The 143,405-nt window shown below is 37.2% G+C and overlaps 11 protein-coding genes, 1 long non-coding RNA gene and 2 pseudogenes across 17 annotated transcripts; 8 read left to right on the plus strand and 6 right to left on the minus strand.

Annotated features, from left to right (window-relative positions):
* The first annotated feature begins 24,815 nt into the window (after positions 1–24,815).
* LOC113360189 (heat shock 70 kDa protein 18-like) lies at positions 24,816–25,543 on the plus strand. Its single transcript, XM_026603728.1, has 3 exons — positions 24,816–25,026; positions 25,102–25,265; positions 25,361–25,543. The coding sequence occupies exons 1-3, from the start codon at positions 24,816–24,818 to the stop codon at positions 25,541–25,543; spliced, it is 558 nt and encodes a 185-aa protein (XP_026459513.1).
* A 12,212-nt stretch (positions 25,544–37,755) lies between these two features.
* On the minus strand, positions 37,756–38,496 carry LOC113360207. The gene is made up of 2 exons (XM_026603745.1): positions 38,164–38,496; positions 37,756–38,013 (listed from the first exon to the last, which is right to left on the minus strand). Exons 1-2 carry the CDS (start codon positions 38,494–38,496, stop codon positions 37,756–37,758), a joined length of 591 nt encoding a protein of 196 aa, XP_026459530.1.
* Positions 38,497–41,853: 3,357 nt separating this feature from the next.
* LOC113315970 (phospholipase A(1) LCAT3-like) lies at positions 41,854–45,755 on the plus strand. The gene is made up of 11 exons (XM_026564209.1): positions 41,854–42,132; positions 42,317–42,408; positions 42,954–43,081; positions 43,248–43,383; positions 43,480–43,531; positions 43,626–43,726; positions 43,886–44,065; positions 44,248–44,405; positions 45,036–45,090; positions 45,279–45,332; positions 45,430–45,755. Exons 1-11 carry the CDS (start codon positions 41,907–41,909, stop codon positions 45,595–45,597), a joined length of 1,350 nt encoding a protein of 449 aa, XP_026419994.1. The 5' UTR covers positions 41,854–41,906; the 3' UTR covers positions 45,598–45,755.
* Positions 45,756–46,037: 282 nt separating this feature from the next.
* Positions 46,038–47,800, plus strand: LOC113360216 (annotated as a pseudogene).
* Positions 47,801–56,526: 8,726 nt separating this feature from the next.
* Positions 56,527–60,559, plus strand: LOC113336907 (phospholipase A(1) LCAT3-like). Its single transcript, XM_026582612.1, has 12 exons — positions 56,527–56,786; positions 56,873–57,248; positions 57,343–57,434; positions 57,955–58,082; positions 58,246–58,381; positions 58,482–58,533; positions 58,636–58,733; positions 58,905–59,084; positions 59,279–59,436; positions 59,804–59,858; positions 60,052–60,105; positions 60,227–60,559. The coding sequence occupies exons 2-12, from the start codon at positions 57,023–57,025 to the stop codon at positions 60,392–60,394; spliced, it is 1,347 nt and encodes a 448-aa protein (XP_026438397.1). The 5' UTR covers positions 56,527–56,786; positions 56,873–57,022; the 3' UTR covers positions 60,395–60,559.
* Positions 60,560–69,192: 8,633 nt separating this feature from the next.
* LOC113336916 (poly(A)-specific ribonuclease PARN-like) lies at positions 69,193–72,383 on the plus strand. Of its 3 annotated transcripts, XM_026582624.1 has the most exons (7): positions 69,193–69,540; positions 69,638–69,768; positions 70,764–71,086; positions 71,220–71,339; positions 71,561–71,675; positions 71,772–71,954; positions 72,042–72,383. In XM_026582624.1, exons 1-7 carry the CDS (start codon positions 69,194–69,196, stop codon positions 72,110–72,112), a joined length of 1,290 nt encoding a protein of 429 aa, XP_026438409.1. In that variant the 5' UTR covers position 69,193; the 3' UTR covers positions 72,113–72,383. The 3 variants fall into 3 exon arrangements, with proteins under 3 accessions (XP_026438409.1, XP_026438425.1, XP_026438416.1); XM_026582640.1 differs by lacking the exon at positions 72,042–72,383 and having other exon boundaries at positions 71,561–71,617; XM_026582631.1 differs by lacking the exon at positions 72,042–72,383 and having other exon boundaries at positions 71,561–71,677; positions 71,772–71,908.
* A 454-nt stretch (positions 72,384–72,837) lies between these two features.
* Positions 72,838–74,216, plus strand: LOC113336933 (histidine-containing phosphotransfer protein 2-like). The gene is made up of 6 exons (XM_026582650.1): positions 72,838–72,989; positions 73,124–73,257; positions 73,354–73,455; positions 73,601–73,672; positions 73,824–73,896; positions 73,990–74,216. The coding sequence occupies exons 1-6, from the start codon at positions 72,930–72,932 to the stop codon at positions 74,074–74,076; spliced, it is 528 nt and encodes a 175-aa protein (XP_026438435.1). The 5' UTR covers positions 72,838–72,929; the 3' UTR covers positions 74,077–74,216.
* Positions 74,217–74,493: 277 nt separating this feature from the next.
* LOC113315976 (uncharacterized protein At3g49140-like) lies at positions 74,494–79,676 on the plus strand. Its single transcript, XM_026564214.1, has 13 exons — positions 74,494–74,798; positions 75,117–75,239; positions 75,334–75,565; positions 75,934–76,036; positions 76,130–76,194; positions 76,638–76,742; positions 76,824–76,922; positions 77,265–77,412; positions 77,909–77,962; positions 78,066–78,175; positions 78,694–78,843; positions 79,105–79,200; positions 79,469–79,676. Exons 2-13 carry the CDS (start codon positions 75,136–75,138, stop codon positions 79,580–79,582), a joined length of 1,380 nt encoding a protein of 459 aa, XP_026419999.1. The 5' UTR covers positions 74,494–74,798; positions 75,117–75,135; the 3' UTR covers positions 79,583–79,676.
* Positions 79,677–80,009: 333 nt separating this feature from the next.
* On the minus strand, positions 80,010–81,053 carry LOC113315981 (putative F-box protein PP2-B12). Its single transcript, XM_026564220.1, has one exon. The coding sequence runs from the start codon at positions 81,002–81,004 to the stop codon at positions 80,051–80,053; it is 954 nt and encodes a 317-aa protein (XP_026420005.1). The 5' UTR covers positions 81,005–81,053; the 3' UTR covers positions 80,010–80,050.
* Positions 81,054–81,822: 769 nt separating this feature from the next.
* On the minus strand, positions 81,823–82,678 carry LOC113360222 (annotated as a pseudogene).
* A 1,518-nt stretch (positions 82,679–84,196) lies between these two features.
* On the minus strand, positions 84,197–84,993 carry LOC113360230 (F-box protein PP2-B10-like). The gene is made up of 2 exons (XM_026603765.1): positions 84,494–84,993; positions 84,197–84,437 (listed from the first exon to the last, which is right to left on the minus strand). The coding sequence occupies exons 1-2, from the start codon at positions 84,991–84,993 to the stop codon at positions 84,197–84,199; spliced, it is 741 nt and encodes a 246-aa protein (XP_026459550.1).
* A 713-nt stretch (positions 84,994–85,706) lies between these two features.
* Positions 85,707–91,227, plus strand: LOC113336943. Its single transcript, XR_003354061.1, has 5 exons — positions 85,707–85,802; positions 87,210–87,324; positions 88,542–88,620; positions 90,810–90,888; positions 91,168–91,227. It is a non-coding gene; the product is annotated as an uncharacterized LOC113336943 (long non-coding RNA).
* A 19,949-nt stretch (positions 91,228–111,176) lies between these two features.
* LOC113360245 (F-box protein PP2-B10-like) lies at positions 111,177–113,898 on the minus strand. Its single transcript, XM_026603778.1, has 4 exons — positions 113,777–113,898; positions 112,537–113,412; positions 111,442–111,644; positions 111,177–111,332 (listed from the first exon to the last, which is right to left on the minus strand). Exons 2-4 carry the CDS (start codon positions 113,336–113,338, stop codon positions 111,177–111,179), a joined length of 1,161 nt encoding a protein of 386 aa, XP_026459563.1. The 5' UTR covers positions 113,339–113,412; positions 113,777–113,898.
* A 6,418-nt stretch (positions 113,899–120,316) lies between these two features.
* LOC113336947 (F-box protein PP2-B10-like) lies at positions 120,317–121,997 on the minus strand. 4 transcript variants are annotated; one of them, XM_026582673.1, is made up of 3 exons: positions 121,923–121,991; positions 121,706–121,790; positions 120,317–121,602 (listed from the first exon to the last, which is right to left on the minus strand). In XM_026582673.1, exon 3 carries the CDS (start codon positions 121,563–121,565, stop codon positions 120,444–120,446), a length of 1,122 nt encoding a protein of 373 aa, XP_026438458.1. In that variant the 5' UTR covers positions 121,566–121,602; positions 121,706–121,790; positions 121,923–121,991; the 3' UTR covers positions 120,317–120,443. The 4 variants fall into 4 exon arrangements, with proteins under 4 accessions (XP_026438458.1, XP_026438450.1, XP_026438463.1 ...); XM_026582665.1 differs by having other exon boundaries at positions 121,919–121,991; XM_026582678.1 differs by lacking the exon at positions 121,706–121,790 and having other exon boundaries at positions 121,923–121,997.
* Between the last annotated feature and the right edge of the window lie 21,408 nt (positions 121,998–143,405).

A 143,405-nucleotide genomic window follows, 5' to 3' on the forward strand; every position in this document is an offset into this window, starting at 1 on the left:
TTCCTGTCTCTCAAGAATTTTATAAATTGTCGTGGAGTAACATCCTTAATATCTGGCAAACCAGATTTATCCTTGGAGGATTCAAAATTATTTGCATCTCTAAGATAAATCACCTCTTTTCTTGCGTGTTCATTATCAAAGATCTTTAACTTTCCAGCAAGAGTATTTCTGGAGAGTGTCGAAAGATCGTTTCCTTCTTCAATGGCATGTTTCTTAGACTCGTATCTTGATGGTATAGACCTGAGAATTTTGCACACAATATCTTTCTCCGGAATAGTTCTTCCTAATACAAATGAGGAGTTAACTATTTCAGAAAGTCTTTGGTTAAACTCATCAAAGGTTTCATCATCAGACATGCGAAGGGTTTCCCAGTCAGAAGCTAGATTTTGAAGCCTTGCTTCTTTCTTTGCGGCATTTCCTTCGAATACGGTTTCTAAGATATCCCAAGCATCTTTAGACTCATTGCACGTAGTCACGTGGTGCTGAATATATGGGGTAATGACATGTATGATGGCATTCAAATCGTCAGAATTTTGCTTTGCAACAAGTATCTCGGCAGGACTGTATTCACCAATGTTCTTGGGAACGTTTACATCTCCAACTGCCACAACGGGAGCATCATAGCCACTAACTATATATACCCATGTTTGAAAATCACTTGCTTGAAGAAAAGATCGCATAGCAATTTTCCACCATAGGTAGTTTGTGACATCGAAGGCTGGTGGTACGTTTATAGAGATAGCACCTCTGTCCATAGAATGAGATTGCTACAAACACAGACTTATGAGGTTTTAGCGTGTTTGCCTGCTCTGATACCAATTGAAAAAGCGGGGGTCTAACAAGACCACCCAATATTTCGTTTGGCAATCTGAATAGACAAACTTCAGTATACTTTTAAGAGAATCAACTAGACAGTTAGACTCAATCTATAAAAAGTATATCAAAGAGTTTTATATCTCTATCTCTTGATTCAATCCGCAATCAACAAATAGGGATTTGCGAGCCCGATTGAATATAAGAGGATTAACTTGAACGGTACCAAAGATCAATGTTCAAGTGTCAATCAATTCACTCAACAACCCTAATGCCGGATACAAGAACTGATTGATCTTAACGTACAACCTGTGATATTTCTATTATATAAATAAAATATAATACGAAAAAGAAATAACACAGACACCAGAACTTTGTGTAGGATCAGAATCTCGCAGCAATAATGCCTCAGCGAAATTATCAGCAACACAACACAACAGCGTCGCAGAACAATTTCAGAAATGACATAATAAACGACGTCAACTAAATCATGAGAAAAATGTGACGGTCTTGCGAAAATTAGAGAGTTTGCGAGGTTAACATTTGTAAGGTCGCGAGAATGTCGCAAGCCATATCCGAAAATAAAGGACATATTAGATGTCACCCACTATGTAATTCCCTATAAATAGCCGCTCAGTTGTAAAAGAAAGGGAGAAATCTTTTCTGATTGAGAAGCAAGTAAATAGGAGAGAGAAAATTTAGAGCAGTGGTTATTCTTGATTCCTTTATCTTTTCTTGTAAGATTGTTCAAAGATTCATCAATAAAATTAAGATTGTTAATCTAAAATGAGTTGAATGTTAATGAAATCTTGTGAGGGGTGTAGTGTAGGATTTCCTACAACTACATAATGGCGCTAGAAACAAGGAGGCTGAAGATTGTTGTTGAGATTGTTCAGATCAAGAAAGTGATTAAACAAATCAGTGAACCAGTTAAAAGAAAAATGATTAGAGTCAATGAACATGACAAAAGATTGGATTGTAATATGATAACAAAAACAATGGTTAATGGATTCCATGAAACATCAAAGGAAGGATACATAAACGAGATTTTGAAGGAAGGAAGGTTATGGTGGTAGAAAATACATCACCTTGAAAGATTGGGAAAAGCAAAAAATCACATTCATGGCTGCAGAAATACCAAAAGAAAATTTGAACCACACATATCCATTGGTTATTACAGTGCCTATTACGCGAAAAGAGAAGGGGACAACAACAAAATCCACGGAAGAATGGACATTGAACAGAACTTTAGTCGATACAGGAAGTTCAGTGGATATAATATTTTATCATGCGTTCACGGGAATGTGATTTAAAGATGAAGAAATGTCCAGTTCAACATATCTTGTTCATGGCTTTGGAAAATCCACAACAAAACCTAAAGGAGAAATAGTGGTACGAATTCCACTAGGAGAGATCGAGACACACGTGACACTATGCGTGGTGGATATGGAATCACTATATAATATGTTGCTAGGAAGACCATGGATACATGCGATAAAAGCTGTAGTATCAACGTTGCATCGATGTATTAAATTCCCCACACCAAATGGAATAGGAGAAATCAGAGGAGATGTTGACAATGCGAAATTACGTCATCAAATTGAAGTAAAGCATTATGAAGGACGAGCAAAAAAGAAACAATTTTGCAGAAAGTTGGCAAAGGAGGCAAAGAAAAAAGAAGAATTTAGAGTGTACACGATAAGGGCAAAAGAAGGCAGGGGAATACCCAACGAAATTTCGGAAGAAGGAGAAGGACCTGCGAAAACAATAAAAGAACCAACACCAATGGGAGAACCCAAGTCCAGTTACACTGCCGCAGAACCAACAAAAGAAGTAAACGTTGGGACTATAGAAGAACCTCTAATAATGAGAATTAGAACCAAGATGGATGTAGAAGAAGAAGAAAGAACTGTTAACCTTTTGCGAGAATATAAAGACATTTTCGCAGGGAGCATGGATGAGATACCGGGAATAGATCCATAAATTGCATGTCACAAGCTGGAGAATAACAAGAATGTGAGACCATTTAAACAAAGAATAAGAAAAATCGCAACAGCCTACCATTCCCAAATAGAAGAAGAACTATAGAAAATGCTTGATACAAGAATTATAAGAGAAGCTAAATACCCAGAGTGGATAGCGAACATGGTCATTGTTCCAAAGAAAAAGAAAGGAATAAGGATTTGCATAGATTTCACTGATTTAAACAAAGCCTGCCCTAAAGATAGCTTTCCATTACCAGATATTCCTCAAATGGTGAATCAGCAGCGGGAAATGATAGGGTATCGTCTTTAGATGGGTACAAAGGATATAACCAAATCCCTCTCGCTGAAGAAGAACAAGAGCATACTTCTTTTTTATCCCCTAGAGGTTTATATTGTTACACGAAAATGCCATTTGGTTTGCGAAATACGGGAGCAACATACCAAAGAATGGTAGAGAAGGTGTTCGCGAAATGGATACACAAAACATTAGAAGTAACGTGGACGACATGTTAGTAAAGAGTAAAGAAGCCAAAGACCATGTACAGGACCTGAGGGAGAGTTTTGAAAAAATGCGGCAGTATGACATTAAACTGAATCCTGAGAAGTGTACCATTGGAGTTGCATCGGGAAAAATTTTAGGCTACATTGTATCAAAGGAAGGAATACAGGTTGATCCAGAAAAAGTGCAAGCAGTTCGTGACATGTCAACACCACCAACAATAAAAGATGTACATAAGTTGAATGGACTTTTAGCTTCGCTAGGGAGATTCATTTCGCGATCATCAGATAAATGCAAGTATTTTTTCGATATACTCAAAAAGGATGCGAAATTCAAATGGACTGATGAATGCGAAAAATCTTTTCAAGGGATCAAAGAACGTCTTATGAATACATCTATTTTACAAAAAGCAAAATCAGGAGAAGAGTTATTAATATATCTTGTGACGACGTCGCATGCATTAAGTGCCGTGTTATTGCGAATAGACGCATGAGTGGAAAAACCCGTCTATTACATTAGCAAAAGTTTTAATACTACCGAGAAGAATTACTCAAAGATTGAGAAGCTAATCTTAGCATTAGTTTATGCATCATTTAAGCTCCGCATATATTTTCAAGCTCACAAAATAAAGGTATTAACAAAAGTACCAATTGAATCAGTGATGAAGAATTCAAAAAGATCGGGAAGAGTGGAGAGATGGAATGCACAAGTAGGCCACTTTGATATTAAATATGAAATTTTGTCTTCACCAAAATCACAAGTTGTTGCAGATTTCTTGGCATAATTTCCTTTAGAAGAAGATGAAGCGGTAGAAGAAATGATGGATATAGAAGAAGAACACGGAGATCCAAAAGACTTATTAACAGAACCAAATAGATGTGAGATATTGGTAGATGGATCATCAAATGGAGAAGGAAATGGAGTTGGAATTGTTTTAATTTCTCCAGAACGAGTGAAGATGGCTTTTTCATTCATATTGGAATTCGCATCCACTAATAACGAAACGGAATATGAAGTTGTGATACATGCCTTAAAGTTCGCAATAGAAATGAAACTAGAAAATTCCAGGATCACTAGTGATTCGCAGCTAGTTATTCGCCAAATAAAGGGAGAGTACACTACAAATGAACCATCCTTGAAGAAATACAAAAAGCTCGTTGAAGAATTGTAAGCTAAAATCCCAAAAATAAAATTGAGGCATATTTCAAGGAAGGATAACAGACTCGCAGACGCTTTTGCTTTCATCTCAAGCATGATGACATATCCAACTGCGAGATGCATAATAATACAGACACTTTTATCACCATCAATCAATAAAGAAGAAGAATAAGTGAACGTGATGATAATAGACGATGGAGAAGAAGAACAAACGAACAATATAGCAGATTGGAGAACAGAACTTCATGCATATTTGGCGAAAGGAGAAACACCAAGAAATAGATTGGAAGCACACAAGTTAAAAAGTCGCGCAACAAATTATGAATTAAGAGATGGCTACTATACCCTAAAATACTTTAATGGACCATCACTCAGATGTTTGACACCCAGAAGAGGAGAAAAGGTGTTAATGTTACTTAATGCATTTAAGATAAAATGTGGAAAGTGTACTCCTTCATATCCACAAGCTAATGGGCAGGCAGAGGCAACAAACAAAAAAATTGCAGATATATTAAAGAATAAATTAGGAGGACATCATAGAGCATGGTGCGAACAAGTACATAATGCAGTATGGGCTTATAATACAACTAGAACAGAAGCTACTGGAATGTCACCTTTTTGTTTAACATACGGAGTTGAAGCAGTGTTACCAACAGAAGTTGTTATTCCGACAATAAAGAGAGAAGCTTGGGAGAAAAATCTTAGTGCGGGTTTGATCTTAAGCAAACTTGATGAATTAGAAGAAAAAAGAGAAAGAGCTTTACAATATATGGAGAATTATCAGCGAAGATTAGCCCGAGAATATAATAAACGTGTCAAAGTACGCGAATTCCAACCAGGAGATTTAGTTCTGCGGGAGAGACCAATATATCAGCGAGAAAATGGTGGAAAGTTAGCTAAAAAATGGGATGGACCTTACATCATTAAGGAGATAGTTGGAACAGGAGCTTATAAATTAATGGATCCAGAAGGTAGAGATGTTGGTCATAGAGTTGACAGACCATGGAACATATTGTACTTAAAAAGATATTATTCGTAAGAAGCTTGGAGAATTTATGGATTCTGAAAGAATAGTTGCAAGATTATTCATACCAAAACAAGATGATGATGTGCGAAACTTTCGCAGAGATAATCATAGAATAATGACATAAAAGAAAGGGGCGAACCTTTATGACGTAAACCCTAGTTCGCGAATAAAATTTCGCAAGAGGCAAATGTAAGACCTAAAGTACATCATATAAGGAGGTACATGTTGCATGGCTCAGGGAAAGGCTACACCTCCACCGGAACCTGAGTCATGGAGATTTGGGGTCAATAAAGCCCATCCGGGAGAGGCACATTGGATTCTCAGCTTAAGCATATGACTTAGGTTGGGCGACTAAGGTAATAAGGACTCTCCCAAGGAGTGCAGAATCTGATCAAGGCGCCGAGGTACACGGTTGAGTCAAGAGTGCCAGGGGCGTATGGAGCGTACCTTGCCATTCTTGACAAGTCTTGGCTTATACTGCACTCGGCCCGAAGAAAACCCCAATTAGGGTGCAGTCTCGTAACCATAAACCCTATAGGTAAAAGGGATAAGAGGCTGCGAAAACAACTGGTTGTTGTTAAGACTTGATGGGAGGAGCTAACCTTGTATGGTAGAAGTACGCCTCCTTGAAGGGGCAACCAGGGGGGAGATAAGGGCGGCACCCTCCATTAGGGAGCTGATAAGTGTCTTAAGACGCAAATGTCACGAGGCTTTTTACTCGCAGGGGTATTAAAGCTTGTCATATTTGTGCAACAATCCTGAAGAGGCAATAATACTAGAAAAAAAGATAAGACGAGATCAATGGGTTTTCGCATGAAAATGCGAAGACGTCCTGCGTTTTCGTAGCAAGACGACAATGTAATGGGGCTTTATTTTCGCAAGAATATTTAGGCCTATCATATTGTCGCAACATTCCTGAAGAGGCAATAATACAAAAGAAAAAGTTAATGCAAGATCAATGGGTTTTTGCATGAAAGTGCAAGGACTTCCTGCGATTTTGTCGCAATGACAAGAGGTGGCATAATAAGACCTTTAATTAGGAAGGCAAAATAATACCACATGACAAAACAAAATATTTAAAAGTATTCATAACAGATCATTTCTCGCAAGAAAGATATTGAGAGGCAAGTATGGGAATCAGTAAACAAGAGGCATTATCTTTCTCGCCAGTAAAATACTAAAAGAGAAAATTAATCCCAAAGTTGGTTGAAGAATATTATTCGCAAGAAATAATAAAGATGAAACAATTCAAGAAGATAGAACTAGATAAGAAGCTCATGCTTCAGTACTAATTCCAGTAGAAGGAGATAATGGACGCTCTTCGCCAATGTTCTCATTATCGCCAACCTCTTCTTCATTTCGATTTTGATCTTTACCAATAATAATTTCTTTGGGAGGGACTTCTTTTTCGCCGCCACCTTGATTATAGCCAACAATTACTTCTTTAGAAGAGATTTCTTTTTCGTTTTCATCTTGATTAGCACCAGCAGTTTCTTCCTTAAAAGGGATCTCTTCTCCATCTTCCAAAAGACTATTCTCTCCACCACTTTCATAATCATAATCACTGTCAGCAGGACGAGGAATTTCATCATCATCTACTTCCAAAGGTTCGATTGATGTAGGAGGAAGAGATTTGGCCAATAAAATATCATTTACAAGGACTTCAGCCCGGAGATGAACTTGACGAAGAAGTGCTCTCTGATGATTCCTATCTTGAATATCCTTAAAGTAAGCAAGATAATCAAGTCTTCTTTCTGCTCGGTCGCGAGAACCAGTAAGGACAGAGACGAGTAGTGCATTTTCTTTGCGAATTTTGGCATATTTAGCCCCCAAAACAGAAATGGAGGAATGAAGATTTTTCTCAGACTCTGCGAAAAGTAGAATACAAAATTTCAGTAAGATGAAAAACTCAAAAAGATATGACAAAGAAAAGATAGTTAAGGCAGTCAAACTATTATGACTACCTTCCTTTTGCGAAATAAGGTGTTGAATCAAGGTCAGACAACTATTCTCCCAACGGTCCATCGCATCATCAAATTTATCTCCAACTAAACCTTTAAGTCGAGACTGAAGATTTTTCTCTTTAGAAATAAGAAAGACATTGTTCTTCGCAAGAGAAGAATAAGATTCTTCTAATGTGGAATACTGTTCTTTAAGTTGATTCGCCTATACACTTAAAGCTATTCTACCTTGAAGAGTGTATCTCTTTCAGTGATAGATGACTCTGTTACTTCTTTAAGTTCATTTCTCAAAGAGCGAAGAGATTGTTCTTGGTCATCACATACTTTCTGAAGGATGCTAAGTTGTTGCGACGATATCGCCATCTTATTTAAACAAATTCACTTCTCTTGAGATAGAGTTTTATTCTCATCTGATAAAGATTCCATCCCTAGATTAGCTTTAGTTAAAGAATAAGAGAGGCGAGATATTTCATTACTTAATAAATCTTGCCTCCGAACTAATTGGGTATTTCATTGGTAAGGTTATTTATATGATCAACAGAGTATGAATAGAGGTTATATAATTGGTTATATTGATCCATCAAAATCTCTTTATCAACACAGGCTTCTTCAACAGCAGATTCAAATTGAGATCTCTCCATTATTCGTTTTTTTGGTTTAAGGCTTAACATGCGAAAGAGGGATTTCAAGGATAATTAAATATGGAAAGGATAAAATCATTAGAAAGGAAAATTGAAGACACAGATAAGGAAATCATACCTCTCAGTTCATCATTCTTCTTGCGAAGATTGTCGCGATCCAGCAAAACATTCTAGAGCTTTTGATTTTCGAGACGAAGAGCATTACACTCTTTTTCCAAAGTTGTTTGCGAAGTAGCTCTGTCAGAGCCAAAATACTTACTCAGAATTTCGCAAATATCAGACTTGACAGGACCAATAGGAGACTTGTTGCCATCATCCAGGACCCCAGACAAAATTTTGAAAGCAATATCTATTCCTTCCACGGTTTCTTTCGAAAAAGGAAGAGGCTCAGGTAGAGAACTGGCAATGATAGAAGGTTGAGAAACATTATCAATAGGAAGAGAAGAAGTTTCATTCACAGAAGTATTAATAAGGGGGGTTTCAATCATTGAAAGGTCAGTTGAAGAAATGAAATCTGAGGCAGCCTTTTCGCGAATTGGAGATAATGGTTTAACTTGAGAAGATGTCGCAGGAGATTTAGAAGAGATAAGTAAGTGGAATGGAACAGAGGTTTCAACGGTGTTAAGGTGGCAAGATTTCTTGAGAGGTTTGTTGGCATTCTTATCACCCTGCGAATCACAATCCAGATAAGAAACAGAGGCAACAATATTGTTATTAGAAAAGAATAATGTTTCTTACTACCTTCTGATTCGCAGACTTTCTTTTGTTTACAACAATCTTATGCTGCGATTTGGGAATATTAGGGTTCTGAATCGTAAATTTGGTGTTAGAGGCGTTTTTGCTGAAATAAAAACAGTATGGGAATCACATAAGCAGCATCATCAAATAAAGCAGTAAGCAAGATCAATTTCAACAAAACCCATAAGAAAGAAAAAAGAAAACTAACCTCGATGAATCCATGGGAAACACCAGCAAGAAGATTAATTCGTAAAAATTAAAAAGGAAGAAAGTTACGAACAATGAAGATCGATAGAGGAAACAGTATGAAGATGAAAAAGAAATTAAAAAGATTAAAAAAAGAAGAAAGAAGAAAAAGTTGCAATGGCAGAATTTATGGAAGAACAATAGAGTTGCAGAGATGAGAGAAAAAAAAGAGAAGAGAAAGTAAAAAGAAAATGGAAAGAAGAGTAAGAAGAATATATAGAGAAGAAATAAACACCATTAATATGAAAAGACATGAGCGGTTGAAAAGCAGCGGTTACAGAAGACGTGTCAAGAAATAGATGGAAGAAAGGATACGTGTGATAAATGCAGAATATGAAGAGATGGACATCTTCGGCATTTCTCACTTCGTTCTCTACTTCGCAGAGAAGATATGAGAAGAGGCAAGATGTAGGATCAGAATCTCGCAGCAATAATGCCTCAGCGAAATTATCAGCAACACAATACAACATCGTCGCAAGATAATTTCAGAAATGACATAATAAACGACGTCAACTAAATCATGAGAAAAATGTGACGGTCCTGCGAAAATTAGAGAGTTTGCGAGATTAACATTTGTAAGGTCGCGAGAATGTCGCAAGCCATATCCGAAAATAAAGGACATATTAGCTGTCATCCACTATGTAATTCCCAATAAATAGCTGCTCAGTTGTAAAGGAAATGGAGAGATCTTTTCTGATTGAGAAGCAAGTAAATAGGAGAGAGAAAATCTAGCGCAATGGTTATTCTTGATTCCTTTATCTTTTCTTATAAGATTGTTCAGAGATTCATCAATAAAATTAAGATTGTTAATCTAAAATGAGTTGAATGTTAATGAAATCTTGTGAGGGGTGTAGTGTAGGATTTCCTGCAACTACACTTTGTTAACGAGGAAACCGCAAATGCAGAAAAACCCCGGGACCTAGTCCAGAATAAACACACACTGATAATAAGTTTTTACACCAATTTCCTACTACCTATTCGGACTAGATGTAATACCTTCTTCAACACTTGTAGAACTCCTAGCAGAATATCGATTCTGTTTAGAAATTCTTCACACAAATCTTCTAGCAGAACCCAAGGTTCTCTTTAGAAGATACACCACCACGATTGATCCGATTCGATATTTTGTTTGCACAAAACACCGGTTTGATTTCCCTTTAGATGTAAATCAAGGTTTTGGAAATCTTGTGTTTATTTTGATAAAAACAATTACTAGGTAAAAGTAATATCAAAACAAACTTGTAGATTAGGGTTTTAACTTACAATCAGTATGCGTACACACAAGGAGTCCGTGAACCTGATTTCCGTAAGTAAACTTGGGTGATTCCAAATATAAATTTCCAAGTTAAGAAAATCCTAATAATTCTACAATAAGAACAACTAGAATAAATCTGGAGATTTCTTGTTTCAAACTTCTCAAGGATTTTTATGAGATGCCTCAATAGAAGTTTTTATTTCTAGTCTCCGATTTCGATTAATAAGTGTTGGTATACGATCGGAAACTGAAATCTATCAAAACCTAGGGTTTATGATCAACAACTCTTGAATGGTTTTATATCAGAAGAGAAAACCTTAGAATAGACAAGAGGTGAAAAACCTAGATCACAAGTTGTATGATCAATCACGAAGATTAAATCCAACTTGGCTTTGTGATCCCTAATACAAAGACTTTTATCTCACTCTCATTCACGAAGAACGGAAGACGTGGAAAACAACCTGCAGAGCTTACGCCAATTTTCCAAAGGGATAAAAAACGTGTAAACTCACGAACTCCTTATTTATAATGAACAATAGCTTGGAAGCTAAGCAAAGTTATGTTCATTTTTCAAGACTCTCCTAAATAAGGGAGTCTTTCCTAAGTTACAACTCTTGCCAAAATAATTAAATAAATAATTAATTTAGCAAATTGTATTTTTGTGAATAAATCACAAATTAAATTAGGAAGGAATCACAAACACTTTAATATGGCAATCAAAAATGTTTGGACCAATAGCCATCTTGCCTAGATAAGGAAACATCACCAATTTGACCAAAAATGCCTTTTAGTCACGTAATTGGGCCCAAGTCCGTGAACTGTTGCAAACAACCCATGGATTGTTTCCTACTAACGAACTGTAACAATCACATCAACACTTACAATTGTTACTTTAATAAATCACTCATAACTTCATCGTTATAACTCGGAATTGAGTGATTCTTGGTTGGTTGGATTCATAATCTCATTCACTATAACGTAAGATTCTTTATAAGGATAAAGGTTATTGTCTCCAAGGTCATGAATCAAATAACCTCAAGTATATATACATAAATGTACATTTACCGTCATTGGAATTGTTCCATGGAGTGAGCCTTTATCTTGATAGATTAGAAAGGTAGAATTGAACAGGAATCCAAATGAAATCAATCACATATATTTGTTGATGAAGTACTTGTTGATGTCTTCTTGTAGTCTTCAATCTTCAATCTTCACCCTTTAAGGATAACTTCGATTCAACTTCTTAGACCTAATCTAGTCCGAAACTATCTTTAGTATGCTAAATCAAGAATGCATTTTGGCAACTAAAATTGACAACTAACTTGACATACCAACGCTATGGGTTCAACCGAGTAGTGCTCTAACACTTTGTATCAAGTAAACACACTTCGTAGTTGTATTTTCTCTATCTCGTATCCATAGACAATCACACGAAGTGTGAACCGATTAGTTGTATTGTCTCGACTCAGTCCATAGAAAATCACTTTCGGAGAAAGGACTTATAGGTAGGAAATTTTTTAGCTTGAGGTATATTTGGGTACCCTCGACTTTTCATTAACCATATTGTTCTTTACCATAGCTAGTTCAAATGACTCAAATGAACTAGTTAGAGAGTTGTTCAATTGCTTAGATCTTATAGAAGTATACAAGAAACAATTGGAGCAAAAACAATTTGATTCACTCAAATCGATTCATGAACTTTATAGCCACGGTTTGCAAACTTGCATTCCTTAGTTAATATAAGTATAAGCTCACGAATAATCGTTTTTAGAAAATAACCAACCTAAGTACGCGTACTTAAGTACCCGGAATAAGTTTGTAAATAGTTCAAAAACTCCAGCACATTTTCTCGGGAAGAGAACCTCCGACATTACGTGGACTGGGTTCGCGGACTGGGTTCGCGGGTTTCTTGAGTAGCAAAGTACGCATACTTTGGTTCAAGGAATAAGTACTTATACATGTATGTGTTACCATACAATGCTTATATCCAATAATGGTTATATAATCTAAACTCTCATTTCAATCATTGAAACATTCTTAGAGGACGTTATATAGTTGTTATTCACAAACCATTTTTCGTCAAAGCCATTTTCAAGTGATTGAAACTTAACATGACTTTCGTCACTAGGTAAAGATGAACTTGGCCAAAGCGAAATCTTACAAACACATATTTCGAGAAATAGATAAGCGAGATAAACTCAGCTCGAAATAGCAAATGTGTATAATCAAAGTCTATATAGCAAAACGACCTTTGTCTCAAGATAGGAGATGGAGTAGATAGACTTTTGAGTGATAGATAAGTTCAAGTCTCCACATACCTTTTAGTCGATGAAGTTCCACCAGTTCCTTGAGTAGTTTTCATCTTGTGTGATGATCGCCATGGAGTTCTTGAGCTCAACTACACTTTTTATCCTAGTACGAGACTTAGCTATAGTAGACTAGAAATCAAGACTTATAGTTTTTATCACTAACATTCACAAACATTCTTGAGATAGAAACTCATGCGAGTTCGACCGAGCAGTGCTCTAACAATCTCCCCCTTTGTCAATTTTAGTGACAAAACTATCAATACATATGTAATACAAAAATAAATAAACAAAATTTTGTAGCTCTTCTTCCACATGCCTTATCTTCAACATTACTCGAAATCTTCGTCACTTCCAAGTACTCCAATGATTCCAAAGGTTGTAAGTTTAGCATCATCGTTGTTGAAAATCCGTAGCTATAACAATGAGAAAACAAGAATTCTCAATCATTTTTATACAGTGTCATAGTATTATTATACAACATCAAAGTTCAATTGTATCACAACTTCGACAACAATACAATGGTGATATGTATCACTTCCCCTTAGTCAATACTCCATCTCACATGGAAACCACTCCCCCTTACATAATGATCTGAAACCATATGTATTTGTAGTGTGAACTACACATTAATTTTCTCCCTTTTTGTCAATAAAATTGGCAAAGGTACGAAAACGGGATCCTGATGAAAATTTCCATAGAGACATTTCATGACCAAAAGTAAGCACATATCAACTTATTCAGATGCAATCATATAACCGAGGCTAAATGCTTTCATCAAGGAGTTTATAAAGATACAAGATAACTCCTATAATATTACACAGCCGCACTCCCCACAAAGATTTGGCAATTAAGCACAAGTTCAATTAAGAACTCTCCCCCATAAAATGTCATTCCCGAAAGAACAACAAGAGAGACCTTAATTTCATAAGAAAAGAAGGATTTCTTTGGACATGACAAATCACATGCGAATATGAATTTGGATCCAAAAATTCTCTATTAAATTTACCACAAGAAAACCTATGATTAATCTAATCGGAATTGCTCGACATAAGAGAACTTACGGAGCCTCAAAGTATATACATAAAATATGGATCAGGGAAGATCAATACTGCAGAATAGATAAGGATTCATTCTATTTCCCATCACTATTTGCACAATAGACATAATCCTCGTAAACAAAAGTTCATCCTATCTTCCATCGATATTTGCATAATGACATAATAGGCTTCAAACTTTTGTAATGTCAAAAGTTCATTCATTCTTTTATCAATACATGCATATTGACGTACGAAAGGACTTAACTTTTGACAAGGTATGGGACAATCATAGTTAACGGACGCAAACACACATATCCCATAACAAATTGCAATATATAAAACCATAAATATTAATACTGCAAAAATCATCTTCCAAACAATTTTTTAGTATTTAAACAAATAAACCTAAAAAAATGAAGATGACGTTGGACATAGCTATGTGTAATAACAATAATGGATATTCCAAACTCTAGTTATTCTTCTAAACAAAACAAGAAAATAAAATTCTTAATAGAAGATTTACTAGGCAAATAAGATCAAAGTTCATTGAGAACCTCATACCTTTCAATGAATCCATCAAAGAAGGTATCACTGATTTCCTTTATTCTCCTGACCGTAGACACACCATGCTCGTGAGTTAGAACACTAACTTTACGATCAACACCCGAGAAAGTTGTCTCGCCTTGACACAGTCCATGATGAGCTTCTTTTGATTCCGTATCAGAATATTCTGATTAGCAAGGATTCTGGCCTGACCATCTAAGAGTTGGTTTATTTGCAGTTGAAGATTTGCAAACTCGACCTTTGAATCGTTCTGAAAACGCATTAAATCCTTGACAGAATCATCAATCCAGGAGTTGTGATCCTTTATTTCAAGCATCTTCTTTAGAACCATCTCTTGAATTGATTCACTTCCTTGAGTGTCATCCTCCATATCAAGGTGCACAATCTCTTGAGATTTTGTAGAGTTCTCCATATAATTTTTTTGTTAAGGATGGAAAAACACAATATAGAGTAAATATATATGTGTTTGTAAACAAGAGAAGGGAACTCTTGTCACGGAAACCCTATGAACTCGGAAGAGGAGGACGCAAACGTTTATAAACCATCATCACAAAAACTCAAAAAAAAAAAAATAATATACAACATTCTTGAGCATTTCCCAATAATTGTCCTTGCACCTCTCAATTTAGAAACAAGGAAAAGAATACCTGGAATCAGGTGGTAGAGTGAGAAATAATCCCACTATGATCATTGAGAAAGGAGTTGTACATATCATCTGACAGTTTGATCTTTGTGTTTTTCACCTTTCTTCGGTTGACTTTCATCCCAGAAGAGTAAGACACAGCTTGTTTAACATATCTGTCAGAAGGTTTTCTCTGAGGACTAAATCTAGGACCTCTTGAGATTGGTTCAAGAGGATCACGATAGAGAGGAATCCGTTTTCTAAACTTAGATTTACCAGATTCATTCTTAGAAATAAATGGAATGTGTTCATTAGTGGCACAAGAATTTATATCATTGGGATGAACTTGTACCATGTGATGATTTCTAGAAAAGAGATCATATTTATAAGGTTTCTGGTTTTCTATGGGCATGAGATTCACTGCAGAAGTCGATAGACTATTTACTCCATTGATAGTAGAAAGAAGCAAATTATGAAGATTCGAGATTTGTTTCCTCCTGGCAAAACAATGAATAGCATAGTGGTTTTTTTTCCCACAGAATGTACAGGTTCGTGGAGGAGAAGCAATAACTGGCACCTTTTTTAGCTTCATAGCCATATGAGAAGATTGTAAGTCATGTAAACCTTTCTTGACACAACCTTCTTCTGGAGGACATCTCTTCATGTGCTGTAATTCATGAGAATTAGTTGGTACAGAAGAATTTCTCTTTAAGACATAGTTTTCCTTTTCTAAGGATCTGCACCGTTCATGGGCTAGGATAAGAGATGCACCTAGTTTCTCTTTTTCGACACGAAGTCTGTTTAGGTCTTATGAATGTGTCTCGATCAAACGTTTTTTTCTAATTGAGTCTTCCTTGACAATATCCTCAAGAACACTAATCTTTTCACGTTGTAGATTAGTTTCTTGGAGAAGTTTTTCAATATTTTTAGAGAATGACTCAATGATGTTATAGAGTTCACGTTCTCGACCAAGAGACTTTTCAAATTCATCAATAATCTGAGCATGATCTTGAAAATCAATAGCCTCAGTAGAATTTTTTGAGATTCTGGTGAGCTCCATTTCAGCTTTTGACATAGTGTCAAATGTCTCATTGGAGGGAAAGATGTCAACAATTGATGGAACAACCTTCCTACCTCGGGATGCGGAAGAATCAGCTAAGGAGTAATCCTTTGAGGTATTCCCAAGACATTTGGCATAGTTAAAAGCTTTAGAAGACATTTGGTATGCGTATATGCCAGAGAAGAGATTCTGTCCTCAGACTCAGATTGCCACAAACACAGACTTGTAAGGTATTTAAACGTGTTTTCCTTCTCTGATACCAATTGAAAAAGCGAGGGTACAACAACCACACCCAATATTTCGATTAGCAATTTGTATGGACTAACTCCAATATACTTTCAAGAGAATCAACTAGACTCAATCTTAATAAAGTATATCAAAGATTTATATCTCTCTTTCTCTATTAAATTCTTACTCAAGCAAATAGAAATCTGCGAGTCTAATTGAATACAAAAGAAATCACTTGAATGGTACCAAAGACCAATGTTCAAGGATAAATCAATTTCAATCAACAACCAAAGGTAGGATTTCTCAACGGATTGATTCAAACGCATAACCTGTGATATTTCAATTATATAAAAAAATATAATGCGGAAAAGAAATAACACAGACACCAGAAGTTTTGTTAACGAGGAAACCGAAAATGCAAAAAAAAATGGGACCTAGTCCAGGAACCAATGGATAATCCGGACTTATATTCCTGAAGAACAGCCTAGTATTATCAATCACCTCACAATAATCTTAATCGACGCGGAGAAAGAAGATATTGTGGAATCACAAACGATGAGACGAAGATGTTTGTGATTACTTTTATATCTTGCCTATTGGAGATATCAATCTCAAGCCAATTTTTACGATTGTACTCAATACGATAGAAACACCAAGATCAGATCATACAACTACAAGAAAGTAGTATCGGTCTGGCTTCACAATCCCAATGAAGTCTTCAAGTCGTTAACCTATAGGGTCTCGGTAGAAACCTAAGGTTAAAGGAGAATCAACTCTAGCTTATACAAATAGTATCACACAGGAGGTGTGGGGATTAGGTTTCCCAGTTGCTAGAGTTTTCCTTTATATAGTCTTTCAAATCAGGGTTTGCAATCAATGTTGGCTTAGTAACAAAGCATTCAATATTCACCGTTAGATGAAAACCCGATTATATTCAAGCTAATATCTTTCAACCGTTAGATCGAAAACTTAGCTTGTTACACACAAATGAAATGCACGTTTTTAGGTTTGTGTAACCATACCCAAACATGAACATTTGTTGGTTCAACAATAATTAACCAAATGGTTAGCCATATGAGCACTTTCATATTAACCATATTCTTCTTTACCATAACTAGTTCAAATGATTCAAATAAACTAGTTAGATAGTTGTTCAATTGCTTAGATCTTATAGAAGTATACAACACACAATTGAAGCAAAAACGATTTGATTCACTCAATTCGATTCATGAACTTTATACCCACGGTTTGCAAACTTACATTCCTTAGTTAATATAAGTATAAGTTCACGAATAATCGTTTTTAAAAAATAACCAACCTAAGTACGCGGACTTAAGTACCCGGAATAAGTTTGTAAATAGTTCACAACTCCAGAATATTTTCTCGGGAAGAGAACCTCCGACAGTACGCGGACTGGGTATGCGAACTGGGTTCGCGGACTCTGTTCCGGTTTTCCTAAGCATCAAAGTACGCATACTTTGGTTCAAGGAATAAGGACTTATACATGTATGTGTTACCACACAATGCTTATATCCAACAATGGTTATTTAATATAAACTCTCATTTCAATCACTGAAACATTCTTAAAGGACATTATATAGTTGTTATTCATAAACCATTTTTCGTCAAAGCCATTTTCAATTGATTGAAACTTAACATGAATTTCGTCACTAGGTAAAGATGAACTTGGCCAAAGCGAAAGCTTACCAAGACATATTTCGAGAAATAGATAAGCGAGATAAACTCGGCTCGAAATAGAAAATGTGTATAATCAAAGTCTATATAGCAAAACGACTTTTGTCTCAAGATAGGAGATATAGTAGATAGACTTTTGAGTGATAGATAAATTCAATTCTCCACATACCTTTTAGTCGATAAAGTTCCACCAGTTCCTTGAGCAGTTCTTCGTCTTGTATGATGATCGCCATGGAGTTCTTGAGCTCAACTACACTTTCTATCCTAGTCCGAGACTTAGCTATAGTAAACTAGAAATCAAGACTTATATTTTTGATCACTAACATTGACAAACATGCTTGAGATAGCAGCACATGCGAGTTCGACCGAGCAGTGCTATAACAGGTTCGAATTTCAATTAAAAAAATATTTTGATTTAACTATATTCAATTGGTGGCTCGTTTGGAATTATAAAACTTTTATTTTCCCAAACTGCCTTTTAAAATTTGTCAAAAGGAGTCCAAAATTTCTTCACAAACACCATAATGCTAGGGTTGAATTTATGAACGATGTGCCAATAAATTTCCAAATGATATAGCTTTCTCTTAAAGTATGACCTAGCCTTTTCATCCAGCCTCTTGATGTGATTGTAGATAGTGATAAAAGTGGTTCGATTCTCAGACTTGCGAAGGATAAAATATAGACTTAAATTCTAAAACAAAAATAGAAAACTCAAACAAAGATGATGTTGTTATCAATATTAAAAGAACACTGAGGCTAAGATTCCACTATTTTCCAAGTTCAAAGTGATTTAAATCCAATATTTATATTTATTCAATTTTTTCGTTTAATTTGATTCTAAGATGTTGCGACAAGTAGATTTTTAAAATAACAAGTGTAAATCAAAAGCATGGGATATCAAAAACCTAAGTCCAAGCATATACCATCAATGGAAATCACAATTGTTGAATAAAAATCATTAAAACAATTCTCAAACAAGGCAAATAATCATATAAATAATTGTAATAAATAAGATAAATAGAAAATACCACTCTTTATTGGAAAAAAAGCTTCCCCTATCGCCTCAGCAATGGGGTTTAGCTCCTCATATCAAAAACAGGTTCAAAATATTTTTCCATTGCTCAAAAGGTGTTTTCAAAGGTGAAGAGACTCAAAGGGAGTAAAACAGTTCAATCGCAACGTTTATATGTGTTGCAGATCGACTGTTACAAGAGAAACAGAATAAGACTGCTACAGTAACGATAGAAGCGAAGTGCTGTAGAACAACGACAGTGTTCTGCGACAGTTGGGGTGGGTTGATGTTCTTCGTGTTCTTCAGCAGCACCAGCAGAACAACTTTCCTGCAACTCGTGATTTTTGTCTCCTCTGGTTCTCTAAACTACCCCAAACTGTTCGTAATCCTTCTATGACCTGCAACCAACCTATATATAGGCAACAGACCCAAAAATAACTCGATTTAATCCCTCTCTTTCCTTCACAGCAAGTCTCGGATATTTCCTTTTCTGAATCTTCTCTACGCGTCTTACAAATTAAATCTGACGTCCAAGAATCTCCCAATGATGGCATTAAATATACAGAAGATCTTCTACCCTTATCTGCACGTAATCCCCATGTATAGAACCAAGAAAATTCCCGATAATAATGCTCCTCCTCTGTTTTGTTCAATCCAAGGATTCATCCCTATTCCTTCGTATTTGATAAACATACATCCCCTGTTATGCTCTAAGAAGTCCATCCCAACACGAATATGCAGTTGAATCACTCCAAATCAGATCCATAAAATCTCACAAGTCCCGTGAAACTCCAAGCCTTTGTTTTGTATAAACTCGATTTCTGACCCTGTTTTTTCGATTCTACAGCTCATACCTTCCCTGTTTGACCAAAACAAGGTAATCCCAATCCACAACAAACACGAATTCAGCCTAAAACTCGATCAGAATCTCGCCAGAATGTTCCGCTGCAAAACTGAATTTGAATTCATTTTTCCCGCCAAAAATCTGGAGAAGAGAAAGGTTGCCCCCTATCCAGAGTAGAGGTGCCGATAGCATGTGCCTTTGGGGTGTCCTGAGGGTGCCCCTTAGTAATTTGGGTACCCCTTATCCATAGTGAGAGTCTGAATAGCAAGTGTCCTCCGGGTGCGCTTTTCGACAACTTTTCGAGCCGATCTTTCCAAAAATGTTTATTGGACAAAAATACCTATACACACATAAAACACCATAATAAGTACAAAAATGAGCACTATCAATATATAGAATCGAGACAAATTAAACACAAAAATGTGTCTATCACCTCTCGAGGATTTAATTTTGCTTCCTCTTTAAGCTTCAAATCCTCATCAAATGCATCATTGCATGAGATATCATACTCGTTGTTGAGAATACACAACATACTCTCGTTCACTCTCTGTGTGGGTGGGGTGGGGTCGGGTGGTTTGTTTATACAATGAAACATTAATGCTTTTATTAATGTTATGTTAGTATTCTTCTTAGAAGAAATCTATACTTCTAAAAATGTTATGTTAACAGAATCTTCTCAAGCGTACCCGACATATCAGATGCAGATGCTAGCTCTTCCTAAAGAAACCTTGAATAAATTAGATAAAATCCATAGAGATTTTTGGTGGAAGAAAGATAGGTCAAAAGGTAAAGGTGGTTATATAAAGGCGTGGAAAGGCATGTGCAAGCCAAAAACACAAGGGGGATTGTGAATAAAAAATTCTCATAATTTCGATATAGCCCTTTTAACAAAACTAGCTAGCAAATTAATGATGGAAAAAGATCAGCTATGGGTTAAACTTCTAGAAGCGAAATATTTCTATAATTGCAATCCTTTCGATCTTACAAGAAACTATGGGCTATCATGGATTTGGACAAGCATTCAGAAAGGTATAAATATCATTAAAGGCAATTATATTTGGCAAGTGAAAATTGGAGCTAATACGAAGATTTGGGAGGACAATTGGATTCCCAACACGAACAGATTAAATAAACCAAGGGATATAGATGATAATTTTCCGCAAAAATTTCAAGAGTTAATATATAATGAAGGATATTGGGACACGGAAAGGCTAGATGATTTGTTCTCTTCAGATATAAAAGAAAAAATTCTAGCTATTACCTCAAATAAAGAATATTATGACAGGAAAGATGGGCTCACCACCAATCAGGAAATTACTCGGCAAAAAAAATATATATAACTTTCTCATTAATCGTAATTCTGATAATGAGAATGATATGGATTTCCCTTGGGAAAAACTATAGAAGCTGCAGACTCTACCTCAGATCAGGCTGTTTATTTGGAAATTAATTTAAAAAAATTTACCGACCTCGAGTAGACTAACGACTCATAACCCATAGGTTTCCCCAGAGTGTCAAATGTGCAATAACCAACCTATGGAAACGGAAAATCGTATTTTTAGAACATGCACTTTTGCCAGAGAAGTTTGGTTTGGTTGCTCCTTGGAAGCGGTCAATTCGCGAGTTAACACAAATGTGATTAGAAAGTGGGTTGAATTTTGATCGCCGATCAAAACTTCTCGCAATTTAGTGAACAAATTGCAATCACTCTTTGGTTCATATGGAAATATATATGCGAGGTTTTTTCAGGAAAACCGTTCCGTACTCCTCCTATTTAATTCAGCAGATAAAAAATTTCATCTAGTCTTCAGTTATCAAGGAAGAGACCAAATCTCAAGACATCCGAAAAACGAAGATTACCAATCACGTGTGGGACACGATCAGGTCAGATTGAATAATTTTCATTGATGTGTCCTTTAAAAAATAAAATCTATCCATGGGATATGCCTTCATTATATACTCTCGGCAGACCAAGAAGCTTTCTTACATGTTTCAGCTGGCTATGATTGGGCTTCCTCGGCATTACATGCTGAAGCAAAAGCACTGTTAAATGCTTTAAAGTAGCTAAAAAATAATATTCTTTCTAGCGTTTTTATATTCACAGACTGTAAACTCCTCCGAGATTCTATCACCAAACAAGATACAAAAGCTTTATGCGTTGCAGAGAATACTATTAAAGAAGCAATTTACTTGTTTGATAAACTTCCTCAAACACAAGTTAAATTTATAAACAGGAATTACAATACTGCAGCGGACTCAGTTGTAAAAGAAGCAAGGATCAGAAGACTGCATCATATGTCATCACACTTGTGTCAACGAGTGCGAAAAGAGAGTATTACTTCTAATATTTTTGATGAAAACGAAATTGTAGATCTTCTGTATTACATTGCTTAAGTTAATATATTAACCTTTTCCATCCAAAAATAAAATAAAATGTTAACGTACTTTTCTCAGAATATATATATACTTCTATTAAAGAAAGTATCATGTTTTTTTCTTTCTTCTTTCAAGTTTTATAAAACTATACAATGTTTATTTACAGAGAGAAGCATCGACCTTCATATACATAAAACGATGGAAACATGTGTTGTTGAACCACTTCATAATCTAAATAATGTTTAGTTTTGAAATTTATATTTTGATTTTATTTTTCTACAATTCCTTATCTTTTGTAAGGTCATTCTCTTTTGCTTTTAGGCCATTCAAACAGGATTTTATAGATCTTCAATTTAAGATCTTGTACCAACACTTAATTAATAGTCGAAATCTAAATTTGGAGTTTCCATAAAAATTTAAAAAAGACTAATTCTAATGTTGATTGTTCCGGTAAGGAAATTACGATTAGGTATAACTCCCTAAGGAAACAACAATTCAATTAGTCCTCATGTTGAGGAAGGATAATGATGGTCTTTCACAACTGTTTGAGAAGCATCTTTGAACATTTTCCTTATGTTCGGAGTTAGTCAGTCAATTAACACCCGCTCAATTTGGATTTGAATTTTCCACATTTAGAAGAACCTTAATTTGGTAATCTGAACCTCCATCAAGGACTCGCCCTCTTGGATTTAGGACCAAAAGTGGCCATTACAGCAGTAATTCATGTACCTCCCACTCAATGTGGATTTGAATTCCCCCTGTAGAAGAACCTGAGTTCGGTGATCCTCTATTGAATCAAGGACTTCAACTTGGACATCCTTTTCAACCAAATCTGGTTTGATTATTTGTGCCTTTTTAAAGTTTCATTAGTTTTTATCTGTTCCAATGGTGATGTGTATTTTCTTTGTTTGTTTGCAGGAATTATATGATGAAATTGATTTTGTGAACCCAATAACATGGAACCAGCTGATAGTGTTCTTGTTACAACAATTATGGAATGACATACTATACCAATACCGCAATACAACAAAACAAGAATATAATTATGGAATGACATACTATACCAATACCGCAATGCAACAAAACAAGAATAAATAACAAATATTTAGAATTTTATGGTTTTCTTTCAAAAGATTGCAATATCCTATTATGATTGATTAAAAAAAAATCATGTTAGTAGAAGCAACAATAATGACTCTATTTTATTATTTTTGGTGTAAATAATGCAACTGTTTTGCATTTACAGGAAGAACAGACATGTAATTAGTTGTTATATAATAAAATAAAAATCACATATTTGTTAATTCATGACAGGCATACCCTTCAACCTAACTTGAGTTTAACGAATAAATTATTAACATTATCGACCCATGATTATGTCAAGAGTGTGATGTCATAAGGATGAGTGTTGCATATGTACCCTGGATAAATGACGGTTCAGATTGATCGCTCAATATTGTGGACAACAAATATTATGCATTTGCCCAACTATATCTAACATTAACCTAACCATTTCACCTTAACCTAATCACATTCCACGCAACCTAAAAACTTAACCACGGTAAGACATACGATCCTGGCTAACATTAAAAGCAACTAAACTTATTAGTTTAACATAACCTTACTACCCCGGCCCCCGGCTGACCCACAAATTGGAAGTAACAAAAATTAGTATCTTAACCTAACCTTAACCTAGTTATGTCGAGGTTGTAGGTCCCAACTAACTACAAAGAGGTTGAGTCTCAGACGTAGGTTGGGGTGATGCGTAATTGCAGTATAAAATAGAATACAACTGACGAACAATTCTTAATAAAGTTGGAACGAGAGTAATATGCAAAGAAGGGGTATCATTACATCGTATCTATGCAGGCTTTGTAATGCGGCTGTTGAATCCATCTCGTTTGTTTCAATTGTCTGGATGGCAAATAGAGGGAGCTTAACAATATTATTGAGCTGCAAGGATTATGAGAGAAGGTCTGTCTCAAAGATAATGGTGCCATAATCTGGAAGGTGTTGTTACATAATGGTGCCATAGTCTAAGAGGAGCACAACATCAAAATTTTCATTAAAAAAAATCAGAATCTTTGGCAACTAGCATGTAACATCAAAGCTACAATCTTCTCAAGCATTTCATTAGTAAACTGTAACTACCTTTGGGTTTTTGGATTTTAGGTAGGGATATATTATTTGAATGTTAGGCTCCTCAAACTTACTATATGTTTTCCTGTCTTTGTCTCTTAAATATATCCAGTCTGGGCTCTTCATGATTTACCGATTTTGTTTATTTTTTCTTTGTAAAAATTATTCCAAAAAATAATAAAAAAAAAATAGAAACAAAGATAATTATTTTGGTTTTCCGGGTATGTACGACATTAAAAGCACGATATCATGTGCGCGTGTTTTTGGCAAGGAAAAGATAATACTCTATTCATTTCTGCAAAACAGGTTAAAATGAAAAAGTGATAGGTAGTAGTAGTTACACTACCATATGTGTGAGCGAGATTCAGAATTAATCCCCACCCATCCTTCAGTTAATTTATACTGTCGGTTTCCTGTATACGTTCTATATATCCCAGTAGGACTATAGAAGACATGCAACCCACCACCAATCGGCTGCCTAGGACTAGTCTAGGGCCTGCAAGGATGTATATGATTTCCTATAAATACTCTTTCGTTTCATGTTTTGGATTTAATTAAGGTGTCTGATCACCAATCAAAGGAACAACTACTATCATCTTTTTTAACATGGTTTTTGGATCAGGAAGAGCGATAAGGATTGATTTAGGAACGACATATTCATGTGTTGGAGTATGGCAAAACGGCCATGTTGAGATTATCCCTAATGACCAAGGAAATCGCACTACACATTCTTATGTTGCTTTTACAGATGATCAACATTTTATCGGTGATGTTGTTCTAAATCAAGTTGCTATGAATACTACTAACACCATTTTCGGTAAGAATTTCATCATGCATGTTTGTTAATTTTTTTTTTATAAATATTTTATGAGTTTGTTTTCGTTTTATGTAGATGTGAAACGTTTGATTGGTAGAAAAATCAATGATGCGTCTGTTCAGAGTGATATGCAGCTATGGCCGTTCAAAGTCATTTCTGGAGAAGACATGAGGCCAATGATACAAGTCAATTACATGGGAAAGGCTAAAACATTATCTGCTGAAGAAATCTCGTCCATGGTTCTCTCTAAGATGGGAGAAACAACCAAGCTTACCTTGGTTCAACCGTTAAAGATGTTGTCATCACATTCCCTGCTTATTTTAATGATTCTCAGCGTCAAGCTACTAAAGATGCTGGCAAAATCGTTGGCCTTCATATACTGCGAATCATCAATGAACCTACCCCCGCGGGGATGGCTTACGGTCTTGATAAAAAGTACACGAATGTTATTGCAGAGAATGTTCTCATCTTTGATTTGGGAGGACAATTGGATTCTAAACACGAACAGATTAAATAAACCAAGGGACATAGATGATAATTTTTCGCGAAAAGTTCAAGAGTTAATAAATAATGAAGGATATTGGGACACGAAAAAGCTAGATGATTTGTTCTCTTCAGATATATAAAAGAAAAAATTCTAGCTATTACCCCAAATATAGAAGATTGTGACAGGAAAGATGGGTTCACCACCAATCAGGAGATTTCTCGGCAAAAAATATATATAACTTTCTCATTAATCGTAATTCTGATAATGAGAATGATATGGATTTCCCTTGGAAAAAACTATGGAAGCTGCAGACTCTACCTCGGATCAGGCTGTTTATTTGGAAATTAATTTAAAAAGCTTTACCGACCTCGAGTAGACTAACGACTCATAACCCAGAGGTTTCCCCGGAGTGTCAAATGTGCAATAACCAAGCTATGTAAATGAAAAATCATCTTTTTAGAACATGCCCTTTTGCCTGAGCAGTTTGGTTTTGTTGCTCCTTGGAAGCGGTCAATTCACGAGTTAACACATATGTGATTAGCAAGTGGGTTGAATTTTGGATCGCCGATCAAAACTTCTCGCAACTTAGTGAACAAATTGCAATAATTCTTTGGTTCATATGGAAATATAGATGCGAGGTTGTTTTCAGGAAAACCGTTCCGTACTCCTCCTATTTAATTCAGCAGATAAAAAATTTCATCTAGTCTTCAGTTATCAAGGAAGAGATTAAATCTCAAGGCATCCGAAAAATGAATATTACCAATCACGTTTGGAATAACATCAGGTCGGATTGGATAATTTTCATTGATGCGTCCTTTAAAAAAGAAAAACTATCCATGGGATATGCCTTCATTCTATACTCGGCAGACCAAGAAGCTTTCCTACATATTTCAGCTGGCTGTGATTAGGCTTCCTAGGCGTTACATGCTGAAGCAAAAGCACTGTTAAATGCTTTAAAGTGGCTAAAAGATAATATTCTTTCTAGCGTTTGTATAGTCATAGACTGGAAACTCCTTCGAGATTCTACCACCAAACAAGATACAAAAGCTTTATGGGTTGTGGAGAATACTATTAAAGAAGAAATTTACTTGTTCGATAAACTTCCTCAAGCACAGGTTAAATTTATAAACATGAATTACAATGCTGCAGCGGACTCAGTTGCAAATAGGGATGCACATGGGCGGGTATGGGCGGGTATAAGCTAAAACCAACCTCGCACCCACAGACTGCGGGTTTTTTTTTTCATAACCAACCCCGCACCCACAAACAGCGGGCGGGTTTTTTTACCCGCCCGCTACGGGTTGGGCGGGTATGGGTTTAAACGGGTTTAAACCCGCTTTATATTCAAGTATTTAGAGTAACTTCTATTCTCCTTGATTAAGTGAGAAAAAAAAACCAAAACCCCCAAAATATTCATATCTAGGAAGTTCTCAGATGAAGATTAAATGTTGAATATGTTGATTTTTCGATTGTTGTCGATTTCTGGTGAAGATTCGAAGTTGTTGTTGTCGATTTCTGGTGAGGATTTCTGGTAATTGTCGTTCGTAGGTGAAGAAGAAGAACTGAGGAGGAAGAAGAGGAGAGGCCGAACAGAAAGAAGAGTGTAGAAAGTGAATGAGGGTTATCAGTTATCCTATCTACTAGTATTAGGGTTTCATAATGGACGACTAGGATTAGTTTTATCTAATGGTATATAATCTGCTGGTTTTTTGGACAGGTATGGGCGGGTATTAGCTTAAACCAACCTCGCACCCACAGACAGCGGGTGTTTTTTTCCATAACCAACCCCGCACCCACAACGGGCGGGTATGGATTAAAAACCCACGGATTTAGAGGGTACGGGTGGGTTTGGGTATCGTGGGCGGGTCTTGTGCAGCCCTAGTTGCAAAAGAAGCAAGGATCAGAAGACTGCATCATATGTCATCACACTTGTGTCAACGAGTGCGAAAAGAGAGTATTACTTCTAATATTTTGATGAAAATAAAATTGTAGATCTTCTGTATTACATTGCTTAAGTTAACATATTAACCTTTTCCATCCAAAAAAAAAATGTTAACGTACTCTTCTCAGAATATATATACATACTTCTATTAAAGAAAGTATCATGTTTTTCTTTCTTCTTTCAAGTTTTATAAAACTATACAATTTTTATTTACAGAAGAAGCATCGACCTTCATATACATAAAAAAATGGGAACATGTGTTGTTGAACCACTTCATAATCTAAATAATGTTTAGTTTCGAAACCTATATCTTGATTTTATTTTTCTACAGTTCCTTATCTTTTGTAAGGTTATTCTCTTTTGCTTTACTCAAACAAGATTTTATAGAACTTTAATTTAAGATCTTATACCAACACTTAATTAATAGTCGAAATCTAAATTTGGAGTTTCCGCAAAAATTCAAATAAGACTAATCATAATGTTGATTGTTCTGGTAAGGAAATTACAATTAGGTATAACTACTTAAGGAAACAACAATTCAATTAGTCCTCATGTTGAGGAAGGATAATGATGGTCTTTCACAACTGTTTGAGAAGCATCTTCAAAAGAGAATAAGGTTTTTGCTTGAAAATCTTCAAGTGTAACTTCTAAATACATTTAATATTCAATATGCTGGGAGCTTTCACAGGTGTAAGAATACGACCAAAACGGGTAACTTAGTAGGTATTTTCATGTCAATTACATATAGTATAAAGTATAATAATATGCAAGAGGTGTAACATTTTGTTCAGTGAATGCTCAATTTAGACTATGTCTCGCCTTTTTTTTTTTGCAGTTGTACTTTTCCACGTTAACATAATTTGTGGTATGTTGTTTTACCTTTATTTTCGCATTATATTTGATTAATTTATATAATTAAAGTAATTACAACTTGTATATAGATCATCCTTGTGATCCAAAAGTCTTGAATAGAGATTATCCAAGGAAATTTCTTGTCTACTTTTATATTTGATTAAACTTCAAAAATAAATTGTTTATCAAGTTCCGAAATTTAAAAATTGATGGTGTATTTGGTACCCTCCCTTTTTATTATTAATGACATACATGATACATTTTCCTTATATTCGTAGTTAGTCAGTCAATTAACACCCGCTCAATTTGGATTTGAATTTTCCACCTTTAGAAGAACCTGAATTTGGTGATCTGGACCTCCATCAAGGAATCCCCCTCTTGGATTTAGGACCAAAAGTGTCCATTCCAGCAGTAATTCATGTACCTACCACTCAATGTGGATTTGAATCCCCCCTGTAGAAGAACCTGAGTTCGGTGATCCTCTATTGAATCAAGGACTTCAACTTGGACATCCTTTTCAACCAAATCTGGTTTGATTATTTGTGCCTTTTTTGAGTTTCATTAGTTTTTATCAGTTCTAATGGTGATATGTATTTTCTTTGTTTGTTTGCAGGAATTGTATGATGAAATTGATTTTGTGAACCCAATAACATGGAACCAGCTTATAGTGTTCTTGTTACAACAATTAAGGAATGACATACTGTACCAATACCGCAATACAACAAAAAAAAAAGAATAAATAACAAATATTTGGAATTTTATGGTTTCTTTCAAAAGATTGCAATATCCTATTATGATTGATTAAAAAAATTCCATGTTACTAGAAGCAACAACAATGGATCTATTTTATTGTTTTTGGTGTAAATAATGTAATTGTTTTGCATTTACAGGAAGAACAGACATGTAATTAGTTGCTATATAAAAAATAGAAATCAATTAGTAGTGTGACACGAAGAAAAAGACAGACAAAGTAGAGAGATAAGAAGAATTCTTATTAATGTGTGTCACGAAAAAGGGAGAATACAACCTCTATTCATATAGGCTAGACACAAGGGCATTCCGATAATAAACAAGATTTATCCTAGATATTATTAACATAAATAAACGTTTATAACACTCCCACTGATGACCAATGTGTCTAAGTCACAAAAATATATCAGGAAAATAAATAGAGAAAAAACCTGAAATGTGTGAGAATCAGAACAGTGAGTGTTGGACACGCATATGCTACCTCATTAAAACCTTGACAAATAAACCCAGTGGGACAAACCTTGACGAAGGAAAGAGTACAACACGTTTAAATCCTAATGACGCTCCCCCTGATGGATACTTGAGCGAAATCTTGGCCTACAAATCTTTAAGTCGACGCATTCCAACCTTGTGAACTAATTTCTTGAATGTAGAAGTTGGTAATGCTTCAGTGAAGAGGTCTGCTAGATTGTGGCTTGAACGTACTTGTTGGATATCAATCACACCATCATTCTGTAGATCATGTGAGAAAAAGAACTTTGGACTGATGTGCTTTATTCGATCACCTTTGATAAATGCTTCCTTTAGTTGTGCAATGCAAGCAGTATTGTCTTCGTATAATATTGTTGGTGAATCTTTAGTTGAAGGAAATCCACATGATTCTTGAATATGGTGTATTACTGACCTTAACCAGACGCTCTCACGGCTTGCTTCATGGATTGATAGTAGTTCAGAATGATTTGTAGATGTAGCTGAAATTGTTTGCTTCACTGACCGCCAAGATATAGTTGTATCTCCATAAGTAAACAAATATCCAGTTTGTGATCGTCCTTTGTGTGGATCTGAAAGATAACCTGCATCTGCGTACCCAATTAGTTTTGACTTAAATTCATAAGAGTAAAATAAACCTAAATCAATAGTGCCACTAAGATAACGTAATAAGTGCTTGATTCCATTCCAGTGTCTTCGAGTTGGAGCAGAACTGTATCTAGCTAACATATTAACTGAAAAAGCAATATCTGGGCTTGTGCAATTTGCAAGATACATAAGAGCACCAATTGCACTTGGATATGGAAATTCCGGACCAAGAAGTTCTCCACCATCTTCTTTAGGTCGAAATGGGTCTTTATTCATGTCAAGTGATCTCACAACCATAGGGGAACTCAGTGGATGTGCTTTGTCCATATAAAATTGTTTTAAGACTTTTTATGTATAAGTAGATAATAGACGCATTTATGTGTCTATTTTGTCCTCAATATTCTGTATTGTTAGACTCGATTAAGTACTTATTGTGTTATTTTGTGTTTTTGTAGATGTTTTTAGAGAAATAAGCCTTTGCGGCGAAATGAGCTCGAAAAGTAGTGTTTTACACCCCCAGGATAATGTACCGGAGGCACCTCAGAAATGCACCGGAAGCGTCCCAGAAATGTACCGGAGGAACCCAGAAAATTACTATTTCCACCCCAATTGCTAAAGGGACACCCGTACAGGATTAGGGGGAGGACACTTTTCTTCTCATAATTCAAATTTTGGAAAAAGGCGGGAAAATATTTCTTCTCACTGGCAGTTGGGTCGATCGATTTTTGGAGGGGTTAGAGTTCGATTAAACCTCTGATTTTCAATGGGTATTTGTGATATGGATAGAGGAAGACATTTTGGGTGTTAGGATCGATCATAATTGGCTGGAATCATCGCAATCAAGAAATCAGGAAGCACGTTCAAGAAATGAATATCACACGATCACATCAAATTTAGACGTGTACTCATGTGTTTGGAGAGTGTTGAATCAATTCTACAGCGTGTAAGATCATGTTTGGAGTGTTTATACATCATTTCAGCGCGTGGAGAGCTAATTAAAGGAAGAAAATATCCAAAAAATATTTTCTCTTTAAGACGAGTAAAGAGAGAATTATCTTGAGTTATGGCGTGATTAAATGAGGCTGAGGAGTATAAATAGATTTCTGGTATCACAGAGAATGGGGGTCGAGAGTCTGGGGGCTGAGGAGAGCCAGAGAAGAAGAAATTCGAGTTTTCCCAAACTCGGTTTCTGCTGCTGCTGCTGATGATGAACATGAAGAACACGAAGAACGGACCTGCACCAGCAGTCGTTTTTCTACAGCAATAACGACTCACACCTGTGGGTCGTACATCAGGCAGACTTATTTGCTACAGCGTTTGCGACACAGATGCAGCAGTCTTATTTTGTCACTGAGGGTCGTAGTTCTCTGGTTTGTAACAAATATAATTGTTACAAACCCGGTTTTATTGTATTTCTCATATTATCATCATTTGTAAACCATTTTTGAGCATCAATGAAATATTTTGAGAGGTTTTCCAACATGATGAGCGGCTAATTCCCTCGTAACCAAGGCAATGGAGGAAGCTATTCACGCAACATAAATGGGTAACTATTTCATGTAATTATATAATTCACCTAATCCCTGCTTTTGCAGAGTTTTAAATTATTTGAATGATTGTCTTAATTATTTGTTATTCAGTTTGATAGGTTATGCTTGGTTTAATCTCTTGATAATCTATGCTTAAGGTTTACAAATAATGTTTGAGAATCTGTATGATTGATAGTGAATTAAAGATAAAAGAGGACTTAAGAATTGAATAGAGTTTTGAAATATTTATCATTCATTTTTGCATAATAGTGGAATCTAGTGTCTTGGTTACCTCTCGCACCCATTAGTAATATTTTTGTATAATTTTATCAAATCTTTAAATTTAATCTCTACAAGTCCGAGAGTTTGAACCTCATTACTACAACCACAATCAAAAATATTAATCATTTTGGCGCCGCCGACGCGGATTTGTGCTTAGGTAGAATTTTTAGGTTTTTATTATTTTCATTTGTTCCTCTTTACGTTTCTTTGTTTGTGTCTTTGATTTGCAGGTTTGAAGATTGGACACTAAGGACTTGGAACAAAGCTCAAAGCTAAAGAAAAGAAAAAAAGAAGACAAATAATTTTTTAGGATTTAGTTTTATTATTATTTTTTTTAATTTTTAATTTTTTTTAGAATTGTATTAGGAAATTTTTGTAATATTTTTTCACTTTACTTTGGACTCTGGACTTTGGACAATTTATTTTAATTTTAAACCCTACGGAAGGGTACCCTTAAATACAAACTGTTTGCAGGGAATGACGACGATTACAATATCTTCTCGGCCCCTCGGGTTCGTACACGACATAGGAGTCGTGGCCCGAGTCGACTTCAGTGGTTCTTCGCCCGTCTGGTACGTGAGGTAAGTCTTTCGAAACACCCGCGAATCTCCTGCAAGCGGGTTTACTGTCTGCCTTAAGGTGATTATATGTTGAGGACTGAACCGGATGCTTTAATTTCCTAGTAAAGGGCAAGAACTGGCCATACAAGATAAGGGTTCGGATTTCATCACCGTTCTCTTCTTGCCCGCCTTAGGAAAACGAAACCAAACGCGAACCTAATCCTAAAATTTTGACTAGAAAGAGACCGATAGGGTAACGAGCTTAACAGGAAACTCGTTCGAAAAATATTGGTTGCTCTTTAAGCACACTTCAAAGTTCATGATGGTTTCTGTGAGTTGAATGCGTGACTGCGCCGCCTTCTAATGCGGTGAGGCCTTGGGTATCAAAGATCTACTAAGCTTCGCTCGCCTCTATTCAACTTACTTTGACCCGGATTGATTCCAGAGGGGTTTGCTCAAATTGCAACGAATTCCCTTTCGAAAGATAGAAGCTGGTCTAGAAACAATCTAAGTGGAGCCATCATGCTTTTTGTTTGCTAAATTTTATAGGTTTGATTTGGTCGAGTCAGCCTTGTTTGTGATTGTATAGAATTCCCTTGCAATTAAGAATGTCGAGCTGGTATGATAGAAGCCAATACAATGAATATCGACCTGAATTTGAATATGGACATCATCAGTTTTATTACCATGGTGGGAATAGTGGTTGGGAACGCCAAACTTTTCAAGGTTATGGTTCATACCATGGTGAGACCAATCACTATCCTCACAACCATCAATCATACGAGAAAAATTCTGCTAATTCCTCTTTACTTGAGTCGACACGTAAGTTAGCTGAGACAGCACGTAAGTTCGCTGAAATGAATAACTTAGTTATGGACGAAAATAATGCAATGAGTGAACTTTCTTTACCTGATTTCCTAGATAACGTTAGGAATTCATGTGAGTCGGCCCAAAAGATTTTGTTAGAGACCCAGAATAGAACTTCTCTAAAAGATCTAAATTTCCAAAATAGTGTTTCCAATTTTACCCTTGATGTAAATAGTGAATATTTGCCTAATTTAAAGGACGAGGTTAGAATAAAAGACACTACTTATTTAGATAAGGTTCAATCATCTTCGTACTATGATGATGAGGATAGCAGTAATGAAGAATCTGAAATATGTAGGCATAGTGATCAGGAGTCTAGTAATACAATTGAGCTGTATAGTGATTATATTATTTCTAGTTCAAATCCAAATAATTTTTATGATTATTCACCTATTCAAAAGGACGAGGATTTGATTAGGGATACCACCGTTTTATACGATGTAGTTTTTCCTTTTGATTACGAAGCCGATAGTGGTTTAGAGGAACGGGTTCATTTCGAAAATAGTGTTTTAGAGTCTAGCGACTTAGAAACAATAGTCTTGGAAGAAGAAGATAAACCCGTAGAGATGAGTAAAGATGCACTACCTGATAATAACTTAGAAGAATCTCTTGAATATTTTAAGGACTCTGAAGATACGGAAGTTCAAGAAATAATTAGAGGTCTATCTAGAGACACTGAAAACTCTAAGTTTGGGGGTGATTATCACTTCCCTAGTGCCTTACCTTTAACTCTCAGAAAGTCCCCACACTTAGGACTTGATATCTGTGCCTCGACCATTTTACAAGATTACCTTCATACTCGTTTTCCCGAGCCTAATGATGTCCATGAAGGAGTTCAGTTATTAGAAACCCATCCTCTGGTTGATGTGGTTTGCCCAGGCTATGATCCCCAGATTGACTTTGGTTTCCCACCAAATAGTTTTCTTCCAACTGTGGGAACGTTTATATTCCAAATGTGTTGAATATTAAGTTGTGAGACTAAACCTAAATGCTTCAGGAAATTAGAATCGACACATTTGCTTAAGAATGACCACTACTCTCATTTTGGTCAATTATGTAAGTCAAATCTTATTGACTTAGAGGATCCTCAGTTATTTAGGTTATTATTGTGCGCTTCTAAGATCATATTTGAGTTTTTCCAGACTCTAGGACCTAATGATTCGGATCCCTCCTATGAAGAAACACAGCCAATGAAAATTTTCTATTTAGACCCTTTCATAGAACCTGAACCTGAACCACAATTAGATATAAATTTCTTAATCAGGAAACTAAGTAAGGGCATGATAGTCTTGTTCACTTTCTTGGTTCATTGCATTTTCCTTTGGTCAGCTCTATTTAGTTTTGAAGACCCACAGTTATTTCGACTGTTATTTTATGGTTCGAGTTGACTAATCCTTTCCTAAGTCTGGCTGAAGACTTTAAAATTAGCACTTCTTAGGAGGTATCCCATGCTCATGCAACACGGTAATATCTTTCCTTAACTCTTTCGCTTCAAATGGTAACAGTGTCTCCTTGTTCATGCTTTTAGTTTCATCTTTAGAACATTGAGGACAATGTTAGATTTAAGTTTGGGGGTATGGGAGAAACTTTTTAGTTGCAATTATTAAGATCCAGAGACTAGAAATTTATGCTTATTAAGGGTTGCACTAACTAATCTAAGTGGATGGAAGCATTTTGATTGTAGGAGTTGAGGAACCAATCTGATTAGATGGCAACATCTAAAGAGTCTATTCATAAAAGCACAGAGCTCAGTTGTTAGGAATAACATGATAGTTTCACCATATCTCGTTGAGTCCTTTTCACTTCTTTTCTTTTTGATGTTGTTTTCTTTTTAAATATGTTTCTAAGTGATTTGGTGGGGCTCACGATTCAATTTGTTACCAATGCTAGGGTGAATTAGAGTGATTGAGATACCATGAAAAAAAAAAAAAAAAAATTGAGACCAGACCATTTGACCAAAAGGAATAAAATTCAATAAAGTCGACCACTGGTACCCTTGTATATGCTAGTTGTGTTAACCTAGAGTTAGGTTATCGACCACTGGTACCCTTGTATATGCAAGTGTGTTGATATTAGTCAGACTAGTATCTCAATCCATTAGGATAGGTTCATTTTTGCGGAGGCCTTCAGACAGATATGGGAAACGTCGTTCACTTAGTAAACATCAAAACTATCTATGTTTTTCTATATCCATCTTCTTGATCTATCCATGTGATTAGTTTTGACTCCGGATATTGATGTCCATAGTGCGACTATCTGAGTAGAGCTCTGTCACTTATATATGAATTTTAGTATGCTTGAGTGCAAACTCGTGTACAACAATTGGAATTTCGCATCAGGGTACTTCCTCTTATAGTCAATAAGTATGCCAACCAAGGAGATTTTTTAGTGCCTTCCAAGGTTCTGCATAGATAAGCTAGGGTCTGGAGTAAAGGTTTTGTGGGTACACCTCTGGTAAACCCTCCCGAGATTAACTCGGTCACTAGGGACACCTAGTGAGTTAGGATTTTATTTTTTCTCGAGGACTAGCAAATAATAAGTTTGGGGGTATTTGATAGACGCATTTATGTGTCTATTTTGTCCTCAATATTCTGTATTGTTAGACTCGATTAAGTACTTATTGTGTTATTTTGTGTTTTTGTAGATGTTTTTAGAGAAATAAGCCTTTGCGGCGAAATGAGATCGAAAAGTAGTGTTTTACACCCCAGGATAATGTACCGGAGGCACCTCAGAAATGCACCGGAAGCGTCCCAGAAATGTTCCGGAGGAACCCAGAAAAATTACTATTTCCACCCCAAAATTACTATTTCCACCCCAATTGCTAAAGGGACACCCGTACAGGATTAGGGGGAGGACACTTTTCTTCTCATAATTCAAATTTTGGAAAAAGGCGGGAAAATATTTCTTCTCACTGGCAGTTGGATCGATCGATTTTTGGAGGGGTTAGAGTTCGATTAAACCTCTTATTTTCAATGGGTATTTGTGATATGGATAGAGGAAGACATTTTGGGTGTTAGGATCGATCATAATTGGTTGGAATCATCGCAATCAAGAAATCAGGAAGCACGTTCAAGAAATGAATATCACACGATCACATCAAATTTAGACGTGTACTCATGTGTTTGGAGAGTGTTGAATCAATTCTACAGCGTGTAAGATCATGTTTGGAGTGTTTATACATCATTTCAGCGCGTGGAGAGATAATTAAAGGAAGAAAATATCCAAAAAATATTTTCTCTTTAAGCCGAGTAAAGAGAGAATTATCTTGAGTTATGGCGTGATTAAATGAGGCTGAGGAGTATAAATAGATTTCTGGTATCACAGAGAATGGGGGTCGAGTCTGGGGGGCTGAGGAGAGTCAGAGAAGAAGAAATTCGAGTTTTCCCAAACTCGGTTTCTGCTGCTGCTGCTGATGAACATGAAGAACACGAAGAACGGACCTGCACCAGCAGCCGTTTTTCTACAGCAATAACGACTCACACTTGTGGGTCGTACATCAGGCAGACTTATTTGCTACAGCGTTTGCGACACATATGCAGCAGTCTTCTTTTGTCACTGAGGGTCGTAGTTCTCTGTTTGTAACAAATATAATTGTTACAAACCCGGTTTTATTGTATTTCTCATATTCTCATCATTTGTAAACCATTCTTGAGCATCAATGAAATATTTTGAGAGGTTTTCCAACATGATGAGCGGCTAATTCCCTCGTAACCAAGGCAATGGAGGAAGCTATTCACGCAACATAAATGGGTAACTATTTCATTTAATTATATAATTCACCTAATCGCTGCTTTTGCAGAGTTTTAAATTATTTGAATGATTGTCTTAATTATTTGTTATTCAGTTTGATAGGTTATGCTTGGTTTAATCTCTTGATAATCTATGCTTAAGGTTTACAAATAATGTTTGAGAATCTGTATGATTGATAGTGAATTAAAGATAAAAGAGGACTTAAGAATTGAATAGAGTTTTGAAATATTTATCATTCAATTTTGCATAATAGTGGAATCTAGTGTCTTGGTTACCTCTCGCACCCATTGTTAATATTTTTGTATATATAATTTTATCAAATCTTAAATTTAATCTTCACAAGTACGAGAGTTTGAACCTCATTACTACAACCCACGAAAAATCATTAATCAGTAGATTGATGGACAAATATCCCATTTGAGACATGCTCAATTTGTAAACCAAGAAAATACTTACTTTTACCAAGATCTTTCATCTCAAATTCTTTCTGCAAGCAAGCAGCGGTTTCAGTGAGTTCTTTTAAAGTTCCAACAAGATTTAGATCATCAACGTATACTGCAATAATAGCAAACCCAGAATTGGGTTTCTTAATGAAAACACATGGAAAAATAGCATTATTGGTATATCCCTCTTTCAATAACTGAGGCGATTATACCACATTCTTCCAGATTGCTTTAGTCCATATAGAGCTCTTTGAAGTTTTATTGAGTATACACTACGACCTTTGGACTTGTCTGCTTCAGGCATACGAAATCCTTCGGGAAGTTTCATAGCGTTCATTTCTGGAGCAACTATTGAACCTGCTGGGTGACTTTGATGGTTCTTGAGTAATAACTCATTATTCTGCTCAGCTACTAGAAGGCAAGAGATAAGCTCTGAATATTTCTTAATCTGCCTTTCACGATATTGTTGTTGAAGCAAAATGTTTGAAGCATGAAAGGTGGACTAAGTCTTCTCCAAAAGATCAACATCAGTAACTGTTTCACATCATAGTTTTAAACGAGAGACAATTTGAAAAAGTGTTGAATTGTATGCACTTACACTCTTGAAGTTTTGGAGGCGCATATGCATCCACTCATACCTTGCACGAGGTAAAATCACTGTTTTCTGATGATCAAAACGATCTTTCAGCTCTATCCACAAAGTGTACGGGTCTTTCACCGTAAGATATCGGGACTTCAAAGCCTCGTCAAGGTGATGACAGAGAAATATTAAGGCTTTGGAGTGATCCTCAGGGGATTCTTTGTTGTTCAAAACAATAGTGTTTCCCAAAGTCTTGGCACTAAGGTGCGCTTCTGCATCCAAAATCCATGACAAATAGTTCTTTCCAGTAATGTCAAGGGCCATGAAGTCCAGGTCAAAGAGTTTGGACATTGTCTGAGTATAAAATAAAAAAAAATTAAACGTGGCACAATAAATAATAAAATTAAATTAACGGTATAAAAAAATAATTATTGGTTAGACGGCATAGCCAGACATAACCAATAAAATATTTAACATACAAACACACTTCAAGCATAAACAAATATTGTTAATAAAATAATAAAAAATTGATAATAGCACATAACAATACATCTCTTAAAAAAATAGCTCTGTTAAGAAAACAAGCTATGTCTCTGTTGATACTAAAAGCTTGAAAAAGGGAAAGCAATACGTCCACATGTTTTTAATATTGACATCAACTGGGTTGTGAAAATATATACATTGGTTGTAGTACTTCACGAAACCTGAAAATCTAAAAAAAACAAATAATATTAGTGCTATAATAGTTCCAAGTCGAAAGATATAGCAAGCTTTGTTTGACTTCACATGGCTGTAGCATTGTAGCATAAAAAAATACAAAAGTGCTTGCAAGTTGTAAGTCTGCTATAGGTAAATAAATAATAATCTAATGATCTAATCATTGAATCATAAAGAGATTCAAAAAAAAAGTTATAAAGAAAAAGTGGTGAGAGTTGTCACTTTCACATGCTTAGCATCCGGTGTAAAAGAAGAAAGCAAAAAAAGAAAAAAAATAAAGTTATCGTGTATAGTAGCAGCAGTTTGCTATCAAAGTTAGGTACAGTCGTACAGATGTGTACAAGAAAAATACTATTCACGAAAAAGACTTTGTAGGTCAATAAAACCTTGTAGTTTGATATTTCGTGGGTATTCATTCATATCAAACACCATAAAGAACAAAAACCTAAAAAGGTAAACAGTTGCACTGTTTTTATTTCTTTTCTTTTCTGCATCACGTAGTACGCAACGTTCATGGATGCCTTTGACTGATAAAAAAATAATAAAAAAAAATTTGATAGTAGAGAATAAAAGATTACCACTCAGTTGGTGAGCTCGTAGTTGATATCATAGTGTGACACAAAGGAAAAGATAGAGAAAGTAGAGAGATAAGAAGAATTCTTATTAATGTGTGTAACGAAAAAGGGAGAATACAAGCTCTATTTATATAGGCTAGACACAAGGGCATACCGGTAATAAACGGGATTTACCCTAGATATTATTAACATAAATAAACGTTTATAACAATTAGCACATATTTGTTAATTCATGACAGGCATACCCTTCAACCTAACTTGAGTTTAACGAATAAATTATTAACATTATCGACCCATGATTATGTCAAGAGTGTGGTGTATTCTATCTATCAATATCATAAGGACAAGTGTTGCATATGTACCCTGGATAAATGACGGTTCAGATTGATCGCTCAATATTGTGTACAACAAATATTATGCATTTGCCCAACTATATCTAACATTAACCTAACCATTTCACCTTAACCTAATCACATTCCACACAACCTAAAAACTTAACCACGGTAAGACATATGATCCTGGCTAACATTAAAAGCAACTAAAATTATTAGCTTAACATAACCTTACTACCCCGGCCGACCCAAAAATTGGAAGTAACAAAAATTAGTATCTTAACCTAACCTTAACCTAGTTATGTCAAGGTTGTAGGCCCCAACTAACTACAAAGAGGTTGAGTCTCAGACGTAGGTTGGGGTGATGCTTAGTTGCAGTATAAAATAGAATACAACTGAACGAGAATAATATGCAAAGAAGAGGTATCATTACATCATATCTATGCAGGCTTTGTAATGCGGCTGTTGAATCCATCTCGTTTGTTTCAACTGTCTGGATGGCAAATAGAGGGAACTTAACAATATCATTGAGCTGCAAGGACTATGAGAGAAGGTTCTTCTCAAAGATAATGGTGCCATAATCTGGAAGGTGTTGTTACATGATGGTGCCATAGTCTAAGAGGAGCACAACATCAAAATTTTCATAAAAAAAAAATCAGAATCTTTGCCAACTAGCATGTAACATCAAAGCTACAATCTTCTCATGGTTATAAGCATTTCAATAGTAAACTGTAACTACCTTTGGTTTTTGGATTTTAGGTAGGGATATATTATTTGAATGTTAGGCTCCTTGAACTTACAATCTGTTTTCCTGTCTTTGTCTCTTAAATTTATCCAGTATGGTCTTCTCTGTGATTTACTGATTTTGTTTATTTTTGCTTTACAAAATTTATTCCAAAAAATAATAAAAAAATAAAAATAGTAACAAAGGTAATTATTTGGTTTTCCGGGTATGTACGACATTAGAAGCACAATATCATGTGCACATGTTTTTGGCATGAAAAAGATAATACTCTTTCATTTTTGCAAAACATGTTAAAATGAAAAAGTGATAGGTAGTAGTAGTTACACTACCATATGTGTGAGCGAGATTCAAAATTAATCCCCACCCATCCTTCAGTTATATCATGGGTTTTAGAGCATGGACAAATGTAGTAGCGGGGAGAAAGTGGGTATAACTTCCCCTCAATTGCCAACCTGGTTTCAAAGGTTTGTAAATACACAATATGATTTTATTAAATACTCTTTAAACTTACTTTTATTCTTGTTTAGCACATATATAGCGGTTTTACTCCCTTCCTATTAGCCAAATTAATCTTTAGATGATTTGTTGGTCTTATCTCATCGAATCAGTCCTAGAAATCCCACATGAAACGAGTGCATCTTTTTGAATAAAAATAGGAGAACTGTCACATTGACCGAGTGATCTTTCCGAGAAAAACCCCGACTGGACATCTAATAGCCAGCAGTGTAATATTCTCAGCATTGAGATCGTGCGAGCAAAATGAGGCCCACTAATTGTCTCAGTCGGAATTATTAGTCAGGATAAATAATCGAAATATATGTCATTTCCCCACCGGTTGTCTCGGTCGGAATACCAGTGGGGATAACCAATCGGGACATATATCATTTGCCTAAAATAGTGCCTTACCTACAAAATTCAAATTATACCTATAAAGATACCATATACCTAGTGTATATCTATACTCCAAGCATCTATCTCAATCAATGGTCACTCTCTCCTAAATCAGATAAACTCTCACTTAACTCCTCGCCACGTGCAATCATCAGCCATAAATTCAACAACTACCTCAAACAAGATTCCCTCCTCCCATCCTATCATAAATGCACAGCCTACATCCATCACAAACCACACACCTAAGTAAACAAGCGGAATACTCTAGAAAAATATCATTTTAAAAACATATTAACCGTTGATGAATTCAAAGTAAGCCATAGTCCTTCTCATTACAATACACAAAGTTACATATTATCCCTCCAAAATCCGAACAAGGACATTCCCCCACGTGTAACTCTACAAATTCCAACTACTTAAATATTTTTCTTGGATGAACTAACTTTTGACTCAATTTTTTTTTGTTTCTCAAGAATTGAGTGGTGAAAGAAGAAGAAGAAGATGATTAGTGATTGGAGCTTCTCTGATTGTTTTGGAAAAAAGGAATTTGTTGATAATGATGATGCTGATGGTATTGATCCAGTGCTATTAGTATCTGGGATTGGAGGTTCAATCATGAACTCAAAAGATAAAAAATCTGGAAATGAAATTAGAGTTTGGGTTAGAGTTTTATTAGCTAATTGGGAGTTTCAGAAGAGAGCTTGGTCTATTTATAACCCCAAAACAGGTACTTCATTATGTTCTTCTTCATAGTAGATTAGAATCATGGGAAGTGGTATTGTATATAGCTTTGGAATGGGAAATTTGGGTTTTTTTTCTTCTTCTTTTTCTTTGGGTGATTTTTGTTTAGTATTTTGAAGATGAATGTGAAGTGGGTTTGGATTGAATTGGATTGGGTTGTTGTGTTTCAGGTTATACAGAGTCATTGGATAAGAATAGTGAAATTGTTGTACCAGATGATGATTATGGACTTTATGCAATTGACATTTTGGATCCCTCAGCGGTAAGCTTGTGCTTAATTTTTATTTTTTCTGTAATTCAGAAGTTAACACTGTTCCATTAGGTATCGTCGTGCATCACACCTATTTGTTTAGTAAAACTTGTTATTTGCAATGTGTTAGTTAGTGCACCTAAAAGGTGCAAGCTTCGGAGGGCTACCCACTTTTCAATCTTCTATTAGTACTAACATCATTGTTCATATTTAGAAGCCGAGCTTACGTGTATTGGTTTTTATCTGCATTATGAGATCTCAGCCTATGGGTCATCTTAAAATGAGCTCCATGGGGAGTTATGAAAATGTGTGTGGGGAGTAGAACAAAAAAAGAAGGGAAGGTGGAGTAGACCTGCCTTGTTCATTTGTGGTGTGTGACCGAGGCACAATTGACTTGGATCACGTCTTCTCAGCTCTATTAGACTTATACATTTTACCTAGCAAGACTGTTGTATGAGTGAATTTGTAAATAACATCTTTTTGCGTACGTTAGAGAATAACATGTTTCTGCGTTTACTTCATTTGTCTTCATTATGTATTATCTTCTTGCTTTTCAGGTTATGAAATGCTTAAAGATGGAAGAAGTGTATCAATATCATGATATGATTGATATGCTTGTTAAATGTGGACATAAGAAAGGAACTACATTGTTTGGATACGGTTATGACTTTCGACAGAGTAATAGGTAATGATTTGTCAACTAGTTAAAATTTGTTCCCTTTATGGTTCTTAGGTATCTCTATTCAGAATTTTTGAGCCCTTACTAACTCGTTAGGCTAGAGTTTCTTAAACTTGCATATGGTAAAGAAGCCTTGACGATATCAGCTTTGGATTGCTTCTCATGTTTCCAGAATTGGTAAAGGGATGGAAGGTCTAAAAGCAAAACTTGAGAATGCTTACAAAGCTTCAGGGGGTAGAAAAGTGAATATAATTTCGCACTCGATGGGCGGATTGCTTGTTTCGTGCTTCCTCTCACTCTATCACGATGTGAGATACTCTTTTCTGCTTTCTCTTATCTCTTTTTCCAGGTTGTATAGTACTTTTTAAGGAATTTCAAATATTTTCTTTGAAATTAACTTACAGGTATTCGAAAAGTATGTTAACAAGTGGATTTGCATAGCCTGCCCATTTCAGGGTACTTCCTTCCCTATTCCTTCACCTATAAATTTTCTTGATTTTAGAGGAGCTACGTTAAATATATTGCTAAGATGATACTCTATGGTTACCAGGCGCACCTGGATGTATCAATGATACTCTTTTAACGGGTTTACAGTTTCTTGAAGGCTTTGAAAGCTACTTTTTCGTATCCAGGTGGGCGATGCATCAACTGGTAATGCTCAAGGAATACTACTTACCTTGCATTATTCATTTAATTGATGCTGTAAATTCTCTCATTCGGTGTAGCCTCATCTTGTTAACATTCTTAAATGATTTTTTGTTGTACTTAAGATTGTACTCTTAACATACATTTTGTGGTTTCCGTTCGTAGCTGGTTGAGTGCCCGTCAATTTATGAGATGTTGCCAAATCCAGAGTTCAAGTGGGAAAAGCAACCTCAAATTCAAGTTTGGCGAAAGCAATCAGAAAATAATGAAACTTCAGTAAAGTTGGAAACATATGGCCCAAATGAAAGCATTACATTGTTTGAAGAGGCTTTGAAAGATAATGAGGTATCCTCCTCAAGCTTAAGTATATGGTATTATTCCTTTTCTGAATTTTCAAATTGAAGGTCCGCAGGATCTTATCGATATTATTATTACTTCTCAATGCCATGAGCACAAAGATGTAAAAACGATCTTGAATTCAGCGTAGTTGAGAAAAATCTCACTCATAGGTTAACTGTTTTATACAGCTCAATTACGGTGGGAAGTCGATCGCATTACCGTTTAACAAATCAATTCTTAAATGGGCAACTGAGACTCGGGAAATTCTCAACAAAGCTCAACTACCAGATGGTGTCAAATTCTATAACATCTTTGGAGCGTCATTTGAATCTCCTTTTGATGTACGGTATGTACACATAAAAACCATTTTAACAAAAATAATAGGTCTTTCCAGATAAGGCATGATAAAAACATAACCACCAAACTCCATCAGTTTTCTACTTTTCTTCCCTTTCGGCCCAAATGGATGCTAAGTAGACCATTAAAGCCTATTAGTAGACCTTTTTTGCTCTAATCTTGAAATTTCCATAAATCCACACTCATTTTGGGATGCACAGCTGCGCTTGGTAAATAGTGCACACCTTAAAAGGTATTTATGACCCTGCAAGATGATCTGAAAGAAAGCACTTTTGATTAGCTTCTCATTCTTCCTGATCATATTTTAAAGAGCCGCTGCCAAGCAAAAAATAGGTAGAAGGGGTGGCTTTAGCTCAGACTAGCTGACCGGGTTGCGCTGCTTGATGCTCCAATCGAGGGCGTCTTGCATGGGAATCAGAGCCCAGCAGCACCCCCTCGCGAAAATGCAGTATTATTATTTATGCACTAATTTCAAGTCACAAGCGTAAACTCATGACGTTCACCCTATCAGAAACTCTAACCTTTTATTTCATCAACGACCAGAACTACCTTAATTCATGCTTCAGAAACTGAAACATCTCTGTGGTGTGATAATATTTTCTCTTTTTCATTAATGCAGCTACGGAACAGAAACTTATCCTATTGAGGATATGCCCCAAATATGCCACACAATCGTAAGTACACTGAAGTTACAAACACCATAGAAATTCATCTTAGTTGGTTCTTCGACCATCAATAGACAGTTTTATTGATAGTTTGTTCTTCTTCTCAGTTTTAAAACTTCATTTGCGTGTGATAAGTGGTTGAAATTGTACTAGCACTCTACTACTGCGCATGCTAAATGTTTCTGTTTCTTTTCCAGCCCCAGTATTCTTACGTGAATGGAGACGGGACTGTCCCATTGGAATCAGCCAAGGTGATATTCATTTATGCAAATCTAATTGTTTTGAGAGGCAGTCCATTTCATTCCACGAGTCCCCGTTTTGATCATTTTTCTTCTCTGTTTCATACAGGGTGATTGGTTTTCAGCTACTGAAAGAGTAGGAGTAAGTGCAACTCATCGCGGATTATTAAGCGATGAAACTGTTTTTCAACTCATTCAACAATGGTTAGGAATCGAACCGAAAAAATCGAGTCGGCGTGCCAAGACTTCTAAAGTGGTGGATGCATTCCCCAAGTGAATTGGAACTAGAAAAAGAAAGAAAAATATTCAATGCTAATAAGTTTGATGCTTACTTGTAACTTTCCTGTATATATTAATTCAACAAAATTATACATTATGAAATCCAATCTGAAGATTGTTACAAGATGAATAAGAAAATCTTATGTTTGCAGTCCACCCTTCGAAGTCCACCATCTCATAGACAGCTATTATGATTTATGCATGGTATCTCCAGTTTTAAGTTATACTGTCGGTTTCCTGTATACGTTCTATATAGCCCATGTAGGACTATAGAAGACATCCAACCAACCACCAATCGGCTGCCTAGGACTAGTCTAGGACCTGCATGGCCGCATATGATTTCCTATAAATACTCTTTCGTTTTCCGTTTTATTCATTCAAGTTTTGGATTTAATTAAGGTCACCAATCAAAGGAACAACTATTATCATCTTTTTAGCATGGTTTTTGGATCAGGAAGAGCGATAGGGATTGATTTAGGATCCTGTGTTGGAGTATGGCAAAACGGCCAAGTTGAAATTATCCCTAATGACCAAGGAAATCGTACTACACCTTCTTATGTTGCTTTTACTGATGATCAACGTTTTATCGGTGATGCTGCTCTAAATCAAGTTGCTAGCAATCCTACTAACACCGTTTTCGGTAAGATTTTCATCATCATGCATGTTTGTTAATTTTTTTTCTTCTTTTTTTAAATATTTTATGAGTTTGTTTTCGTGTTTTATGTAGATGTGAAACGTTTGATCGGTAGAAAAATCGATGATGCTTCTGTTCAGAGTGACATGCAGCTATGGCCTTTCAAAGTCATTGCTCGAGAAGACATGAGACCAATGATACAAGTGAATTACATGGGCAAGGCTAAAACGTTATCAGCTGAGGAAATCTCGTCCATGGTTCTCTCCAAGATGCGAGAAACAGCCCAAGCTTACCTTGGTTCAACCGTTAAGGATGCTGTCATCACAGTCCCTGCTTACTTTAATGATTCTCAGAGTCAAGCTACTAAAGATGCTGGTAAAATCGCTGGCCTTAATGTACTGCGAATCATCAATGAACCAACCGCCGCAGGAATTGCTTACGGTCTTGATAAAAATTACAAGAATGTTATTGCGGAGAATGTTCTCATCTTTGATCTTGGTGGTGGTACTTTTGATGTTTCGATTTCTATACCTCCATAACCCGTGCTAAATTCGAAGAGTTGAACATGGATTTGTTCAAGAAATGTATGGAACCTGTTGTGCAGTGTTTGTCAGATGCTAAGACGGCCATGCACAGCGTTCACGAAATCGTACTCGTAGGTGGATCCACCAGAATCCCAAAGGTTCAATCTCTGTTGCAGGAGTTCTTTAACGGGAAGGAACTTTGCAAAAGCATCAACCCTGACGAGGCTGTGGCATATGGTGCTGCAGTGCAAGCTGCTATTCTGAATGGTGATGCTAGTAAAAAGGTGCACGACTTTGTGCTGCTGGACGTCACTCCTCTTTCTCTTGGTGTTGAGACAGTTGGAGGTGTTATGAATGTGTTGATTCCAAGGAACACTACCATTCCCACCAAGAAGCAAAGGGACAACTTCAGTACTAACGCTGACGGACAAACTAGTGTACTGGTTAAGGTGTATGAGGGTGAGAGAAGTAGAACCTGACAATAACTTGTTGGGTAGCTTCACGTTAAACGGGATTCTTCCGGCGCCCGGAAGTGTTCCTAGAATCAATGTATCCTTTGATATTAACGCAGATGGTATCTTGACTGTGTTTGCCGAGAACAAGGAATCAGGGAGCAAAAACATGATTACTATTAAAAACAACAAGGGGAGATTCTCGTCCGCTGAGATTAAGAGGTTGGTTCGAGAAGCTGAGATATACAAGTTGGATGATGAGAACACAGAAAGAAGGTGGAGTTGAGGAACACATTTGAGACATATGCATTGAAGATGAGGAACATGGTGAATAACTGCGGAGGGATGTTATCAGTGGATGATCAGAAGAAGGTCGAGAATGCAGTCTACAGTGCCATTCAGTGGTTGGATAGCAATGAAGTTGCTAAAATGGAGGAAATCAGCAGCAGGATGAAGGTATTACAAAATGTATGCGACCCTATCGTAGATAAGTTGTACCAGCAGGGTGTTACTACTGATGATGCTCCTTCAACAACAACACCAAAAATCTCGAAATTCCAGAAGTTCTTGAGATCATTTGGGTTCTTCTGAACATGTTTTGTGCCTCGACTGGACATACTTGGCTATATAGTTAATAGTCTTTCTCTCGATAGAAAAAAAATGTTAAAAGTATTTTTAATTTCCAAGCAGAATGGTTAACTGGCTAAAGATTCTAACATGTGCCTCGGGCGAAGCCAAGTATGAGCTCACTCGCTAACTAGCTACTAAAGCCTGTTTTTATGCATATATTTTGTCAGAATCATCTTAAAATTTAGGGAGAATTGGAAAAATGCCCCAAAACTGGGTGCAATGTTGAAAATCTGCCCCAACATTTAAAAAGTTGGAAAAATGTCCCATTCCGTTAGAAATCCAGTTAAGTCACATGTGTAAGCTTATACATGCGAAAAAAAAGCCAAATATATCCTTCAGAATTCAGGGTTTGGGGTTCAAAATTCAGGATTCAAGGTTTAGGGTTCAAGGTTTAAGGTTTGGGTGGTGGTGGCGTCGGTTTAGTGGTGGTTCTGGTGGTGATGGTTGTCATACACATGTGACTTAACTGGGTTGGATGGCAATTTTAACGGAATGGGGCATTTTTCCAACTATTTTTGACGTTGGGGCAGATTTCCAACATTGCACCCCATATTGGGGCATTTTCCCAATTTTCCCTAAAATTTACCCCAAACATGGGCAAGAGGGGGCAAATGCCCCCTTTAAGATCATCTTATATTTTGAATCTGGCACCAGCGGTAGACCGTATATGCAGGTCCACCTTCTCATAGACAGCAATTAGGGTATCCTATTTTCATTTGTAAATTATCTGGAGACCTCTATCTCTTTTTGAGAGGAATTCCTTCTTTTATAGACAAATCCTGACATGTAAATACCATACACGTGTACTTTAATACCTTTATTGGTAAGTCTTCCATTATTAGCCGTACACATGTACTATCACACTTGGGGGTACTTAGGCACTCACTAATTATCTCTTTTGGGCATCCCATCATTGGGGCACCCCATCCACGTAGCACCATTGCTCATAGCAGTCCCGATCCTTCTGATGATGACCCCGGCTCTGTTGACGATGACCCCGATTCCACTGATGGTGACCTCGGTTATGGCTCGAAGCCCCCATTCTCGTCCTTAGCTTACAATTAGATTTCCCCTGATCACATTAGTCCCCTGACTGTCTTGTCAAGGACTATGGCCTTGGCTAGCAGTCATATCTCGTTTTTAAGGGTCCTTGGTCGTTCTTCTCTTTTATTGGGAGCCCCCTGTCTTAATTATGGCTTCGGATTTTCATTTTTCTTGAGAAACCTTTATTGTTTGCAATGTTTTTCAAAGCTCCCTCCTGGCATCTTCTCGTCCTTCAGCTTTTACTCAATGGTTTATTAATGACATGACCTCTATGTGTCGTTCTATCTCCCACTGACAAATTGACACGCGTGTCCCAGAGTAAACCGACTCTTCGTCTCCCCGTTGTTTCCTCATATAAAGCTCGTCCTTCCTTCTTCCTTCTCTTGTTACTTCTTTCTTTTGGGTGTTTTTCTTTCTCCCTTCCCCTCTCTCTCTTCTTTCCTTAGCCTTCTTACTGTTCTCGGTGATAGACCTGACCCCGGTTTCCTAGGATGGAAAGGCCAACTTCTAGAGCAGGCAAGTCTTTATCGGCAAGGGATTCTGCTAACATGAGGAAGATTCGTTTGTTTGGGCCAGACGCCAAGAAAGACAGTGAGAGTTCTGGGTCCATGTTCTAGGATAAGTTTATTGTTAGACTGGGCGACATAGGGTTTCACTCTATTGATCAGAGCACAAACCTAATAGCCCCCAGGTAACTCATGCACTTCCACTCCCTCTTGAGAATTTTCCTCGACTATGCATTGAGCGCGGGGACTATCGAGATTGCTCTATAGAGTTCGCTTCTACAACTCTTGTCAGTTACGAGTGGTCTACCTGGAAACATTATATCATGTCAAAACCCCAGCAGACCGCTCGGATTCGAGAGCTCAACATAGAGCAAGACCTGGAGATATCTGCTCATCATAGCATATTCCGATCCAATAAGGCTCTCCCTTATGCTTGTTATCGGTGGGTTAGTGGTGTGCATACTTTGGTTTTTGCGTGGGGGGAGGCTTCACCTACATTAGAGGACGTTGTTGCCTTGACGGGGTTGCCTTTTCATATTTCTCACGATTTCGAGGAAGCTAAACCCATATCCATGAATAAGACAGACTCGGATTTATATGATGAGCTAGTGAAAGTTCGAAAGTCAATTGCACGCAAGGCAAGCACCGGTACAGCTGATGGTTCCCATCGGGATGATAAGTGTGCCTCTCTCTCGGGTTGGATGAATTATTGGGCGCCTGCGGTTACTGAGACTACCAGCAAAAAGGATCTTCCTTCTATTGTGGGGTCCTATGTTCCCAGACTCATGGCCATAGTGACGATGTAGAGTTAGCTGCGTTTTTGACGTACTCGTTGAACCATGACTTCTTCGAATGCTCCCCTAGAGACATCATTCGGGAAGATTTTTTTCGGATAACCGTCAAAATGGCGAGAGGAGTTACTTACCCACTAGCCCCCATGTTTCTAGGTGGCGTATATCGTCATTTAGACACCTTGATCTCGGATCTGGAAGCCGCTAACAGTTCTCGTCATGTGATTGAGAGTTTTGTCCCCACTAGCTTTTTGCAGATGTGGTTCTGAGAACGTTTCCCCGCTAGTAGATCAGGGGTAAATAAGTTGGTTGTGAGAAATGACAATGCTTTTAGTACTTCCGGGCGGCTGTCTACTTCCCCAACCCGCTATCCTCGTACTTCTTTGTACGAGAAACAACATGTGAAGAAAGCGACAAACGAGTTTATGTGGATAGTGGATGATTTGGAGTCTTTCGAAGCACGCCCTTATGATAGTGCTCCATTAGGGATATCGTTTCTAGGTCCTAACTTCGTGTTTCTGGAAGATGTGCTGGATTCAGAGACCTCATCTCTTAGTGATGATGATTGGGATTTTATAGCAATGGCAACCCCGGCTTATATTCTTGGGTACTTTGAGGGGAAATTTTGCGTTGTCAGCTATAATGTGGACAGGGTTGCTAGACAATTAGGATACGACCAAGGTTTGGCCTCCATTCTTCCCAATCCTTCTGACGACATTAGCTTCATGCAGAATTGTTACCGCCGCTTCGTGTTCAAGCCTGATGGTCCTAGGTATTGTCGGGATGGTCCCTTCAGTCTGGTGGTGTCTCCACCGAAAAATGTCCCGAAATTCATACAAGCATGGTGTACCAATTTGTATGACGAGTTGACGCGGATGATAGGTTTTTTTTGTGACATTGCTGACCCCGTGGAAGCTGTGAGTCCCCGGAAATTGAATGTTATTGACCGCATTAGGCTTGATCCCGAGGTCGCCTCTGCTCATGGCATAAAGGCTGGGTCGAGGGGAAAAAGTAGTAAAAGTGCCACGAAGAAGGGAACAAATGTTCCTGCTGTCTCAGAGGTAACTCCCTGGCCTACTTAATTTGTGTTTGATTTGTGCATACACGTTTGTTTGATTGCTAATGAGCTATCATTTTCGTACATCCAGTGCAACGTCCCCATGTTGTGGTTCGTAACAGAGGTGCATCGGCGGCGTCTTCTAGGGGTCAACGAGGTGAGCGAGTGATTACATAGGCATGACGTGGCCATGATAGGTTGTTTGACGGTTCAATTATTGTGCTATCCACGTCACCCGCAATTTTGTTTCCTATAAGTAGTCTCTTATACATGAGGAATTATTTGTTTTCATCATTTCTTTCTTAGAAACTTCTCTCCTATCTTTTCGTTTTGAGTAGATTCCAGATTTGGCGGGCGTCAAGTCTTCAAAGTTCTGCTTCTAGTTCAAACCCTCAGGTGAGATATGTCACAGCTGTCGGGGGTACATCTCCCTTCCCCTGTCTTTGTTTTGTCTATTTTATTTTATTTTTCGGGGTCATGTTGTTTATTTCAGTTAGCGTCTGTTGTAGGAAAAGAGTATGGGTCGTGTAGAGCAAGCATTTGAGCAAAGCAATAGTTCCAGGAAGAGGAAGCATCAACAATAGTCCGGACAGATAGGTAGTGGTTCGAGGAATCCATAGCCGATATTGCCAGCTGCTATCGGGAGTCCCGATTCTTTAATTGGGCAGGCTATATGGTTCGACTTCAAGGGAGCCTCGGCTCCGATGGCGAGTATCTATGCTCATTATGTACTGGTGTACAATTTTCCCGTGCCTCCAAAGTTGAAAGATTATTATAAGGAGATTGTGGAGGAGTATGGCCATGTAGCGAGCACATAAATTCTTGTTAATCGAAACAATCTTGTTCCCAGCGTTTCCCCCTTGTTTCTGCCGCAAAAGAGATGGTTGAAATGGGTGATGGGTGTCCTCCCGCTAGCACTTTGGAGATATGGAGAAGTAGATTTGTGATTCTGCAACTGCTGAAGTTCAACATGGGTTGGATTGAGGAGATGTACAAAAGTATGGAGGAGAGAAGGGCAGGTCGACAGTTAGTGCTTCCTGGTGAGATTGCAGTTTTGAAAGAAGAAGTTAAGGCGGAGACCCAAAAGTTGAAAGAGCAACAAAAGGAGAAAATCCGAATAACTGCCGAGGCTTCCAAGATTGGTGATGAAATTGCGACAATCTCGACAAGGTTGAAGTTGAAGCAGAAGGAGTTGGCGGATAAGGAGGCTGAACTAGCTAGTTTTGAGTGATTGTTTTTGGCTATGTTGTTGTTGTTGTTTTTTATTTATTTATTATGTTTTGGGGTTCATGTCGGATATTGGTGTTCTTGTTGTCGGTGGTATACTTTGGTTTATGGGGTGCTAATTTGAAGTTTTTATTGATTTGCGTGTCATTATTTTCATCGATTATTGTGCATTCTTGCAAAAGACAGTATAAATATGTGTTTAAGCAGTTCATTTTTACTTTTTTCTAGTTGGTTTTTGTGTGGGCTGTGAAGCATATGGAGGTATCATCTTGCACGCGGTTGATTTTGGAGAGATCAATGTTGAGGCGTTTAATAGATGTATTTGAGATGACCATCGAGCATTTCAAGTTAGCCTTGTCCGAGGACCAGGAAAGTATCACAGCTGCGGAAAGTGGCGTGGTGGGGGTTCTTCAGAGAAAGACAGTTGCGGGGTTAAAGCTTGATGAATATCGGCTCGCTCTTAAAGCGAAACGTTTACAATTTCTCTTTCTTGTCCAAGATTTGGAGGCTGCATTGTGTCGTGCTAGGGTTGCTTTGTCGCAAGTGTGTAATGAGTTGGTTAGAAGGGTTTAACGTTTAAGTGAATGACTATATTATGTGATTTGTTTATTTGCCTTCCCGCTGCTGGGAGTTATTATGATGATCATGTGATTTGAATTTGGAATGGCTTGTTTTGTTATCTGTTTCCCGTGTTTAATTTTATTGATCCGACATTGGTGATCTTGGCCGTAATGTATAGCAGTCTCGAGACATGGTCGAAATTTCGTATCTCTGTCATAGAGATTGTGAATCGAGCAGAAATAGTGGTTGTGTTTAAGTGTCTAGTAGACTGGAATACGCAGGATGTAATAATCTATGTGGTGGTTGCATTACACTCTTTCGGTGATTCTTGTCACCCTTCTGAAAGAGGTAAAGGATGGGGAAAATAATAATAAAAAAAAAATAGAGTAAGTGGATGAAGCCTTTTATTCACTCGACATTGTTGCTTACATGAGTTGGTATCAATGTGGACTCATTCTGTTGTAAGCACCATGAATAATACCCCTCTTTTCCCAATAAGGAGGTCTTATTAAAGGCTACTCTTAATCAACTTTTGTAGACATGTCCCCCATCTGGGCGAGTTGTCTTCCGAAACTGCCTGCGTTCATTTTTGTGGACCTGTGTTCGTTTGACAAGATTGTCATCGACTGTGTTTTCATACGTGGTTTTCCAGTCAGGTATCGGGGTTGAGTAGATGTGTGTGACTACCTCACTTGGTTCGCTTAGACCATTGTAAAATGCCGCCTCTGCTAGATGAGCCTCCTCGGTCGTGAAAGGGTCAGTTGAGGCCGGTACTCTTTCCTGCTTCCCTTTCAAAACAAATTTGATACACTGGTGGTAAGTGGAGGGAACAATTCCATGCTTGTGCAGCCATGGCCTTCCCAAAAACAGATGGTATGCTGGGTGTACGTCCATGACGTAGAATGGTTCACTGGCTTGAGTAGGTCCTGCTTGAATTTTCAACCTGATGGTCCCTATTGTTTGTTGTGTTATTCCACCAAAACCTTGAATTCCAGTAGCAAATTTGTTGATATCTTCCTCTTTGACTCCGATACTCTCAGCAATGTGTAAGGGGATTAGATTCAGTGATGCTCATGTGTCTATAAAAGCTCTCTTGAACCTATGCTTGCGGATCCCTACTGTCAGGTACAAGGGATTCGTATGATCACAGTCCACCGTTCTATCTTTCTCGGAGAAAGTGATGATATCAGTAGGTAACGGGTACTTACGATCCAAGTATTGGCTTACCTCGTCATTCGCCGCTATTTTTGACAAGATTATTGCAGCAATTTGACGTTGTTTCTCTATGAAGTTCAGTGTATCAAAGAATGCTGCAAAAAGTAGCTTTTTTGCGACAGTAGCCCTGATGTACTCATAGTTATTGGCCTCGGACACAACACATACTTCCTCTGACACCGCTTTAGGTTATGCATACGTAATCATACAGGCTTGTCGGGGTAGCGGGTCTTTCTGGATATGTGTCTCCGTTCCAAAGTCCACTTCTCCACTCCTCTGCCTATTATGGATTTTCCATTTGAAGGTCTTGCAGTTCTTTGTTGCATGCTCTACTTTCTGATGAAAATGACAGTACCTAGGATGTCGCTTGTCTTGTTCTGTTAGTTCTTTAGTAGGAGACGGGAGAGTCTTGTCTCCATCTTTACGCCATTCCTCAAAAAGTTCTATGGCGACCTCCAATGGACATGGGAAATCTGGGGGATCCACCACCTCATTTGCTTCAGTATTCCTTTTATATCCCTTTTCGTCTTTGAAATTAGCTTGTCTTTTCCATTGTCCGCTAGTTCCTTCGTCCTTGGCGTATGCTACCGAATGTCCCCATTGTTTAGTTTCAGCCGCTTTGAATTCTGCTGCGTCGTCTGCTCGAGAACATGCATCTTCAAATTCTGCAAAGGTCTCTAACCTGAAAACCACCAGGATAAAACTGAGTTCAACTGGTAATCGAGTGATACCTATCTTTACCAACTCCCTCTCGGGGATCTTCACACTGCTGCGTAAGCACTCTCCTCGGAAGCTTTTGGCGAAGTCTAGATACTTTCCTCCGGGCTTGAACTTGTGATTGCAAATATCTGATATGGTAAGCTGCTTCTGTCGGGAATAGAATTTTTTCATAAATTGATTTCGCATCTCATTCCAAGATGAAATGCTATTTTCTTCTAATCCTACAAACCATGTGAAGGCCGCTCCAGTGAGTGACTTCACGAATTCCCTTAGACAAATAGAGTCGTTTGTGGAGTGTTCATTCAAACTCATGAGGAAGCGAAAGACATGATCTGTCGCATTCCCAGACCCGTCAAACAGCTGAAACTTAGGTTGCTTATAGGTTACCGGCATTGACTTGTCTAGGAGACCTTGGGTGAAGGGAGATTGCATAGTAAAATTAGCAGTGGATGGGGTTAGACCATAGTGCTCTTCTAAGTATTTGGAAATATGCTCTTCCGTTATAGAGGCGTTATCTATGTATTTGCTAGGTTGCCCTTCTGAGTTCCGAGACCCTTCTTTCAGCATTTGGTTGGACCCCGGGGTCTCGCTCCGCTGGGGGTTTTGTCTGATAGATGAGAGTCGCCTCCCAAACGATTGTCTCTGGGCTCGGCTTTGCAACAGGAGAGGGTGTTGAGGGGCATCAAAGGGGTCTAGGTCTTCTTCTCCGTTTTCAGGTTGTAGCTCAGACAATCTCTCCATAAGGACCAACCTTCTTTTATCCGAATTAGCTAGCTCTTGACGCATTTGTTGTATTTCAAGCTGGTGTGAGTCAGGAGGAAGTTGTTCACGTGCCAACGCATCAGTTCTATCTACCCCGGTCTGTACCTGTTGAATTTCTTCGACATGTCTTGGCGTGGCCCCGGGTGCACTCGATGGATTCACCCTTATCAGAAGGCTCGGATTTTGTCTCCCCGAATCTTCCACCAGCAACATCCCGAATTCGGGATTCATTGGTTGATTTGATCTCCTGTTAGTTGTCACTGACGGTCCCCCACCTTTTTTGTAGAGGTCTCCCCCCTTGGGTTATCCTGACTGCCTGTAGTCGGGGACTCCATGAAAAATTGTATTGGTTCCGAGGACTAGTCCCCAGTGAAGTCGCCAAATGTAAACACCCAAATATTATTACAGGGTAATGTGGAGACTAATCCTAAAACACAATACAATTATCTGGAGAACTCTATCTCTTTTTGAGAGAAATTCCTCCTTTTATAGACAAACCCTGATATGTAAATACTATACACGTGTACTTTAGTACCTTTCTTGGTAAGTCTTCCATTATTAGCCGTACACATGTACTATTACACTTGGGGGTACTTAGACACTCACTAATTATCTCTTTTGGGCATCCATCATTGGGGCACCCCATCCACGTAGCACCATTGCTCGTAGCATCCCCAATTCTTCCGATGATGACCCCGGCTCTGTTGATGATGACCCCGATTCCACTGATGGTGACCTCGGTTATGGCCCGAAGCCTCCATTCTCGTCCTTAGCTTACGGTTAGATTTCCCCTGTTCACGAAGAGCTGAAAACGAAAGAAAGAAAATGGGGGCACTTGCAGAATTGAAAACCTATAAACAAAACTCAGATTTTATAGCTATATCATCAAAAAAAAATTGGTGGTTTCTCTTCACCATTGAGAAAGGTCATTCCTTTTCTCGATACACCTGAAATTGCTTATCTGAAATTCAAAGATGTTGCTGAAAAGGTCTCAGCAGACTCAGCTTTTGCAATTTGTTGTTTGCCCTTTTACCCTAACTCATTCTACTGGTAGTTCTACTAACGTAAGTTTGTGCTTTTTTCCTTTTCATTTCAATTTCTTGGTTGAATAGTTGGTTTGAATTTTTGGTAGAAACCCTTTGTCATACAGGTACAATTTTCACTTGTTCCCAAGGGATGGGCCCTTTCCTACTCGTTACAATACAAAAAGTTACATTCTATCAGTACAAAATCCAAGCAAGAACAACTAACTTTCTCATTTTGACTCAATTTTGTCAAGAATTGAGTGGTGAAGAAGAAGATGATTAGAGATTGGAGCTTCTGTGATTGTTTTGGAAACAAACAATCTGTTGATAATGATGACGATGATGGTATTCATCCAGTACTGTTAGTAACTGGAATGGGAGGTTCAATTATAAACTCAAAAGATAAAAGAACTGGATGTGAAATAAGAGTCTGGGTTAGAGTTTTGTTAGCTAATTGGGAGTTACGAAAGAAAGCTTTGTCTATTTATAACCCCAAAACAGGTACTACTACTACTAATTGATGTTCTTCTTGATTGATTTTTTACTTATATGTATTGGAGGTGTGTTGATTGGATTTTGGATTGGTATGTTTCAGGTTATACAGAGTCATTGGATAAGAATTGTGAAATTGTAGTACCAGATAATGATTATGGACTATATGCGATTGACATTTTGGATCCCTCACCGGTAAGCTTGTGCTTTAACTGTTTTTGTATAACCGTAGCTTGTTAACAGTGTTTCATTGATTATTCGCGCTATCTACACCAGTGACGCATATTTGTTCCGGACAATGTGTGTGACATTGACATAGTAGTGCACCTAAGAGGTGCAAGCTTCGAGAGGCTACCCACATTTCCTTATTCTATTAGTACTAACATCATTGTGCATATTAAGAAGCCGAGCTTACATGTACTGGCTTTTATCTGCATTATGAGATCCAAGCAACTCAGCCTATAAAATGCGCTTCATGGAGAGTTATGAAAATATGTGTGGTATGGCCGTGCGGGACTGGAACATGAAAAGGAGGGAGGGTGGAATAAACCTGCATCGTTCATTTGTAGTTTATAACAGTGGCAAAATAGACTTGGCTCTCGTCTTCTCATTTTCAGAATTTTTTGAATAACATCTCTTCTTATACTTCAAAGCATGACATGTTTCTGCACTTGCTTAATTTGTCTTCACTGTGTATTATCTTCTTGCTTTTCAGATTGTGAGATGCTTAAAGGTTGAAGAAATGTATCAGTTTCATAATATGATTAATATGCTTGTTGAATGTGGGTACAAAAAAGGAGCTACATTGTTTGGATACGGTTATGACTTTCGACAGAGTAATAGGTAGTTATCTGCCAACTAGTTGAAGTCATTATTTAACTTTATGGTACTTAGGTGACTCTCTTCACAGCCCTTGCTGCTAACTCGTTAGACTAGAGTTTCCTAAACCTGCACACGATAATGTAGCCTTGAATTTCTCAGCTTTGGATTGCTTCTCATTTTCCAGAATTGATGAAGGGATGGAAGGTCTAAAAGCAAAACTTGAGAATGCTTATAAAGCTTCAGGGGGTAGAAAAGTGAATCTAATTTCGCACTCGATGGGTGGATTGCTTGTTTCGTGCTTCCTCTCACTCTATCACGATGTGAGATACTCCTTTTTGCTTTCTCTTAACTCTTTCCAGAATTGCTTGTATCATTCACTCTTTAAAGAATTTAATATATTTGTTTGACATGAACTTGCAGTTATTCGAAAAGTATGTTAACAAGTGGATTTGCATAGCCTGCCCATTTCAGGGTACTTCCTTTTTCTTACCTTTTCTTGTGCCTTCTCTTGATTTTAGAGGAATTATGTTAAATAGATTGCTTCTTATTTACGGTTGTAATTTACGGTTACCAGGTGCACCTTGTATCAATGAGATTCTTTTAACGGGTTTTCAGTTCCTTGAAGGCTTTGAAAACTACTTTTTCATATCCAGGTGGACAATGCATCAACTGGTAATTCTCAAGGAACACTACTACCTTCTATTATTCATTATTGATGCTGCAACTTCTCGTTCTGTACGCGTGTAGCCTCATTTTGATAAGATTCTTAAGGGTTTGGTGTTTTTAGTACTTGGGAGTGTAAGAATGTAGTTTAACATTAACTTTTTATGGTTCCATTCGTAGTTGGTTGAGTGCCCGTCAATTTATGAGATGTTGCCAAATCCAGAGTTCAAGTGGAAAAAGGAACCTCAAATTCAAGTTTGGCGAAAGCAATCACAAAATAATGAAGCTTCAGTGAAGTTGGAGACATATGGCCCTAAAGAAAGCATTACTGTGTTTGAAGAGGCTTTGAAATATAATAAGGTATCCTCCTCAAGATTAATTATATGGTATTGCTTTTCCGAATTTTCAAATTGAAAGGTCCATAGGATCTTATAGATAATACTACTTCTCAATGCCATAGGCACAAAGAAGTAAAAAATAATCTTGAAATTCAGCGTAGTTTAGAAACTGTCACTCATGATTTAACTGTTTCTATCAATTGGTTTCATATACAGCTCAATTACAGTGGGAAATCAATCCCGTTACCGTTTAACAAATCTATTCTTAAATGGGCATCTGGGACTCGGGAAATTCTCAACAAAGCTCAACTACCAGCTAGTGTCAAGTTCTATAACATCTTTGGAGCGTCATTCGAATCACCTTTTGATGTTCGGTGTGTACCCAAAAAAACCCTTTTCACCATAAAATATAGTTCTTTGCAGATAAGGCATCGCAAAAACTTGTATTTCTGCTTGTACCTTCATTAGCTGTTGAACTCATTCAAAGTACTAAAACTGAGCAGAAAGGGAAGAACTTAAAAATAGCCCCAAACTCCATGAGTTTCTCTACCTGTCGGTCCAAATGGATGCGAATACTTAAGACCATTAAAGCCAACTAGTAGACCTTTTTTGCTGTAATCTTGAAATTCCTATGAATTTACACTCATTTTGGGATGCACAGCTGGACTTGGTAAATAGTGTGCATCCCATACTGAAACATCTCTTTGGTACGATAATATTTTTTCTTTTTCATCAATGCAGGTATGGAACAAAAGCTTCACCTATCGAGGATATGCCCCAAATATGCAACACAATGGTAAGTACACTGTGAAGTTATAAACTCGTAGAAATTCATTTTTATTGCTTCTTCATTTTTCAGTAGACAGTTTTAGAATTTCATTTGTGTTTGATAAGTGAGTCATGATGTACTAACAGTGTTACAGTCTACTACTTCGCATCTAAATGTTTTTGTCATTGGATTCTTCCTGACTTCCCTGCTTCTTTTCCAGCCCCAGTATTCTTTTGTGAATGGAGACGGGACTGTCCCATTGGAATCAGCTAAGGTGATATTAATTTCTGCAATCCTAATTGTTTCGAGACTCAGTCCATTTCATTCCTCCGGTTCTCTTTCAGTTTTCATCAAATCCCCTGCCTCTAATTTTTTTTCTTCTCCATTTCATACAGGGTGATTGGTTTTCAGCTACTGAAAGAGTAGGAGTAAGGGCAACTCATCGCGGATTATTAAGCGATGAAACTGTTTTTCAACTCATTCAACAATGGTTAGGAGTCGAACCGCAAAAATCAAGTCGGCGTGCCAAGACTTCTAAAGTGGTGGATGCATTCTCCAAGTGATTGAAACCTGGAAAAACAAAATTCAATGCTAATGTGTTTGGTGTTTACTTGTGACTTTCCTGTATATATTCAACAAAATTATACATTCTAAAATACAATTTCGAAGATTATTGCAATGTCAAAAATTAAATTTATGTTTGAAAATAGTTGATTTGGACTTGCTCAGTGGTTGAGTTTAAGTTTCTTATAAACCTTCAAGGCGGAGCCGAGGATGGGCAAGAAGGGCAAATGCCCCACTTTCCAACCATCTCCGTAGCCTATTTATGCAAATTTTTCTTTAATTTGCCACTCTTTTGTTCTGTTGGGCCTCTCTTACCTATAATCTGGATTTCGCTGCTAGACCGTATGTAGTTCATCATGAACGATTTTTTAGGGACCATGGTCTTTTGAGGGGACCATGATTTTATTAGGCCACCTTCCCTATAGTTATAAAGGGTGTCCTAAAGCATTGAAATGACTAACCTACCTTTAACCTAATTTAATTTAAAACCAACCCAATAACCACCTATATATATATAACCACCACCTCCTTCCACCACCACCTCCCACCATCACCGATTACCACCATCACCACCACCTCCGATTATCACCACCACCAACCACCGATTACCACCACCACCACCGCCCACCACCGCCGATTACCACCACCACCACCTCCGATTATCACCACCACCACCAACTCCGATTACCACCACCACCTCCGATTACCACCACCACCAACCACCATCACCACTATATATATATATAGCTTAATTTAAAACATTAACAAAGATATTCTCACAAACCCATTACTTGTCATTCGTTTTTGGTTGAATAAATGAGAATAATCATTAAAATGAGTTGGAAATGGAAGTTGCGGAGAGGTATAATGGAGGGTTTTCTTTTCAGTGAAAAGTTCGGTTATCAAGAATTAATTTTTTCTTAACCGAACTCAGAGTTCGGTTGATTCGCAAAAAATATTTTTAACCGAACTCCTTGTATTAGAACAACACAAGTTCATAAGTTCGGTTCCTTCGCAAAATAAGGATTTCACCGAACTTTAGTTTACGAAAATAATGAGAAGTCCACAAGTTCGGTTCGTTCGCAAAAATGTTAAGTTTTCTTTGTAACCGAACTCTATCTTTGAAACTTCGTAACATAACTCTACCTAATTCACCAAGAAATAAATTTCGTAGTAACCAAACGTTTGCCTAATTGCATATATGCATATATAAGCCCAGTTCGGTTGATTCGCAAAATATGTTGAAGTTTGTGAACCAACCGAACTTCTAACACTAGGTTACTTTTAATCTGCAGTTCGGTTGGGAACTTGGTTGCGTTGAAGTTTGCAAACTAACCGAACACACAAGATGTACCCAAATAAATTGTTAAGTTCAAAGTTCAATTACCTACCATTTTATCCTAGGTAACCGAACATTACACTGTACGACCAAAACCTCCATTAACGAGCGAGTTCGGTAACTTGCGTGTTTGGAAAACGTAACCGAACTACACTTTCAGGTGTGTTCGGTTGCATGTTCTTGACATATGGTAACCAAACTGGCCCAAATCTACATAAAAAATTTCATTTTTTTTTGAAAGTTTGGAGCAATTCAACCAACATTATCTAAGTTTGAAGCATACCTGGGTACCCAAATACCCTTCCTCCGGTTGTGGTTGGTAAAATCCATCATTTTTCATGTTTTCCTTCTTCATCTTCTCTAACTTTACTCTTTCAATAATTCTACTTCTTTAAAATAAAAACCATCTGATTTTTTAATCTCACTAATTATCTTTAACTTAATTATCTCACTAATCATTATACTAACTATTATTAACACTAACTAATCATCACCCAAAATTAATCAGGAGTGTAATTTAGGTATTAATATATATATCTAGATAAGAGGTGACCTAGATTTACTTCTAATGTCTTTACCCAAAATAAAATCATGGTCCCAAAAAAAACCTCGCGTTTTTAGGGGCCACTCAAAAGGATTTAGGGGCCATCAATTTATACTCATCCAAAGACTCTAGTTAAGGGGTACCCTATATGATATTGAAGTTACATAAATGCCCTTCTGGTAAAACCGTATAAAAACCAAATCAAAAAAAAATTCTACTCATTTCAACTCTTCTTCTTCCAGTTTCATATCTTCCGATTGTGGAAGAAAAAAAACTTTCCTCGTTCAACCGAAACATCGCCGCGAATCGTAAAATCAAAACATCGTCGATTCGTTTATAGAACAATGGATAAGGGAAATGAAACCCACATACCTAGAACCAAAAATGTTGCTCGGGGTATCGATCCAAAGATTGGGATTTTAGCAAGAAATAAAGAAATTCTTGCTGCAAATGAAGAAGAACGCGAAGAACAAGTACCCGGCAATGTAGTCGGTGGTGGCGATTCCGATAGTCAAACACTTCGTCAACTTCAAATGGCCCCAATTAGGTAAGAATCTATCATTTTTGGTGTTTTTTCGCTTTAATTCGTCGAATCGAGAAAAAAAATTCTAGGGTTTTCGGTTATTTATTCAGATTCGGACGATATTCATGCTCATTTACTTCCGAATGTAGTCTTGTTCTTCATTTCTCAAGAACATCGACAGTATTCGGGAGAAAGATTTGATGATTATCTGCCGAATATTGGTGGCCACATCTTCCTGGATACAAACTGCTAATAATCGGTAGTTTAATGAATTTTCTGGCTACCGAATATATTTAAGTAGACACAGAGTATTCGGAAGAACACTCACTACCGCATGTATATATTGAAAAAATCTCAAAATTTATGATATAGGAAAAATCCCATTTTGGGGCCAGTATTTATTCGGAAGACAATATAATGTTTTATACCTCCGATTGTGTAGGATAAAATTTTAGAGTTTCTGAACTCCAGTTGATGAATATTCGGTTGTAAACATGTTTAGTTATATTCCGATTGTTTTTCATTTGGAAAAAATATGTGTCTTCTTACTTCCGAATTTGTACATTCGGGTTATAGATGTGCACTTTGTCTTCCGATTGTGTAGGATGAAAAATTTAAAGCTTCTGAACTCCAATTGATGCATATTCGGTTGTAAACATGTTTAGTTATATTTCGATTGTTTTGTATTCGGGAACAGTATGTGTCTTTTTACTTCCGAATGTGTTCATTCGGGTTATATTTCCGTACTTTGTCTTCCGATTGTATAGTTTTTAAATATTGTTCCTTTCTTTGTTGTTTAGACAAAGTCGAGAAAGGAGGAAGAAAGTGACAGCTAGTGCTAGGAGGGAAAGGAGCGCCAAAGATAATTCAAGTGCTCAACAAAGCTTACAAGAACAAAACAGTCAACAAGGAGTGCAACCAAGTGCTGAACAAAGTGTAGAACAACAAGGCAGTGAACAAGGGGTGCAACCAAGTGTTGAACAAGCCGCTCAACAAAGTGCAGAACCAACTGCTCCACAAGTTACACCCACCATGAAATTGAACCAGTTGATCTAGTGCCAAGAGTAGAAGAAGAAGGACAACCAAGTGGTACCCAAAAAGCCAAAAAAGGAAAAGATGGTGTAAAGAAGGATATTGCTAATAAAGCATCACATCTTGTCCCTCAGCACTTGAAGAAGAAGGGTATTCTAGCAGGCACAATCCTTGGGCTACCGGCGGATGGAGGAAAATTGCTATTTGGATACAAAGACTCATGGGCCAGAGAAATATACGAAACCGAGGTAATAAAATTACTATTTTTTATTAATGTATTGTCTATGTGTTATATCGTAATATTTGTATTAAGTATTTTTTTATGTACTTTAATAGGATCATAAAGATGCGGTCCGTCTACTCAAACCTACCGCCGCACCAACAAAAATGCTTGCGTGGCCTTTATCCGGTGAATGTGAAAGGTTCAAGTCAATTGTTGTCAACTCGGGGTTAGCTAATGCCGTCGAGAATTCATTGTTGGAACATGATCGTGTGGCCATATCGGCGTTCGTGGAGAGAATGTATCCTGAGACCGATACTTTCCATATGCCGTTTGGGGAGATGACGATTACTCCGGATGATGTTGTGCAGATTGTTAACCTTCCCGACCAAGGCACACTGTGAAGTTTAACTACACAAAGCAGTTAAGTTGGGCACAACTTTATGCTCTAAAAAGTGCTTAGGTTGGGATGAAGAGACAACAACACAGAGTTTAGGAGGCATGCAAGTTACAGAACAAGACAGATCAACATTACAGCTTTGATGAATATGTTTCGAGGCACCTTGGAGAAGGAAAAGAATGGAACGTTAACTGATGAGCAAGTGAACCACGCTGCCACCGCATATCTCCTTTGTGTATTGGGATGTGTCATATTCCCCAATACTTCTGGCAACCGGATCGACGCCAACCTTATACAACTTTTGGATCCTCTCCATGAAGTCGGTGACTATTCTTGGGGCACGGCATGCCTAGCATTCTTGATGGAAGAGTTGAGAAAGGCTTCGAGGCTAGGAACCTGCCAAGTTGCCGGGAATGTGGCTCTATTGCAGGTTTTTTCTTTAACTCTATAACTCACTCTATAGTTATTCAGTAGACAATACATATGATGCATATCCATAACTCCAAATGACGCATATTCGGTAGGAAATTATCCATCTCTTTTCCCGAATGTTGGTTATTCGGTGGTTAGGTACTTACTTTGTTTTCCGATTATATACAATCGGAAATATTCTTTTGATATTAGAACCGAATATACAGGCCAGAAAAGCTATAGGTTACTGAACTCCAAATGACGCATATTCGGTAGGAAATTATCCATCTCTATTTCCGAATGTTGGTATTCGGTGGTTAGGTACTTACTTTGTTTTCCGATTATATACAATCGGAAATATTCTTTTGATATTAGAACCGAATATACAGGCCAGAAAAACTATAGGTTACTGAACTCCAAATGACGCATATTCGTTAGGAAATGATCCACCTCTATTTCCGAATGTTTGGTATTCGGTGGATAGGTATTCAGTTTTAGTTCCGATTATATATAATCGGAAATAAAGTTTGGAAATTACTACCGAATATACAGGCCAGAAAAACTATAGGTTACTGAACTCCAAATGACGCATATTCGGTAGGAAATGATCCATCTCTATTTCCGAATGTTTGGTATTCTGGATAGGTATTCAGTTTTATTTCCGATTATATATAATCGGAAATAAAGTTTGGAAATTACTACCGAATATACACAATCTATTTACTAAAACTTGGTTTCTTATGTATATAGGCATGGATCTATGACCACTTCCCTATCCTGAAGTTGGCCGGAGAGAACCCGGGGTGGTGCAAAGGTACTCCTAGAGGAACAAAGTATATATTTGAAGACAACCGTTCTAGGACAAAAGAGCAGCAGTTGATTCGCATGAGGGAGATTTTGGACCAATTGAAGGCCTCGGACGTATGCTTTGATCCATACAAGGAAGATCGATCCAGTGGGCATATAAATGTTCGGTCGGACTTGTCCCTTTATTTTGGACCGTTGTGGCACCCCACAGGATATGTGATGTATAACCCCTCTAGGGTGATGCGACAACACGGGTATATACAACAGCAACCTGTGGAGAAAATGGGGGATTACTACAAATTGGAGTTGGAGTTGTGCTCTTCTAGTGGTGATAATCTCACGATTGTTCACACAGGCCCACCTACTGTTCTTGATAACTGGGATAAGAGGAATGACTTCATTATCGACACTGGTAGACGAACCACCCGAGGTGATGAAAATTCTCCAGACTATATGAGTTGGTATAACAAGGTATCACATCCTTTGGTTATCCGTGAAATCAAATCCAACTACTGCGGCGGGTTCAAGTTATAATTGTATCATCAAAGACAAACCAGCTGGTTATGATAGACTGGTGCGTGTTGTTATATTTTTGTTCATTTTATATTATTCCTATAAATCTTAGGTAATTACCGTTTGATGTTATGTCATTACGTATAAAAAACAGGTGAATAGGTTCAAGCGTGTTTCCAAAATGTTAACTGCATGCCTGAAGAGCGGAAATCCCATGCCAGCTGAGAAGATCAAAGAGGCTAGAGATCTAGTTGATAATATGGATAACGAAGATTATGCTGCCCAGTTTGGGGAGAAAGTCACGAAGAGGCATCAGCCCAAGGTGGCAGTATCAAAGACGGGTAAAAGAACTCGAGATTCATCGAGCGCTGAAGCTGCTCCAACTGAAGGTGCTCAAACCCGTGGTCGTGCAGGACTGGAGGTAGTCACGGTCGTAAAGTAAAGAAGAGCACATAAATGAAAATGATTTTTGTTTTACAAAAAACCTATCCTCCGAATATTACAAGTTCAAAACAAACCACGCCATGGCTCCAGGTGGTTCCAAGGGCCAATATTGAAGGTTAGACAGCCCATATTCGGAAGTTTTGGTAACTAATTTAACTTCCGATTATTTCAAAGACAAAATTTGAAAAGTATAAGTTTTTCCAAATTCTGATTTTTGGGTCATCGTACATTCGGAACTTTACAAAAAACCTATCCTCCAAATATTACAAGTTCAAAACAAACCACGCCATGGCTCCAGGTGGTTCCAAGGGCCAATATTGAAGGTTAGACAGCCCATATTCGGAAGTTTTGGTAACTAATTTAACTTCCGATTATTTCAAAGACAAAATTTGAAAAATATAAGTTTTTCCAAATTCTGATTTTTGGGCCATCGTACATTCGGAACTTTACAAAAAATCTAACCTCCGAATATTACAAGTTCAAAACAAACCACGCCATGGCTCCAGGTGGTTCCAAGGGCCAATATTGAAGGTTAGACAACCCATATTCAGAAGTTTTGGTAACTAATATAACTTCCGATTATTTCAAAGACAAAATTTGAAAAGTATAAGTTTTTCCAAATTCTGATTTTTGGGCCATCGTACATTCATAACTTTAGAAAAAACCTATCCTCCGAATATTACAAGTTCAAAACAAACCACGCCATGGCTCCAGGTGGTTCCAAGGGACAATATTGAAGGTTAGACAGCCCATATTCGGAAGTTTTGGTAACTAATTTAACTTCCGATTATTTCAAAGACAAAATTTGAAAAGTATAAGTTTTTCCAAATTCTGATTTTTGGGGCATCATACATTCGGAACTTTACAAAAAACCTATCCTCCGAATATTACAAGTTCAAAACAAACCACGCCATGGCTCCAGGTGGTTCCAAGGGCCAATATTGAAGGTCAGACAGCCCATATTCGGAAGCTTTGGTAACTAATTTAACTTCCGATTATTTCAAAGACAAAATTTGAAAAGTATAAGTTTTTCCAAATTCTGATTTTTGGGCCATCGTACATTCGGAACTTTACAAAAAAATTATCCTCCGAATATTACAAGTACAAAAAAAACTGTTTCCTGGAACCAAACAACACCATAATCGGAAAGAAAGTTGACTCATAACATAACCGAATATTACAATCGGTAGGTTGTTTAACAAAATAATCTACCGATTTCGTATAATCGGCTAGTTTTTATATAATAATACTCCGATTACATCCATTACATAAAGTTCAAACCGGCCTTAACCTTACAATTTCGTCAAAAGCACCTAAATCCATACTCCTAATTGACCATAAAAGTATTAAAACAGATCATAACTTCCGTGACCATAGAAATTGTCCCTCTTGATTTTGTAGCATCCTTCATGTTCAAATCGTTTCCCGTAGAGGTCCACATACCGGCGATCCGCAAGATTTCTCTGAAATTACGAATGAGTAACAAGTTAGTACTAACTTTTGTTAATGTGAGTTGGAGTTACAGAGATACTTACTCGTTTTTCATACGTCCACCAAGGAAAAGCGTTCCTAACAAACCGTTCCTCATCTTCAAGTTTGTCAATCTCCTTATCGAGCGCATTCTTTCTCATCTTAATGTCATTGGATGATCTTCGAATTCGATTACCATCTAAGGCCTCAAATACCATTAAGATACGGTTCCATATCTGCTCTTCGGATTCCGATTTGTGGAGCTTGTGAACACGATCATGAGCAGTTACCACAACCCACGCTCTATAAATAGCACAATCTTCTTCTTCGGCAAAAGCAATATCCATGTTTTTTGTTATGAAAATTAAAACTGAAGAGAGGAAAGAGTTTGGTGCAATTGGGGTGATAGATATGAGTTTCTTCATATAGGTTTAGGGTCCAACGACTCTTTTTGTTTTTCCCCAAAACTCCAACGACTAATTTGACGAAAGTTGAATGTAGAGAAACCAATAATCGATAGGTATTGTATTTAGCATATCTACCGATTATGGTAGCTTTCAAAATTTGAATTTGGGGCAACTTATAATCGGTAGGTTTTGTAATATATTTAACTCCCGATTAACGCTGCATCCAAAACACGAACCAAGTGGTCATGGCTGGCTGTGTACACTCCCGATTAATGAACACAAATCATTCTAATACTGCACCGACTACAATCGGAAGTCTGGGAAATATTTTGGCTTCCGATTGCAATCGGAGGATAACAATGTTATCATATCCTCCGAATATATAAGGGTAATTTCGCCATTACAAATTACGCGAAATAAGGGCTGGCTATATTTTCCCTTTGGGTGACCTTTTTTGTTTTATTGTTGGCCCCTAAATCCTTTCGAGTGGCCCCTAAAATCGCGAGGAAAAAAAACCATGGTCCCCAAAAAAATCCTTCATCATCATCGCATAGACAGCTATTATGGTATATCCAGTGGACCAGTGGTGTTTATTTGAACTGTCGGTTTCTGTTATCCGACTTTGTAGTTCTTCTCTAGAAAAATCTTTTAAGAGTTTACAGAAAAGAGATGAAAGCAACAGAAAAAAATGGGGGCAAAATTGCTGCAGAGACGTTTTCTCTGCACAAACACAAACCAACAACAATGGAAGGATTGGAGTATAAAACAAGTTACAAAATCAAATTTCAAAGAATCCCTCGCAGAATTGAAAACCCATATACAAAACTCAGATTTTATAGCTATATCATCTAAGAAAACTGGTGTTGTCTCTTCGTCTCCGTGTAAAAAGGTTCTTCCTTTTCTTGATACACCTGAAATTTCTTATCAGAAATCCAAAGATGTTGCAGAAAGGTTTCAGCTTTTGCAATTTGTTGTTTGCCCTTTTACCCTAACTCAATCTACTTGCAGTAGTACTACTAAAGTTGTTTCTCATCCGTAAGTTTATGCCTAACCTTCTTTCTTTTTGGATTTCAGTTTGTTGATTTTTCATTACTTAGTTTGAATTTTCAGTCGAAACCCTTTGTTTTTACAGGTACAATTTTCATTTGTTCCCAAGGGATGAGTTGAATTTAGGAATGCCACAATATACCTTTTCCTGTCAAACATCCCAATTGACGGCATTGGCGAGCGAAGGCTTTGATTTTAATGTCTGCGTGTATGATGGTAAGGATATTTTTTGTTAGCTACATAGATTTCTGGTTTATGTAGAAACGGTAAAGCATTGTGGCATAGGTTATAGTGCTAAACGCTAGGTTTAAGTACTAAATTTTGTGACAATGATGAGATATTTCAATATCGATCTCATGAAGCTTTGAGTAGAAAATGAGCTGATTAGTAAATTCAGCATCCATTGACACTACATTGTGTTTTATACATGGCAATTGACTTAATAGTGAATGGCACTAAACTGTATTAGCCTATTAGGTTTATAGTTCAATTAGTATGTTCATATCAGTTATCACATAGTCACACCACTTGAGTATTTGATTGTAGTTTTATTATTGATGAGAAGACCTTGAACTGCTCATTGAGACGCTGAACCTTTAGCATTTGCGTTCTGTAACTTTTTAGTGGGCTAAAATGCTGCTTTTGGTGGGCATTCTCCTCCACCCTACTGTAGGCCCTAACGAATAACTTTAGAATCTTTTTCTAATTCACACAGTCGTAGCCTCCAGCCAAAAATTGATGCCTTGATGCTTATGAATCTAAGTGGGCTTCGGATAGTCCAAGATTTGGCATTTTTAGCTCGGCGACAATCGGGTCAAGATAACACATAGCATTTAGAAGTTTATATGAAAGTTTTTATCCTTATAGTTGAGTTCATATTCTTTGGAGAATCAGAAATCCTACGGAAGAGTTTCTAAAACCTGCCTATATCCGAAGAATGAAATAAAGGGTCAAAGAAATTTAGTTCGCTACTTTGCTGTATTGTTGGCAATTACCTCTAAAGCCATGTGTGACATCATTTTTATTCTTTTTCTTTGTGGAGATAATTAAGATCTTTTGGCCAAACAGAAACTTTTGTGAAACTCTGAAACTTGTTTTTCTAATAGACATTGGGTATATTCAAGGTTCAGAGCCACATGCATTTGGTTTTTTCGATGCAAGTATGTATGTTGTTATCTGATGGTTAAACAGATGTTCTGTGTTTTATACAGGAATCTCTTACCTGTCTAGAGTTCAAGAATCTCTCACCAAAGGTCGGCAGGCAAATCCTTCCACTGGATATTCAGTTAATTCCTCTTCAACCCCATCAGTTGCTGATGAGATTTTCACAAAAAGAATTAAAACACGAGTTATGCACTGGAGGGATGCCTGTGTTACCAAGAGTAAGAGCAATGGGTCTGAAGATAAGGAAAATCCTGCAGAAGCGCTTATTAGTTCCTTGAGGAAACTTATCTCAGGAGCTGAACTTTATGGCTCAAGGCCATGCATGAGCGTAGATGTTTGCAATGAACGTCAAGTGCAGCTTGTGGTAAAGGTATATTAGATAAAAGGAATATTGTTGGATGGAAAAATTTGCAGGAGTATTGATTTCGGTTATTGATAATAGTTTGCTCGGTGCTTGTGGTTGCTTGTATTGATTACATTCTGAATATATTTGGCATCTGCAGATGTCGAGAGAGCTTTTTCATGATCTTGTACCTTTAGTTGTCCCAGACAAAGGAAGGGGGGTACCCGAGGCAGTACGAGTTGTACTGACGAGTTCAAAGGAGGACAAGAATCTTCTTGAGGTAAGGGAGTTCATTTTATTGACCCACTTGTATCGAAGAAGTATGACCTCATGTTTGTTGGGCACTAGAATGACCTAAATATCGGTAAATGGTTCAGCTAACCACTTTACCCTCAAAACACTAGGCAGATCAACGAAATTGCACCTCTGAATTTGGAGTAAGAGCATCTTTTAAATGCTTGCTGATAACTCGTGCATCAAATTGTTTGATTATACTTACAGCGGGAGATTCAAGATCTTGAAGATGAACAGAACAGGAAAACTCGCGGCTTTCGAGAGGTGATTGATGCAATATCTGCTTCTCAAAAACCAATCGTTGCCTCCAACTGCTTGAATGGTGTATATTTACGACTTTTAGTCCTGTAAATCCTAGATTGGTTGACACTTTTCAGTTCATTTTCCCTGAATCTTTTGAATTGTCTAATTGATGCAGAATTGACGTTTCTTCATTCTAAGTTCCTTGGTCCACTGCCTCAAAGTTTCAATGAGTTCACGTGTTCATTATGCATGGCTTTTCCCCACATTCTCGATGTGAACACTTTGCTGAAGGAAATCAGCTCTCTTAGAAATGCAAACAACCTACTTGCTCTGGTTGATATGGAAATTCCTCACAAAGGTAAGCTTATCTCGCTAATTTTTGTTTTTTTCATTCTCTTTCGCTGACTTTCCTGTTCCTCTCACACCACCATTTGTAATTTATCAGTTCAGGACAGTGATGGCAAGAACCAGGGACACGACGCACTTCATACGACACATTTTTTTTGCGCAACTTAGTTCTATATTAAAAGCCAGTGATGATACTCATCAAACTGTCAATGCTGATCTAGTTTCTTCGGCCGAGATGTGACCTATATGAGCTCTGTGATCACTTTCTCCTCGAAGATTGCAGTAACTTGGAATTCTAATTTTTGAGTATAGGAATTCTTTTTGCATTCATTCATTGAAATTTTTAAAAGGATGTATATTATTAGACGGAAATTAGAAACAAGGTTAATGAAGGTAATATAATCATGATAAATGAAATTGGTTGTTCAACTTTTTCTTTCATTTATCTGTTGCTGTTGTTACTTTCTGATCTTTAAGGAGGCATCATAGATGCTATTATGACGGTTCGAACCCTCAAACCTCCCCTTTGAGAAAGAAACCTGTACCATGTTTTTTCGTTTTTTCTTTTCGATCCGACTCACCTAGATCCTACTGAAATCACCTGACTCATCTAGATCTGATTCAATATGTTTGTTTTTTTGAGTAAAATCTAACACATCTGACTTAGACCCAGACATCGAGTCAGATGCAAACAAACATGGTGCTAGCTAAAATGGCAATTCTAGCACTCACTAAATATAGGTAAATTAATACCAATTACTTCCTTAATTAAAAAACATTATGCCTTAATTATACAAGATCTTTGATATTAACTACTAGGGATGTCATCACACTTTCTTTTTATATAGCTAAAAAATCTTTATAATATTTTCTTGCTCCAAATTCTTCTTCACAATATCAGATTTTTTCTTCTTCTAAATCTGAGAGTTCTCTTACAGATTATAGCTCGTGTAATCTTCATTTTCTTTCGAGATATATAAGAGTTATGGCAGCTTTAGCCCTTAAACAAGAGCTAGATCGTTTCTTGGCTAAGAAATACGAGGAGGTAGATTTTTTCCCCCTTCTTAATATACTTGGATATGGATATATATACTGCTTGGATGTGATTCTTATTGTATTTGATATGATTCATTTATTAGGGAGTTTGTGATGGGGGTACTATATGTGTTTTCTTTGCAGAAAATTTTGGATACACAATTTGAACAGCTTCAGAGAATACAAGAAGCTGATAACCCAGGGTTTGTCACGGATATGCTGCAATTGTTCATTGATGAAATTGAAAAGCAAATATTAGAAAATATAGACCCAAGAAAGTAAGTGTACATTTTATTCTTTGACCCTGGTAATAAAATTCTTGTTTTAGTTGCTGCAAGAATTTGTAGGTTATTTTGACAATTTTGTTTTCGCAGGTTAGAAGAACTTAAGAAGATTCCAAGAGTTAGTGACTTGGAATCACAGACAATCCAAAAAGTTGAATCCTACATTCACCGTCTTAAAGGAAGCAGCGTGAGGTACCATTACACAGTCTAATTGCATAATCTGCTGTTGTATATTTAGCACAATATAGTAACTGAAACGGTTCGAGCCATTGAACAATCTTTAGTTTTAGGTGTTAGGCATAGTGTACATGTTTTAAGCATTATCTTGGTGTTGCAGTGTTGGATCTTACCAAATCACGCTAGCTTGTAATGAATTCCGCCAGGCTAGTGAACAAAATGACATGGCTGGGTAAGTACTGTTTGTTTCTTGTAAGTTGTCTAATGGTTTGTGCAAGCCATTTTTGAAGATTTTTGCTAGCTAGACTTGGTTTGTGTTTTTAGACCGGTCTCTAATTTTCTTCTCACTTTTCTACATGTCCATGCATGTTGTTGATCCTTAGGCGTCAAAAGGCGTTGACAAAGATCGTCCATGAGTTCTACCGCGTAAAAGATGTTTTCAAGAAAATCATTGAGGTAAATATAGATTGTTGTCTTTGATCATCGCCACAAAAAGACTATAACTTCAGACATATACCTCCTTATTCATGGTTTAATTTGTTTGTGCAGCTAGAGGAGAAGATCTGCAAATTGTCTTCGGCTCCTCGACAAGATGAAACATCAATGTACTTTACGTCGTCTTTCGGAAACAACTAGTTAAACATTTAGTCAATGTTCTTTGCCAGTCATATGTAAAATGTTGAATCTTTACTTCTAAGTAGTGACAATTTATCAAGTTGTTTAATAATCAATAGAAAGAAAATGCATGAGTCCGTCAGCCGGTGACTTTTCTTGCTGCTAGTCTTGTCTTTTATGAAATTTGGTAAGACTCGACTGCGATGCTTATATCTGTTTCAGAAAAAATGATACTTTAATTTGTTTTTTCAATCTTCCCTGTGAATCAGAATTTGGATTTGTTTTTAGTCTTCAACTTGATTCCGATTATACTGAGAATTTAACTTTGAGAAGAAAATGAAAATGTTGATGAGATGATTCTTTTGAACACATATACGGGCACCATAAAAGCAGTGCCAATCAAGTTCCACAACGTAGGCAAACAATAGTAGTTGGAAAGTGTTTTTATATTCGAGCTTATCCGATGAGGATGAGTGCAACTCATAGGTTGTGTCGCGCAATCATCACGTGGTCCATGCTCAGCACCATTTCCCCGCACATTGCAGTTTTCCAGATTCTCACTGAAACTTATGAACAACAGAACAGAATACAACTGGTAAAAGATCTCTCAACTCTGACAGACTAGAGTGAATTGAGATTCTTGCCTGCTGAAACAAAAGAAAGAAAACCAGGCTAAAACCCTAACAAGCAACAGACAAAGCTAATCTCATCTGAAACTGAAACTCCCATCTCTCTTTTCTCCAGTTGAGTTTCTCTCTCTATCATTTCGAGATCTTCAAAATTTTGACTTTTTCTAGAATTTTCCATCCATAGATTCGAACATTCATACTAGAATTTTTAGAATTTTTGTTTTTGTTTTGTGGGGTTCGTAGATCGATTGTTGTGCATACAAAGCTACGATCTTTGTTCTTATTCTCAGTAGAATGAAATTTTTTCGAAATGTTTGATTTCTGATGATGAATCAAATGTTTTCTGCATGTTTAATTTGATTCATGATATATCAAAAAAATTATGAAGAAAAACTTCGATGCCTGCATGATTGATTTATGGTGTTTGTGCAGGGATTCAATTGCTTGACATATGGAGGTTATGTATAATCCAATGTCATCTAGTGGGTCTATTCTAAGTTTGCCTAAACATTCATTTGATAGTAGAAGACCATCTTCTGATTCTATTAACATTAGGTATGATTTCAATTTCATCATCATTTTTCAATTACAATGTTATTAGATGTTGTTCTTGTAGAAAATGTGGACTTTAATTGGTCTTTTGATTTAGTTTTAGATGCAGGAACCCAATGTTTGGAGCCGAGCAATACCATTGGTTGCCAATTGGGCAAGATAATTGTTTGTCCAAAGTATGGGTTGCTGCTGATTACTCAGATTCCGTTCCGGATTCATCGAATTACATGAGTAGTCGAGGCTATCATCCTCTCGAAGAAATTAAAGTCAACGAAAGAAAAAAGGAGACTTTGCCTACTCCTGCTGAAATAGCAAGGACAACCGCTGAGGTGAGTGCTGAACTTTTTTTTGTAGACCTTTTAAGAGTCTGTAATGCTTCGAGTTTGAAGTTTGATATGTGCATATCAGATACAAATTCACCTTAGTAGAAACTTCTGTCTCTATTTATGAAATTTATGTATGTCGCCCAGTTTTTAGTTGCCTTAATGAGTAATAAATGAGTAACATTCAGCCGAGTTCAATAAATTTTACAATAATGTGTGATTGTAAATGTGGAAACTATTATTGGTTGTATAACTCAAGCCTCATGCTTACCCTATTGGGTCGAGCTAAGATACTGAAAATCGGGAATTTGATACAGAACCTTCAATTTTTTGAATTATGGCGATAAAAGAGAAAACTGGCTTCTTTTGTTTAGGCTAACGGCAGTGCATTGTTGGTATTTCCGGGAGCAGTCCACTCTCAACCGCATCAGCATATCTCATGGGCTGAGTTTCAATATCTTATTGATGACAATGGAGGTTGGTTTGTTTCCTTTTAAAATGTCCCTATATTACTCTTAAACAAACCATGCAATGTGTAAATGACTTCTTTTTTTTTTCTCAATTTTGTAGATATGTTTTTTGAAATTTACGATGATGAAAACATCATGCGAGATCAGGGAGGGATTAATCCTGTGGTGAGTATACAAACACATCTATCTTCTTTTAGGTTTCATATTGTGGTTGAGATGCTTTTAGATGTGACTCATGAGGAATTAAAATGAATAGCCTTGATTTTAGGAATGAGACTAATAGGTCTTCTGGTTGCATTTGTTTTGGGGCTTTGACCCACTTTTTGTTATCTTTTCTTTCTCAAAGAACTTTGAATGGTTTCAATCAAATGTTTAATAACATCCAATCGGGAGGGTTCTTTTGCCTATACAAACTTTGGGCCGTGCTGACAATGTTTGTGCCTGTTGTATAATCCCCATAGTTTTACAAACTTTGATCAGGATGTTCAGTCCAATAAATCGATCCTAGTTTACTGCTTATTCGTAACCTATATGCCTTTTGTTTAAAGTTTTTCGATTGTTTGGAAGCAGATGGCAGCTAATGATTGATTTTGCTCCTTTAATTTCAGAATGTTTTGATTGGGAGGGATATCCCAACTCAAGTGAATATTGATAAAAGTATCCCAGACACAGGGAATATTGATGATATAAGTTATTATGCCGATCATTTTGAGGTCAGTAACTGCTTCATCTACTATGTTACCTTCTTTTCATCTTAATATTTTGGTGTTCCTCAATGTTTATTATCCAAATAGGCTTTGGGCCTTGAAGTTTCAGACACTCCAGCGGACTGGGGAAGATCAAATCGCTCCCGTCGTGTTCATCCTATTTATTTTGCAAACTGCTTGACAAAGGTGAAAGTTTTGCGCTAAGATCATACCCAACTTCTGTTACATTTTTGCTGCAATTGTGTGAAAAGGCTTCAAAATTGACTTAATCTGTAATTGGAACCGCTCGTGAATTCATTTTCTAAAGCGTGTGCATTGGCTATATTCTTTGCAATACACACATCTCCATACTTCGCATGCTCCTTGTAGATTCACCGATTGTTTGGTGGAAATTATTCCTTGCTGCCGGTGTCCCAACCTCATAGCAATTAGAGTATTTGTTCCTGTTTGTTTCTCCAATTTCCAAAAACTTGTGTCATTGTTCTTTTTGCAACTTCGTGATAAGGTATTTTATTTTATTTTGTGTAGGCAATTAGTACGAAGATCAGAAAAAGGATGGATTACCCAGCAAATGGGCTATCTATCATGGGATGCCTTAGACCTGCTTATTTGGATGAAGAATCTTATTTAAGAGGGATCCTTCACAGTGAAAGTGATGATTTCTCCGATTGGAAAGGTATTCCATCCCCCATTCTGAATTTCTAATGGAGATTTCAAAATTTGTAGAAGCTACAGCTGAGAGCATCACTCTTTGTGTGGAAGGTTGCAAGTCTGATACTCTGTTCCTGTCTGTACTGGTTAGGGTATCACGTTAACTAAACTTTGGTTGCTTACACAGAAAAAAGTTTGGGTGTCACATCAACTCTACTTAGATTGCCCTACACTGAAAAAATGAAATTAGGGAAGAAGGAAAAAAAGTAGTGGTGCTCAAATCAAAATGATGTTAAAGAATGCTGTATTATTGTGAAACTTAAGGTTATATATGAACTTAAACAAATGTCCTTAGGTTAAAAAACCGCATTTGGGATTGATCAACAATGGTGAAGTCTGGACTGATTCCTCTGTGATGTGTACATTTCATTTCTGTATTACTTTTTCTTTTTACTGTATTTTCCCTGAATTCAGTTATGTTTATGATGATTAGGGCTTTAAATTCAACATATGATGTGCAGAAGAACCAGAAACGGAAGGGGAAGAACAAATAGCTGCAGCTTATAGCTTAACTGGTAAAACGGCTTTGTAATAATTTCATTTTATTTTGCTGAAATTGCGCATCTCGCCACTCCTTGTCAGTATTAAGTCATTTAACTTTATCTATTTTTTGTGAAGATGGTGAACCATTGAGCTTTAACTCTCACTATCGTGGATCCAACTTCAGTTCAACGCTATACAAATTGGAGATAGTGAGAATGGAGTTGTTCTCCGTATATGGTGCTCAGGCAAGTATATTATGTTATCTTATCTTAGTAACAATTTTCCTATAAGATGAGCCAAAGGCAAAACAAGATCCAGTCCACCTTCTCCAAGTTGACATTGGAGTGTCAGATAGGGAATTTAACCATCCAACCTTAAATTTTGAACTCATTAGCATCCCTAATGTCTTTGTTCACTTATGAGAAATTTGTAAGAAGCGTGTGATGGATCAATGGTTATTCTAGTCGATATTTGACATAGGTAGTTCCAAGCTGGAACCTCTAGGTACTGGCTGTATACCAGGCATCCTATACACCAAGGTGCCGCACAATCAGGGCAGCCCAACTATTTACATTTGGATCTTAACAAGTATTTTATCACATTCCCATGTATTATGGATTAAATAACTTTAGGATAGTAGAAGAAATAAAAAAAACAGATAATTTAGATGCCCAAGTTGGTGTTGTCTCCAAGTTGTGAAGAATTCCATTATTGCATATACCTTAGCAGTTTGGTTGTAATCATACCTTCTGATGTTCTGCAGTGTTTAATCAGTGTGCAAGATTTCCAAGATGCTGAACCGGATGTTCTGGCACACAGTGCTTCAGAAATCATAAAGAACTTCAGTGATAAGGGGATGGCATGTAACATTGCACTTAAAGCTCTCTGTCGCAAAAAAGGTTTAAATGTTGAGGTAAATACTTTCTAAGGGTTTCCTAAGCCTAATTGGCTAGTATCCTAATTATCGAGCAGTGAGGGACTAATGTAAAATGTTGTTTCACCGACTCCCTAGAGCAATCTTGAAATTCTTGTTTATTTATGGCGGTCATGTTTCAATTTCAATTTATATGTAACAATGTAGATGCTTCAAAGTGTTTACACTGACATGTTAAATCGCTATTTACTTCTTTAGAATCTTTGTTCTAATCGGAGAAAGTCTTTCATGTTCACACAGGGAGCTCATCTTATTGGAGTGGACAGTCTCGGCATGGATGTGAGAGTTTTTTCAGGGACAGAGGTTCAGACTCTTCGAATCCCATTTAAAGCTCGGGTATGGACCTAATTAACTTCACTTCTACAATGCACATCTTGTTTAGGTTACACATACATCATTTTATACTGCTTCGTTAAAATCGTCACACTTTCAGTTCGCAAAACTTCAAAAAGCATTAGTAAATAATATTGGATCTATTGATGAGAGCACACATTTGATCTTTTCTTTTTCTGTGATATGATTGAAAGTCGATGACAAAACCAGTCTTTTTTTAGTTTTTACTTGCAAGTATTTAGTTTAGTTGAATGTTTTCTGTTATGTGCAGGCTAAATCTGAAAGTGCAGCAGAAAAGAAGATTGAGCGAATGTTATTCCCAAGGTACCAACGTAGAAATGTTAAAAGGCATACTGATGGATCATGTGACCCTGATTCTGTTTGACATGTTGCCCTCCGCTTGTGATAACTAGGATTAGTCTAGTTTCGAAATAAAATTTTCTTAATAAATCAATAAAAGTTAAAATTGCTTGCTCCCTCCGTCTGTCTCTCTTTCCTGATAATACTGCCTAAACAGGCCACAGACCAGATTCTCATTGGCCAGCTGTTGATGTTCTGGTTGCCCATGAATCATCAGCCCAGTTTTCATCTTCTCATTTTTCCTGTGAACTGATTTTGCCTGTTTTGCCTGTTTTTGAGTTCAGAATGTGAACTCCGTATAACTAACTGATTGACAAGCCTAGTGGTGGCTCAATATTTTTCTGAAACTTAGATTCTGGTTGGTATCAGGCCAACAAAATTTCCAGCCCAAGAAAATTTACAGCTTGCTTTCACAAACAAAATTCACACGCTAGACATAGTTCATAAGTCACTGCCAATTATTAAGCAACGACCTTTTTTTTTTGATACATTTTTATTTACAGTAAAGTGCCTTTCCATGTATTACAGTGGTTTTACAGTATTGATGTGTGTCCGCCTTGGGCCTAAGTTCCATACCTTGAACAATGATGCCATACTTGGCTCCTAAACTCTCAGTTTCAAGCACAGAAATATGCACCTCCTCGTCGTCTTCTAATTCTTCGTTATAGAAATGACCTAGCTCAACCTCCATCCATCCATCTCCTCTCTTCCTTGCAACATATTGACCCTTGCCACCATTGGGACTCAAGTAAATACATCTCTCTTCGCCATTGTTACCACCAGCTCGTCCAACGACTTCGACTTTGGCCTTTATAGGTTCGTCATCAAATCCATAAACGTCCTGCTTGAACTTTAGCACCAGGTAAGCTGCGTAAAATCTCTTTGGGGATAACAATTGCGTTTCGAGCTTCCCGCGGATTTCCAGCCAACATGACCATTTCAGTTCGGCCACCTCAGCAAACCTGGAGCCAGGGTAAAATCGCCAATACCAGTGGTTAGGATCGTCTCCCCAAGCAATATCAAGCTCCTTCGCTCCAATCATGATACATTTCTTTCCACCGGATTTTTCCAACTGAAAGCTCTTAAAACCACCATCGATGAGAAGTGGGGCATTGCATAGTCGATAATATAACTCTTTCTTAGATGGTGCGGCAGCTGACGGAAAAGGATAAAATGATCTGGAAATGATGTCTTGATAATCGGCCGGCAGAAATTTCTCCCAGATAACATCTGAATCAGCTGCAGATTTGATAAGACTTGAAAGTAGATTAGACCTGCACACATCTGCCGGTGTTGTTAGAGATAGGATGTCAGATATACATCCTTCCGGTAGTCTCTCGAGATTGTTGATCTCTTCTGATTTTTCCTCCATTTCTTCTATCTTTGCTCTTCCCATTGTTGACTTTGCTTTGGGTTCTTTGTTATCTAGATTGTTTCTTTCTGGCATATATACAGATATAGATAGACAAGTCTACAAGAAGACGTGCACGTATCAAACTGTAACATATATCTTTTGCCACTAAACGCATATCACATTTGCTGATTATTATATGTTATCATCATATTATTATTAGGAGTTGTAAACATGTTTGCCACATGGTTGGCCAGCTCAGAAAATACATATTTTAAGAGAGGACTGGTGTGCTCCTACCTACTACTAAAAAAAACGAAAAAAAAAAAACAAAATAGCTGAATTGTTTTTCCTATTTCCAATTTTCCATAGTCCTCATTCCTCGACCTTGCTGGGCTACCATGACAAGATTTTTTCCTAATGCACCTTAACCCAGCTTGTTGTTTCTGTTGTTTAATCCCCCTAAATCAATACTATAATCATTTGATCAATGTACTGTTCAACCTATCATCTCATCTTCACCGGGTGTCATCTTATCCACCTGAATTTTTAATATATATAATCATTAACTTAACTAATTAATTATCTAACTAGTGCTTAAATGTCGATTATTATGGAGACACTAGTAAAAAGGACATGACATTATCCTCTTCAAAACAATCATCGTCCTGAGGATAAAACTCTGGAAAGTGAGCTGCTATGTTAGACCAGTCCTCTCTCAGGTGTAGTGTTTCGCAAAATGATAATCGAGCATTGGAGCTTAGCCAAGGAAGAGAAACTAGGATTAGTCTAACTTCCAAATAAATTCTTCTTAATAAAAGTCTGCAAAATTTGCAACAGTAGACATGGTTGGTAGTACTTTTTTTCATATAAAATTACAAATATCGGAATTATAGTGGTTAATTTCACAGTATTTACGCGTCCACCTTGGGTCTAAGTTCTATTCGCTGGACAATAAGGCCAGTCTTGGAAACTAACATATCATTCTCAAGCAAAATCATACGCACCTCTCCGCCCTCGTTGTCTTCTAACTCTTCGTTAAGAAAATGACCTATCTCAACCTCCATCCATCCATCTCTTCTCTCCCGTGCAAAATATTGACCCTGGTCACCGTTGGGACTCAAGTAGATATGTCTCTCCTGGCTACACATACTATTGCTACCAGCAGCTCTTCCAACGAGTTCGACTTTGGCTTTTACAGGTTGATCAAATCCATAAACTACATCTTTGAACTTTAGCACAAGGTAAGCTACATAGACGGTCTTTGGTGATAGCAATTGGATTTCGAGCTTCCCGTGGATTTGAAACCACCATGTCTTATGCAGTTCGGCCACCTCAGCAAACCTGGAGCCCTAGTAACCTCGCCAATAATCCCAGTATCGAGGAACGTCTTCCCAAGCAATTCCAAGCTCCTTTGCTCCAAGCATGATACATTTCTTTCCACTAGATGTTTCCAACTGAAAGCTCTTAGAACCACCATCAATGAGAAGTGGGTAACCGCATAGTCGATAATATAACTCTTTCTTAGATGGGGCAGCCAGCAGCTGGCGGAAAAGGATGTAATGCTCTAGAAATAATCTCTTGATAATCGGCCGGTAGAAATTTCTCCCAGAGAGCATCTGAATCAGCAGCTGATTTAAAAAGAGTTGAAACAAGACTAGAACTACACACGTCTGCAGGTGTTGTCAGAGATAGGATGTCAGATATACATTCTTCTGGTAGTCTTTCGAGATTGTTTATATTTGCCTCTTCTTTCTCTGCTCTTTCCATTGTTGACTCTTTACCTTCAATTTTAATATCTAGATAGTTTCTGCAAAAGGGGAAAAAAAGGAAGAGAAATTTAACATCACTTCCCCACATTAAAACAGTTGTAATTGTCAAACAAATTCAGTAACGTTAGGAGTATTTTGTTAAGTTTCATAGCATTATCCCCCCCATCATGTCCTAACACCAACAAAACAAGTTTGCAACCTATCATATGCCAAGTTTGTCTGGCTATTCAAAGGGGTTTCGATTGTTCATGATACATGGAGATTGAAACTACAAAAAGAAAATCTAAGAATAAAAGAGTGGTGTGGTTATTCCAAGACTAATAAAGCAAACACTAGAGATTAAAGGGAGTAGAAACTACCGACCACCATTTTGAGGAAGAAGATCCAAAAGCGAATACAGATTGGTATTCTTTCTGGCACAAGTCTATTGTTTTGTAACCGAGGAGGGTTCCTATTTATATCAACAATTCTACGCTGACGCCACGCCACCAAAAACGACTCCCCTAATTGGGTGTAGTGGTTCCTACCTGCACAACTATGGGAGTTACAGTGACGTGGACACGTAGACGCGACACGGGACTCGGCAAATCTCGAGAGCAATGCGTGCCTTTTTTGGCGGTCATGTTTCGATCCTAAATTTATATGCTAACAGTGTAGATGCTTTAAAGTGTTTCCACTGACAAATGCTAAGTTGCTGTTTATATTCTTTCATCTAATAGGAAAAAGGCTGCCATGTCCATGCAGGGAGCTCATCTTATTGGAGTAATGGACGTGAGAGTTTGTTCAGGGACTGAGTTCAGGCTCCTTGAATTCCATTTAAAGCTCGGATATATATGGACCTAATTAACTTCACTTCTATCATGCGTATCTTGTTTGTATTAAACATACAATTTATACTTCAGTTCGCAAAACGTCAAAAAGTTTTAGTAAGAAAACTTCTAGAGAAAACATTTCCTAATAATAAATGAGTATAAGGTAAAATAGCTGGCTCTCCATCTGTCTCTCTTTACTGGTGGTGATACTGCATAACAGCACAAAGAGGATACATGTCAAAAGTAGTGGTATACTGGCCACAATGTAGCATATTCTCATGCATCAGCTGATGTGCACAGGATGTAAGTCACCCTGGTTGCCCGTGAATCTTCAGCTGAGTTTTTATTCACTCAATTTCTTTATCCTTTTCTTATGAACTGATTATGCCTGTCTTGGACTTCCGTACGTGAACTCTGTATAAGAATCACTTGACTGTAAGACCCTGGTAGTGGCTTAATATTTCTCAGAACTTGTTAGGTCCTGATTGGTATCCTGCAACAAAAATCCGCAGCCTAACAAAATTTGCAGCTGCCATCACTAACAAAATTCACTCGCTAGACATAGTACATAGATCATAAACCACTGCCAATTGTTACGTAACAAACCATTTTTCAAGACATTTTAATTTTACAATAAAAATTCCACAATATGATATTTTTCTTTCAATCCAGGTATAGATAGGATGGGATTATAATGGTTAGTTTTACAGTAGGATTTGTGTGTCCACCTTGGGTCTAACTTCTATCCCTTGGACAATAAGGCCGCACCTGGCAATTAAGCCCTCAGTCTCAAGCACAGACATATGCACCTGCCCATCCTCGTTGTCTTCTAGTCCTTCGTAATAGAAATAACCCATCTCAACCTCCATCCAGCCATCTCCTCTCTCCTGTGCAAAGTGTTGACCCCCGCCACCGTCTAGAATCAAGTAGAGATGTCTCTCCTCGCTACACATACTACTGCTACTATCAGCTCTTCCAACGACTTTGACTCTGGCCTTTACAGGTAAGCTGCATACAAGGTCTTTGGTGATAACAATCTGGCATCAAGCTTCCCACAGATTTCAAACCGGGATACACGCTGAAGTACAACCACCGTAGGAAACCTGGAGCCAGGGTGAGCTAGCCAATGCCAAGAAGGATTGTCAACCTCCTTTGCTCCGATCATGATACATTTCTTTCCACTAGATTTTTCCAACTGAAAGCTCTTAAAACCATCATCAATGAGAAGCGGCTCATCGCATAGCCGATAATATAAGTCTTTCTTAGGTACTGCAGCTGATGAAAAAGGATGTAATGCTCTAGAAATAATCTCTTGATAATCGGCCGGTAGAAATTTCTCCCAGAGAGCATCTGAATCAGCAGCAGATTTAAAAAGAGTTGAGACTAGACTAGACCTGCACACATCTGCAGGTGTTGTCAGAGATAGGATGTCAGATATACATCCTTCTGGTAATCTTTCCAGATTGTTTATATCTGCCTCTTCTTTCTCTGCTCTTTCCATTGATGGCTTTACCTTCAATTCTATCTAGAGTGTTTCTGCTAAAAGACAAAAAAAAAAAAAAACCAAGAGAAATTTAGCATCGCCACCCTATATGATAACATTGGTACTTGTCAGCTAAGATTAGAACATTGGTACCTCAACTCATGTCACAATTTTGCTACCATGATCATATACCAAGTTTGGCTATTCTAAGGGCTTTCAATTTCATACTACTCATCAGCATGGACATGAAAAGTAAGGCTAGTACAAGATTTGAGCAAAACACAAGAAATCAAAGGGAGTAGAAATTACCAACCGCCAATTTCCAGGGAAGAAGAACGTCCGCAAAACCTAGTCGAACACAAACTATTTGTTTTCTAACCTAGGAGGACTAGCATATATTACACGTGCATTATTAATTATTGTCATATCATAGGGTTTTTTTTTTGTTTGCGCCGCCGAAATATAACCAAACAAGGGCAGGGCAGGCCCGTGCAAATGCACGGGCTAGGGTCATAATATTGCGATTCTTTTTTGCACGATTCTTTTTTGTGATTTTCTTCTTTCTCTTTCTATTACTTCTTACAGGTCCTTCAATGGTATAAGACCTTCAATTGCCTCACAAAATCTTCTCTAAACCACCATTTCTTGTCACCGGAGAAATTTTCCCTAATAGAGAAAAATGAAAACCCCAGGAAATTCCCAGTTCGGATTATGAAATGGGATTATGAATTCAAAACCCCTAAATTTTTCTCTGTATTTTTTCTCCTCTAATTTGTTTCATGGATTTGAAAGGCGTCAACATTCGTTGTGAATTTGCGGTGTTAAAGGTTAGAAATCTGAAACTGTTCCCAATTTTCAATTGGGTTTCGAGTGAAACCCTAGAACTAATTATTGGTTTCATGTTTACTGTATACCTAAATTATTTGATCTGTGCTGGTCTTGTAGTTATTTCATCGCATCCACGATCAATAAAACAATCTTTGTGCTAATAATTATTACTATCATCCGTTAGATAGGTACCAACATTTGGATACTATTACATAGAAAAATTAACCTCAACATCTGCTAATAATCGATATTAAATATTCGCCAAGAGGCTTGTGAGGCACTTATGCAGCGACAGTCTAAGTATTTCTTCACTTAATCTACCTTAGATAATATGAATTCTCGTAGCTTTGTCTGAACAATTTTCCCAACTGGAACTGTTGTACCCTTCTTAGTAATATCCCTGATGGGATTATAATCGTGCTTCTCCATGATACCGACACCACAGATGATACTTGCAATATAGAACACCCACCTTGGTTCAAAGTATTTTGAATAAATTTTGTTTGGTTTATTCTGGATATTTATAATATAGACTCTTGTTTTGAAAAGATGTGACTGTTGGTATTGATTTTACTTACAGTTAGTAGTTTTCATTTCTTTTCAAAAGAGGTGACTCTTGATAGATTGTTGTAGGTTGAATATGATGTCCAAAGGTTTTGAAAAGATGTGACTGTGCATTAACAGTCCTGTACTACTAACATTAACAGTTAGGGCCAGTTTGACAATGCAATTACTTTACAAAGAACTTTATTGATCTTGTAAAATCTCACCTGCGAAGGTGAATTGGACTATTTAACATACCTTAATAGGGACTGTTTTGTGCATGAAGCAGAATTGTCGGAATATGTCGGGGACTTTTGAGTGTACAATCGAAAGAAACTTTTTTCTTAGTCCAAAAGGTCGTGACCGTGCATTAAAGTTTTGATTTTGGTTTCTATCTGATCTCTTTTGTGTAATTTTGGTTCCTGTTTGATATATCTTATTTTGTTCCATGCGGCACTAATTCTTTCCGGACATAGTTAATTCTAATTGGATTCTCAAGTACACTTGATTAAACTTTGAATACCGGTAAATCGAGCAACACTCACTTAAAGTAATGAAAAACAAATTTATTTATGATACTGTAATAATATAAGTCTGAACATCAACTTGAAAGTAGTATTCAACGAAATTAACTAATTAACAAACCATAGTATTTCTGATCAAAACCCAAAAAACAAACAAACCATAGTATAATAATTCATAGTAACAACGATATGCTGAAAGAAGAAACCAAAGCTAACATGTTGAGTGTTGCTGTATTATCATTAATTCCTTTGCATCTAACTATTAATCACGCAAAATGAGACGTCTTTTTCGGGAACTTCTTTTTGGTGATTGTGTTTCCTTTTTGATTTTCTTATCAGTTCCATTTAGTACCAATTTTCTCTTTGGGGGGATTCCATCTGGGCCAACGTTCGGTTCGGTTGGTACTTGTACAACGGTTTCATCCAAGACGACAACCTCCTAACAAATATAACAGTAAGATTTATTTCTAATTACTTGAAAAAAAACTTGAGATTTATACCCACTTAATTTTTTTTAACTGATTGATGTATGTGTATACCTCTGTACTCTGAAAGTAAATTTTGTTGACTGTCAGATTGTTGTTGTCTCCCATGAAATCACGCCATTTCAATTTTATCTCAAAAACAGATTGAATTCCAATCAGATTCTTAAATACCGTTGACACCTTTTCTTCTCCTTCTTCCTGCAAACAGCGAATGTGTTATCTTCATAGTTTTATGAATTTAAAGTCTACAAATTGTCCAGTTACATAAAATAATCTGAATAATATAAATTATTAGTCTTTTATTTTTGTTAATTTGTTTACCTGTTGTATTTTGCACAGTACGGAAACATGGTATTTGATTAGTGATTGGGCCACTTCGTCAAATACTACAACTTGTAACAAATCCGTATGGTCTTGTATGTTTAGTTTTATTTTGTACCTGCAGTTGAATCATGATCAACTTTGAATTTTATGTTCCATTCCAACTCATTGAAAGCCTGAATTTTTGACGCATCTTACCTTATTACTGGCTTTGGGAATTTTTTTTTACACTTCTTGCACGAATACTCATCATCGATCTTTGAGACACTCGATTTGCATTTTGGGCAGGAATCGTATTGCCAACCATCATCCAGTAACACATCAATGATTGTTGCTGTGACATAGTAGAAATTTCCCTACATAATAACATAGTATACATGAATAATGCTTACTTATGTACCGAAGCATGAATGGAAATATGTTTAGCGAAATTCAATTTTTACCTTATTCTCTGGATCTTCTAATTCTTTGTAAATCTCCTTAACAGTTTTTTTATTCTGTAGAATATCTTGTTGAATAGAAGCCGCATCTTTCGTTTTTGTTTCAAACAGTTCAATGTCCGAATTGTTCAAATGCGCAGCGCTGGTTGGTGGTGGACAACAACAATCAGTGTTGAATAGTATTTAAAAACAAAAGTTCCCTAAGTACATGAATATGATTTATATTCATTAGATTAGATAGATACCTTTTCCGAATTATTTTCACTTCTGGTATTTCCAAATTTATATATATTTTTGTTCCATTTGTTGATGCTAATTCAAGATTACCTGCATTTTATAATTGTCATCATTATCATGAAAGTGTATTGCACTTAATTAATTTATTAATAATAAACGACTAAATGATTTTCTGAAAATTTCATTAGATACCCATGAAGGATTTAACTTTGGCGCAAGCGATAACCAACACTACCAATTGTGAAGACATTGCTACGACATCATCAGGTACATCTTCTGTCATGTCTCCCCACAAAGTCATTTGAAGATCTTGTCCACTATAGTCAGAAATAAGAATAGTTATTGCATTTTCATAAAAAAACACTTAGTCTCTTTATTATATTTAATTGAATGTCATCCTCTATTACCTTTTGGTTTTTAACTTTAAATCTTTTTTTGTTGTATGAGTACCATCTTATCTGGTGATTTCCTTAGACTTAGTGAGTCCTGTCAATATTACAACTACATCTACAACAAATTGGGTTATATAAATATCTGTTAAACAAAAGAGTCAATCTAAAAATGGTATTTGGAAAAAGCCATAATACCTGTTAAGTATGTGTTGTTTCCATCTCGGGCTTGTAGCTCTTCAAATTCTACGAATGAAAACTTATGTCTTGGAATACACTTGTTTTCTGGCAACTCTCTAATTGTAGTCTTAAGATGAAATAGAATAGCATCCTTCCGTTTGATTGGCTGAAATTCTGTCTTACCGTCGACCACACTGAAGTTTTGTGTTTCATAGATTTTTCCTTCTTCTAATTGGTCTGAGAAGATTGTCATATATTTCCTAGGCACAATTGCATGCATTGCTTCTCCCTGAAAAGTGTGTACGGTTGTTAGCAGCTTCCGTTATAAAAATTTATACACAAATAGAAATATAAATTCAACTAAATAAGTATCATTCTTACATCTTTGTCGACTAAAATTATGCTTAAGTTTATAACTTCTGCACTCGGTATTTTGGTTTCAGTCCAGAGCCTTGCAATTCTTACCCTTATTTTCCCACAAAAGGTATTTTTGTTTAATTGCTTCAGTGATGTCTCCATTATATATCTGTTTTTGTCTCTAGGAAAAATGTTTATTGTCAAAGAAACCGTTTGAATTGATGTGATAGGCTGTTAGGAAATCATTTAAATATATGTTGTTTGAGTCCCTCCAGTGAGAGACGTGTCTGTTCCAATCAGTTTCGTTTCTATTGTGACCGGTTATGTATCTTTTCGTATAACGATGTGTCTTTTAAAATTATAATGACTTTTTCGATTTTTCTTTTTCCTTTCCTTTGACTTTTTTTTTGATAAAATAAATATCTCCACGTATTCAGGATTTTTTTGGGGGTTTTAAATCTTAACAGCTCACATTTTCCGCCCACCTTTTTTAGGAAAAAAAGTAACAACTTTTTTAACTTCTGATTAGGATAAAAGCTAACCACTTTTTTAACTTCCGAGAAAAAAATTAACCACTTTTTAAACATATGATTAAGTAAAAAAAGTTTAATTATCTTTAGATTTTATTTTAATACGCGCCCAACTTGAATCATATTTCAAATCGCTCCGATATGGGTGTGTGACTAGCTTGGAAAATGAGAGTTTTTATGTAAATAACTCTGTCGGAGTTACAGAATGTGGATGATGATTGCATATCGTGGAACCTTGATTATATATTGATCCATTAAGCACATGTTCCTAATTTAATATAATTCAAATAATTGAACACCAATGTGACAAAATAATTTAATAATCGATATAACTTTGTAATATAGGTCATGATCAAACAGAGGTATGTTACAACAAATAATACTTTCAGTTGCAAATACATTGTCATTTGATTGATATGCTAAGGCAAATTATTAAATGCTTCTTGGTAAAGAATATTTTGTGTGTAACCCTCTTGTTCACCTTCCTTGTTGACAATCAGAAATTTGAAACCTTCGCGAGAAGTTGTTCTAGAGACAGCAACGTATAACTGGCCATGAGAGAATACAGGCATGGGCAAATAAACACCCACATACTCTAAAGTCTGACCCTGACTTTTGTTGATTGTCATGGCAAAACAAACCTTGATAGGGAATTGTTTCCTTCTTAGTTTGAATGGACACTTAGTGTCAGTTGTCTCCATTATTATTCTATGGATTAATACGTTCTTGCCAATGTTGTTTCCAGTAATAATTTTATCTTCTATAACCCATGCTGCCAATTTAGTGACTATAAGCCTTGTGCCGTTACAAAGCCCCATATTTTGGTTATAATTTCTTAGAAGCATGATGGAAACACTAACCCGCAACTCCAATTCATGATTTGGGAATCCAGAAATCTTTAGTGAATTCGACAATTCAACTGGGAATAGAATATCTTGATTCTCTATTGCTTCCGATGTAGGACTGATGGAATCAGCACTAAAGTATGTTCTTGTTTCAGACTGTATCGTTGAAACGATGTAAGAATTTACTTCGTCAACAAATTCGTTATTCGGAGCAAGGATACATATGGATTTAAGGTAATTCATATCTTCTAAGCTTTGTTGCATATTAGGGAAAGTGTTGTTCACAATTTGTTGAATAGGATCATGGAGTGATGGTATCAAAAGGTCCTCCGGTAGTTTAATCCATGTTGGTTCTTCTCCCTCTTTCATAGATGTTGTTGGTAGTTTACCATCACCAAGATCAAGTACCCATTTACCAAATTATTTTATCTTTTGAAGCTCAACTGTATCAGCATCTTTGTTCCTTATACGCATATTTATTGTTAATTTGAACACTCGGCAATGACTCCACAGGCGCGACCTGTTTATTGAAGCACTGACGATATCTACTCTTGTTCCTCCACGAATTACAGGTAAAACCTGTCTAAAATCTCCACCAAGTAATACAGTTTTCCCTCCAAATATTTTATCTGAATCATCCATTAAGAACATCAATGTCTTGTCAACAGCTTCTAGTGCGTTTCTGTGCATCATTGGTGCTTCATCCCATATGATTAATTCTGCCCTTTGGATTGATTTTGCCAAATCTTTATTTTTAGCTATATTACAACTTGAAGTTTCATCTGGTGTAAGGGGAATTTTAAACCGTGAATGCGCTGTTCTGCCTCCCGGTAATAGTAATGACGCGATTCCAGATGAAGCAATTGCCAATACAATTCTCTTTTGTGACCGGAGTTTCGCCAATATGGCTGTCCACAAAAATGTCTTTCAAGTTCCACCACTGCCATATACGAAAAAAATTCCACCACTTTCCGTTTGAACTGCATTTACCACTATATCAAAAATCTCTTTCTGTTGTAGATTCAAAAGATTGTACATGTTTGATGACTCGCTAGCAAGTGAAGTGCAATCGTAACTCATGTCATCTCTGATAAATTTATTTTCCAATTTGGCTCGAAATTCTAGGTTAGGTGATGGTAGTTTAAAGTGTTTGAGTGACTTATTATCTCGATCCAGTATTCGCTCAATTTCATATAATGTCAGATTCTTTATCTCCTCCTCTGAAAGTTGCAGGTCATTGTCCTCCAATAGTCGACTTTGCCGCCATACAATATCATCTGAAAGCAACCTCCATTGTTTGTTCCACAATTCTAAAGGATTAGACACCTCACACATTAGTAGTATTGACACAAACATTTCTCGCAACGATTCAGCACTCGCCCAATTACTTGCTTCCTTAATGGCCCGATGCCATTCATTATCATCTTCTAATAGACCAAGTGCGAGACATGCTGACCTAAAATCAGGATAAAGTGACCCATTGACCGTTCAAATGTCTTCAAATGATGTAGAACCTTTTACGATGTTTAACAACGCTCGTAAATAAAACCTTTCTCCAGCCGAGGGGTGCGCAAAATGTATTCGTCCAATTGTTTTTCCCCTTTGTCTCCTTTTCCATTTTTTAATGTCAGTATCCCAAATCCACTTCGTTGGGAAATCGACGTATGTAAGCTCTCTAGCATCTTCATTATTCTTGTTTGTTTCCATCCATTCGGTCAACTTTGTTTTCTCTATATCATCTCTTGACACTACTTCCTCCAAGTTATCTGTCTCACGAAGCATTATTGTTTGTTCGTTTGGTAGGCGGAAGGATAGTCTTTCAACTGCTGGGCGTCGATACTGTATGTCAAACTCAAAAATTCTCCAACATGCTTCTGATGCTGAGATATATCGGCAAGATATGTCATTATTGTTATTTGCATCATTTTCTGCAGCGTCTGTATTTTTATTTGTTGACTTGTCTCCGATGATAGTTGTTGCTTTATCCCCTCCTTTGTTGAAATATTTGAACAGGTACTTCACCGATGTTGTCCTGTTGCAGAGCTCGACATTAATATGGGCTTCATATTTAACAACCAAATCCCTATTATATGGAACAACCCAAGTGTTGTCCAAAGCAATTCCATTAATTATTTTTGAGGTAGTAATATTTCTTCTTCTATAAACTGGAAAACCCTTCTCATCAATGGTTGTTTCAGTGGTCAATCGTTTTGGATAGTGCTTGGAGCATTTATTTTTAACCATGCATTGTGAATCTGGATTTGCAGTTCCGCACGGTTTGTGAATCATGTACTGGCTAACAATTTCAAATGCATGTGGATCTTTTTTCTCATCAGGTAATTCTGCACTTATAATGTTGTCTATATTTGATGGTGTCACTGGTTTGTCACTTTCGTGTAAGAATAGCAAGATATGAGCATGCGGCAGACCTCTTTTCTGAAATTCAACTGTATAAATTGTTGTATCATACGTGTTAAATAAAAAAAGAAAAAAAAAAGATGAGACACATAGAAAGTTTAATTTGAAATAAATACGAAACGGGTTAGTATTAGTCTGACCTGCTTTCACTTTCCCGAAATGCTTTTTTTTGCATAAGTCATCCATCATTTGGTTGAGTTTAATTTTGAAAACTCGAGCGACAATATCAGGTCTGTCTTGAGCCTTTTGGCCAGGTATTAGATCCTGGAAATATTGTATCTCTCTCCACTTTGGGTTGCATGTAAATGTAATGAAAAGATCCGGTGGTCCTGCCCATCTACAAATTGCCATAGCATCCTGATAATTTTGTGCCATATATCTCGGTCCTCCAGTAAATGATGAAGGCAAAACCAATCTGCCTATAGCTTTAGCTTTGTGGCCAGATCTCACGACATCTTTTATACCTTTGTAGTTCTCAGCTCTTAGCACTTTTTGGCTTCTTCTGACAAAGCCCAATCTCTTTTCTTCAAGGCATGCATAAGCATCCACTACGAATTGTTGAAACAGACGGCCTCCCCGCAATAATGTTTGTCCTTCATTATGCCTCTGTTACAACCTAAAAGCATAATATTCCCTAAGAGTTAATTTTGTTCTTTTACCTCTTTTGGTTGCGTGTTGGATGTCTGTTCGGTATCCATCTTCAGCAAGCGGAAACAACAATGAGTACTGCATAGCCATATAACTTGGATGAAATTGACTTATTCTTTTGAATCCTGTTTTTTTATCCTCCACGACGATGTCCCGTTCTGTTGAATTTGCAGATCCGTTTCCAACTATAAGTGCAACAATCTCTTTTGAAGTGGGCAAATTGTACTGTCATCCATCTGCCTGGCGGTCTCCAAGGATTTTAATTCGCAGTCTCTCCAAGGCATTGGCATCATACCTATCTCTTGCCATCCTAAACACTTTCGCTAGTTCATTGTGCTCATCTAACATGGCGATCATCTCTGCAATTAATTCAGGTTCGAAAACCCCTTCTTTTTTCCTACCAAGTGAACTCATTCTACGGCGAACTTCATTTTCAGTATCATATATATATAGTTGGGCAAATGCGGGATCGGTTCCTGTCGCGGGCAACAAACTTCCCATTATGTGGTAGTTTTGTCCACTTATTTTGAAAGCGTATGGTGCACGAGCTCGACCACGACCATTATTTATCTTGTGTATTATGGCTCCCATTGATGTGAAAGCGAACATAGAACTATACGCCCTAATTTTATTCCTGAAGTGTCTAGATCTGTTTCGTCCTTGGTAATCCATCAGATTCTGTAACAGCGGTGGTGGATCTCGATATAACGGCAGTTGCACTTTACCATTTGAACAACAGATTGAGAACTCAGGTTCCTTAGTTGTCTGAGATTTATTATTTCTCTCCTCGTACCAAACAATTGCATGACATTTAGGGCATGTATGTGTCGGAGGGCCAAAATTCCATACCTTATCTATTGTTCCTGTATAAAGGGATTGGTTAATAATTTTCAGCCTAACTGATGGTGTAAGAGTAACTTGGGGATATGGCGTTAAATGTGGCAACATTTAAGGTTTTAGTATTGTACCTGAAATTAAGTTTTGCGAAGATGATCTTCTCGCATGTAGTGTATTCCTATTTTTTAATCTTCTTTGGCTTGATTCTCCTTCTGTCAGACATATTAGAGATCTATTGATCAATTACTATTATTAATATTGTGTTGTCAATAAGCTAGCATAGGATTATCTGTTCACCTTTTGTTTCGGAATTTAAGTTTGGGTTCCCTATTGTACTTGAATTGATTGTGCAGACGGCCGTGGTTGTATTGGTATTGACCGTTCCGTCTGTATGGACTATAGAATGCGAATAGGTAGTCCTCATACGATCTTTCAATCCGTCGAGTGTTTTATTTTCTATCTGTTTTATTGGCGAAACACATTTTCCACGCAAATCGATGGTTTTTCTTCTTTTTGCTCTGGCATCAACTGCAGGTTGTTGTTTCAGTGTATTTGTTGCACGCTTTATATTGATTGTTCCGTCGATATGGATTACGGAACGTGAATAGGTATCCCCCATACTATTTTCGATTCCGCCAAGAGTTGCTGAAACAGATTTTCTACGCAAATTGATAATTTTTTTTCTTTTCGCTCTGGCATCCACTGCTGTCTGTTGTTTCAGCGTATCCATTGGGCGCTTTCTGTTGACCGGATGTTGTTCATTTTTATCCATTGCAAGCTTACCATAGAATGTGCAATCCGCCATGTTTGTATTTGAATAGGTCGTCCTCAGGTGATTATTTTCCTCTTGTCTCTTTGGTCTCGCAACACCTTTTCTACTGAGGTTGATAATTTGTTTTCGTTTTGCTCTGGCATCTACCGCAGGCTGTTTGGTGAGTGCTTCCATTGCAAGCTTGCAGTTGTATCACGCCTTTTGTCAATTTAGGGCAAGCTTATCAGACATCAAATGGATGTTTTCTTCGGAAGAATATAAATGTAATTTTAATTTGTCTTTTTTGAAAATGGCGAATAGCAGTGTCGTTTTGCTTTTCTTTTACCCAAAAGGCAAATACCAATCGGTGCCTTCTGGTTATCGAAAGTAATTTGACAAAAGGAACAAAGCGGACGAATGTTTTCGTCAAAAGGAACAACTCCTTTCATCATATTTCACGTGGCTGCATAATTTTCGAGAAATTTTGAGGGGGATTGTGGTTCCGCCACGTCAGTGTTAATGGGCTGTGGTGTTGACACGTCAGTATTAACTTGCTCCTTTATATAAAGAAGGATTGATTGATTCTGGTCGGCACCCAGGTCCCCTACGAATAACAAATCAACATTGCCATTTCCTAAGACAAACTGTAATATACACTAGAAAGCAAATCAAATGCCAGTCAGTCTGAGGGAGGATGATGAAACCTGCAGAAATTTAAATTGTAGAGATCTCCTCTGAAGATGACGAGAAGCCCAAAAAAAATATTAGAATTTAGATCACAAAATTGGTCAATTAGCCCAAAAACCATAATTCCTAGGTGAAAAAGACATAAAATTTGATACTGTTTAAATGGTCGGGAATAAAAAAGATACTTTCTATTCAAACGATGCAACCCAGTTTCATTCAGTTTGAAGTTGGATAAATCTGGATTCACCCAAGTGTAATACACGATGTGAACCAGTTTCATCCAAGTATAACACATGATGCAACCTGGTTTCATTCAGTTTGTAATTATTTTCATCCATTTGACCCAGACCAAAATCTTACTCGTCCATATCAACCTGGTTTTGATTGTTTTTGGGCAAATGACCCATTTTCTCAATTTAAATTTTTCACGACCAAAACACGATTAATTGCTACTCATTTTTTACGAACATTTGAGTTACGTTATCGTACACCTTGTTCTTTTTCTTTTTTGGGCGGAAAAGGTTATAATTTTCTTGAAATAAGCAATTCAACGGAGGGAATATAAGTTGGATTGCTTGCTCTCTTTGTCTTTTATTCCTAATGATACCGCATAACAGCACAATGAGACCAAAACCATCTGGACATCTCGAAAAAGTAGTGGTATACTGGCCACAAAATATCAGATTCTCATGCATCAGCTGATGTCCATAGGATGCAAGTCACCCTGGTAGCCCGTGAATCTTCAGCTGAGTTTTTATTCACTCATTTTCTTTTTCCTTTTTTTTAAGGAACTGATTATGCATGTCTTGTAGTAGTATTGAGAGAATGTATAACTGTGTTCTTCATTAACCAATACAAGAGTCTATACAAAAACATTTAATACAAACAGACTTTGGAAGAAGAGATAACAGCCACACACGTGTGGAGATCTTAGCCACAGAATTAAGGCAGACAGCTAGACAAAGGCTGTAATGAAAAGACGGTAAAAACACTTGAAATAACTAATAGACTTACAGGTCTTGATGAAAGCAAGAATTGAATTACACAGAAAGATTACTGAGAAAACCTAGAAAGATTCAGACCAAAGTCTGTTTGTTCATTACAAAATTAATGAATAGAAGATAAGCATTTAAAGTTACACTGATCATATGGACATGTAAGCCAGACAGATAGTCAACAGTGGAGCCTATGAGTGATAGACAAGTGGCAGAAGTATACTGGTATAGTTGTGAACACCTGACAGTTGTAGATACAGCTGTAACACCTGACAGCTAAGCAGAAGTCTGTCTAATAGCCCCCCTCAAGTTGAAGTGCCCAGCAGGATGAACTTTCAACTTGTCCCTTAGAAACTGAAACCTGGGACTTGATAGGCCCTTTATGAAGATGTCTGCCACTTGGTCAAGTGTTGAAATATAATGAACCTGTAAGTGCTTGGATTGAACAAGCTCTCTAACAAAGTGAAAATCCACATATAAGTGTTTCATTCTACTGTGAAACACATGATTGGAGGATAAAGAAATCGCACTTAGGTTATCACATTGCAGAGTAGGAGTAAGTTGCAGAAAAACATGAAGACCCTTTAGAAAATGACAAACCCATGCAACCTCTGCAGCATAATTAGCTAATGATCTGTACTCAGCCTCTGTGCTGGATCTTGCCACAGTAGCTTGTCTTTTGCTGGACCAAGAAATAGGATTAGCGCCAAAGGAAATAAAATAGCCCACATGTGCTTCTCCTAATGTCAGGAGAACCAGCCTAATCTGCATCACTAAAACCATGTATTGACAACAAACCTTTATTGAAAAGAATCCCATAATCTATAGTAGATTTGATATATCTGAGGATTCTTTTAGCAGCTGTGAAGTGCTCAGAAGTTGGAGACTGCATGAATTGGCACACTTGATTAATAGCATAACTGATCTCAGGACTAGTCCAAGTAAGGTACTGCAAGGATCCAACTAGAGATCTATATGGAGTTGGATCAGCTAGTGGCACACCATCAGTAGCTGAGAGTTTAGTACCAACACAAACTAGTGAAGAACATGGCTTTTCACCCAACCTATCATGCTTGTTAAGTAAGTCAAGAGCATATTTAGTCTTGGAAAGAAAAATACTTGAAGCATCCCTCTTAACTTCCAATCCCAAGAAATAATGTAAGTCTCTTTAGTCCTTGAGGGGAAAATGTTCTTGAAGAGAGAAATGAGATCAGAACAATATGTAGATAGTTACCAATAATGAGAATGTTATCTACATATATAAACAAGAATCATAGTAATTCTTGACCCAATCTTTTGTACAAAGAGTGAAGTATGTCCTGTAGAAGCAACAAAGTTATAAGATAGTAAGACATTCATTAACTTCTCATACATGCTATTGGTGCATGTTTTAAGCCATAAAGAGATTTGTGAAGTTTACAAACTTTATTAGGGTGATCAGTATCAACAAAACCTGGTGGCTGAGCCATGTAAACTTCCTCTTGTTGTATGATTGATTAATGATTTCCCTTTCATCACCATCAATCCATTCTTGAATGTATTTTCGAGGAAAAGGAATAGAACCATCAAGAAATACTGAAACCTTGTATTTCTTCAATATAGGAAATAAAACACTTTTCCAGGTGAGAAAATTCTCTTCTGTGAGTTTGAAATGGATGATTGGAGATATGATTTAATGGAATTTGAGCAATACGAGAATCATAATGATTGTAAGCCATTGTACGTAGATAAAAAAATCAGAGACAAAGAAAAAAGCAAAATGATCAAAGATCGATTAAGAAGACAACGGAAAAAGGATCTTACCAATGATTGATACCATAATAGACTTACAGTTCTTGATGAAAGCAATAATTGAATTATACATAAAGATTACTGAGAAACCCTAGAAAGATTCAGACCAGAGTCTGTCTGTTCATTACAGAATTAATGAATAGAAGATAAGCATTTAAAGTTACACATATGACATGGACATGTAAGGCAGTCATATAGTCAGCATAGGAGCCTATGAGTGACAGACAAGTGGCAGAAGAATACTGGTACAATTATGAACACCTGACAGTTATATATACAACTGTAACACATGAAGGGTTGTTAAGACCTTCAATTTGGACTTCAGAAACTCAAAACGCGATGCTGCAAGTCCCTTAGTGAAAATGTCAGCTGCTTGCTCTAGTGTTGAGAGATATATGACCTGTAGAGACTTAGATTGAAATAATTCTCTGGCAAAATGAAAATATAAAGCCACATGCTTCATCTTGCTGTGAAATATAGGATTTGAAGCTAAAGATATAGAGCTTTTATTATCACAAGATATAGTAGGTGAATTTGGCAGAAAGATGTGTAAGTCTCTGAGAAAATTGCATAACCAAATAACTTCAGCTGCAGATGATGCCAATGACCTGTATTCAGCTTCAGTGCTTGACTTGGAAATAATTGCTTGCTTTTTGGCTGACCAACAAACAAGATTTTCACAAAAAAAGATGTAGTAACCACTGGTTGATCTTCTATCATCAGGGTTACCTGCCCAATCTGCATCTGAAAAACCTTGAAGAGTAGTGAAACCTTTAGTGATAAGAAGACCATGATCAATAGTACCCTTGACATACCTGAGAACTCTTTTTGCAGGTGTTAAGTGAGTTGTTGTTGGAGACTGCATGAACTGACAAATTTGGTTTACTGCAAAGCATAGTTCAGGTCTTGTCCAAGTTAAATATTGTAGAGAACCTACAACAGATCTATACTCTGTAGGATTAGACAGAATATCACCATCAGTAGCACTCAATCTTTGAGAGCCAGAATAAGGAGTAGAACATGGTTTGATACCAACCAAATTTGTCTTCTCTATTAAGTGAAGAGCATATTTAGTTTGACTTAGAAAAAGACCTTTGCTGTTCCTTTTAACTTCAAGACCCAAAAAATAGTGTAGAGCTCCTAGATCCTTCACTGGAAATTTGGTACAAAGATAAGCAATAATCGAATCACAATGTGCTAAGTTGTTCCCTGTGATGATGATATCATCAACATACACTAGTATGATAGTAAGTTTAGAACCTAATTTCTTAACAAACAATGAAGAATCTTCCTGTGAAGGAATAAAATCAACATCAATAAGAGCATCCATGAGCTTTTCATACCAAGGTCTAGGAGCTTGCTTAAGACCATATAAGGATTTATGTAATCTGCATACATAATCAGGAGGTTGTTTCATGTAAACTTATTCTTTTAGATCTCCATGGAGGAAAGCATTACTCACATATAATTGTTTAATATTCCAATCAAAATTAACAGCTAGAGAGAGCACAAGTCTAATAGTTGTAGGTTTCACAACAGGACTGAAAGTCTCAGTGAAATCAAAACCTTCAACTTGATGAAATCCCTTTGCTACTAGTCTAGATTTATGTCTCTCTATAGTACCATCTGGATTGTACTTTATCTTAAAAACCCATTTGCATCCTACTACATTTTGAGTGGGATCAGGTGGTACTTTTGACCAAGTACCAGCATCTTGTAAAGCTGTATTTTCTGTCTGCATAACCTTTAACCAAACTGGAATCTTAGCAGTTTGAGTGTAACATGTAGGAGTAATGTGATTGAAGTGAGATATATGAGAATCAGATAAAGCATATTTTGTTGGAAAAATACCTTTGGTTTGAAAGTACCAACCTTTTCTCATGTTGTCATTTGATGAGTATTCATAGAGCTGACAAAAAAAGTAGGTGTTGTTGCTGTAGTTGGAACATCAGAAATATGTACTGAAGTATCAGAAGTAGAGGTTGTAAAAGTAATATTATTATCACTAAGTGCAAAAGTATCCAAAGTAGCAGAAGTTCTTGGAAAGTCTAAAAATATTGTAGAATCAGTAAGACTTTGTTTAGAAAGTGTTTTATAAGGAAATTTTTCTTCATGAAATACAATATGCCTACATACAAACGCTTTACCACTAGATGGATCTAAACACCTGTAACCCTTGTGTTGTGAACTATATCCAAGAAAAACACATTGCACACTTCTAGGTTGCCGTTTGTTATTAGTGTAAGGTTTCAACCAAGGAAAACACAAACAACCAAAAGACTTGAGAAAGAAATAATCCTGTGCTTTGTTGAACATGGACTGAAAAGGAGTTGAAAAAGATAACGATCTTGTTGGTAATATGTTTATGGTATAATTTGCAGTTGATACAACATCAAACCAAAACTCAAAAGGCAAAGTAGCTTGATATAAGAAAGTTCTTACAATCTCTAGAAGGTGTTTATGTTTTGATTCTGCCACACCATTCTGTTCAGATGTGTGTGGACAAGAAATTTCATGATATATACCACTATTAGCTAAGACCTTTTTGAGAGCAGCATTGACAAATCTCCTTCTCCATCAGTTCTTATAACCTTGATGTGTAGGTTTAACTGATTTTCTATATAAACTTTGAAGTTATCAAAAGTAGTCTTGAAATCAGATTTAAGAGTCAAAGGATAAATCCAACAAAATTTTGTGTAATCATCAATAATATTTACATAATATCTGAATCCATTTACAATCATAACTGGTGCAGGACCCCATACATCCATGTGAAGTAGTTATAAAGGAGCTGTAGTTACAGACATTGACATATGAAAGGGTTGCTTATGACTTCTACATACTTGACACTCAGTACAAGTAAGACATTTGTCTGAAATATTAAGTATCCTAGCTAGCCTACTGAGAGATTGAAACGATGGGTGAGCTAATCTTCTAAGCCAGATTGTTGTAGAAGCTTTAATACATGAAAAACCTGTTGAAGTGACTGGTGAAGTAATTTTTCCATGTAGAGGATAAAGTTCATTCTTAGTGGGACCTTGAAAAAGGATCTGTCCTGACCTCACATCCTTAACAGTAAAGTCATTTGAAGTGAAAGTCAGAGAACAATTGTTATCTCTAGTAAATTTATGAACTGAAATTAAGTTATGTGAAGATAAAGGAACATGAAGTATTTCTTTGAGTGTAAAGCTGTTATTAGGTACTTTTACTAAAGAAAATCAGTTTTAAGGATTTTCGTACCTTCACCATTAGCTGTAGTGACTGATTCACTGCCTCCATAAGAAAAAGTAGAAGCAATGTTGGCAGCATCAGCAGTTAAATGATGTGTTGCCCCTGAATCTACATACCAAGGATTTTGACCCATAATAATTGCAGAAGCAAGCATATCCTGTAATTTTCTTGGAGGATTTCTTCCTTGATAGGAGAAATTCATCCCGTTCCAACACTCATCAACAACATGTCCATATTTATGACATATTTGACATGTTGGTCTCTCCCCTGAAGAAATAGATGTAGAACAAAAAGAAGGAGGTCTTGGCACAGAAGTAGGATAAAAATTTGTTGTTGTTGTTGTTGGGAAGGTAGAATACCAGCACCTCTACCAAATCCTCAACCAGAGTAAGAATTACGACCTCCCCTGTAAAATCCTCTTGAATTTGCTCTACCATTGTTAGGGCCAGAAGAATAGAATGCTCTATTACTGTTAATGACTAACTCTTCACTAAGAAGCAAATTATGCAATTCAAGATTGGAAACATGCGGAGTTCTCATTCTCACAGATGTAGCAAAAGAATTATAATCAGAAATCAATCCTCCTAAAGTGACAACTACAATTTCATCATCAGATATAATAGATCCAGTAGCAGCCAATTGATCAGTAATTGTCTTGATTTCATTAGTGTAAGAAACAATAGTAGAATTTCCTTTCTTGATATTCATGAGTTTTGTTCTCAATTGTATAGAATCAGTAGAACAAATTCGAGCAAAGCGATCAAAAATACCTTTCCAAAGCTCATAGGAAAATGTTGCAGTAGCAAAAGAAGAAATAACATTTTCAGAAATTATTGAGGTGATCCATATCATAATCGTCGCATCTTCATCCATCCAATCAGTGTATAAGGGATTCTCTACTCCATTGTTTGCATTAGTACGAGATGTAAAATGCGGTGGACACTCAGAAGAGCCATCAAGATATTTCATTATCTTGAATTTTCGAATCACAGGTAACATCAAAGCCTTCCAGATGAGAGAATTGTCATCTTTGAGTTTTAATTGAACAATACTGGTTAATTGATTAAAAGGAACCTTAGAAATCGAATGAGTTGTTGGATTTTCCATTAAAAAGGTCAAGAGATCTTAAAGAAAGAATCAAGAAAATAGGAGAATGAGATCTAGAAGGAAAAACAGAATGATTTGAATACTGTAATGAAAAGAAATAAGATTGGAGATAAGAGAGAAAGATGATGAAGATGAAGATTAAAGATTGAAGAAGAAGAAGAAGATCAGAATTGAGAAGAAAACGAGATTGGATCGAACTTTGTGTCTATACCATAGTAGTATTGAGAGAAAGTATAACTGTGTTCTTCATGAACCAATACAGGAGTATGTACAAAAGCATTTAATACAAACAGACTTTGGAAGAAGAGATAACAACCACACACGTGTGGGGATCTTAGCCACATAATTAAGACAGACAGCTAGACAAAGACTGTAATGAAAAGACAGTAAAAACATACTCCCTCCGTCCCTATTATATAGGCGGAGAAGTTAAAATCTCGTAGAATAAGAAATTGTTTGGTTTTCATAAATTTTCATGTTTTTTCCTGTTTTTACCCTTTGTCTTATTCTCAATACAATTTCCAATACAACATAAATAAGGTTATATGGGTCAAAAGGTATCTTGGAATTAGAATTCCGCCTATTTAGTGGGATTAGGAAAATCCAATATTCCGTCTATATAATAGGGACGGAGGGAGTATGAAATAACTATTACTATCTTGGAGTTCCGAATGTCAACTCTGTGTAATACATTCAGAAGAATCACTGGACTGTTAGAGCCTGGTAGTGGCTTAATATTTCTCAGAACTTGTTAGGTCCTGACTGGTATCCTGCATCAAAAATCCGCAGCCTAACAAAATTCACTCGCTAGACATAGTACATAGACCATAATTCACTGCCAATTATTAAGCAACCAAGACATTTTAATGTTACAATAAAAATTCCACAATATGTTTGTAATATATTTTTTAACCCGAAGTATAGATATAGGAATTATAGTGTTAATTTTGCAATTTATGTATCCACCTTGGGCCTAAGTTCCATACCTTGATGATAAGGCCATACTTGGTTCTTAACCTATCATTCACGAGCACAGACATAAGCACCTCCCCACCCTCGTCGTCTTCGATTTCTTCGTGATGGAAATGACCCATCTCAACCTCCATCCATCCATCTCTCGCTCCCGTGCAAAATATTGAAGTCGGTCACCGTTGGGACTTGGGACTCAAGTAGATATGTCTCTCCTTGCTACACATACTACTGCTACCACCAGCTCATCCAAAGACTTCGATTCTGGCCTTTACAGGTTGGTTTCCAAACCCATAAGCGTCATCCTTTAACTTCAGCACAAGGTAAGCTACGTAGACGGTCTTTGGTGATAGCAATCTGGTTTTGAGGTTCCCGTAGATTGCAAACGAGAATGCCCAATGCAGTCCGGCCACCTCAGCAAACCTGGAGCCAGGGAAACCTCGCCATTTCCAGCACCCCCAATCAATTTCAAGCTCCTTTGCTCCAAGCATGATGCATTTCTTTCCACACTGCATTTTTCCAACTGAAAGCTCTTGAGACCATTATCAATGAGAAGTGGCTCATCACATAGTCGATAATATAACTCTTTCTTAGATGTGGCAGCCGGTGGCGGAAAAGGATACAATGCTCTAGAAATGATGTCTTGGTAATCGTCAGGTAGAAATTTCTCCGAGAGAGCATCTGAATCGGCTGCAGATTTAAAAAGAGTTGAAACTAGACTAGACCTACACACATCTGCAGGTGTTGTTAGAGATAGGATGTCAGATATACATCCTTCTGGAAGTCTTTCGAGATTGTTGATATATCATCATCTGATTTTTTAACTAGTACCTCATCTTTCTCTGCTCTTTCCATTGTCGACCGACTACACCTTCGTATGTAGATTGTTTCTGCAATAGGGGGAAAAAGTAGAAGAAAGGAGAATTTAACATCGCCATCCCAAATTACAACCTTTTTACTTGTCAAACAAATTCATGTCACAAGTTTGCAACCACGATCATATGCCAATAAGTTTGCCTATTTTAAAGGTTTCAGTTTCATACTACGATCTATCTTTTCCTACCAGAAAAAGAGTAGAAATCAAAGATTTATTAAAAGATTTGATCATATTACCAAGGGCTAATAAAATATTTGAGCAAACACTAGAAATCAAAGGGAGTAGAAATTACCGCCACCAATAATATCAGGGAAGAAGATCCAAAGTCGTAAACAAAGAGAGAGATTGACAACGTCAGGAAAACCTAATTGAAAAAATTTATTTTTTAACACAAACTATTGTTTTTCTAACTGCGGAGGACTCGCATACATATACTTTACCTGGCTAAATTGGGCCTATACAAATTAATTTGGGCCTATCATTCCGTAACAAAAATAAAATGAAATACCCCTTAATCAATTATTTTTTTAATGACTAATTTCCTTAATTAATTAGTGTTAGTTTGGTTTATTAATAGATCTTTTATCTTGTTAATTTATAAATCAACTAATCACCAAAACACGATAAAAAAATTTTTTTGGAAAAAACTCGACCCATAATCGGTAGATGTTCATGTATTCGTCGACCGATTCTGGGTTGATAATTTTTGTTGTGGAAATTGAACTATTGTCCATCCTTTTGATGGGCCTTCACAAATATCCCTAACAGACTTTATAAATGTCCCTAGTGGCATAATTAAAAATTTTCATTAAAAACATAATTTTATCCTTACCGTATTTATCCCTCCTCACTATCCTCTTCTTCATCACTTCTTATGACAGAAAAAAATCAAATCAAAGAAATCGCTCCCACCATCATCTCCATCACTTCCACCACTACCAGAATCAGCACACCAAAATCTACACCACCACCTCTGTCACTTTCTGTGTTTGATTTTGTGTTCTATCATGGTTTGCTTGCCCTTATTCTTCAACCAGATCCATCGACGATATCAGTTCAAGCAAAAAAATTTAATCGATGGAGAAAAGTCGATGAAAATCATCAACAACAACTGAAAAACGAAGATTAATCAACGAAAAATGAATTGAAAGATAAGTATGATTTTTAGGTTGCAATTATAGATTGAGATCTGGTTTTGGTTACGATTTATGGTGGTGTTGTAGCAGCGACGGCGGATGAGGTATGTATTTGAATCTAAGTTTCTTTCAGTACTGGTGGTATTGTAAGTGATTGTGACGTAGATGAGAATAGTTTAGAACTAAGAAATTGATGATGCAGATGGAGGTGCTTTTGGTTGGAATGATGAAATTGGTGTTGCATTTTGGCTATGGTTGTTTTGGTGGTGGTGGTGGTGGAGATGTGTGATTTGTTAGTGGCGGTAATGGTAGAGAGGTTCGAATGAGAAATTAGTCATGGAAATAGTAGTAGAATGGCGGTTCTGGTTGTTATAGTTGTCGAGATTGGTTCTGAAGCTGGTCTTGAAGCTGTTGGTATTTATGAAGCTACATGTAATGATCAATTGTTGTTGTTTATATGTTTTTATGGGATCAATTGTTGTTGTTGATCCATTTTATGGGATCAACTCATGTTGTTGACCCAATTTTTTATTGGATCAACTATGGTTGTTGATCTATCTATGGGATCAACTCCTATTGTTGACCCAATTTTTTATAGGATCAATTACTGTTGTTGATACTTTCAACTCCTATTGTTGACAATATTTCCTTATAGTTTAAATTAAGCTTTTTAGTTTAAATCATGTAAATTTCTTCCAATGTTGAATTTGTGGTGCAATGGTAGCATGACTGACTCCATGTCAAATGATGCGTGTTCGGCTCACGGCAAGTTCACTCCATTTACATGGATCAACTTCTATTGTTGATCTTTTTTTTTGGATCCACTACCATTGTTGATCCACTAAATTGGATCAACTTCTACTGTTGATCCTTTTTTTCTTTTGGATCAACTACCATTATTGATCCACTAAATTGGATCAACTTCTACTGTTGATTCTATTTTTATTTGGATCAATTACTGTTGTTGATACAAAAATATCTGAAGCAGTGGCGGCGGCGGACTAGTGGTGGTGACGGACTAGTGGTGGTGGAGGACTGGTGGTGGTGTAATGATGGTGGTGAAGGAGTGGTGGTGGAATATTAGTGGTTGTGGCGGTTGGTAGGTGGTGGTGGAATGGTAGTTGAATGTTGGTAGTGGTGGTGAAGTGGTAGATGAAGAAATTTGTTCCATTTTCAAATAAAGAAAACTATTATATGGGTAAGGGTAATCTAATTTTAAATGGATAGGTTATTAAAAAGTAGGGACATATTTATTGTTGTATAAGGATATATTTATTGGGGTTCAAAAGTAAGGACATATAAATAATGTACACATTTTTGTTCTCAGAGAACACCCAAAATCGGTAAACATAAATTAACATATAGACCGTTTGTAGATGAATCGGTATATGTTTCGCAACATGTGAACAAATTCTGGTTTTGTTTCGCATACTATGAGTTTATCGAGGAACTGTTTCATTAGGCTATGGATAAACCTAGAGGTGTAAATTGGGCTGTGCCAGCACGAGCACAGCCCAGCACAACACGCTAAAATATGAGCACAGCCCAGTCCAGCACGTGGCTCAGCCCAGCACGGCACAACACGTTAGTTAAATGGGACGTGCTAGGTTTGACTGATTGGCACAGTAGCACAGCACAGCACGCGGCACGGATTAGCACGTGGCCCAGCCCATCACGTTAAGAAAGCACGTCATAACATGCACAAGTATATATAACAAGGCATAATACATCACATTTTGTGTATATTTCACAAAAGAGTCACTATTCTCGCTAGTTTTTGACATTTTATGTTGGCTTATTTTTATAACGACACATACCTAAATATTTGGAAAATATATTCCAATATCGTTGTTATAATGTCGTTACCTATATTTGATTAGAACATTAAGTTACATGGCAATGATCCAATTTTATATATTTGATGAGTTATTTCTTTTTATTGAATAACTTGTTAATTTTACTTGAAACAATTGAAAATGATACGTTGTTTATTTAAATTCTTATGATAATATCCGACTTAATATATACATTAAGTGATCAAATTGTTTATAGCACGTGTGCCAACACGGCACATCACGTTTATTCGTGTGTTGTGCTCGTGGGCTGTGTTGTGCCTAGCTTTTGACTAGTAAATTAAACACATCATGGCACAACACGTTTAAATCATTGGCACAACACAACACGACCCATGGCACGTGAAGCACGCGATTTCGTGTGCCGGGATGTGCCGGGCCAGCACGTTTTACACCTCTAGATAAACCATTATTAGACCAATCCACTTTGACTCATAAACTTCGGTCACAATTACTTGTTTCATACACACTGCACGTCAACCAATGTACTTTGTCAGGGCACAAGCATTCACAAGATGATAATTAAATGAGAATATTGGAGAGCGAAACATACACTCTTGTTACGTAGCGACAACCACTTCCATTTTATGTTGAATGAAGACTATAGAGATAAAGCAATTAATTGGCTACTCAAAATCCAATGTGAGGTTGAAGAACAATTAATGGAGAATAATGGAAATGAAAATTAGAATCGGTTTAAGTGTTGCCACATATGCACCGATTCCACAGTAAAGTTTTTCTGTATACATTTTAAGAATAGTCGGATTATATACACCTTCCTATATACCGATTCTGGGTTTAGTGCTCAATGAAAATGATGAACCGAAACCAGAATCTGCATACAAGTTCCTTTATATATATCGATTCTGGTTGATGGTGATCAAACACAAAGAACATCGCGAATCAGAATCGGTCGGTGAATGTGTATTGTGTTGACCGATTCTGGGAATTTTCTTTACCTTTGATGAACATCAAGAATAATAAGTATACGTCAGTGCATATGTAAACCGATTCTGGTTGATTTAAAAAAAAAAATTGATGACGAAATTTTAAAAATTTTATGCTCAAGATATTGATTAAAGAAATGAATTAAAGGGAATTAATTCAATCTTCGAATTATCTTGGCGAAAGTATGGTTTGAAAATAAAATAAAATATTGAATTGTTGTTTGGGATTAAATTGTAGTTTTTGATTATCATGGGAATTGGGGAAAAAAAGAGTTCTGATTTTTCGATGTTAATAGAAATGATTTAAGTTTTGTTTCTGTTTTATATATTTAGTATTAGAATTATTAAAGTTAGTGTAGAGCTTAATTTAGTATTTTCAAACACTTTTGTCACGTAATGATAGGCCCAAATTAATATGTATAGGCCCCAATTTAGCAAGGATACTTTGGCCACCCAACCCATATATTACATGTGCCCTAATTTTATTGCGACAGTTTTTTTTTGTTTGCACCCCAAAAAAATATAACCAAATTCCGGTCGGCTCCCAACATATAAAAAAATCCACACATGTAATTTAATACCAATTCTAAAACATACCGCAAATATATGAACCGCATGCCAGTGGTTCTGAAATCTCTTCAGGCAATGATCTTCTGTTGTTCTTGGAATATAGAAATAATCTTTTGCTTGGATCGGTGTTAAAAGCCGTTGTAGCTCGGATTTTCTGTTTTACCGTGACTCGGTCGGTATTTCAAAGTCGATGGTTGTACTATAGGTGGCAAATAATCATTTAAAAATTTCCACTACCAAAACACGACTAATTGCTACTCATTTTCGTTTTATGAACATTAGAGTTATCGTATGCCTATTAATAGAAATATAGTTCAGGATCATCTATCCATATCAGAATTAGGGTTGAAGAAACACACTAACAAAGAAGAAACAATATTAACTGAGCCAGTTATGGCCAAGATCATCAATATTTTCTTCAAGTGTCTATTCTTTATGTTGATTCTCATTGCGGCATTTTCACGTAAGTATATATATATATATGTATATATATATATATATATATATTTCTCACTCAATTCAATTCAATCGTTTCATTTTATTGTATTCTTTTGGGTTTTCTCTTGTAAATGTGCAAGTAATAATCATTTGAATATGCCAGAGATGGTATCTGCACAGGACTGCGCACCATCGACAGATACCTATAACATGGATTGCTCTGGTACCGTTTATGATGATGGAACCGTTACATTAGAAACCCATATGGTCGAAAATACTAGTTAATACACTGCAATCGGCCAAATCGCTTTCATGGATATATTACCCGCAGGAGTGCTGTGTGATGACTTGTTTCAAATCACCAATTCGATAGATCATGGGTTCAAATTTTCTAATTCTATGTATTCTTATATGTATTTTGTTGTATTTCTTCTTTGCTCTAATGGGGCTTAGGTATTGTGTATTGTTCAAACCACCACTGATGTATTTAGCATTTCTGTCTGAACTATCTTTGATTTTATGTGGCTTAATTGTATCTTGTAGTCGCATGTGTTATCATTATTCTGCTTGAAGCACGGCCTGTATTTAGAGAACGACTTTATGTGGCTAAAGTCATTCTCTATTGTTTTCTTTTCCTTTCATCTTTTCTCATAGAACAAAAAGCTAGCCGCACAGGCGCGCGCGTGCTTCAGACTCCAATAGCATTTACTTCGATCTTCCCTATACATTACAAGATTGATCTTAAACCTACATAGTGTTAATGAATGGTGGTCCTAAATCACAGAGAAAGACTCGACGTTACCAATCACGAACTCTGGCAGCTTCTGGATCCTGCACAACCAAAAATATCAGCTATTGGGGGAAATTTCGGGCACAAAATTTGAACAATTGAGATCGTTATTATCCCTAAATGGAAAATCATATTGATTACAACATGCTTATTGATTATTGTCGCATCTCTATATGAATCATATTATTAGGAGCCCTGAACATGTCACACGATTTGCCAGCAGAGAAAACATTATTTTGCCAGGAATCATTAGTATGTATTTCTGTAGGATTATTTTTTAAAGGCATGGGCATGTTCTTCTCATGTGGGCTTATTGTAAAAATGATGCCGAGTTGAACACAATGCAAGTTGTAACACGTGAAGACAGGTGAATTCAGGATACCAAAACCATACTTGGATAATGTTTACCTGCAAACCCAGTGGTGGCGCCAGAATCGAAAGTAAGAAGGGGTGAAAGAAATACATTTCTGAAAATGCTTATACGGCAGCGTATATGGCCCCCATTTTGACACCTGAGACGTGGCTACTGGAATTGTCTTCTGTTGCACATATCTGGGCAGTTTGGTTATAATCCACCTTCAGTGTAAGAGTGTGTTTGTTTTCTCCTAACTTACCCAACTCATCTGAATTTGACTGAAATCACACCTGACTCATTTGGATCTGACTCAATAAAATAAAAAACAAACGGTCTGACATTTGCCGAGTCAGATCTAGATCCCGAGTTAGCAAAAAACAAACACACTCTAAATATTAAAGAGGCATACTGATGGATTGCGTGACCCTGATTCGGTTTGACAGGTTGCTCCTGGGCTTGTGAAAATGGGATTAGTCTAATTTCAAAATAAAATTTTCTGCACAAATGAATGAAAGTTAAAATTGCTTGCTCTGTCTCTCCGTCTCTCTTTCCTGATGATACTGCATAACCGCACGAGAGACCAAGATCATCTGGATAGATCATTCAGAATCGAAAATATACAAACCAAAACATGGATTAATTCAATTGCGTCAAAATTTGGATGAGTTGACAATTGCAACGTAATAAAACTGCCAATTCCATAACTTGCAGGGTTATTGGGAGGCGTAGACAGAATTCCATTGTATCCTGCAAAAAATATTCTCCCAACAAAATTTGCAGATGCTTTCACTAACAAATTTCAAGACCTAGACCTAGACATAGTTCATAGATCATAAGTCACTGCAAATTATTAAGCAACTAACCTTTTTTCTAGACATTTTACAATAACAGTTCCATACAGGGACTGACCCAGGATTCTCCCTTGGGTAGGGCTGGATTGTAACAGTCGATAATGCGGCAGAAGGGCGCGGCAAATTTTTTGGAATACACCCCATAATTAGTGGCCAAATAGTGATCCACCCGTACAATACTAAATTAGCTAGGGAAATAAAAGTTAAAACGAACACAAATAACGGAAAAACAAAATGATTACCAAAAGAGAATAAAGTAGGAGTAGAAAGGTAGCGAGTGGAAGAAGATTATTTACTTTAAACATGACTTAAATTTTGATCACCTCATAGTATGGGCTAAAAATCACATACAATTAGCTAAATACAACTAATATGTGGGCTAAATATAAAATTTAACTTCAGTTTCTATACTAAATTCTCTTTACCCAAAAATTAGGGACGGGCTACAGCCTCCTTTAGCCCCTTGCTAGGCCCGTCCCTGGTTCCATAGTATGTTTGTAGCATATTTTCAATAGAAGTATAATACAGGAATTACAGCGGTATCAACCTTCTTATGTCAAGCCTTAAAACAAAATATAAAAGAAATTTTAGGCCAGTAATTATGTGTTCACCTTGGGTCTAAGTTCCATACCTTGGACAATAAGGCCACGCTTGGTTCTTCCAATCTCAAGCACAGACATATGCACCTCCCAGCCCTCGCTATCTCCTCCTTCATTATAGAAATGACCTAACTCAACCTCCATCCATCCATCTCCTCTCTCCCGTGCAATATATTGACCCTCCAACACTGGATCTGGTGGAGAATGTTCGCCACCAACATCAAAGTAGATAAGTCTTTCTTTGCTACACACACTACTGTTATCACCAGCTTGTCCAACGACTTTGACTTTGGCCTTTATAGGCTCGCCATTAAATCCATAAACATCACCATTTAACCTTACCACTAGGTAAGCTGCGTAATAGGTCTTTGGTGATAGCATAGTGGTATCAAGCTTCCCACGGATTTCAAACCAGCATATCCATTGAAGTTCGGCCACCTGAGGAAACCTGGAGCCAGGGTGACCTTCCCAACGCCAGTGGTTAGGATTGTGTCTCCAAGCAATTGCAAGCTCCTTTGCACCAAGCATGATACATTTCTTCCCACTAGATTTTTCCAACTGAAAACTCTTAAGACCAGCATCAATGAGAAGTGGGTCATCCGATAGTCGATAATATAACTCTTTCTTAGATAATGCAGCTGACGGAAAAGGATAAAATGCTCTGGAGATGATCTCTTGATAATCAGCCGGTAGAAATTTCTCCCAGAGAGCATCTGAATCAGCTTCAGATTTAAAAAGAGTTAAAACTAGACTAGACCTACACGCATCCGCAGGTGATGTTAGGGATAGGATGTCAGATATACATCCTTCTGGAAGTCTTTCGATATTGTCCATATCTTCTGATTTTTCCACCAGTACCTCTTGTTTCTATTTTTGACTTTACCTTGGATTCTTTATCTAGATTGTTTCTGCAATAGGGGAAAAAAGAAAAGAGAAATCAAAATTTGCTTCCCCAAATTACAACATTTGTACTTGTCAAAATATTTTCTCTAGCATTAGAAAATTTTCTAAGTCCAAAAACCTCAGAAACCCTTTTTCTTTTTGTAAACCACAATTCATGTCACAAGTTTGCAACCATCATATACCGATTTTGGGAGGTTTCAAATTCATACTACATTCAATCTCATTAGCATGGAATTAGGGATTTCATGTTAATTATGATCCACCCAAGGAAAATATAAATTTTAGCAATAAAATAGTGTAATTAGGTATCCGACCAGGCCTAGTACAAGATTTAAGCAAACACTAGAACTCAAAGGGAGTAGAAATTACCAATTTCAGAAGATCCAAAGTTCTACGGAGAGATTGATAACGTTTACAAAACCTAGTCTAAATTTTTCTTTCTAACATAAACTGTTTTCTAGCCGAGTCAATACTTGTGAGAGGGCTTTTTCTTTTTGTGCCCCCAACACAACCAAATTCTGCTCGGCTCCAAAACATATAAACATTTTAACACCCGTCTTACACGTCCCATTTTCTACATTTTCTTATATTTTATGGTGTTCGGGACACTTGAAGATACTTTTGGACTTCTTTACATAAAAAGCTAGATTTTGTGTCCGTGCTACGTGTCGGGCATCGTTTTTTTCTTTTTAACATTTTCATTAAAAATGTATCGCATTTTCAAATGGTCGTGGCTCGGCTTCGCTTCGTCCCATCGTTTAGGATTTTGATTTGGTATGGCTCGGCTTGGCCTCGCCCCGTTTGCATTTTTAATTTGATGTCGCGGGACTTCCTCTTTTCCGATCGTGTTACGTTTTTGATTGGGTATGGCTCGGCTTCGCCTCGCCTCGCCCCGTCGTTTAGGATTTTTAATTTAGCGTGGATTTCTGATTTGGTCTTAGAATCTTTAATTTGGTGTGGCATGGATTCGTCTCATCCCGTCACGATGCTCATCTGGGTGAATTGCAGAGAGTTCCCGCAACAACATGGGATTTAAAGAAATATTGTTACTACTTACAAAATGAGTTACTATCAAATCCAATGATCAACCAAAAAATTTAAATAAGTGGTCAAATACTAACCATTTTAGATCAACCCAATGATATGAAAATTTCAAAAATTACATAAAATTGAAAAGTGCAAGACTATTGAATTTGCTGGCTACCTTTCAATATTATTAGTTATTATTCGGTCGTAACCAAGAACTTAAATCGTGCAGCTAAATATTAATTTATAATATTGAGGTTTACATTTAAATCCAATTTTCAATCGAATTACAACATTCAACTACAGAGTTTCATTCAATCTTTTGGTAGTCTAAGATCTTAATAATTACACTAAACACACCTTTCTTGTACGGGTTAATACCATACCAAGCCCTTAATGCAGTGTTAATCCACATGGTAAACTAAATATCTCCCCTTGTTGAAATGCTCCAGTATATATAAACCGAAATATATTCAGTTTCTCCCTCCTCTCTCGTTGTCCTCATGATGATTGTGCTCTGTCCATTATATATCAAGACTTGCTTTTCACGACTAACAAAAATGGATGTAACCCAATTAGTTTTCCTTACATAAATGTAAATGCTCAAACAGAAGCACGCAACACGCAAACAGGCAAATAGGGAATGATATTTAAGAAACAACAAACAGGGAAGGATATATTGTACCCCAATACAATCACGGGTACATCCATTTGTTTCTCTCACGCAGTCAATTCAACGCGAACTATCATGCCCTGGATGAAGCAAACATCTCAAGCCCGCATATAGAAATTCAAATAGTACATCTCAAGCAATTTCCTGCAGAGAACAATTCAAGGAGTACACTATTTCCTGAATACATCTAATAAACTCTCTCGGATTAGATCATAATGGATCTTATCACTACATAGGAGTCTCACTGCTTACATAGTTTTCACCCTTTAGATGAATTACCAAATTCATCTTCATACTCAGCTATTCGTATAAAACCACGACCCCCATCCTCCCTTATTATGCTGCAAATTGATTGAAAATGTTTATCAACAGACAATCAACAACTGGAAACCAATTGAAGTTCATCTTATGAGGTATTACTTTGCAGTTTTCCAGATACCGATTAATAACTACATCAACAATGATTTGAATTGGGTTAGCAACAGTTAACATATGAATGTTGTCTATTGCATGTTTGATAATGTTACGACTATGCCATATATTTGAGTTCCAGTAGGGACCCATTTACCTTGGCGCCGTCATGCAATCTGTGTTACACGTTGGACTCCAAAGCAGACTTTCCGTGTCCTTTTTGCAATGCATGTACTGGCCCATTCTGCCCAACTCCTTGTCCTGTAAGAACACTTATCATTTTCTAGTTCAAGATAACTATTAAATAAGCAAATATACATAGCATTGCATAATTTAAAATTTGAAAGTCTTTCATAACAATTACCATGATTGAAATTGTATCTACCTTGTTCACCTCCTTGTCAACAGTTAAACACCCACATTTTCAACTGTTTTATTAGATTAGAACAAAACTTGTTTATCCTAAAAACAATTTTATATGCACTGTAACTGTGCTAAACTGTAATTTTAGAGCTGAACTATGACAGAGATTTCTTGTAAGTGGTAAGTATTTCTTACATTTCTTAGCACGATAAAGTCATTTTCTTAAATAGAATGAGATTATGAAAATTTACAGTAATGGTAAAAGCTTAAGGAACTCGTTTGATAAGGCACGGTAATGACCATTACCATGAAGTGAAATCAGCACGAAAATGTCTGGCATAACTGATTATTTCATCAAAGTCGGATGATTAGTCACAATAATGACCATTACCATGAATGTATGTAACCACCAGAGTAGCAGGTTCGGAAGACTCATTCTGTTGTTTGAATGCTTCATCTGTTTGAGTATGAGTATTGTCTGTGTCACTTTCAGCTCCAACGAACGCCCTTGCTAAAAATCAGAGCTTGAAAATATTCGCGGTCAATAAATAATGAAGAAAATGGACATAAAAAAACAATATAGTGTCAATTCCGTATAAAAAGTCATCAGAAAAGGAGTTACCTTGCGAATGGAGAAAACTTGGTGTGGCAAGATAATGAGCATCTTCCTCCAGTTCCAACAATCATTATGTGGTCCATGTTATTTTTACCAAGTGCTCCCAATTTATTGAGCTCAGGTTAGACAATCTTCCGGAATTCTGGACTATTTTGTCTCTTATACTCGGCATACATGCAAGATTGGCAATCACCATTTCAACTGCTAGACTAAATAGACATGTAAGCGTCAACATCTCTCAACCGTGTGCCCTTTCTATTTCCCGCTCTACACAATTAGTTTAAACATAGGTGGCTTCACTGTTATTATTAGTAAACGCATGATACCCAGAGAGTACATATTAGTCTGTTTTCCAAGTATTCTGTAGTACCAAATCTCCAAGCAGAATTTTCATTTCATTATCACAAAAATAAGGTGTTTCAGAATAGTTCCACCAACATCACCAGCACCACCCAACACCAGCATCATTCACCACACCCACCATCCAGATTTCAGTACCAAATATGCATCAGGTTAATGTACTTCTGATGACTTTTTATACGAACTTGTAATCTCCCCCCCTAACACCTTGAAGATTCTGCGACTCTAGTGCAGCTTTTGGACCTGAAAACAAAACAAAGAAGAAAAGAGGATTCAACTTTTAAATAGCAGAATCAAAACATTATAATTATATATGTAAGATGTGGGTTTTAGGATTACAACAACCTTGTAGCGATTAAAACTCAAGAAAAAATCATAAACATCATACGCGTTCTTAGCAACAAAAAATCTAATTCATACTGGCAATGATAAAATTGTATAAGACCTATAGGTTGAATTAGCACCCTGCAACATCTTCAACACATTAACACCTGCACAAAAGAAACCCAATTTAATAGATAGTGTGTAACGTACTTGAACATCAACATACATTTTCTCCAGAAAGTATAGAGTTGTTTCTGTTTATGATTACTGGCAGAACTTCTCCACCGCTGCTACAATCTGTACCCACCATATTCTGTTTTAAGAAAATTATGTGAGATATGAAAGTAATGCCATTATTCTAGTATAAAAACTTGCTTGGCCGCGAAGGAAAGAAGAAATTAGAGCATATTACACTTCAATACTGAACTTCTCCTTCCCTGCAATGATTTCCACATTCAACCATTCACCAGTAGCATCACAAATCGGAGATGTCAACATTGACAGACCTGGGAGTTTCATACTTCTCATCTGGTCAAAACTTGTTGTAATGGTGCATTGTTACTATACAATTGTCTCCTGAATACTGAAGTTTTACTTAGTCGCTAACAAAAATGATAGAAAAAGAAGATATATGTAGAGCATAATGCACTTTACATAAAAAGAAAATCATGGATCTACTCACATCAGAGGACAACCCTGCAAGATAGATAGAAAGCACTTCAAGTACATTGACAATGTTTGGTACATTGATGTCCATTCTGAATCTGATAATGTACCTCCCAGTTTATGCAGATAGGTACCAAGCGCTTCAATGAATCTGATAACCTATGAGAAAATCTTGATCTCCAACCTTCACTTTCCTTCGATGTTTACGGTTCCAGAAAAATTGGAACCTTACACACAACAGACCATGCGCATGTTGGAATGACAAAAACAATAAATTGAAAAGCCGATTCAGAAACTGCAAAAACCAAAGTAAACATTTGACATATAAAATCAATCTAAGTTAACTATGCACAGAATCCATGATCTTAACTTGTAAACAGCTGCAAACTTGGAAGATAGTCTGATTTCCCCAATCCTAAAATTGGGTTACCTTAATCCTAGAATTAAGGTATCAGTATAACTCAAAATGTAGAAAACGCAAAAGTCTGATTCCGAGACTTCTCTTCCGTCTGATTCTTCAACAAAGGTATGAGTTTGTTGTAAAAAAAAATTCAAAACCCTAGCAATGCAGTCTAAACTTAAAAGCCCAATATAACTCAATTCATAAAAATTCAAAATCAAGCACTTCTAAATGCAACAGTTCAAGATCCAAAAGGACGACGAAGTAATCAGTAATTACCTTATTCCATTGGTTGGGCCTGTGAAACCCTACAAAACGATGAATCAATAAAAAAACATCTTGCTCAGTAAAACTCTAGACCATGAATCAGTAGACATTATGAATCAGTAAAAGCATGAAGGTTGTTTATGCTTAATTCCACTGTTCTTATCAAAAGAGCGGAATAAGGGTTGTGAGCCCGTGAAACAAAAGTGAGAATATAAGGCGGTAAAGAAAAAAACGAATAGAAATTAGGGTTCCCAAAAAAAAGTTTTATACCTTAGACATTTGCTTCCCATGAAGCGTGCTGTACTGAAGATTCTCAAAACCACCGTGAACAACACCTATGGTCCAAAGTTCCCACCATTGTTCATAAACCCTAATCTAAGCAATCAATGGCTGCTCCATATACCAGTTACGTTTCCATTCTCTCCCGAAGTAAACAGTCCATGTATCGAACAATTTCGACATCTCCTGAAGAAAAAAAAACCCTATTAAATAAACAGACATAAATAAAACAGAATCAATCACGATAACCTAGATTTGCCATTACTGGTACTTTGATCGGAGGGAAGAAAACCTACGTTTATTCCTAGGGTTGATTCTTAGGTTTTTCCGTTTTTTTTCTTCGGGATATAATAAAAATAAAAATATTTCTTTATTTTGTGAGGAGAAGCCTTGTTTTTCTCTCCTTTGAGGAAAAGCGAAACGGAACAATTCTGTGAGAAGGTGACGGTCACCATTCATCGTGGAGCCTAAGGAGCTTAGGATTTTAAAGGAATTAGATGTCAGAGGTTAGTATGACATCTACTAGCAAAAAAAAGAGCAAAATCCGTTAACTCTGGAGTTCTAGTATCCGAACATGCTAATAAGAACCAAATGACGATGAAGGGTAGCTAAAAAGCTATTAGAAATGATTTTGGGAAGGTCTTCTTTTGTTTTAGGAGGGTTGGGTCGGTGTTTAAAGCAGTTGTACGCGGATTTTCTGGGGTATATTGCGACTCGGTATCATGTTGGAGCTGTTTCGTAGAAATCACTCTCTCGCTGAAGTCAATGGTTGTACCGTATAGCTGGAGCATACTCAATTTATCCGTTTCCACAACCAAAACACCACTATAGCTAGCTGGAGTATATTTGATTCATCCACATCAAAATTATTCAAGAAACAATATCGGGTATCAACGAAGAAGAAATAATAATCATTGAGTCAGTTATGGCCAAGATCATCAATATTTTCCTCAAGTTTCTATTCATTGTGTTGATCTTCGCTGCGGCTTTTTCACGTAAGTATATGTATATGTGTATTTCTAACTCGATTCAATTCAATCAAGTCATTTTCATTTCCTTGTAATAGTTCTTTTGGTTTTCCTCTTGTAAATGTGTAAGTACTTAACCATTTGATTATGCATGATTCGTCTTCATCAGAGATTGTATCTGCACAGTCCTGCGGCGCATCGACAGATATGCATACCACATCTGCAAGTGGTTCTAATGGAGTTGCAGCTGAACAGAGCTATGAAGTCAATAATACTTGTTAACACATTGCAATCGGTGAAACCGCTTTCCTGGATGCTATGTTACCTGCAACAGCGTTGTGTCGTTGACTTCTAATGGATTGAACATGCATTCTTCTACGTTTTGTGTTAACTGAATTGTTTTTCTTCCCTGCTTTGATGTGGCTTGCCCGTATTGTTTATTGCTCAAATCAACTGTAATAGCCTAGTGGTGGCGCTGTTTTATTATTGCTAGCTTGGTCGGTTCAGGGTGACCGACTGACCGGCTCAACTTTACTGCTGTTTTAAAATTTATTTCAGTTTATCAGAGCTACAACAGTTCAGAGCTCTCAAATTGCAGAGATTAAAAGGGAAAAAAATGATACAAAATTGGTGAGTTTTGTTATGACGGGCACAAATACATTTCTTCAACACTAAGGGATTCCTTATGTTTGTTGAAAAAGTCCTCTGCCACTCCTTCCACCTCTTCTTCCCCTTGATCCCCTGCCTCCTCTTGATCCAGTTGATGGTTGAGATGTAGATGCTGCAGAAGTGAATGCTTGAGCATAAGTAAATGATGATGAAACAACTCTTCCTCCTCTGGTACCTCTACCCCTCCTACTCCTGCTTCTGCTAGAACTGTGCTCATTTGGATCTGGATTAGAATGACTAATTATGCCCACCTTGGGTCTGAGTTCCATACCTTGGACAATAAGGCCCTGCTTGTGTACTCTCCTCTCAGTCTCAAGCACGGACATATGCACCTCCACGCCCTCGTTGTCTCCTCCGTTATAGAAATGACCCATCTCAACCTCCATCCACCCATCTCCTCTCTCCCGTGCAAAATATTCAGGCTCCAACGGATCTGGGGGATAATATTCGCTGCAAGCACTTAAGTAGATAAGTCTCTCTTGGCTACACGCACTAGTATCACCATCAGCTCGTCCAACGACTTCGACTTTGGCCTTTATTGGTTCATAATCATCAAATCCATAAGCATCATCCCTTAACTTAAACACAAGGTGAGCTACATAGAAGGTGTCTGGGGATAGCAATTGGATTTCCAGCTTCCCATGAATTTGAAGCCACCATACGCCATGCAGTTCAGCCACTTGAGCAAACCTGGAGCCAGGGTAACATGGCCAATCCCAATACCAAGGAGTTTTTCCGTCCCCCCAAGAAATTGCAAGCTCCTTTGCTCCGAGCATGATACATTTCTTTCCACTAGATTTTTGCAGGTGAAAGCTCTTAGAACCACCATCAATGAGAAGTGGGTCATTGCATAGTCGACTATATAACTCTTTCTTAGATGGTGCATCAGCTGATGAAATAGGATTCGACGCTCTAGAAATGATATCCTGAAAATCTGGCGGTAGAAATCTCTCCCAGAGAGCATCTGAATCAGCAGCAGATTTAAAAAGAGTTGAAACTAGACTAGACCTACATACATCTGCAGGTGATGTTAGGGATAAAATGTCAGATATGCATCCTTCTGGTAATCTTTCAATATCGTTAATAATATCTTCTGATTTTTCCACCACCAGCTCTTCTTTCTCTGCTCTTTCCATTATTGACTTTACCTTCAATTCTTTATCTAGATTGATTCTGGAAAAGGAAAAAAAAACAGAAAAATAACTCAATTAACATATTCCCCAAATTACAACATTTTTAACATCATAGACATGCTTTTGTTTGCAACATCAATTACCACAATTCCATAAACTTGATGAAATTCCCCAAGTTTGCCTAATCAAGGTGTTTCATTTTCAAACTAATCACATTCGCATTCGGATCTGGGATTACATGAAGATTATGAGAATTTCCATTTTCCAACAATAAAAGAGTAATGCGATTATGATCTAACCAAGGATCGTAGAAGATCTGAGCGAACAGCAGAAATCAGAGGGAGTAGAAAAATTACCAACCGTCAATTTCAGGGAAGAAGATCCACAGATTGAAAACTTCCGCAAAACCCTAGTCCAAAGTTTTCTTTCGAGTCGAACACAAACTATGTGTTTCTAACCTAAGACGGCTCGGAGTATATATGTAACTGATAATCAATGAACGTGTGATATATACGCGTTGAGTGTAGCCTCGTATATAACGCGGATATCGTCACACGTTCATTTTTGGCACAAATTAATTTTGCTAAACAAAATAACACCTGTCTTCACATCGTCATTTTCTACATTTCTAGTGTAGCACAGAACAAGGGTAACAGGGATAGGTTTAAGTAGGCTTGTCAATATTTGTCCGATATCTGGTATCCGTTTCCGAGTATTCGAAATCCTATAAGATTTTATCCGTTTTATCGGATATCAGATCGGATATTTTATCGGATATTTCTTTCTTAACATATCGGAAACGGATTAGACCCCATCCGAAATGTTAATATCCGATATCCGATAGTATATGAACTTATTTGTAATTTATCCTAATTTCGAGTCTAGTATCGGATATTATCGGATAAATATCCGATAAGTGTCAATTATGAAAATGTTTTACAAAGGTTTTTAAGCTTTTTTGTTATAACCGGATATTATCGGATATTTATCGGATATCCGACAGCTTAGCCTATCGGAATCGATATCTGATTTTGATATCCTATAGGATATTATCGGATATCGAATATCCGATAGTGCTTAACATGTCGGATATCGGATTTCTAAATATCCGACGGATATTCTACCATTGACAGGCCTAGGTTTAAGTTTCGTCAGAAACTTAATAGAAAACTGATTCTAGGATCAAGATTCTAAGATAAAAGATTGATAATCAAACTTGATAATAATATTGATAATAAGATGTGTAATAAGATGTGTCCTCTAAACAAGAAGGCATAGCCTTTAAATAGTTTCACAAGAACCGACTAAAAGAAAAGAAAAGGGAAATCTATCTAAACTAGGAAAGTAAAGTACTTGCAAAGCAAGTAAACAAAAACAGATGCTAGGGATCAATGTTCATTGTTGATACACGTTCCAAGGATCAACTGTCATAGTTGATACATAGAAAGATGTCCTACATCAGTCCCTCCTTCTTAAAAGAAACTCGCCCTCGAGTTAGCTAATAAGAAAAACTTCATTCTCTCCATATATTGCTCTAGACATAGAGTTGTCTTCACAGAATATGAGTTCTTTTCCTCCATGGAAGTTGTAGATCCCACGTTTAACGGCTTACCATGATCAAGCACAAAATTCATAGCTCTAGAGATCATAAACTGAAACATCCAAAAAATGTGTCTCAAAACATGATAAAAGTTGTGCTTAAATTTCTCACGATCAAAGACAAAAGTCACGTCACTAGTGTTGGTAATGAAAACCATGCCAGCGACTACTTCCACGAGTACTGTATATGTATCTCCAAAATTCTGTACTTTAACCAGGTCTGATCCCTTATGGAATAGACCCCACCAAATATGTCCACCTCGTCCTTTACGGCCATGGTTGGTATGTGTACTACCCCACCAAGAAGAGCAGAATATTTGTGACGACAACAGCTCATCAAACCCGACATAGTATACTGTCAACAGCTCTAGTTCAGTACTCGCAGGTGGTTGGATGTCAAATGCAACGACATGGGTGAAATGTGCATCTGTCCATCTTATGCTTCTTGTTGTCGGAAACTTCACAAGACAGTTCTTCTCAATCAACAATTTTACATTTTTACTGTCTCCTTGGATTGCATATAGGAGTAAAGGTGTCAACATTTCCTGATGTTTATCGTCGTCCTGGATGTTACGTGGATCATTACTTCTAGTCCCAATGTGACTAGTATGTTCGCAAAAAGCAGAACAGCTTGGTAATCCAAACACTAGAGATACCAAAAGGTACCGACCAATTTTGCCAAACCGAGCAATATAGCTAGAAAAACATAAATTTTCTGGTACAGATTCTCTTCTCACCACTCCTTGTTCGTGCTGCAAGTGATGTTCACCATAAACAGCTCGAAAACTCCATTCATGAGCATCTAGACTAAGAGGGAAAAATGTAGGCTCAATGAAAGAGACATTGCTTCTAAGCCTTCTTCTACCAGTTTGAAGATTAATACCGTCATCGAAACCATGTTTGGTAAACATTAAGATCTTCTCGAACTTGCCTAGTTCAAAAATAGCTAGCTCTTCATCAACAACACCATTATCGAGCATAATAAATGAAGTTTTCCTTCCAGGCTCCCAAGTAACTTGCGTAACATTGATATTTTCTGCCAACCCAAGTATTATTTGTCCGGTGGAAGTTGTAGAGTTTATAAACGTCCTTTTCTCTTCGAGAGCCATAAAGGTTTCATGAAATGCAAAGGTCTTTTTTGTCTTCAACCCAAAAGAAGCATATTCACTGGACTTATCCTTGAAAAAAGAAATGACTTTCACAAGATTAAACATAACGGAAACACCTGGTCTGGCAATTTCAGCACTTCTTAGAGATGTAAGTTAATCCTTCGAGTGTATAGTGGACTATCTTCATTAAAAGACTGGATAAGAAAATCCAGAAAATCAAATTTTTCCAAGATCGTCCGACCATCATCACCATCCAATCCAACCGAAGTATACAAAAATTGTACCAACTTGGAGATGTTCTCGACCAGCGCATCAACAAAATTAGTTTCTCCAAGGATTTCAGCAATCTTTCCCCTCTCGTAGTAGTTATCAAAGTTATCCGGAAATGTAGTTATTAGATTGTTTCCTAATTTTCATACTAATCTTGTAGCCATAGATAATTGAGTCAGATTACTGTGAATCTCTTCAAACAACATCAAAACATTACCTTTTGGCTTGATCAATGATTGTAAAAAGTTGTACAGTTCATGAGGTGATCTCCCAAATTTCTTGAAACACTTGCTTGTAATATATATAGATTCCTTTGTTACTGCAAGCCGGCGCGTCGACGTTCTTCTTATAATACAGTATAACGAGAAGGAATGTTCCACTGCGGATGAGAAACTTTGTCTTTTCTAGAGCATCTTCTTTGAACTTTTGTAGAGTGAACATGTCTGGAGCTGAACGAAAGAGTGTTCAAAGTCTTCATAGCTAAATTCCTCGTATTCTAATAAAGAGTTACTGGGCAAAAATTTGGACTGACCAGTATCCACATAAATTTCATCCTTCGCAGCACCCACAAAATCATTTTGTCTCAGAGAATTATCTGATAGATGAAAAGGGAGGATATGCAGAGGTTCAATGACATCCCTTGGAATAAATTCAGACTCCAAAACTCTTAGACTAGATTTCCCAAAATTCTTACTACGATGCACGTCAGGATAAAGTCCTAACTCTTCCAACGTATATGAAGCAAAATACGACTTTCCATATCTTCCATCTCTCCCGGTGTTCGTAAAAATTCTTCCGCGGATTTTACCAGAGTATTTTTCCGTAGTGAAGGTTTCTTGAGATTGACATACAAACTCATTGGAGGAACTATAAAACAATGGTTTAGAATTCATTGTACTTGTCGGGTATAACTCAACAGAAATTCCACGAGTTAACTCAACAGTTTTATTAGGGTTTGTATGCAAAACTATTTGTGTATCCAGTTGGTCAATAACTTGATTATTTTCAACCCTAAATAAAACAGGTATATCAACACCAGCAGATACCAAGCGAAGTTCCGATGACTTACCATTAATCGCTGACAAATCATACGAAACCTTGTCGACTGGATTTTCTTCTTCGCCCACAGATGCAGCTGAAACAGCTACAGTATCATTAGAAGATGACGAATCCTCTTGAGTTGACAGCGACACTTCTTTATCATCTTGTGACTCCTTAACATGATGTTTCATTATAAGCATTATTTTCTGATTAGGTCTCTCCAGTTCCTCTATAAACTTATCAAACTTGGTTTCTAAAGAACTAAAGGACCTTTCAAATATGTTGCCGAGCTTGGTTTCAAGTGCTGCGCTGAGCTTGGTGTCGAATGCTGTGACAATGGCATCAATATCCGTCTGTGTCAACTTTTCTCCCATTGAAAAGAAAGGTGGGTTTGTTTGAAAATTTAGGGTTTTGAGTTGTTGCGGAAGCTGTGGAAAGGATATGTTTCTAGATAAAAATCTAAAAACTTTGTATCTGATACCAACTAGTGTAGCACAGAACAGAGGTAACAGGGATAGGTTTAAGTTTCGTTAGAAACTTAATAGAAAACTGATTCTAGGATCAAGATTCTAAGATAAAAGATTGATAAACAAACTTGATAATAATATTGATAATAAGATGTGTCCTCTAAACAAGAAGGCATAGCCTTTAAATAGTTTCACAAGAACCGACTAAAAGAAAAGAAAAGGGAAATCTACCTAAACTAGGAAAGTAAAGGACTTGCAAAGCAAGTAAACTAAAACAGATGCTAGGGATCAACGATCATTGTTGATACACGTTCCAGGGATCAACTGTCATAGTTGATACATAGAAAGATGTCCTACATCAATTTCCTTAATCATACTAGTATATATATGAACCAAATGCCAGTCATACTGAGGAGGACGAGAATCCAGAATGCAGGTGTGATTTGCAAGCACATTGTAAGTTTGTAAACATGCGAAGACAGTGATATCCAACATTCGAAGAGGGTTAGGGGATTTCTGTACCTTAGCTCGCTTAATCCAATCTGCATGTGCAAGAAATCTTCAAAACTTTGTAACCTCGTTAATAATCTTTAGCTGCAAGCTTTGTTCTTGAAACACCGACAGATCTGTCTAGTTTCTTTAAAGGAAAAGACGCGCGAGCTAACTTTTACTATGAAACAAAATCTGTAGCTTCTCTTCTTGTCACTTGTTGTTTTGTATTTAACTCTTGTAACAACTCGGTTTGGTTTTGACAAGATTTTTCTTGAAATGGGAGAACAAGAAATTAGTTTCTCTCCTAGAGTGGTGTCTATCTTTGATAGCTTGCTCTCTTTGTATAGCTTTCATATATACACTATCCTACTTGTTCTCAAAAACTTATTCCGAATACAGTTAGGTCTTCTGGGCTACAAGTAATCTCAGCTTTCGTTAATCGCATAGAATCCTATACACATTCTACCTGAATCCACCCGTGAGCTGTGGTTGCGTTGTTTTGTTCTGGTCATTTTCATTAGGAGAATCCAGCACATGCTACGGTCAAGGGTTCGATCGGTGGTCAAACTTCAACTGAACTCTTATTCCTGAAGATTATCATGCCGAGAACAGTGCATTTCAATCATCGCCACAACTGGGTATTTCAACATATTTGAAAGAAATCTCGGAGGATTTAGCCGATCAGATAAACTTATCGCAAGACCAAATCTTTCAGAATTCTAATTTCAAATTCCAGTATTGAGGCGACAACAGTTTGGATGGAGAAAACCAGGGCCGGTCTTGATACGTAAGCAGGTCAAGCCCCACTTTGGGGCAACAAAAAGCCTTCTTTTGTTTGGGGTTTTTTCTAAAAGAAATTTTCTTTGGGGGTTGAGACGTGATTTACATATATCGTAGGGACAAGGGTTTAAGAATGTTGAGGATTTTAGAAGAAAACTTACCTCGACTATGCTTAAACGGTAACGATGGATACACCGAAATGTTTCACCGAGCTGGGCACCGTGCGAGGGAGAGAATGGGGCAGGAGCCTATCCCAATATTAAGAGTCATACCTGGACAGTTAGATGTCCACTCGGTGCACACCTCGGTGTTGTCCTTCGGTGGGTGTAGAAACGTCATGCTTAAAAAAAGAAATTTACCTCGGTCTTCTTTGTGCTTCTAACTTTCTTTCCCGCATAGGCAGGTGTGCAACACCACCTCCACGCAGCACTATGATGCTAGAGTGTTAGCACCCACAGATTTTTTTTTCCTTTTCCATTAGCATCATCGATTCATCAACTTAGGTCTGCACTTAGATACGATGTTGTAATTCTTTTGCCGTAAGAGCAATCACAGTGGGCGAGTATAACCAAATATTTGATCAAAAAATGAGACACAATGGACAGACTATCGATTAAAATTCGGACCAAAGACCAAATCCCAGACTATATTTGGTCCAAGACCAAAACCAAAACCAAATATAGTTAAGCGAACGTATAGTTAACGCCCCACCACCAGGCGGGTGTATAGTTAACGCCCCACACCAGGCGTGCATAAAGTTCCCGTCCCACACCAGGCGTGTCTTATACCTCCGTCCCATTTGTTCTTTTTTTTTTGGGGGTGGGGCGGGGTTTATACCTCCGCCCAACTCTTTTTTTTCAATTCACTTTATATATGGGGCGGGCTTTATACCTTCGCCCCATTTTTTTTGTTGTTTATTTTTTTTTATTTTTTTTTGGAATCTCATCGGGCGTACGTATAGTTTATGCCCCACACCAGGCGAACGTATAGTTCACGCTCGATCAAATTTAGTCTTCTACCCATAGCGTCACACACCAGACTAAACTCAAATTTAATAGTTTTTTTTGGTCTTTAATCTTTGGTTATACTCGCACCAATGCAGTTGCTCTAATCTATGTTTGATAAGGAAAAATCCTAATTTATGTTTTTATATTGAATCAATATTCTATTTGATAATGGATTTTGCTAGTGCTGAGTAATTATTATACTAATAATATTTATGATGCTAATAATATTTATGTTTCCAGCCAAGTTTAATTTAAAAAACGTCATTTCACCTAGACATAAAATATACATTGATAAAGTCTTGGTTCAAGGTTTTGATTTTGGCACCTTAGCGTTCACGATATTTGGGGAACTTGGTGAAGACATGGTGGATCTTTAGAAGAGGTTGCACAATCACTTGTCTAGGTTTGGTGTTAGCACAAATAAATATATTTTTTTTTTCACAGATTACATATTATCATATAAAAAGATGTTGGCGCCCAGCTGGTGACAAGGATCCCTACCGGTTATTTATAACTGAATTTATAATTATTTCGTATTTTAGTTCTAGTTTTGATTAATTCAAATGCTCTTAATTTCTGGAATTTTCGCATTAAAACAACTATTTGAATTCACTTTTCTTGTTGATTGTAGGGACAAGTTTAAAGGTAGTTTTACTTAACTATTTATTGATGAAAACCATGATCACTTATTTTTAATATTTGTGCAATTCTTTTATAGGGGCAAAAAAGAAGTTATTTCGCTTCGGGCATAAAAACCTGAGAAACAACGCTGGACAAACTTTTGTTCAATAATGAATCAGTCACAAGATCGGTCGCTACACCAGCTAAGTTTCCTCGCAGCGCAACTAGGAACTTGGGTTTGAGTCATTATATGGGTGAGAAGGTATTTGGAGGCCCTTCGGGCCACGATCCGTGTAAGAAAGTGCCATTCAGGCCTACCCATACATGACTCAATCCACTCAGTCACTAAGGATCAATATATGGACAAGATGGTATTTGGAGGCCCATCAAGTACAAACCTGTGTATGCGAACTACACTCAGGCATGCCTATGATCAGAAGAAAATTGATACGTTGGATAATTCCTCGAGCTTCGCAAATCAGTGGGTAAATCAAGTAGGAATTACCAATAGGTACTATTACAATAGTCTGAGTTAGTGGCAGGTCTACCCACTAAAGCCCAATAATTGGAGGTCCATAATTAAAAAAATAAAAAGAAAATGACCCGTTTTTTTATCAGCCGGTCATGTGCACGTGCGGGACATTTAAGGGGAGACTTTTAAATACCTAAACTATCCTTCCCTACTGGTACATATATAATCAGGCTATTTTAACGTTTCCATAATTCTTTTTTCTCTTTTTCTGATTCTTCTCAGATCCGAACTCTCTGCTCTCTGCTGCACGATTTCGAAATACATTTTTTGAAGATTTTATTGTTATTTTCCTAGGTATGTAATCTTTAAGTTTATGATTTCAATTCTGTATCCTTTTTCTTCATCTTTCTTTAAGTTTTTATTGTTTCTGCTACTGTTATGTTTGTTGTTTAAGTTTGAATCATGAAGATTGGATCGTTTTTCATGATCTATACAGTTTTTAGCTTATTTGAAATTTAGAATTGATTATCTTTTTGTTTTTCGCTTCAAAATCATGCTTATTTGTAGATTCAGATGTTATTATCCAGAAGTACATATGTCACATACTGATAGGAAGTGCTCTTTGTTGTGTTTGGTTCATAGTTTTGTCACCTTTTTTAGTCTTATCCGTCAGTACGTATGAGAAATACTGTAATATATCTTTCGATTCTCTTATTTTTCATAGATCTGTCACTTATTCTTGTCATGCAGTTGATTTGTAGTTCACGAATCTTCAGTACATATGTCGCATAATGATAGGAAGTGCTCTTTGTTGTGTTTGATTCATAATTTTGTCACCTTTTTTAGTCTTATCCATCAGTACATATACGAAATACCGTAATATCTGTTTCGATCCTCATATTTTTCATAGATCCGTTACCTATTCTTGTCATGCAGTTGATTTGTAGTTCATGAATCTTCAGTACATATATCGCATACTGATAGGAAGTGTTATTTGGCTGTGTTTTGTCTCCTTTTTTAGTCTTATCCGTATGTACATATACGAAATACTGTAATATCTGTTTCGATCCTCTTATTTTTCATAGACCCGTCACCTATTCTTGGCATGCAATTGAGTTTTGCCACTTTTTTTGACATACACTTCAATTTTTAGTTCATGAATCCGCAGTACGTATATGTTAAACTGATATAAACTTCTTCTGATTCTATTTTATTCAGAGTTTTGCCACTTTTTTTGGATTGATCCATGAGTACGTATGTGATATACTGAAATATGTACTTTGATTCGGTTATATTCATGGATTTATCACTTCTTGACATGCAATTGGGTTTTTAGTTTATGAATCCACAATACGTATATGACGTACTGATAGAAACTTCTTTTGATTTTGTTTTATTCATAGTTTTGCCACTTTTTTTTTTGGTTTGATCCTTGAGTACGTATGCGAAATACTGAAGTAGATGGTAGCTTTGTTTTTTAGTTTTGATATTGTTATATTCTGGTCACATTTACAGGTTCAATATGTCCAACGGATACTCACTCTATATGTAAGCAGTGCTGCAGATATATACTCAGATTTGTAAGTGGTGTAGCAGATATGTACTCAAAATTTTGTAAGCAGTGTAGCACATATGTACTCAAATTTGTAATCAGTGTAGCAGATATATACTCAAATTTGTAAACAGTGTAGGAGATATGTAATGAAAAAAGCGGGGGTCTAACAACCACACCCAATATTTCGCTTAGCAATCTGTATGGACAAACTCCAATATACTTTCAAGAGAATCAACTAGACAGTCAGACTCAATCTAGATAAAAAGTATATCAAAGAGTTTATATCTCAATCTGTCGATTTGATATATACTCAAGCAAATAAAAATCTGCGAGTCTTTATCAAATACTAGAGAGATAACTTGGACGGTACCAAAGACCAATATCCAAGTGTCAATAAATTTAAATCAACAACCTAAAGGTCGGATATTCTAATTGATTGAACAACGCACAACCTGTATTATTTCAATTATATAAACAAAAATAATTAGGAATAGAAATAAAACAGACACCAGAATTTTGTTGGCCGCTGCAAAAAAAACCCCGAGACCGAGTTCAGATTGAACACACACTGTATTAAGCCGCTACAGACACTAGCCTACTCCAAACTTACTTCGTTCTGGACTGTAGTTGAACCCCAATCAATCTCACACTGATCCAAGGTACAGTTATGCTCCTACACCTCTGATCCCAGCGGGATACTGCGCACTTGATTCCCTTAGATGATCTCACCCACAACTAAGAGTTGCTACGACCCAAAGTCAAAGACTTTAATAAACAAATCTGTATCACACAGAAAAGTCTACGATAATAGATAAATCCGTCTCCCACGAATATACCTACGAGTTTTGTTCCGTCTTTGATAAATCAAGGTGAACATGAGCCAATCAATAATACCAGACTTATATTCTCGAAGAACAGCTCAGTATTATCAATCACCTCACAATAATCTTAATCGACGCAGCGAAAAAAGATATTGTGGAATCACAAACGATGAGACGAAGTTTGTTTGTGATTACTTTTCTATCTTACCTATCGGAGATATCAATCTCAAGCCAATTATTACAATTGTACTCGTACGATAGAAACAACAAGATCAGATCACACAACTACGATAAAAGTAATATCGGTCTGGCTTCACAATCCCAATGAAGTCTTTAAGTAATTAACCTGGTTTAAAAGAAGAAACCAAAGGTTAAAGGAGAATCGACTCTAACTAAGCACAACTAGTATCACACAGAATGTGTGGGGATTAGGTTTCCCAGTTGCTAGAGTTCTCCCTTATATACACTTTCAAATCAGGGTTTGCAATCAATGTTAGCTTAGTAAAAAATCATTAAATATTCACTGTTAGATGAAAAACTGATTAGATTCAAGCTAATATTTCTCAACCGTTAGATCGAAAACTTAGCTTGTCACACACAAATGATATGTCCAATTTTGGGTTTATGAACCGTACCCAAACATTAACATTTGTTGGTTTAACAAGTCAACCAAATGGTTAGCCATATGATTACTCTTATATCAACCTTATTCTTCTTCACCATAACTAGTTTAAATGACTTAAATGAACTAGTTAGAGAGTTTTTCAATTGCAAGGAAATCTTATGTAACTACACAAGACACAATTGAAACAAAATCGGTTTGATTCACTCGAATCGGTTCATGAACTTTATAGCCACGGTTTGCAAAAGCATTCCTTAGTTTATTAAACATTATTTCAAGAACAACCGACTTTAGATATAACCTGCCCAAGTTCGCGGACTGGGTTCACGGACTTAATCTCATGGAAGGAGTGCACAAACTCCAGCAGAAAATCTCGGGCCGAGAAGTTCCGCAAGTTCGCGGACTGAGTTCGCGGCCTTGGCTCACGCCACTTCCATTTCTCTTGATCAACAAAGTTCGCAAACTTTGGTTCAAGGAATATGACTTATGCATATATGTGTTTCCACAACAATGGTTATATCCACCAATGGTTATGTAATCTAAACTCTCATTTCAATCATTGAAACATTCTCAGAGGACGTTATATATCGTTATTCACAGACCATTTTTCGTCAGAACAATTTTCAAAGTGATTGAAACATAACATGACTTTCGTCACTTGGTAAAGATGTATTCGGATAAAGCGAAAGCTTACTGTTGATGGTGGTTTTTAGCTTGGGGTTGAAATCGTAAAACCATACGTCTGACATGACGTCCCTATGACCACTAGCGCATTTATTAAATCAATCAACATGCCTACGCAAGAATTACCAGGGTACTTATTTTTTATGCATGTGTCATGTTCCACGGCAGAACCCTTAGAATTGACTGACATCATCTTCGTATATACAAAATCCTAACGCCACCGTGCCAATGACAAAACATGCCTGCCACGTCTACGCGCCAAGGCATGCCAGCCGCACCACCGTGCCAATGGAAAACCATTCCAGCCACGTCTCCGCGCCAAGGCATGACAACCATGCCAGCCGCACCACCGTGCCAATGGCAAATCATGCCAGCCACGCCTCCATGCCAAAGCCAGGCCGGCCCTTAACCATGCCGCTGGCTTCCAAACGAAGGGTTGCAACAACCAACGACCACCCTTCCATCTGAGATGCAGATCTCAGCCGTTCAAGTTCGCCACCAAAAGCATGGCAACTTGCGGCCCAAGGCCAAATATCACGGTTTTCACCAGACCCCTAATTTTGGCCGCGCCTACACTATGCCAAACCATGTCGTCCTTAAACCATGTCGCTGGCTGCCAAACGAAGGGTTGCAACAATCAACGGCCACCCTTCCATCAGAAATGCAGATCTCAGCCGTCCAAGTTCGCCACCAAACGCATGGCAACTTGCGTCCCAAGGCCAAACATCACGGTTTGCACCAAACCCTAATTTTGGCCCCGCCTACACTATGCCAAAGCCAGGCCGGCCCTAAACCATGCTGTTGGCTGCCAAATGAAGGGTTGCAACAATAAACGACCACCCTTCCATCTGAGATGCATATCTCAGCCGTTAAATTCGCCACCAAACGCATGGAAACTTGCGGCCCAAGGCCAAACATCACGGTTTGTACCAAACCCTAATTTTGGCCGCTCCTCCACTATTCCAATGCCATGCTGGCCCTAAACCATGTCGTTGGCTGCCAAACGAAGGGTTGCAACAATCAACAACCACTCTTCCATCTGAGATGCAGATCTCAACCGTCCAAGTTCGCCACCAAACACATGGAAACTTGTGGCCCAAGGCCAAACATCACGGTTTGCACCAAACCCTAATTTTGGCCGCGCCTCCACTATGTCAAAGCCATACCGGCCCTAAACCATGTCGCTGGCTGCTAAACTAAGGGTTGCAACAATCAACGTCCACCCTTCCATCTGAGATGAAGATCTCAGCCGTCCAAACGCATGGCAACTTACGACCCAAGGCCAAATATCACGGTTCGCACCAAACCCTAATTTTTGTCGCGCCTACACCATGCCAAATCCATGCCGTCCCCAAACCATGCCGCCGGCTGCCAAACGAGGGGTTGCAACAATTAACGGCCACCCTTCCATCTGAGATGCGGATCTCAGCCGTCCAAGTTCGCCACCCAAGGCGTGCCAACCATGCTAGGCTCACCACATGTGCCAATGGCATGCCGTACAACCTTCCACGCTAAGGCATGCCAACTATGTCGCATGTGCCAATGGCATGCCATGCCAGCCACATCTCTGCGCCAAGGCATGGCAACCATGCCGCATGTGCCAATGGCATGTCGTGCCTGCCACATCTCCGCGTCAAGACATGACAACCATGCCACATGTGCCAATGGCTTGTCGTGACAGCCACATCTCAACGCCAAGGCATGCCAACCGCGCCAGCCGCACCGTTGTGCCAAAACCATGCCAGCCTTTCCTTCGTGTCGCTGGCTGCCAAAACGAAGGGTTTCAACAATCAACGGCCATCCTTCCATCTGAGATGCAGATCTTAGTCGTCCAAGGTCACCAGCTAACGCGTGGGAACCTTTGGCCCAACGCCAATCCCTACTTTTGGCCGCGCCTAAACTATGCCAAAATCCTAGCTTGGCCACGCCTAAACTATGACAAAGCCACGCCGGCCATACTTTCATGCCGCTGGATAACAAACGAAAGGTTGCAATAATCAACGGCTACCCTTCCTCTCAAGATGCAAAATCTCGACCTTCGAGGGTCACCACTGAGCCGGCAAGTCTCCCAAGCTCAACTTGCCAAACAACAACAACATGCTACACGTTTTCCACGAAAACACTCGAGACATCAACACATGTCACAAACTGGGGGATGCTCATTGGGGTATTGGTTTGGCGGTTTACAGCGTGCAGCGCACACTACGCCCGTTACAAGACAGTGTCATAAGAATGATGCGGTTAGTAAATATAGGGAGTAATGGTGAAACTCTTTCCTTCATTATGGAACATCAATTCCAAGCGTTACCGGTTACCACCTCTTCCCATTTACTCATCCGTTTCCATTTCTTACGAGACTAGAGTACGTTTCACTTGGACTTGTATAAATAGGTCTTACCTATTTCCACCAAAAAACAAGTTTTGGTCAGGAGCATACAACACTCAGAAATCACTTGTTAGCTTTCCCATCTGTTAGCTTTCACTTTCTGATACAAGTCAAACAACTACTCTTCCTGAATCAACTATTCTGGTCTCAACACTCTCTTCGCTTCCCTCCCCAAAACCAACCCTTCTCCTTCACTTTGTGACCGAAGCAAGTGTGGAACGACCATTTCTTGGTTTAGGCCGGATTTGTACAGATTGATCTCTCGAATCTAAAGTACTCCCTTGCAGTATATTGTTTAGGGTTTGAGATCGTTTCTCACCCACAACACACGAAATTACCGAAACCAGCAGAAACTGTTTTCACCCTCAAACACTTACCAACACACATTTCGAGAAATAGATAGGTGAGATAAACTCGGCTCGAAATAGCAAATGTGTATAATGAAAGTCTATATATCAAAATGACTTTTGTCTCAAGAGTAGGAGATAGAGTAAATAGACTTTTGAGTGACAGATAAGTTCAAGTCTCCACATACCTTTTAGTCGATGAAGATCCACCAGTTCCTTGAGTAGTCATTCGTCTTTTATGATGATTGCCATGGAGTCTTGAGCTCAACTACACTTTCTATCCTAATCCAACATCTTAGCTCTAATAGGCTAGTAATCAAGACTTATAGTTTTGATCACTAATATTGACAAACATGCTTGAGATAGCAACGCATGCGAGTTCGACTGAGCAATGCTCTAACATGTACTCAAATTTGTAATTAGTGTAGCAGATAATATACTCAAATTTGTAAACAGTGTAGCTGATATGTACTCAAATTTGTGGTCATTTCCATGTTTTAATTAAATTTGGACCTCCAGATAAAATAAAATCCCGATTTGGTATAAACAGTGTAGCAGATATGTACTCAAATTTGTGGTCATTTTCATATTTTAATTAAATTTGGACCTCCAGATAAAATAAAATCCCGATTTGGTAGAAGTATGTTATTTTACACGTATTTAAGCAGTAGGGTATATTAGTCATTTCCATGTTTCAAAGAACTACGGATACTAGGATAAGGGTAAAATCCGGCTGGACCCTACTATAAATAACCTTATGGGCTTAGAACCAAACAAGCAATTTTCCGTAAATCACTGGATAAGGAGTTGGAGAATAATTTGGGTGGGGATTCTGACCGGAATATCCATAACCCGCTATTTTATGAAACGACGTAGACATCCTCGAGTTCTAAAACACATAATAGATTATCTTCATCACAACCGTTGGATTTAACTACTAAACTATCAGTCTCCTCAGAGCCGATCCTGAGCCTACAAGGGCCCTGTGCGAAAAATTACGCAGGACTTTTTATAAGGTCAATTTTTTTTCCTGACGCGAACTCTTTTGTTAATGTCCGCTTACAAAAACAAGAATACCCGAAGGAAAAAGTACAAAATGATAAAGATACAAAATGATAAAGATACAAGATGTAACAAAAACTAGTCCAGGGGCTGAAAAATGTAACAAAAACTAGTCCGCAGCCTAGTGGAATGAGGAATTAAACTATCTCACCCAAGGTCACACGTTCAATTGCTTCCAAAGGCAGACATTTTTTCTTTTTTTGATATGTTGGGCTTACTGGGCTTGGGGGGAAAGTGAGTATACACCATAGGTCCATAGGTAAAAAGGCCTTGGCCTGATATGGGCCCTGTGCGTCGCACCTCCTGCACCCCCTCAGGCCCGGCTCTGAGTCTCCTCCTACAACGGCTAGCATCTCACAAACCAAAGCTCAGAGTTCAGAGTTTGTAGTATCTCCTTCAGCTGAGGGTCTCAATGCATATGTGGATTATCACATGAAATTTTACCCCAAGTTGGGTATTGATTGCAATACACCTTTTACAAAAGACCTCTGCAGAGATATGCTAATCAATTTGTGTAACTCAGTGCTGGTAAATCAAGTGGATAATGATCAATTTGATGGATTACAAACTCATGATGAAGATTTTGGTGATGAGAATTGGTCCGAAGAAGAAGCACATATACTTCTAGTATCCGAACATGCTAATAAGAACATCTCCAATATAAGGTGTAAGATTTTTTTTTTAATGACATAAGGATTTTAAACCTTCATTCTAACTAAATTCATCTCCAACAATAGGTTCTACAAAATAAGAGGGTTGAAATATTAATTTTTGAAGGTTTTAAAGAAAGTCTTATCTAGACCTTCAAAATGACCTCCATGTCATATTTTTTATTTTTAATAATTAATTAAAATACTATTAAATGGTTAAAATTTCATCACATATTTTTAAGGGTCAAATATTTATACTATTGGAGATTATTTTATTAATAATTATGGGGTCCTATATTTACTATATGTGAAAATCGTCCTAAATAAATGCATCTCCAACAGTGGGTGCTACAAATCCTGTGTGGAATTTTTATTAAGATCTTTATTTGTGGGGTTTATATATATATAACACAAAGAATAATGTTTTTCACATGAACCATCTCTAGTAGTGTGGGTTGTTAGTTATAGGATTTGTTTTTTTTGGATAAAGATAAAAGTGATTCCCTTTTTCCTATTGGTTTAGAAAAATTTATTTAAAAGGAATAATTAAAAAAAATAGTAAAAAAGATGACATGAAGGTCATTCCTAAGGTCTAAATAAGACTTTCTCTAAGACCTTCATATTTATTTTGACACCCTTCCTACTTTAAAGGAGATATTGTTGGAGATGGATTTAATCTAAGTGAGGATCTAAAATCCTATGTGTCAAAAGAAAATAAAACTTTCACCCTCTGTTGGAGATGCTCTAAGGACTAAGGATCTTAATAAAATTTCCACTCAGGATTTTTAACACCCACTATTGATAGGTGTTGTAAAACACCTAATTGTATATTTATAGTTTATGCTTTCTTTGCTATTTTTCTTGAAAATTATGTATCTTATGTGTGAGTTGGAGTTTATTAGGTGCAATGGAGTCATTTGGAGCAAAAGAAGGAGAAACGTCCATTTGGAGAAAAAAGCGCAAAAAGATCAATTCACTGGCGATATTTTGAGCAGACTAGGTCATGCAAAAGGAGTTATACAGAAAATTATATTGTAAGTCTCCTAGAACTAACAGTTGAATTGAGAATTAAGCTTTCGGTTTTCTGAAACCGACAAGCCATGTTCGAAGCGGTTAGCCCTTGTCCAGGAATGCAGGGTGCCAATATCACTTTGTATCATTACAAGCCCTAAATTCAAGAGAAGTTTTCTTCTCTTCCCATTATTCCCCGAAATTGGGAGAAGCCATGGCGGCAGTGAAACTCGGTAAAAGGAGATGAAATTGAGACAGTGATTGAAGTATGGATCGAACAAAGAGAGAAAAACTCGATGCTGATGCCATTGATTTCTGCTGCTGCTTAATAGGGAAACTCAGGTTTGATGAGTGTTTGATTGAATTGCAAATGCAGATCGAAGAATTGGACCTGAGAAGAGGGGTTGTGTTTGAATCAGTGAAGAAAAGAGAGTTGGGTTCGATTGTGTGAGTTCAAAAATGGGTTTTAGATGGATTCTGAATTGAGTATGAAATTGAAGTTGGTGGTATAAATTAAGGGTTTGCTTCTGATCTAGGAACTAGGGATTCTGTAGTGATTTTGAGATGAAATGGATGAAGAAGAGAATAATCCCTCTGAAATAGAAGCTAGGGTTTGAGGAAGCTTCAGTGAATTGAGGGTTTGAAGATGGAATTTGGGTTTGGATTGAAATGGAAGTAGTGAACAAGACTGAGATAGATTCTTTGCTGGTGATTGAGATGTTGCTGCTGCAGGAAGGAAATGTGCAGCTACAGAATGAAACTAGATGTATGATTAGGATTGATTGAATGTGATTGCACATTACAAGCAGGGAGGAGCTACATAATGGATGTCACTGAAGATTTCGCAGCTGAATGTTGGGTTATGCAGTACTGGTGCAGGAGTAATTGACAGATGTATGTTTTAGGTTCAAGGGCATTGCAGGTGGTGGATGTAGCTCAGGTTGCAAGATATTGATTCGTGGGTCTGAGCTGGGTGTTGGTCAAGGAAATGAGCTATGAGTCTGGTGTATGGGTTTGGTTTTAGCTCAAATAGGAGGTGCTAGTAATGCAAGTAGCTACAAATGGTGCAATTGACAGGGTTGAATGCTTTGTGTTTGAATCAAGATTGCATATTAGAATTGCAGTCAAGGGCTGAATTGGGAGGCATGAACTGAGATGGGTTTCTGGTGGAATTACAGGAGATTGATTTGGTGTTTGAACTCAGGTTAAGAAAAAGTCGTAGTTGCTGCTGCAGTGCAAGACTCATGAAATGGTTCTGATGGGTATTTAGACGTTGTCAAGGAAGAATTGTTGATGCCGTTCAAATTGCAGAAACGAAGCTGCAGTCGTAGGGATTCTGATGCGATGTTGCGGGTAACCAATTCGAGAAATGAGATGCAGCTGAGAATGGCAGGTGATGTGGTGATGGTTGTTGATGCGAAGAAAGCTAATGCAAGAGCAGAATGCGCTACAGGGAGTTGATATGAAGCTGCGTTTGAAGTTTAGTGATGATTGGGGCTTGATATTATAGAGTGGAGAGAATGAATGAGCATGGGAATGTCTGTGTACAGACTGGTGGTTGTGATGTTATACAAGAAGAGTGCAGTTGATACTCAAGAAGCTGGTTGTGCAGATTACAAAGTCTTTGTGTTGGAATTTGGTCCGAGATGAAGTGGGGTGTTCTGGTGTCTTGGTTGATGCTGCTGATGTTATTAGGTTGTCATATCCTGGCCTTGTGTGGCTGGATTGCAATGGATTTCTACAATGGAGTTCCTGTTGAACTGAAATGGTGGGTGATTGCACGTGGCCTAACTGAGATGAAACTGAGCTGAAAAGAAGCATTGCAGGCATTTGAGCACTGCAGTAAGGAGTTGTTGGAGCTGTTAACTAAGCAGTACATTATGTGCTTAATAGTTCAGATTTCAGATGAATGGTGCTGTGTGGTTGGATGGTTTGATGTTGGCTGAGAGAAGAATACAAAGAAATTGATGGTTAACTGAGTTGAGATGGTCGAGAAGCGCAATGGAAAGTGAGCTGCAGATGGAAATGATGATTGCAGCTGAACTGAAATAGCAATGGGTGCAGGCTGAGAATGGAAGTTAGTGCTGTTAATAGTTTGGAAGTGGTGAATATTGTGGTTACGAAGCAGTGATTCTAGTGCCATTTCACTACAGTTACAGTGTTGCTGAGAGTGGTGATTGAAGCTGCAACGGAGATGGGTTAGATTATGCAAGTGGCAAGTGGAGCTGCAAGCAGGATGGAGCTCCTTATGGATGGGTTTGGAATCTGTGATGCACTATCATGGTGCAACAAAAGGTTATGGCTTGTGAAATGTTTCAAAGGCTCAGGCCTTGACCCAGAACCAAATCAGCTGAGTTAGTTGTGATTCAGACCTGCATTTGACTCATTTTAACTCGGGCTGACTACTGAGTTTGACCGTCAGTCGGCCGTCAACTTTGACTGGTGACTGTTATTTTGACCAGTAACCGGCCGGACTTTGCCGACCACCTGAGATGTTTTCCGGCGACTTCTCCGGAAAATTTCCGGCGCCATCATCAGTTCTCCGGCAACATATTTTCACGTGGGTTCTTCACACACATGGGCTTGGTGGATTTTTTTGTGATGGGCTTTTAAAGACTTGACCTAAGAAGAGCTACAAAAAGGAAAGTTTTCTACTTCCTTTGGATCACGTATTTTCTACTTGGAGTATTGGAGAGCGGTGACTAGGGTTTGCTTTCGTATATTTTTCATCTTTTTCATTTATTATTGATTATGATTTTGATGAACTCAAAAGCTATGAGTAGCTAAATAACTATTATTGGTTATGGGATAATAAGTTGATTTCATCAAACATGCTATGTGATTCAATGAATTAGTTTTGTCTCAATAATTTATTGTTTATGCTCCATGGTTTATATTGTTTTATGATTTGAATGCTAGTTTGGTCGAGTCCGGAATCAATTAGATTAGTCTTCATCTCTATTGCTAGATTAGGGTTATTATACGAAAAAATGATAATTCCTGATTACAAGTAGCATAAATGTGAGTGGTGCTTGTAGTTATATATCCTACTAGTCACATATGAATCATAACCTTTATTAAAACGAATTAGTGTTTTTACACGTTTGTTTGCATTGATTAGTCTTATTTCATAGAACTTAATGCTCTTAGGGGGTTAAACTTAATTGTGCTTTTACACTTTAGGTTGCTTTCTAGGTAGATTTCACAATAGCATCTTTTAATGTTGTTTGTGATAAAATCAGGAAATAAACGGGATACTCTTGCGATCAAGGTATCCTAGGACTTTTAATAAATGAGAGATTAAAATATCAATTCTAGTCATTGATGAAAATACATGTTTGTGAATGATACTATCCCGTGACCAATATCTTCTCCTTATTGATTATTCAAATTATTTTATTGCTTTCAATATTTTTATTGCTTTGCCAAAACAAAATCCCCCCTTGGTTACTAAGAAACTGAAATTTTATAACAACAAAAGCCTCTCTGTGGGAACGAACTCCTTCTTACCACATACTATATTTATATTTAGTAGATTGAGAAAGTAAAATTATTTTTGACGCATACGACTGCGATCAACTATTGGAGATGCTCTCAAAACCAAATGCCATGCCAATAAGACAGGAGAGGAGGATTAAATTCCAGAAAGTAAAATTGTGCATATGAAAATCTCTTATGACGATGAAGGGTAGCTAAAAAGCTATTAGAAATGATTTTGGGAAGGTCTTCTTTTGTTTTAGGAGGGTTGGGTCGGTGTTTAAAGCAGTTGTACGCGGATTTTCTGGCGTCTATTGCGACTCGGTATCATGTTGGAGCTGTTTCGTAGAAATCGCTCTCGTTTTGAAGTCAATGGTTGTAGCGTATAGCTGGAGCATAATCAATTTAAAAGTTTCCACAACCAAAACATCGCTACTATTAATATGGGTTAATAAATTGATTTCCAGTCATCCACATCAAAATCATTCAAGAAACAATACCTAGTATCAACGAATAAGATATAAAAATCATTGAATCAGTTATGGCCAAGATCATCAGTATTTTCTTCAAGTTTCTATTCCTTGTGTTGATTATCACTGCGGTTTTTTCGCGTACGTATATTTATTTCCGACTCAATTCAATTTCAGTAAATCATTTCAATCTCTTATAGTATTTCTTCTGGTTTTTCTCTTGTAAGTAACCATATGAAATATGCATGAATGATTTGACAGCGAAGATATCCGCACAGGACTGTGCACCAACGGAAACCTATGACATAGATGTACAATCTGCTGATGGAACCACTACAGCTTCAGAGAGCCATTCAACCGAAAATACTTGTAAATAATTGAAATCGGCCAAATCGGCCAAATCACCAGCGAAAGTGCCAACTTATTTCAAATCAGCTATCGAATCGATCATGAGTCAAACCACCTTCAATCTTTCAAGCTCTACGAATTCTTATACTATTATGCTAACTGAATCGTTTTTCTTTCCTACTCTGGTATTGTGCATTGTTTCAAACCACCGATGTATTTTGTAATTCTGTCTGAACTATCTATATTTTATGCGGCTTAACTTTGTCATGGACATTTGCTGCTTGAATTCACGGCCTATATATATCTTGCTAAATTCATTCTATATTGTTTTCATTTACTTTTATCTTTTATCATAAATGAAAAGGCTAGCCGCGCAGATACATTCCCTGTACACATCCACATGTTGAACCTGACCATTACCTTTTCTTCTATACACGAGTTTAATCTGATTTTCAGATCATTTTTTCTTAAATTTCTTTCAGTTTTCCAGAGCTATATAACAGTTCAGAGCTCTCAAATTGCAGATATCAAAAGGGAAAAAAATGATCTAAA

This window comes from Papaver somniferum, chromosome 1, assembly GCF_003573695.1.
Source record: "Papaver somniferum cultivar HN1 chromosome 1, ASM357369v1, whole genome shotgun sequence".
Lineage (NCBI taxonomy): Eukaryota > Viridiplantae > Streptophyta > Magnoliopsida > Ranunculales > Papaveraceae > Papaver > Papaver somniferum.

Coding starts and splice junctions, on each gene's coding strand:
- LOC113360245 (XM_026603778.1), bottom strand. CDS start 113,338: ATGGACAATATCGAAAGACTTCCAGAAGGATGTATATCTGACATCCTA. Junction 111,645..112,536: donor GCGTGGCCTTATTGTCCAAG/GTATGGAACTTA, acceptor TGATCTATCCAG/ATGATCTTGGTCTCTCGTGC. Junction 111,333..111,441: donor ATGCCTCTTTAATATTTAGA/GTGTGTTTGTTT, acceptor GTGTGATTTCAG/TCAAATTCAGATGAGTTGGG.
- LOC113360230 (XM_026603765.1), bottom strand. CDS start 84,993: ATGGAAAGAGCAGAGAAAGAAGAGGCAGATATAAACAATCTGGAAAGA. Junction 84,438..84,493: donor ACCTTGTATGCAGCTTACCT/GTAAAGGCCAGA, acceptor TAGTATGTGTAG/CGAGGAGAGACATCTCTACT.
- LOC113336907 (XM_026582612.1), top strand. CDS start 57,023: ATGATTAGAGATTGGAGCTTCTGTGATTGTTTTGGAAACAAACAATCT. Junction 57,435..57,954: donor ACATTTTGGATCCCTCACCG/GTAAGCTTGTGC, acceptor CTTGCTTTTCAG/ATTGTGAGATGCTTAAAGGT. Junction 58,734..58,904: donor GGTGGACAATGCATCAACTG/GTAATTCTCAAG, acceptor TTCCATTCGTAG/TTGGTTGAGTGCCCGTCAAT.
- LOC113336947 (XM_026582678.1), bottom strand. CDS start 121,565: ATGGAAAGAGCAGAGAAAGAAGAGCTGGTGGTGGAAAAATCAGAAGAT.
- LOC113315981 (XM_026564220.1), bottom strand. CDS start 81,004: ATGCCAGAAAGAAACAATCTAGATAACAAAGAACCCAAAGCAAAGTCA.
- LOC113315976 (XM_026564214.1), top strand. CDS start 75,136: ATGGAGGTTATGTATAATCCAATGTCATCTAGTGGGTCTATTCTAAGT. Junction 75,566..75,933: donor TAGCAAGGACAACCGCTGAG/GTGAGTGCTGAA, acceptor TCTTTTGTTTAG/GCTAACGGCAGTGCATTGTT. Junction 76,195..76,637: donor AGGGAGGGATTAATCCTGTG/GTGAGTATACAA, acceptor CTTTAATTTCAG/AATGTTTTGATTGGGAGGGA.
- LOC113315970 (XM_026564209.1), top strand. CDS start 41,907: ATGATTAGTGATTGGAGCTTCTCTGATTGTTTTGGAAAAAAGGAATTT. Junction 42,409..42,953: donor ACATTTTGGATCCCTCAGCG/GTAAGCTTGTGC, acceptor CTTGCTTTTCAG/GTTATGAAATGCTTAAAGAT. Junction 45,091..45,278: donor CCCAAATATGCCACACAATC/GTAAGTACACTG, acceptor TTTCTTTTCCAG/CCCCAGTATTCTTACGTGAA.
- LOC113336916 (XM_026582624.1), top strand. CDS start 69,194: ATGGGGGCAAAATTGCTGCAGAGACGTTTTCTCTGCACAAACACAAAC. Junction 69,541..69,637: donor ACTAAAGTTGTTTCTCATCC/GTAAGTTTATGC, acceptor TTGTTTTTACAG/GTACAATTTTCATTTGTTCC. Junction 69,769..70,763: donor TAATGTCTGCGTGTATGATG/GTAAGGATATTT, acceptor TGTTTTATACAG/GAATCTCTTACCTGTCTAGA.
- LOC113360207 (XM_026603745.1), bottom strand. CDS start 38,496: ATGTCCAAACTCTTTGACCTGGACTTCATGGCCCTTGACATTACTGGA. Junction 38,014..38,163: donor GCCTCCAAAACTTCAAGAGT/GTAAGTGCATAC, acceptor CGTGAAAGGCAG/ATTAAGAAATATTCAGAGCT.
- LOC113360189 (XM_026603728.1), top strand. CDS start 24,816: ATGGTTTTTGGATCAGGAAGAGCGATAAGGATTGATTTAGGAACGACA. Junction 25,027..25,101: donor TACTACTAACACCATTTTCG/GTAAGAATTTCA, acceptor CGTTTTATGTAG/ATGTGAAACGTTTGATTGGT. Junction 25,266..25,360: donor CTGAAGAAATCTCGTCCATG/GTTCTCTCTAAG, acceptor AATGATTCTCAG/CGTCAAGCTACTAAAGATGC.
- LOC113336933 (XM_026582650.1), top strand. CDS start 72,930: ATGGCAGCTTTAGCCCTTAAACAAGAGCTAGATCGTTTCTTGGCTAAG. Junction 73,673..73,823: donor GAACAAAATGACATGGCTGG/GTAAGTACTGTT, acceptor GTTGATCCTTAG/GCGTCAAAAGGCGTTGACAA. Junction 73,897..73,989: donor TTTTCAAGAAAATCATTGAG/GTAAATATAGAT, acceptor TTGTTTGTGCAG/CTAGAGGAGAAGATCTGCAA.